At 42.5% G+C, this 144179-nt stretch overlaps 3 protein-coding genes across 6 annotated transcripts in view; 1 reads left to right on the forward strand and 2 right to left on the reverse strand.

The window, feature by feature from the left end:
- The first annotated feature begins 21839 nt into the window (after positions 1-21839).
- LOC124992675 (SLAM family member 9-like) lies at positions 21840-43036 on the forward strand. Of its 2 annotated transcripts, XM_047563815.1 has the most exons (5): positions 21840-21957; positions 36692-37078; positions 38733-39026; positions 40247-40379; positions 40948-43036. In XM_047563815.1, exons 1-5 carry the CDS (start codon positions 21888-21890, stop codon positions 40949-40951), a joined length of 888 nt encoding a protein of 295 aa, XP_047419771.1. In that variant the 5' UTR covers positions 21840-21887; the 3' UTR covers positions 40952-43036. The 2 variants fall into 2 exon arrangements, with proteins under 2 accessions (XP_047419771.1, XP_047419762.1); XM_047563806.1 differs by lacking the exon at positions 40948-43036 and having other exon boundaries at positions 40247-40914.
- Positions 43037-48642: 5606 nt separating this feature from the next.
- On the reverse strand, positions 48643-90801 carry LOC124977085 (uncharacterized). 3 transcript variants are annotated; one of them, XM_047540464.1, is made up of 8 exons: positions 90702-90765; positions 81589-81628; positions 62336-62683; positions 56107-56406; positions 55013-55123; positions 54558-54703; positions 52488-52631; positions 48643-49296 (listed from the first exon to the last, which is right to left on the reverse strand). In XM_047540464.1, the coding sequence occupies exons 3-7, from the start codon at positions 62418-62420 to the stop codon at positions 52521-52523; spliced, it is 753 nt and encodes a 250-aa protein (XP_047396420.1). In that variant the 5' UTR covers positions 62421-62683; positions 81589-81628; positions 90702-90765; the 3' UTR covers positions 48643-49296; positions 52488-52520. The 3 variants fall into 3 exon arrangements, with proteins under 3 accessions (XP_047396420.1, XP_047396337.1, XP_047396500.1); XM_047540381.1 differs by lacking the exon at positions 81589-81628 and having other exon boundaries at positions 90702-90801; XM_047540544.1 differs by lacking the exons at positions 62336-62683; positions 81589-81628 and having other exon boundaries at positions 90702-90772.
- A 32075-nt stretch (positions 90802-122876) lies between these two features.
- LOC124977219 (CD48 antigen-like) overlaps positions 122877-144179 on the reverse strand; it is a 24041-nt gene continuing 2738 nt past the window's right edge. The window contains exons 2-7 of the mRNA XM_047540672.1: positions 137306-137400; positions 128436-128822; positions 126486-126779; positions 125116-125253; positions 124805-124890; positions 122877-124015 (exon numbers count right to left, since the gene is read on the reverse strand). Coding sequence (XP_047396628.1) covers positions 123923-124015; positions 124805-124890; positions 125116-125253; positions 126486-126779; positions 128436-128822; positions 137306-137375 — 1068 coding nt within the window. The 5' untranslated portion in view covers positions 137376-137400 and the 3' untranslated portion in view covers positions 122877-123922. The remainder of the gene's footprint in view (positions 124016-124804; positions 124891-125115; positions 125254-126485; positions 126780-128435; positions 128823-137305; positions 137401-144179) is intronic.

The raw sequence follows: 144179 nt of genomic DNA on the forward strand, positions 1-144179 counted from the left end.
TAGTGGGCCAGAGTTGCCTGTGGGCTGCAGGTGGCGCGCGCAGGAGTACAGGATTCTTTCTTTTGTTCCCAGTGTGACCCAGGGGAAGATGAGAGTAGTTAAACCAGAGAAACTAGGAAAGGGTGGCAGGTCAGTAACTGGGGTGGTAGGTCATATGTAAATACATGCCCCACAGTGATTGCAAGCCAAGCCCCAGGCACCAGGAGCCCAGAGGAGAAGCCAGAGCCAGAAACCCATTATAGGAGACCTAAGTTCTTGATTAAAAAGAGATTATTTGGGTCACATAAGAAATAATACAAGACTGGTAGTAAGTTGGGATCACTAGGAAATTGGGGACCCTGAGGACCAGTGTCTGTGTTCTGAAACTTCTGAGCTGAAGTCTCTCAGAGGAGAGAGGGAGAGCCTCCTCCCTGGCTGCCCTTTAGAGAGATGTGGAGGTGGATTGCCCATGGAAGGAGAGATGGAGACAGGCATTTCCTGGGTCAGGAGACAACATCCAATCCTGGAGAGGATTTTCAGCCCCTGGAAGTGGAGCCTGCTTTGAAGGACTGAGAAAAGTCGCCCAAGTCAGCAGCAAACCCCACTCCCTTTCTCACATACTCACTCTTCTGAGCTGGCTTCCTGCTCTGTGAAGTAGGGTGGTCACCTTGGGACGGTGTGGAGACAGCCTGAGCTGATGGAGGGGCAGGGTACTGGAGCCGGGAGGGCACCTGACTGCTGGTTTCCTCCCCCTGCCACGTGATCTCAGGCAAGTCACACAACCCCAGTGCACCTCTGATTTCTCATGAGCCAATGGCAGAGACTTCATCAAGCTCTATGAGGACTGAATAAAATAATATCCAACTCAGTGCCTAACAGAATGCTCAACAAATAATATCCATTTAAAAAATAATCTAACACTTATTACTTTACTTTTCAGAAAATTAGTTGCATCAAGAAAAAGGCTGCCATATACTCATGTACTTTCTGGCGAAAATCCTAATGGCAAAAATCATGTAATATACATATGTTAAAATCCAAACAAATGTTTGCAAAAAGAAATAGTATCCTTACCTCTTTGTTTCCTATAGTCCCTGTCCTCTAGGGTGCCTTCAGTTATTTCTCACAATTAATAGTAGCTACTACACCTCATTAAATGTACATTGCTATGGTTATTTTTATACACTGGTATATTATTTGCCACAAAGTAATATTAATTCAAAGACATACTCCAATTTCTGAAATGTTAAATGTGAAGAAAATATGTGCTTGACAGTGTTTGGTACCCAACCATCTCCCACTGCCAAGAGCCCTGTGCAGCCCACTAGCCCACACCCTCCTTGAGAACCCAGCCTCTGACACTCCTTGACCCTGTCCTCTCAGTAGCGTCCTTTCTCCCATCTCTCCTATGTGGGTGCTATCTGGTTTGACCCCCAGGTTCCATGTCTTGGAACTTGATCATAAGGTGGTAGCGTTGAGGTGGTATAGACTATTTCGAGTGGGAGGTCCTTAGGACATTGGGGACACTGCCCTCCGAAGGGAACATCGTCCTCCTGCTCTAAAGTCCTGTGTGCCTGACCTGAGTTGCTCTCTCTGGCTTCCTGTAAGGAGATGTGATCATGTGATCACCTGCTCCCACATGTGTTCCCATCATTTCCTCTGACATGAGGTGCTCAGCTGAGCCAATGTCAGTGCCCTGCCCTTGACCTTCTCAAAACTAGGAGCTAAACGAATCTTTATAAAGAGCGCCTGCCTCAGGTATTTCATAACAGCAACAAATAGCTGACTAACTCAGTGGCCTTTTTGGAATCCTGCACCTGGCTCAAGGTCGGAGTCAAGTGCTCACTTACCTGTGAGGTTTTCTCAGGCTCTTCCCTTGAGCCCTTCCTGTTCCCATGGTTAAGGTTGAACCAGTCATCTGATGTGAGTTCTGTCATTATCGCCCTGCTGGGAGGTAACATTCCTGAGGAGTATTTCTCTCACTCATTACCTGTGGAAGCAAAGGGAGTCTCCTCTCCACCACCCTGAAACTTTGCTGAAATAAATTGTCAATAGATAAACAGGATAAAAAGCATACAAATTTATTTATCTGCATGGGGGCACCACATCAAGGGAAGGTGAGTCCCTAATAACACATGAGATTCAGAAACTTAGATAGCCTTCTTCATATGGGGAGAGAGAAATAGGGGGGTATAGGCAATGTAGAAGGTAAGTAAAGGACTTTTAGAGGAGAAAAATGGGCCCTGAAGAACATACAAGGATCTGGGACCAAGTCCTCTGGGATCTGTGTATGCTGTTCAATTTTCAATCTCTTCCTCTATGATATAAATTTAATGATATTCCTTGGTTAACATTTAAGTAAGAAAACTGAAGACCATAACACCCATCATGCTTCTTTGGTGGGTATAATGTTTTGACTTAAAAGTGTCCCCCAAAGAGCTCATGCGTTAGGCAATGTACCAAGGTTCAGAGGTGAAAAGATTGAATTATGAGAGCTGTGATGTCATCAGTGGATTAGTCCGTTTATTGGATTAATAATTTGAATAAGCTACTTAACTAGTAACTTATGACACCCAGGCAGGGCAATTAGGAGTAAATATTTTTCCCAGAGCAGACGACAGGGGGATTGACTTTTGCTTAGATTCCAGTAGAGGGGCTTTCCTAGATCTGCCCATCACACAGAGAATGAGGACAGTGATTTATCCCCTCCTCCACACTCTCCCTCAGTAAAAGGCCCGGAGGAGGAAAGGGTGGACCAAGCAGGATAGTTATGGTGAGGAAATGGGCAGAGGCCAGCTGTCATTCCAGCCCCAAGGCTGATCTATACAGAAAGAAGGTCCAGCCCAGCGAGAGTTAGCTCAGGAAGGAGCTTGGGGTTGGAAGGTGAGGGCTGGATGGCTTTGGCAAGAGACGGCAAGGTCCTTGGCAGGCTCTGAAGTCCAGGGGTAGGGAAGAAGTTACCACCTGATGGAGATGGTGTTCTCTAGTGACAGCCATGCCAGAACAAGGTGGCTCTTCAACCAGCCCCCAGGTCAGAGGGAGAGGCCTCCACCTCAGCAGGAAGCTGCTCTCATCTGTGATGGCTGCTTTGACTGGGGAGGCCCTTGGGAAATATCTATGCCCCAAACAATGGAACAGCTACGTACATCAAACAAACCCTTCTCCATATGAAGAATCAAACAGACCACAACACAATAATACTGGATGACTTTAACATGCCTCTTTCATCACTAGACAGATCATTCAAATGAAAACTAAATAAAGAAGCTACATAATTAAAAAATACAATGAACAATTTAGATTTAACAGACATATATAGAATAAATCTTCCATCAGTGACTGAATATACTTTATTTTAAATTTATTTTTATTGTAAACGAATGGGATACATGTTGTTTCTCTGTTTGTACATGAAGTAGAGGCATACCATTTGTGTAATCATACGTTTACATAGGGTAATAGTGTTTGATTCATTCTGTTATTTTTTCCTTTCCCTCCCAGCCCTCCCACCCCTCCCATCCCTCTTTTCCCTCTATACAGTCCCTCTTTCTTCCATTCTTGCCACCCTCCTACCCCCCACTATGTGTCATCATCTGCTTATCAGAGAGATCATTCGTACTTTGGTTTTTTGAGATTGGCTTATCTCACTTAGAATGATATTCTCCAATTTCATCCATTTGCCTGCAAATGCCATAATTTTATTATTCTTTATGGCCAAGTAATATTCCATTGTATATATATATCACAGTTTCTTTATCCATTCCTCTGTTGAAGGGCATCTAGGTTGGTTCCACAATCTGGCTATGGTGAATTGAGCAGCAATGAACATTGATGTGGCTGTTTCTCTGTAGTAGGCTGATTTTAAGTCCTTTGGGTATAGGCCAAGGAGTGGGATAGCTGGATCAAATGGTGGTTCCATTCCAAGTTTTCTAAGGAATCTCCATACTGCTTTCCAGAGTGGCTGCACTAATTTGCAACCCCACCAGCACTGTATGAGTGTACCTTTTTCCCCACATCCTCGCCAACACCTATTGTTGCTTGTGTTCTTGATACCCCCATTCTAATTGGAGTGAGATGGAATCTTAGGGTAGTTTTGATTTGCATTTCTCAACATCATTCTAAATGGAGAAAAACTGAAAGCATTCCCTCTAAAAACAGGAACAAGATAGAGTTGCCCACTTTTACCACTTCTATTCAACATAGTCCTTGCATCTCTAGCCAGAGCAACTAGGCAAAAGAAAGAAATTAAAGGGATACAAATAGGAAAAGAAGAGGTAAAGCTATCTGTTTTCTGATGGCATGGTTCTATATTTAGAAGACCCTAAAAGCTCCACGAGAAAACTTCTAGAACTCATAAATGAATTCGGCAAAGCAGCAAGATACAAAATTAACATTCATAAAATCAATTGCATTCCCATACTCCAAAGACTAGTCAGCTGGAAGAGATATTAGGAAAACCATCCCATTTACAATAGCCTCAAAAATATTGGGACTCAATCTAACAAAAGAGGTGAAATACCTCTACAATGAAAACTACAAAACACTAAAGAAAGAAATTGAGGAAAACCTTAGAGAAGGGAAAGACCATGTTTTTGGATAGGCAGACTTAATATTGTCAAAATGGCTATACTACCAAAAGCACTAAAAAGAGATTCAATGCAATGCCCATCAAAATTCCAATGATGTTCTTCATGGAAATAGAAAAAGCAATCATGAAATTTATTTGAAAAAATAAGAGACCCAGAATAGCCAAAGCAATTCTTAGCAAGGAAAGTAAAGCAGGAGGCCTCATAATACCAGACCCAAAATTATACTATAGACCATTGGCACCAAAACAGAAAAGAAGGCAAATGGAAAAGAGAAGACACAGAGACAAACCCACAAAAATACTGTTACTTCATACTAGACAAAGGCACCATAAACATATATTGGAGAAAATGTAGCTTCTTCAACAAATGGTGCTGGGAAAACTGGAAATCCATATGTAGTAAAATGAAATTTAACCCCTATCTCTCACCCTGTACAAAACTCAACTCAAAGTGGATCAAGGACTTAGATATTAAGGTCAAAACCCTGCACATACTAGAAGAAAATGTAGACCCAACTCTTCATCATGTCAGCTCAGGAACTAACTTCTTTAACAAGACTCCTGAAGCACAAGAAGTAAAATAAATGATCATTAAATGGGATGGCATAAAACTGAAAAGCTTCTTCACAGCAAAGTAAACAATGAAGAGCATGAAGAGAGAGTCTACAGAATAGGAGAAAGCCTTTGCCTACCTGCACCTCAGACAGAGAATTAATTTCTAGGACATACTAAGAATTAAAAAAAAAAATTCACACACACATGCACACACACACACACACACACACACACAAATAACCTAGACAATAAATGGGCAAAGGAACTGAACAGACACTCCACAGAAGAAATACAAATGGTCAACAAATATGTGAAAATATGTTCAACATCACTAGCGTGGAGTTAAGCATTCTCTCCACCAGAGGGAGTTTCCCCAGATTTAAAAGGTAACATAGTTGGGACAATGGACTGAATAGTTATTAAGAAGATGAAAAGATCCTATGAAAGCAGATGACATCTATGGGAACAGTGTTCACTGCCCCAGGGAGGAGTTCAGGGCTCACAGCTGGTGAGGGTTCCTTGATTGGCTGAGAGATCAGAAAGGCCACTCAGGACTGCAGCCTTTGTGGGTCTGGGCTGGAGCCTGCAGCTGTGGTGCAAGCCTGTTTGTTGCACACTGAATGCAGAGGGAAGAGCTGTGGTTAGTCAAAGGCTGCCCAGAGACCCAGAGACGTCCAGATGCAGCCACAGACCTCAAATTCTTCGCCTAGGAGTGGTGTGGAGGAGGGGAGGTGCTGCCTGAGACAAGCCTGACATTTATGCAGCTCGTTGTGGCTACTCAAACCTTCCCTCTGAGAGACGAAGGTCTTGGGGGGAAATAGGGCCTCTATAAACAGGGTTGAAAAGATGGGGCCATGCAACACCTACTGAGGGTGTCGGAGCCAAAAAGGTAACCTTTATCAGGACCTGGGAAGAAGGGCCAGAAGAGGGGTCAAGAGCAAGGTGAAGGGCAACAGACACTTCATGAGTATTTTTCTAATGCAATAGAAACCATTAATTAGGTCAGAAAACTGAGGATTAGAGAAGTTAGATAACTTGCCCAGAGTCCAACAGCTAATATTTGACCAAGCTGGGACTTGAACTGTTATGGGGTGCAACTTAAGAACAGACTGATCACCACTGAGAAGTCCAAATTTGAGAGTCTTTATTAAGCTGGCCGACTGACTGTCTCACACAATGCCCCCAAAAAATGGCTATTGGGAGAACAACCCCGACCACAGGGTTGTAGGGATTCCTATACCAAAAATTACATAAATCATAAGTGTCTGTTGCTATGATTCGAAATTACACATTAACATCATGAGATCATCGACAGAGAGGGAAGTGGGTCAAAATGACCCTTACCTAGGTACTAACTAAAGAATAGTTACTAACATGCACACAATCACTGTTAACATGGTACATTGTTTAGGAGCAATAGGAATCAAAAGAGAGCAATTCTTTACTACATAGGAGTTGCCATTGTATATTATTAAACATGTCACACCAAGTAACTGATGATGGGCACAGAGGTGGGGTGTTCCCATGGGAGAAGTTTATTTCCTACATAACTTGGAGTCTCAGAGCAAAATGAAGTCTGTTTAGTCATTTCCCTTAGAGTCTGGCCTATAACATTCTCATGGAGTCAGATCTGTCAGTCTATCACAGAACCAGGTGTTTCATATGCCATGTGAATGTGGAAGAGTCAATTCCCTGGGAAGGGAACTTGGATCTGGAAAGCCCACTGGACAGGAAAGCTGGAGACTTGATTCTAGTCCTGGTTCAAACACTTAAGAACTTTCCAGACCTTGGGTTTACTAATTTAATGCTTTGGAAGTATAGTTTCCTCATTTGCAAAATGGAAATATAAACATGGTACCCAAGACCTCTCGCAAGTGAAGTGCTTTGTAGACAGGTGTGGGGTGGTGAGGATGATGTAACTTACATCTACAGGGAAATTCTGCTGTGTAGATTCAGCAGGACCAGGTTGACCAGGTCCCCATGTATCCTTGGGTCAGACTCCTCCCATCCTTAACCCAGTGGGACTTAGCCCAGAACAGTGTACCATCTGACTGTCCTGGGCACAGGACCTATTTAAATTTCCTGAGCACAGATCCTCTCACTGCCTATCTTTAGGGGCTACTCACCCCCAGAATGGTTAATGTTAGACTGCCCAGCCTCACAGAATGGAGTTACTTGCCAATTGCCTCACACAGATTGGTACAGATATTTTAATTTTAACTTTTAACTTTATAGCAAGTAAATTAAATAAAATATAATAGATCTAATGGCTTCCAAGTCAGGTCAGATAGAGATTTCAGAACAAAGACAATTACCAGGGGAAAGTGGGATAATAAAGGTTGATGTAAACCAGTTGATCCTACTGCAACCTTGCCACATAATAAAGAGCACTTCAGTGCCAGATCATACTCTGATCCTTGCTTCTGCTGTCAGGTAGGAGTAGAATTCACCTTCCTCCCCAAGTTCCATGTTACACAAAAAGGAACCTGGCACACTGCAGTAGAGGGTGAGGTGAGGGAGTGGACTACAGGTAAACCGCAAGGGGCACATCCTAGGCTGGGGCAGGGAGAGGATGAGGATGGGCTCAGTTTCAGATACCACACAATGTGGAAAAAGCTGAAAAAAAGCAATGACTTAGGGAGCTCTGCTTCCATGATCTCACCAGTAAGTGCCAGGAACAGATAATGCTTGACTACGTCTTTCTATCCTCTTAGGACTGTGACAATAAAATAGAATCATTGCACCCTACATAGATGTATGAGTACACAAATGGTGTGAATCTACAGCATGTACAACCATAGAAATGAAAAGTTGTATCCTATTTGTATACAATGAATCAAAATGCATTCTGTAAAAATAAAAATTAAAAAATAAAGAAAAAACATAATACATTTTAAAAAAGTAGAATCACTGCCTCTGAGGTGCTTGGCGATGAATTTGACATGCTGTGGGAACTTGATCTACCACCCTGGGGGTCAGGCAGAGGAAGGAGCCAAGGGCAAGGCCAGGGTCTGGGTGGGCTATTGGTTGAGACTGGGAACAGCAGTAGGTGAGAAGATGAGGGTGACAAGTGCAGCCTGGCACATGGGCCTGGGCACCAGTGGAGACTCTGGTAGAGTCCAGCACAGGGACAGAGACCAAGCAGGGGGAGTGGGTGAAGACACAGAGCTGGGCAGTGGCAGGATGAGAATGATCATGGAAGCCAGGGACACAAGTGCCTGAGGGTGAGAATTAAAATGAGTGTGTTTCAGTCAGCCTTTTCCAATACTGTGACTAAAGGATCTGACCAGAACAATTATAGAGGAGGAAAGATTTATTTGGGGGCTCATGGTTGCAGAGGTCTCAATCCACAGACAGCTGGCTCCATTCCTTTGGGCTTGAGGTGAGGCAGGACATCATGGTGGAAGAGTGTGGCAGAGGGAATCAGCTCACATGAGATCAGGAAGCAGAGAGAGAGGTCTCCACTTGCCAGATACAAATATATACACCAAAACCATGCCCCAATTCCCACTTCCTCCAGCCACACCCCACCACTTCTGTTACCACTCAGTTAATCCCTCTCAGGGGATTGATCACGGATTGGGTTAAGGCTCTCACAACCTAATCATTTCTCCTCTGAACCTTCTTGCATTGTCTCACACTTGAGCTTTGGGGGACACCTTGCATCCAAACCATATCAAATTGATGAGGGGCCTGTGGCAAACACCTTGAAAGAACCAACATTTGAGAGGTAGAGGAAGAGGAGCCATTGCAGTGGAGCCCAAGGAAGATGGTGGGGGACAGGGAGGATCCAGGAGAATGTGCTATCAGGGAAACTGAGGGAAGGAGTACAGCAAGAGGGAGGGGGGGCCAGCAGCGGTAAATGCTGGTGTTGGCTGGGACCTGGTGACATTATGAGTGTTAGTGGAGGAAGGTCAGGGAGTGAGTGTGTTGGAGGAGGCCTGGAAGGGAGGCTGTGGTGGGGAGGATGGAGATCTAGGGAAAGAGTTGGGATATGTGGTTCAGGGATGTTAAGAAGGGGAGTTGAGGATATTAAAGGGCTGCAGCAAGGAGTGAGGAGGATCAGTAGAACATTCCAGAGAAAGAGGAAATACATGTCCCAGGCTCCCAGGTTCTGAATATGATTGAAGTTTGATTGTTAGAGGTGGCCTTGGAGGTAGGAGGTAAAGCAGAAGCCAGCCACCCTTTGTCTCTTCTGCTGCGTCTGTAATAAGGATGTTGTGGTGTCACTGGGTTTCTGCAATAGTGGAGGCCTCTGTGTGTCACATTATGTCAGTGGGTCTTGGGTCCAGGTATTGAATTCTTTGTCTCCAGTGTGCATCTAGAAGATGTGACACAGCTCTACAGCCAAGACTCAAAGTGGTGGCTTGTGACACCTGGATCCTAGCTGAGGCTGTTATTTGTGATACACATGAGGTACTGAGGCCATGCTGGAATTTGTCTGGAGAACATGTCTGAACTTCACCTTGATAAGAGGTGGCCAGCAGGCTCACATAGAGTTCTGAGAAGAGGGAATTTAGAGTGTGATGAGGCGGGCCAAGATGGCAGACTAGAGGGCGGCTGCATTTCACGTTGCTCCAGGACGCAAATTTCAAAAGAAGAGATAGTGAGAGACTTGGGACCAACTCAAAGCTGCCGGGTGAGTCTCTCCCACTGGGGAGGCGTCCCGGATGGGGCGGTAGCCCCGGAACACAGGGAACTTTGTGAAGTAGAGTTGCTCGGCAAGACGCCCCTCCCCCCCACTGGAGCGGTAAACACGGACAACTGGGATCATCCTAGAGGAGGCGGCTCAGCACAGCGCTTGGACTCGGAGCAACCACTGGGGCTCCGGGCGGCTGCCTGAGGAGGAGCTGCGTGGCGAGCTGTGTGAACGCAGAACGACCGCTTCTGAACACCGGGGGGGCTGCCCGGAGGAAGAGGAGAAGTGCGGCGGGTCGCTTGGGCTAGGAGTGACTGCATCAGAACCACAGGCAGTTGCCAGAGGAGGAGGCGAGTGGTGAGCTGTTTGAACTCAGAGAGAGCACTCCTGAACACCGGGGGACTGCCCGGAGGAAGAGGAGGAGCGCAGCGGGACGCTTGGTTTAGGAGTGACTGCATCAGAGCCACAGGTGGTTGCCAGAGGAAGAGGTGAGTGGTGAGTTGATTGGACTAAAAGCGACCGCTCCTGAACACCAGTGGCCTGCCTGGAGGAGGAGCGTGGTGGGTCACTTGGTCTCGGAGCCACCGCTCCTGAACACCCGGGGGGCTACCCCAAGGAGGAGGAGGAGGAACAGGGCGGGTCACTTGGACTTGGAGTGACTGCCTAGGGCTACGGGCGGTTGGCGGGAGGAGGAGACGCGAAGGGAGTTGCTTGGACTCCTAGTGACTGCGTCAGAAACCCGGCCGCTGTCCGGAGAAGGAGGTGTGTGGCTGGTCTCTGGGTCTCGGAGCTATTGTACGGGGCTCCAGGTGGTGGCTCAGAGGAGGGGCTGCATAGCCAGGCGATTGGTGCAGAGCAGGGTCCCAGGAGCTAGGTGGCTTCTTGCTGGAAGAGCTGCACAGAGACACGCCTAGGGGCGGAGCGAAGTTTCCAGGACTGCAGGCAGATTCTCTGGGAGAGGCAGCCTAAGGAGACTCGCCTGCGAAGGGTGAGGCTCCCAGGCCCAGGACGTAGGTCCAGGCCCCTGGGAACGTTGCAGAGGAAGACAGCCCAGCCCAGGCGGTAGTAGTAGATTGAGGGGAACCTCTAGGAGGGCAACTGACCAGCGAGACGTCCCCACCGAGTGAGTCTTCCCGGCCGGGGGAGGTTTTCCCACAGGGATGGTAAAACCAGAGACACAGGCACAAACAGGCCTTGCCTCAGCCCGCAGTCTAGTTCCCCATTGGATGACCATTGGTCAACAAGTGGAGGCACCTCTGCCCACTAGCAGGGAATATACGCCACCTGAGGGTCACCACCCCTAGAGAGGCAGCTTCTTCGTGGAGCTCTGCATTATCAACCTCCTCCAAGACTTCAGGCTACTGAAGGATAAGAGGGGATATACTAGCAATCTTCAGGGACATTATAAGTTGATAGAGGAAATCTGCAATATCTTAATGACCCACTGATTCCTGAACAATATGAGAAAACAAGGGAAGAAAATGCCCCAAACAAATCTAGATGTTACATCAATAGAATCCAACAACAGCATGGCAGAAGAAATGACAGAAAGGGAGTTCAGAATGTACATAATTAAAATGATTAGGGAAGAAAACGATGAGATGAAAGAGCAAATGCAGGCATTGAACGATCGCACCAATCGACACTTAACAGAGCAAATTCAGGAAGCAAAAGATCATTTCAATAAAGAGTTAGAGATATTGAAAAAAAACCAAACAGAAATCCTTGAAATAAAGGAAACAATAAATCAAATTAAGAACTCCATAGAAAGCATAACCAATAGGATAGAACAGCTGGAAGACAGAACTTCAGATATTGAAGACAAAATATTTAACCTCGAAAACAAAGTTGAACAAACAGAGAAGATGGTGAGAAATCATGAACAGAATCTCCAAGAACTATGGGATATCATGAAAAGGCCAAATTTGAGAATTATTGGGATTGAGGAAGGCTTAGAGAAACAAACCAAAGGAATGAACAATCTATTTGAAGAAATAATATCAGAAAATTTCCCAAATCTGAAGAATGAAATGGAAAATCAAGTTCAAGAGGCTTATAGGACTCCAAATACACAAAATTACAACAGACCCACACCAAGGCACATCATAATGAAAATACCTAACATACAAAATAAAGACAGAATTTTAAAGGCTGTGAGAGAAAAGAACCAAATTACATTCAGGGGGAAGCCAATACGGATATCAGCAGATTTTTCAATCCAGACCCTAAAAGCTAGAAGGGCCTGGAACAACATTTTTCAAGCTCTGAAAGAAAATGGATGCCAACCAAGAATCTTATACCCAGCAAAACTTACCTTCAAATTTGACGATGAAATAAAATCATTCCACGATAAACAAAAGCTAAAAGAATTTACAAAAAGAAAGCCAGCATTACAGAACATTCTCAGCAAAATATTTCATGAGGAAGAGATAAAAAACAAAGAAGCAAATCAGCAAAGGGAGGAATTATCCTAAAGGAACTGTCAAATAAAGGAGGAACCAAGATGTGTCAAAAATTTTAAATATGAACCAAATGACCGGGAATACAAATCATATCTCAATAATAACCCTGAATGTTAATGGCCTGAATTCATCAATCAAAAGACATAGACTGGCAGATTGGATTAAAAAGAAAGATCCAACAATATGTTGCCTGCAAGAGACTCACCTCATAGAAAGAGATACCCATAGACTAAAGGTGAAAGGATGGGGAAAAACATACCATGCACATGGACTCAGCAAAAAAGCTGGAGTATCCATCCTCATTTCAGATAATGTGGACTTCAAGCCAATGTTAGTCAGAAGGGATAAAGAAGGACATTTCATACTGCTTAAGGGAAGCATAAATCAGCAAGATATAACAATCATAAACATCTATGCCCCAAACAGTGGCTCATCCATGTATGTTAAACAAATCCTTCTCAATTTTAGAAACCAAATAGACCATAACACAATAATACTAGGTGATTTTAAAACGCCTCTTTCACCACTGGACAGATCTTCCAAACAAAAATTGAACAAAGAAACCATAGATCTCAATAACACAATCAATAATTTAGACTTAACAGACATTTATAGAATATACTATCCAACCAAGAGCGAATACACTTTCTTCTCAGCAGCACATGGATCCTTCTCTAAAATAGACCATATATTATGCCACAAAGCTAATGTCAGCAAATACAAGAAGATAGAGACACTACCTTGTATTCTATCAGATCATAATGGATTGAAGTTAGAAATAAATGAAAGAGTAAAAAACAGAAACTACTCCAACACCTGGAGATTAAACAATATGCTACTATATGATGAATGGATAACAGAAGATATTAGGAAGGAAATTAAAAAATTCTTAGAGGTAAACAAGAACAAAGAAACAACATATCAAAATCTCTGGGACACTATGAAAGCAGTACTTAGAGGAAGATTTATTTCATGGAGCGCATTTAATAAAAGAAGTAAAACTCAAAAAATAAATGACCTAACACTACAGCTCAAAGCCCTAGAAAAAGAAGAACAGACCAACACCAAAAGTAGTAGAAGGCAGGAAATAGTTAAACTGAGAGCTGAAATCAATGAAATTGAAACGAAAGAAACAATACAAAAAATTGACAAAATAAATAGTTGGTTCTCCAAAAAAATAAACAAAATTGATAAACCTTTAGCCACACTAACAAAGAGAAGACGAGAGAAAACCCAAATCACTAAAATTCGGAATAAACAAGGAAATATCACAACAGACACGATTGAAATACAAAACATAATTAGAAACTATTTTGAAAATCTATACTCCAACAAAATAGAAAATTTCGAAGACATCAACAGGTTTCTAGAGACATATGAATTGCCTAAACTGAACAGGAGGACATACACAATTTAAATAGACCAATTTCAAGGAATGAAATAGAAGAAGTCATCAAAAGCCTACCAACAAAGAAAAGTCCAGGACCAGATGGGTTCTCAGCCGAGTTCTACAAAACTTTTAAAGAAGAGCTCATTCCAATACTTCTCAAAGTATTCCAGAAAATAGAAGAGGAGGGAACTCTCCCAAACTCATTCTATGAAGCCAATATCACCCTGATACCTAAACCAGACAGAGACACATCGAGGAAAGAAAATTTCAGACCAATATCCTTAATGAACATCAACGCAAAAATTCTCAACAAAATTTTAGCAAATCGCAAACAAAAACATATTAAAAAGATAGTGCACCATGATCAAGTGGGTTTCATCCCAGGGATGCAAGGTTGGTTCAACATCAGGAAATCAATAAATGTAATTCACCATATCAATAGACTTAAAGTCAAGAATCACATGATTATTTCGATAGATGCAGAAAAAGCATTTGATAAAATACAGCACCCCTTCATGCTCAAAACACTAGAAAAAATAGGGATAGTGGGAACATTCCTTAACATTGTAAAGGCCATCTACGCTAAGCCCATGGCTAATATCATTCTAAATGGTGAAAAACTGAAAGCATTCCCTCTAAAAACTGGAACAAGGCAGGGATGCCCTCTTTCACCACTTCTATTCAATATCGTCCTTGAAACTCTAGCCAGAGCAATTAGACAGACCAAAGAAATTAAAGGGATATGAATAGGAAAAGAAGAACTCAAACTATCCCTATTTGCTGATGATATGATTGTATACTTAGAGGAACCAGGAAATTCCACCAGAAAACTTTTAGAACTCATAAGTGAATTCAGTAAAGTAGCGGGATATAAGATCAATGCACATAAATCTAAGGCATTTTTATACATAAGCGATGAATCTTCAGAAAGAGAAATTAGGAAAACTACCCCATTCACAATAGCTTCAAAAAAAATAAAGTATTTGGGAATCAATCTCACAAAAGAGGTGAAAGACCTCTACAGTGAGAACTACAGAACACTAAAGAAAGAAATTCAAGAAAACCTTAGAAGATGGAAAGATCTCCCATGTTCTTGGATAGGCAGAATTAATATTGTCAAAATGGCCATACTACCAAAAGTGCTATACAGATTCAATGCAATTCCAATTAAAATCCCAATGATGTACCTTACAGAAATAGAGCAAGCAATTATGAAATTCATCTGGAAGAATAAAAAACCCAGAATAGCTAAAGCAATCCTTGGCAGAAAGAGTGAAGCAGGGGGTATCGCAATACCAGATCTTCAACTCTACTACAAAGCAATAGTAACAAAAACGGCATGGTATTGGTACCAAAATAGAAAGGTGGATCAATGGTACAGAATAGAGGACACGGACACAAACCCAAATAAATACAATTTTCTCATACTAGACAAAGGGGCCAACAATATGCAATGGAGAAAAGATAGCCTCTTCAACAGATGGTGCTGGGAGAATTGGAAATCCATATGCAACAGAATGAAACTAAACCCATATCTCTCACCATGCACGAAACTAAACTCAAAATGGATTAAGGATCTCGGAATCAGACCAGAGACCTTGCATCTTATAGAAGAAAAAGTAGGTCCAGAGCTTCAACATGTCGGCTTAGGACCAGACTTCCTCAACAGGACTCCCATAGCACAAGAAATAAAAGCAAGAATTAATAACTGGGATAGATTCAAACTAAAAAGCTTTCTCTCAGCAAAGGAAACTATCAGCAATGCGAAGAAAGAGCCTACAGAGTGGGAGAAAATCTTTGCCAATCATACTTCAGATAGAGCGCTCATCTCCAGAATCTATAAAGAACTCAAAAAACTCTACACCAAGAATGTAAATAATCCAATCGACAAATGGGCTAAGGAAATGAATAGACACTTCACAGAAGAAGATATACAAGCAATCAACAAACATGGAAAAATGTTCAACATCTCTAGTAATAAGAGAAATGCAAATCAAAACCACCCTAAGATTCCATCTCACCCCAATTAGAATGGCGATTATCAAGAATACAAGCAACAACAGGTGTTGGCGAGGATGTGGGGAGAAAGGTACACTCTTACATTGCTGGTGGGGCTGCAAATTAGTGCAACCACTCTGGAAAGCAGTGTGGAGATTCCTTAGAAAACTTGGAATGGAAACACCATTTGACCCAGCTATCCCACTCCTTGGCCTATACCCAAAGGACTTAAAATCAGCATATTACAGAGATACAGCCACATCAATGTTCATAGCTGCTCAGTTCACAATAGCCAGATTGTGGAACCAACCTAGATGTCCTTCAATTGATGAATGGATAAAGAAAATGTGGTATATATATACAATGGAATATTACTCAGCCATAAAGAATGATAAAATTATGGCATTTGCAGGCAAATGGATGAAACTGGAGAATATCATGCTAAGTGAGATAAGCCAATCTCAAAAAACCAAAGGAAGAATGATATCGCTAATAAGTGGATGATGACACATAATGGGGGCTGGGAGGGGTTAGTGTTGGGGTTGGAGTTGGGTTTAGGGAGGGGGGCAGGAATGGAGGAAGGAAGGACTGTATAGATGGAGAGGAGGGGTGGGAGGGGTGCGGGGGAAGGGAAAAAATGGCAGAATGAATCAAACATTACCCTATGTAAATTTATGATTACACAAATGGTATGCCTTTACGCCATGTACAGACAGAGAAACAACATGTATCCCATTTGTTTACAATAAAAAAAAAAATAGAGTGTGATGAAGTCAGATACACCCTCAAAGAACTGAACACTGGTGCATGAATTATGACTGGATACAATGGGGAGGGGGAGGAAGGGTGACTGTCCCTCCATTCCAAAGTGTGTGAGTGGGATAAATGATCACCTGTCTCTTCTTGAGAGGTTCAGGGCTGGCAGCCTCTGCAGGAGAGATAGGTTTCAGGGAAGACTAACTTAATGTTATATTTATTTACAGACACAATTTTAATTTTGTGAATCAGATTTTTTTCTTCAATTTTATTTTATATTTGGTTGTAAGTGGTGTATTTTTATCTTAAATTTTATCATAATGTGACACACAGATATTTAAATTCTTAAATATCTTAATCGAATTCTCCTGTATATTATGTCATAATAATGCTAATGTTTGGGCTGGGGAGATAACTCAGTCAGTAGAGTGCTTGCCTTGCAAGCACAAGGCCCTGGGTTCAATCCCCAGCACTGCAAAAAATAAAATAAATAATAAAAAAAAATAATGCTAATGTTTATTGACCTTAGTGCAACCTAAATGTTCATGAATTAATATATCAGTTTATCCCCTAGGACAACCACTCAGAAAATAATTGTAAAATACATAGCAAAAGAAATGACAGGGAAATTTAAATGGTACCATAGAAAATAATTGTTTCACATTAAGAAGGTAGCAATAGAGAAATACAGAAACCAAAATACAGGAGACATAGAACAATAGGAAAATGACGGGTGTTAAGTCTTAGGAACAGTTACAGTAAATGTAGATGAATTAAACAAAATTTAACAAAGGCATGTACATTGGCAGAATAAATAAAATTGAAAGCCTGATCCAACTGCAATAGTCACACTTTAGATTAATTTTTTTTTTTTTTTTGTACCAGGGATTGAACCCAGGGGCACTTAATCACTGAGCCACATTCTCAGCCCATTTTTGGTTTAGAGACAGGGTCTCACTGAGTTGCCTAGTTGCTAAGTTGCTGAGGCTGCTTTGAGCTCACTATCCTCCTGGCTCAGCTTCCCCAATCGCTGGGATTACAAGCATGCGCCACCGCGTTTGGCCTTGATCCTTGGTTTGTGGGTTTAGTTCTACACCTTCAATTTTATTCCAGTGATTTATCCTAGTGTCTGTACTACACTGTATTGATTATTTTAGCTTTGTAGTAAGTGTGAAAGTGTGAAGAACGAGTCTTCCATCTTAATTCCTCTTTTCAGCATTATTTTGTCTATTCAAGGATTTGTGCATTTCTCTATGGATTTTAGGATTGATCTTCAATTCCTGCTAAATAGACGATAGATAGATAGATCGATAGATCGATAGATCGATAGATAGATAGATAGATAGATAGATAGATAGATAGATAGATAGATAGATAGATAAATCCAGACAGACTTTGGTAGGGATTGCATTGAATTGGTAGATCAGTTTGGGAATATTGGCACCTTAGCAATATTAGATCTTCTAATCCACAAACATGGAAAATTTTTCCAACTACTTAGGGCCTCTTTCATTTATTTCAACAATGTTTTATACTTTTTCAGTGTACCACTCTTGGATTTTCTTGTTAATTTTATCCCTAAATATTTTTTTCTTTTTGGTGTTATTATATTGAAGTTGTTTCCTTGATTCATTTTAGGTTGTGTTCATCACTATTTTTTGCAAAATTTTTTAAAGTAATTTCACAGGCCTTCTTTCTGCCTTCTTCTTTTATATATATATTTAGTAGTAGATGGACACAATACCTTTTATTTATTTATTTATTTATTTATATGTGGTACTGAGGTCAAACCCAGTGCCTCACACCTGTTAGGCAAGCACTCTACCACTGAACCACAACCCCAGTCCCATGTTTGTTTGTTTGTTTGTTTGTTTGTTTTGCATATTGACACTGTATCTTGAAGCATGCTGAACTTGTTTATGAGCTCTAACAGTAACCTGGGGATCCCTCTGGATTTCTGCATACAAAATCATGTCATTTTCAAATAGAGATAGTAAAGGATAATAAATAATATATATATGAACAAGAAAAGCACCGGTCAGGGTAATTAAATAGATGAATATAAAGACACTATGTAAGGTTAAAAAAAAAATGTTTTCATTTGTCTACAGCAAGACAGTTTTGATTGTTCCTTTCTAATCTGGGTAACTCTCCTTGTCATTCCTACTTAATTGTCCTGGCTAGAACCCACAGTATGATACTGAATGCAGGTGTTCTGAGCAGACACCATTGTCTTTTTTTGCTGTTGTTGTTCCAGGGATTGAACCCAGGAGCACTTAACACTGAGCCACAACCCCAGCCCTGTGTTATACTTCATTTAGAACAGCATCTCGCTGAGTTGCTTAGGGTCTCACTAACTTGCTGAGGCTGGCTTGGAGCTCATGATCCTCCTGCGTCAGCCTCCCAAACCACTGAGATTACAGGCATGCATTGCTGCACCAGGCCCTTGTCTTCTTTTTGATCTTAGGATGAAAGCTTTCAATTTTTATCATTGATATATTATTTTTGCATCTTTCATAAATGCCCTTTGTCAAGCTGAGGAAGTTCTCCTCAATTCCTTCTTGTTTCATGACTTTTTCATAAAAGATATTAGATTTTGTCAAATGTTATGGCCTCTTCTTAGGTGGGCTGTTTTTTCCCCTTTTATCTATTAATGTCCTGTATGACATGGTGAGACTTCTGTCTGATGAGCCACCCTTGCATTCTGGGGATAAAATCTCACCTTGTTATATGAAATATGTGTGTCAGTAGATTCCCTTTGTAGTATTTTGTCGAAGATTTTTCACGTACAGGGAATATTTGTCTGTCATTTTCCTGATCTCTCTGCTTTAGATATCAGTGTAATTCTGGCTTTATAGAATATGTTGGCAAATGTCAGGTCACATTATATTTTTTGAAAGAGTTTGTGAAGGGTTAGTGTTAGTTCTTTAGTAAATATTTGCTACAATTCAATAGTGAAGCCAACCTGGCTTTCCTTTGTGGGAGTGTTTTGATTATTTATTCATTCTCTTAAATTGTTAAAGGTGTTCCTAGATTTTCTCTTTTACTCAGTTTTCATAGTTATGCTTTCCTAGGAATTTGTCTAGCATCTAGTTTCTAATTTTTGTCAGACCATTGCTAACAATATTCCCTCATATTTTTGTATTACTGGGAAACATAACTAATACTTATACAACCCTAGTGAATTACTATTAATTTAATTTGAATAGTACATAAAACATTGATCCCACATGACTGTTTCCTTTTCCTTATGCTGGTATTATTATACAAATTATACCTTTTACCTGCGTGCCCATGAAGCAGACTAATTTTTTGTATTCTCCATGTTTAAGTCAATTGAAAGGAAAACTTGCTACAGACAAATGAAAGCCTTTCATATTGTCTTTATATCCATATCTTTAATTACCCTTACTAGTGCTCTTTATTTGTTCAAATGAATATTATTTATTATCTAGTACCTTTCATTTCAGTCTGTATGACTTCTTTAGTATCTCTTATAGGCTAAAAACAAATTCTCATTTTTGTTTACCTGACAGCTGTTAATTAATTACTCCTTTTTCTTTCTCTTTCTATTCTTATCTCTTTTTTTCTCCTTAGTTCCAGGGGCCCTCTTCTACCACTGAGATAAATAAATCCCCAGTCCCCCCCCCCCTTTTTTCTTTTTTTTTTTAACTTTGAGACAAGGTGTCCCTGAGTTGTTCGGGCTAACCTCAGACTTGGAATCCTCCTATCTCAGTCTCTGGAGCAGCTGAAAATTGCAGGCACTCACCACTGTACCTGGCTCTCATTCATTATTTGAAGGATACTTTTGCAAGATAGGAAATGATTTGTCATAAGGTGTTTCATTTTATCAACACTTTGAATATATCATTCCAGAAACTTCTGGCATCCATGAATCAACTTTTAATGTTGGGGATCCCTGTATATACTGTGTCACCTATTTCTGCTTCAGAGATTCTCTGTTTGATTTTGTCTTGTGACAGTTTGAATTTATTATGCCTAGGTTCAAATTTCTTGGAGTTTATCCTACATGGAGTTCATTGACTTCTTGATTGTATAGATTTTTTGAGAACAGCTGTTTGGGATGAGGGCTGCCTGCTTCACATCCATTTAGAGTGAGAATTTGGCAACCACTCACAGACAAAGTGCATTTGTGAGAGCTCTGAGATCCAGGTCAGGGGTTGTGGCACCCCAGTGTAGCCCTAGGGGCTGTGTTGAGAGGGAAGGTCCACACCAGGCACAGGGTCACCTACAGAGTTGGAAGTAGACCTGGACACAACCCTGTTTGCCTTTGGCCTTGGCAGCAGGACCATCTGCCAAGAGACCTGGGAAGAGTCATGCCACCAGCGTCCTCAGTGACAGGTCTGCCAATCTATTCTGACGGTGGAGCTGAGGTAGTCCTATAATGTAGCATTAGCCTTAGCCACCCTTAATCCCACTGTAGGCCTATCACCATGAGTGTGACCAGTGATGAACTTCCCAGGCTGTTCTCCATATGAGGAAGTTTTGACTGTGGGACTTATGGACTGCCTTTGAAAGTCATCTCCCCAATTTTTGGTGGGGGAGGAAAATCGAACCAATGCTAAATGTTCTCTATCTGGGCCAATGCTGTACAGTAGGGGTGAGGCACAGGCTATTCTCCAGATGACCTGCTTGAGGGCATGGGGGTAGGGGGCAGGGGTGGGCAGCTGGGACTAGCTATGACTCCAGGATAATTCCTAGACCTGGATGTCATGAGTTCACACCTGCTCCTTGATGATCTATTGCAGGTTGTAGAGAGAGTTTAATATAGCAAAAGAATGGGAAGCAGATCTCCTTAAGCCAGCACAAACATGAGGCATGAGACCACCAGATGCCATCAGAGTATGAAGAGCTTGGAAGAAGTCTTGTTCCTGCTGATCACAATTCTACATGTCAACAACCAGTGTTTTCTTGCCTAATATGACTGTGGCAAGTGTTTTGCTGTTACCTCCCTCTTGTCCTATTTCTTTGCATAAAACCGGCCCCCTGAGGCTTTGTGGTGTTGCCCTTGCCCACCATACCCAAAGCCCTGCCTTGCTATACCTTGGTGAATTCTCTGTAGTACTATGTAGCTCCACCTTAGGGGTGGGGAAGAACATGTGAAGGTTCTGTGGAATAAAGGAGAGCCACAGAACTCAGGAGGGCATAGCTCAGGCTTGCTGTACCTGGCTGCATTGGTGATCAGGGCTTCCTGGGACAGAGCTGTTAGCCCAGGTGGTGTGGGGCAGGTGTGTTTGCATGAGAATGACAAGCTGGCTCTGTCTGCAGGAGGGGGCTTGCCAACAGGATGCCAGAAACCCAGATTTCTGCCCAGAGTCCCTTTGTTTGTACATTTATTCTGCAATTATATATAGCAAATGAGAATGCCTTTGCAAACTCTGGTGGACTTTCCAATACTGACGCATAGCTCTGCCTTCCAGTAGGGAAGCTCCTCCTCTCTTGCTGGGTTCCCCTTTCTGATGTTTCCTCTGCAGCTGAAGAGGCCGGCAGGCAGCCGGGATGGGACACTGCTCACAAGACTACTATCTCTGCTGGACCACCAGGCTCCTGAGAGTCATTAACCTTCTCTGTGAGTGGCCGGGCTCCCTGGAAGGGAGGGCAGTCGAGGGTGCTGGGAGAACTGGACCCTTCTGTCCTGGGAGGGCTCTGAGACTCTGATGCCTTTGGGAAACAAAAGGAGAAAGCTGCGCTGTTGTCATTTACAAATGCGGTGTGTTTGGTAGAGCCCCAGGATGAAAGGAAAGAGTGAAATGGCCTTTTGTGGTGAGGAACTGGGGACCCTGGACCAGGGCAGCCTTGGCTGCATGAGGGGACCTTTGTCAGGGAGCTGAGGACGCCTGTGCTGCAGGAACAGGGAGAGGCTGGAGCTGCCTGGGGAGAGGGACAGAGACAGACAGAGAAGCCTGTTCCCTGGGAGAGGGGTGAGGAGGCAGCACCTCCGCGGGTCCTGGGGCCTCTGCAGCTCTTCTGCGGAGGGGGCGCAGCTGGAACCCTGCTGTCTGAGTTGGAGGAAGCTCCTGTGGGCTGGGCTTCTTCTCTCCACCCTGAAATGCTCCTGGGCCCCAGAGACCTCAGATGAAACCTTGTTTATCTCATCACTGTTCCTGGCAAAACCCTGGAAAAACAGAGGAGGTGCCCTTCAATTGAGGCAAGACTGAACAAACTAAGTAGTATCTGGAGACCTGCGCCATGGAATATTAAGGGTATTCTGAGAAGAATTTCCAGTTCCATGAGGTAAGATGCATGGATTCATCAGCTAGATCCAGGAACTGAACACCGTGAAATCCTTATTTAATAAAAAGACAAGCAGCCTCTCCACACACCCACATGTTTATGGTTGAACATGTGGAAGAAAAATAGTGGCAGCTAACACAGGCTACAGGAGGTGAAATTGTGCAGGAAAATATGCAAGGGGTGAAGGGAGGACGAGAAGTTAAAAAGGGAATGAAAAAAATATATACTGACCTAATTAATGAGTCATGTGAGTCAAAAATCATATCACACTTATAACATCATGGTGTTTGTTTGTTCCTCTAAAGAAGCCAAAGAAACACTAATGAGAAAATAAGAAGACCTAATAAACTGACTTTTGGTGAAAACTTTTAATGTTTTTTTTTTTATAAATCCCAGTCACTAAATGAACTTGCAGGGATTTGCATGAAGTTTAGTGGTTTAGAGAGCATTTGCAAAACCAGACTTATTAAATAAACAAAAAGCTATGCATTAGTAAAGGATTGAGTCATTTTTTAAATAGGTGACTTGTTGGAACAGTAAAATGTACACTGTTCCCATTGCTACAATGTTGTTTAACTGGTGAAATTGTTAAATTGTACAGCTTTCTTCATAGGCACCAGGGTTGGAAGATTTCAAGAGGAAAGAGAGAATGAGAGAGAGGGAAAAGGAAGAAAGAAGAAGGAAAGAAAGGACTTAGAATTTCTCAATCATTGGATACCCAGCCTGAGCTCAGAGAAAGACAGTGATTCTCTCAAGGTCACACAGGAACAGGGAAGGTTGAAACTGGTTGCTCCACAGGCCTGATCTCTGTGGAGCTGAAAGACACAAAGCACCTTGCAGAGGAGTTTGGTCAGAGGCTGTTCTGGGGAGGAGCATCACCCCTAAATTGCTCTGCATCTTTTCTGAAAGCCTGAAGCTCCACAGTTGTGGTTTTCTTTGGGTTCTGGATTGTCCCCTGCTCAGCAACCCTTGCTTGGGGGAGAGAGTGATAGTGAGGGTGGTGATGAAGAACTTCCCGTATCATGGATCAGATTGCAAGCCCTACCTGCATGTGATTTGGAAGGGGAAGTGGGGAAGGGAAGGGGGACCTGAGGACAGCTTGCTTCACACTGGAATTTCTCAGAGACAATGGTGGCTGCGGTGGGGGTGGTCCTGGACTGGTGGGGACCCCCAACCTTGATAGCAACAGCATTTACTGAATTTCGAGCCCTGTGTGTGGGCAGGGAGCCAGAGAAGGGTCTGGGTCACTATGGGATCCAGGCAGAGGCACAGAGACGGTGCCGAGGGCATCAAGGAAGGCAGTTAGGGCTTCATGCATGAGTTGAGGGGAGCTGCTGGTGGCTGGGGAGCATGGTGACAGGGATAGGACACACAGAGGAACAATGTTTTACACCCATGGTTGCGTCTTAAACTTCGTAGGATGAAGTTCGAACTCCCGTGTGCGCCATGGCTTCTCTTCCTTCTTCAGGGGGAGTCGTCTGTAGGGCAGAGAGCTCCTGCTGCCTCCCTTCTCTGTCTCCCTTCACCCTCGCCGACGTGCCCACCATTCAGCCTCAGGGGCGGATCCTCCCCACAGGCTGAGGCTGAACCTCTTCTGTATTTGTGGTGCCCTCTTGCAGGAAGTGGGAGTCTGGCCATGCTGGCTGTCCAACCCTTGGCTAGCCACTCCAAGTACTCCTGTCCCCCGCAGGGGAGGGCCATTGCAGGATGAGACTCCAGCAGCTGCTCAGGTCCTGGAGGATCAGACAACAGTGCAGGGAGGGGCAGAGCTCCCAGGAAGGGCAGGGAGATGGGGAGAGCAGGTGGGCAGCATCCTGGACTCAGGCCTGGCTCTACCCTGTGCTACGTAGGACAAAAGTCCACTCCCCTGGGGAACCCCCTCCTCTCTAACAGGAGGGGCTTAGACAGATCACCTCTGAAGACCCTCCAAGTGTGACTTTCAGTGCTCCCACTCAGACAGGACTTTTCTTTTTTTTTTTTTTTTTTTATGAGGCACGCTGGTTTTAATTATCTAATTATATGCAATTAACTACATACTAGAGGCATGTGATAACTTCATAGGGTCTTGATTTCTTTTTTTTTTTTTTCTTCTCTTTTTTTTTTTTTTGCTCTTTTTTTTTATTATAAAATTGTAAACAAATGGGATACATGTTGTTTCTCTGTCTGTACATGGCATAAAGGCATACCATTTGTGTAATCATAAATCTACATAGGGTAATGTTTGATTCATTCTGCCATTTTTTCCCTTCCCCCCCTCCCCTCCCACCCTTCCCCTCCATCTATACAGTCCTTCCTTCCTCCATTCCTGCCCCCCTCCCTAAACCCAACTCCAACCCCAACACTAACCCTTCCCACCCCCCATTATGTGTCATCATCCACTTATTAGCGATATCATTCTTCCTTTGGTTTTTTGAGATTGGCTTATCTCACTTAGCATGATATTCTCTAGTTTCATCCATTTGCCTGCAAATGCCATAATTTTATCGTTCTTTATGGCTGAGTAATATTCCATTGTATATATATACCACATTTTCTTTATCCATTCATCAATTGAAGGACATCTAGGTTGGTTCCACAATCTGGCTATTGTGAACTGAGCAGCTATGAACATTGATGTGGCTGTATCTCTGTAATATGCTGATTTTAAGTCCTTTGGGTATAGGCCAAGGAGTGGGATAGCTGGGTCAAATGGTGTTTCCATTCCAAGTTTTCTAAGGAATCTCCACACTGCTTTCCAGAGTGGTTGCACTAATTTGCAGCCCCACCAGCAATGTAAGAGTGTACCTTTCTCCCCACATCCTCGCCAACACCTGTTGTTGCTTGTATTCTTGAAAATTGCCATTCTAATTGGGGTGAGATGGAATCTTAGGGTGGTTTTGATTTGCATTTCTCTTATTACTAGAGATGTTGAACATTTTTCCATATGTTTGTTGATTGCTTGTAGATCTTCTTCTGTGAAGTGTCTATTCATTTCCTTAGCCCATTTGTCGATTGGATTATTTACATTCTTGGTGTAGAGTTTTTTGAGTTCTTTATAGATTCTGGAGATGAGCGCTCTATCTGAAGTATGATTGGCAAAGATTTTCTCCCACTCTGTAGGCTCTTTCTTCGCATTGCTGATAGTTTCCTTTGCTGAGAGAAAGCTTTTTAGTTTGAATCTATCCCAGTTATTAATTCTTGCTTTTATTTCTTGTGCTATGGGAGTCCTGTTGAGGAAGTCTGGTCCTAAGCCGACATGTTGAAGCTCTGGACCTACTTTTTCTTCTATAAGATGCAAGGTCTCTGGTCTGATTCCGAGATCCTTAATCCATTTTGAGTTTAGTTTCGTGCATGGTGAGAGATATGGGTTTAGTTTCATTCTGTTGCATATGGATTTCCAATTCTCCCAGCACCATCTGTTGAAGAGGCTATCTTTTCTCCATTGCATATTGTTGGCCCCTTTGTCTAGTATGAGAAAATTGTATTTATTTGGGTTTGTGTCCGTGTCCTCTATTCTGTACCATTGATCCACCTTTCTATTTTGGTACCAATACCATGCTGTTTTTGTTACTATTGCTTTGTAGTAGAGTTGAAGATCTGGTATTGCGATACCCCCTGCTTCACTATTTCTGCCAAGGATTGCTTTAGCTATTCTGGGTTTTTTATTCTTCCAGATGAATTTCATAATTGCTTGCTCTATTTCTGTAAGGTACATCATTGGGATTTTAATTGGAATTGCATTGAATCTGTATAGCACTTTTGGTAGTATGGCCATTTTGACAATATTAATTCTGCCTATCCAAGAACATGGGAGATCTTTCCATCTTCTAAGGTTTTCTTGAATTTCTTTCTTTAGTGTTCTGTAGTTCTCATTGTAGAGGTCTTTCACCTCTTTTGTGAGATTGATTCCCAAATACTTTATTTTTTTCGAAGCTATTGTGAATGGGGTAGTTTTCCTAATTTCTCTTTCTGAAGATTCATCGCTTATGTATAAAAATGCCTTAGATTTATGTGCATTGATCTTATATCCCGCTACTTTACTGAATTCACTTATGAGTTCTAAAAGTTTTCTGGTGGAATTTCCTGGTTCCTCTAAGTATACCATCATATCATCAGCAAATAGGGATAGTTTGAGTTCTTCTTTTCCTATTCGTATCCCTTTAATTTCTTTGGTCTGTCTAATTGCTCTGGCTAGAGTTTCAAGGACGATATTGAATAGAAGTGGTGAAAGAGGGCATCCCTGCCTTGTTCCAGTTTTTAGAGGGAATGCTTTCAGTTTTTCACCATTTAGAATGATATTAGCCATGGGCTTAGCGTAGATGGCCTTTACAATGTTAAGGAATGTTCCCACAATCCCTATTTTTTCTAGTGTTTTGAGCATGAAGGGGTGCTGTATTTTATCAAATGCTTTTTCTGCATCTATCGAAATAATCATGTGATTCTTGACTTTAAGTCTATTGATATGGTGAATGACATTTATTGATTTTCTGATGTTGAACCAACCTTGCATCCCTGGGATGAAACCCACTTGATCATGGTGCACTATCTTTTTAATATGTTTTTGTATGCGATTTGCTAAAATTTTGTTGAGAATTTTTGCGTCGATGTCCATTAAGGATATTGGTCTGAAATTTTCTTTCCTCGATGTGTCTCTGTCTGGTTTAGGAATCAGGGTAATATTGGCTTCATAGAATGAGTTTGGGAGAGTTCCCTCCTCTTCTATTTTCTGCAATACTTTGAGAAGTATTGGAATGAGTTCTTCTTTAAAAGTTTTGTAGAACTCGGCTGAGAACCCATCTGGTCCTGGACTTTTCTTTGTTGGTAGGCTTTTGATGACTTCTTCTATTTCATTACTTGAAATTGGTCTATTTAAATTGTGTATGTCCTCCTCGTATAGTTTAGGCAATTCATATGTCTCTAGAAACTTGTTGATGTCTTCGAAATTTTCTATTTTGTTGGAGTATAGATTTTCAAAATAGTTTCTAATTATGTTTTGTATTTCAATCGTGTCTGTTGTGATATTTCCTTGTTTATTCCGAATTTTAGTGATTTGGGTTTTCTCTCGTCTTCTCTTTGTTAGTGTGGCTAAAGGTTTATCAATTTTGTTTATTTTTTCGAAGAACCAACTATTTATTTTGTCAATTTTTTGTATTGTTTCTTTCGTTTCAATTTCGTTGATTTCAGCTCTGAGTTTAACTATTTCCTGTCTTCTACTACTTTTGGTGTTGGTCTGTTCTTCTTTTTCTAGGGCTTTGAGCTGTAGTGTTAGGTCATTTATTTTTTGAGTTTTACTTCTTTTATTAAATGCGCTCCATGAAATAAATCTTCCTCTAAGTACCGCTTTCATAGTGTCCCAGAGATTTTGATATGTTGTTTCTTTGTTCTCGTTTACCTCTAAGAATTTTTTAATTTCCTTCCTAATATCTTCTGTTATCCATTCATCATATAGTAGCATATTGTTTAATCTCCAGGTGTTGGAGTAGTTTCTGTTTTTTACTCTTTCATTTATTTCTAACTTCAATCCATTATGATCTGATAGAATACAAGGTAGTGTCTCTATCTTCTTGTATTTGCTGACATTAGCTTTGTGGCATAATATATGGTCTATTTTAGAGAAGGATCCATGTGCTGCTGAGAAGAAAGTGTATTCGCTCTTGGTTGGATGGTATATTCTATAAATATCTGTTAAGTCTAAATTATTGATTGTGTTATTGAGATCTATGGTTTCTTTGTTCAATTTTTGTTTGGAAGATCTGTCCAGTGGTGAAAGAGGCGTGTTAAAATCACCTAGTATTATTGTGTTATGGTCTATTTGGTTTCTAAAATTGAGAAGGATTTGTTTAACATACATGGATGAGCCACTGTTTGGGGCATAGATGTTTATGATTGTTATATCTTGCTGATTTATGCTTCCCTTAAGCAGTATGAAATGTCCTTCTTTATCCCTTCTAACTAACATTGGCTTGAAGTCCACATTATCTGAAATGAGGATGGATACTCCAGCTTTTTTGCTGAGCCCATGTGCATGGTATGTTTTTCCCCATCCTTTCACCTTTAGTCTATGGGTATCTCTTTCTATGAGGTGAGTCTCTTGCAGGCAACATATTGTTGGATCTTTCTTTTTAATCCAATCTGCCAGTCTATGTCTTTTGATTGATGAATTCAGGCCATTAACATTCAGGGTTATTATTGAGATATGATTTGTATTCCCAGTCATTTGGTTCATATTTAAAATTTTTGATACATCTTGGTTCCTCCTTTATTTGACAGTTCCTTTAGGATAATTCCTCTCTTTGCTGATTTGCTTCTTTGTTTTTTATCTCTTCCTCATGAAATATTTTGCTGAGAATGTTCTGTAATGCTGGCTTTCTTTTTGTAAATTCTTTTAGCTTTTGTTTATCGTGGAATGATCTTATTTCATCGTCAAATTTGAAGGTAAGTTTTGCTGGGTATAAGATTCTTGGTTGGCATCCATTTTCTTTCAGAGCTTGAAAAATGTTGTTCCAGGCCCTTCTAGCTTTTAGGGTCTGGATTGAAAAATCTGCTGATATCCGTATTGGCTTCCCCCTGAATGTAATTTGGTTCTTTTCTCTCACACCCTTTAAAATTCTGTCTTTATTTTGTATGTTAGGTATTTTCATTATAATGTGCCTTGGTGTGGGTCTGTTGTAATTTTGTGTATTTGGAGTCCTATAAGCCTCTTGGACTTGATTTTCCATTTCATTTTTCAGATTTGGGAAATTTTCTGATATTATTTCTTCAAATAGATTGTTCATTCCTTTGGTTTGTTTCTCTAAGCCTTCCTCAATCCCAATAATTCTCAAATTTGGCCTTTTCATGATATCCCATAGTTCTTGGAGATTCTGTTCATGATTTCTCACCATCTTCTCTGTTTGTTCAAATTTGTTTTCGAGGTTAAATATTTTGTCTTCAATATCTGAAGTTCTGTCTTCCAGCTGTTCTATCCTATTGGTTATGCTTTCTATGGAGTTCTTAATTTGGTTTATTGTTTCCTTCATTTCAAGGATTTCTGTTTGGTTTTTTTTCAATATCTCTAACTCTTTATTGAAATGATCTTTTGCTTCCTGAATTTGCTCTGTTAAGTGTCGATTGGTGCGATCGTTCAATGCCTGCATTTGCTCTTTCATCTCATCGTTTGCTTCCCTAATCATTTTAATTATGTACATTCTGAACTCCCTTTTTGTCATTTCTTCTGCCATGCTGTCGTTGGATTTTATTGATGTAACATCTAGATTTGTTTGGGGCATTTTCTTCCCTTGTTTTCTCATATTGTTCAGGGATCAGTGGGTCATTAAGATATTGCAGATTTCCTCTATCAACTTATAATGTCCCTGAAGATTGCTAGTATATCCCCTCTTATCCTTCAGTAGCCTGAAGTCTTGGAGGAGGTTGATAATGCAGAGCTCCACGAAGAAGCTGCCTCTCTAGGTGTGGTAACCCTCAGGTGGCGTATATTCCCTGCTAGTGGGCGGAGGTGCCTCCACTTGTTGACCAATGGTCATCCAATGGGGAAGTAGACTGTGGGCTGAGGCAAGGCCTGTTTGTGCCTATGTCTCTAGCTTTACCGTCCCTGTGGGAAAACCTCCCCCGGCCGGGAAGACTCACTCGGTGGGGACGTCTCGCTAGTCAGTTGCCCTCCTAGAGGTTCCCCTCAATCTACAACTACCACCTGGGCTGGGCTGTCTTCTTCTGCAACGATCCCAGGGGCCCGGACCTACGTCCTGGGCCTGGGAGCCTCACCCTTCGCAGGCGAGTCTCCTTAGGCTGCCTCTCCCAGAGAATCTGCCGCTGCCCTGGAAACTTCGCTCCGCCCCTAGGCGTGTCTCTGTGCGGCTCTTCCAGCAAGAAGCCACCTAGCTCCTGGGACCCTGCTCTGCACCAATCGCCTGGCTATGCAGCCCCTCCCCTGAGCCACCACCTGGAGCCCCGTACAATAGCTCCGAGACACAGAGACCCGCCACACACCTCCTCCTCCAGACAGCCGCCCGGTTTCCGACGCAGTCACTAGGAATCCAAACAACTCACTTCGGGTCTCCTCCTTCCGCCAACCACCCGTATCCCTAGGCAGTCACTCCAAGTCCAAGTGACCCGCCCTGTTCCTCCTCCTCCTCCTTGGGGTAGCCCCCCAGGTGTTCAGGAACGGTGGCTCCGAGACCAGGTGACTCACCACGCTCCTCCTCCAGGCAGGCCACTGGTGTTCAGGAGCGGTCGCTTTTAGTCCAATCAACTCACCACTCGCCTCCTCCTCTGGCAACCGCCTGTGGTTCTGATGCAGTCACTCCCAGGCTAAGCGTCCCACCGCTCTCCTCCTCCAGGCAGGCCACCAGTGTTCTGGAGCAGCTGCTCCGAGTTCAAACAGCTCGTCACGCAGCTCCTCCTTTGGCAACCGCCCGCAGCTCTGATGCAGTCACTCCCAGGTCAAGCAACACGCCGCGCTCCTCCTCCTCCTCCGGGCAACCTCCCGGCACTCAGGAGCGCTCGCTCTGGGTTCAAACAGTTTACCACGCAGCTCCTCTTCTGGCAACCGCCTGTGGTTCTGATGCAGTCACTCCCAGACCAAGCGTCCCGCCGCGCTCCTCCTCTTCCTCCGGGCAGTCCCCCGGCGCTCAGGAGCGCCCACTCTGAGTTCAAACAGCTCACCACGCAGCTCCTCCTCTGGCAACCGCCCGTGGCTCTGATGCAGTCACTCCTAGACCCAAGCGACCCGCCGGGCCTCTCCTCCTCCTCCGGGCAACCCCCCGGTGTTCGGAAGCGGTCACTCTGGGTCCAAACAGTTCGCCACGCAGCTCCTCCCCAGGCAGCCACCCGGAGCCCCAGCGGCTGCTCGAGTCCAAGCGCTGTGCTGAGCCGCCTCCTCTACGATGATCCCAGTTGTCCGTGTTTACCGCTCCAGCGGGGGGAGGGGCGTCTCGCCGAGCAACTCCACTTCACAAATTCCCTGCATTCCGGGGCTACCGCCCCATCCGGGACGCCTCCCCAACAGGAGAGACTCACCCGGCAGCTTTGAGTTGGTCCCAAGTCTCACACTATCTCCTCTTTTGAATCTTGCGTCCTGGAGCAGCGTGAAATGCAGCCGCCCTCTAGTCCGCCATCTTGGCCCCCAGACAGGACTTTTCTATGGCCACTGCAAGGCCTTAGCTCTGTCTTTCTCATCCTGACCTGTGTCCTGAGAGGGAGTCACAGCTGGTGAGCCTACTTAGGACTCCTTGAGAGAGGAGACTCTGGCCGTTCCTGTGGTCACCTCTTCAACCCGCAGGGGAGGGAAGGAATCCTGCTCCTCAGCCTCCTCTACCTGTCCTTTTCTCTTCTCTGCCTCTGCTCCTGAGGGGGATCTCAAGGCTGGTGTCCTCAGATCTCCTGCCCAAGGACATCTCCCTCCTCACATCCTGTGCAAATGCGGTCTGCAAACCTTGCTCAGGAGGCCATGTTGCAGCTGTGCCCTTTAGAAGCAGCTAATAAAACCTCTGCCAGACCTTGGAAGTGCCTGCTCAGCATAAAAACACTAGATCTCTCTGAATGGCTCCTCTTACAATGCTGGCAGGGAACACAGACATAGTTGTGACCACAATTATCTCATAAAATCCCTTCGGATGGTCTGAAATAATGTCTGTCAGAGCATCCCATTGCCATGTTTCCCCCATTGGATAACGGGTTGTTTCTCTGGTACTGCATTAAATAGATCAGTTCAATTTACTGACCATGATTGTACTGACACCCAGCAAGTACTTGCTGTCCCATGTACAGAGAAAGCAATACTGCACCAGGCTTTGCAAGAAGAAGGAACTTCATGGTAGTTCCCCTGACAGGGAGAGAGGAGGCATGCTCACTGCTGTCTCCCAGGGGTGAGTAGGAAGGAATTTAAGGCAGGGATGAGAAATAGAAGGCTGACTGACTGTAATCAGGGGTCTTGGTGGAATGATCCACCCGGTACACTGGTCCTGGTGGAACCTGTGGATACTCACTATCCACACTCTCTGGTCTCTCTGGTCCTATGCTCCCTCCTGCAACTCTGGCTGCATCCTGGCTTCTAATCTAGGTCCACAAGGCCCTATTCTGGTTCTCAGCTTCTAGTTCTGGGAGACTTTGGTTCCTCTCAGCTATCAAGGTCTGCAGCTTCACCCAGAAAAAGTGACTTGCATAACAGTTCTTAGAAACAAGGAAGTTGCGGTGTATGGCCTGATTTCAATACCCAAAATTACACATTAAACGTGTTTAACTCTGATTGAGATGGATGCCCAAAGTGCTAAAGGATACTTTTATTTTGCTCATTAATTAATGAGGGGACCATAGGATGTCACAACCCGTTCAAAGGGAGAATCAGTGACACCTCTGGCAGAGGGAAGGTTGAGAGGCACTTATGAATAGACACCTGGCCTCACACAGCTGGTGTATTTCTGGGTACATGTCATTGCTAGTGCTTTCCTTGGGGTGGGGCACGCTTTGCTTTCACTTAAAAACTCCACAACTTGGATAACCGTTTTCAACATAACATATAATACTTTTGTATTACGGAGCAACTCAAGAAAGGGGAAGATGGGCAACCAGAGTTAATCATCTAAAATTGAAAATCTTAGTTCAAGCTTGGGCTAACAAGTCCTTCCCTCTCCACCTCTCCTGGCTGCACAGGTGTCCTGTGCTTCTTGGTAATGGTGGCTGCTTAGCAATGAATTTCCTTTTAAACTCCAGCTTTTGTAAACAGGAAAGCTCTGGCTGAACCTTGACAGCTACAGGCACCCAGGAGACTGAACCCAAGGCTGTCTGAATCCTGTATCCCATCCCTGGACTCAGGAGGAGACCCTGAGAGAAGCAGCTGGAGGAGGAAGGGATGCCAGTCTGGGAACTGGGACTGTCTGGTTCTGACCCTGGTGTGCTGGGCCAGTAATGCTCATGGTGATAATGACACCAGCGAATGTTAATAGCACAGTTATTGAATACCGTGGCAAAAGTTTTTCTCTGCTTAAATCCAAAGAACAATTCAGTGAAGTAAGCACCATTACTTCCATTTCATAGATGAAAAGCTTAAGCCAGAGAGGTTAAGTAAGTGTTCAAGTTCACACAACCAGGAGATGGGGGACCCAGACTAAACTCAGATTTCACTGATGTAAAGTCCAATCTTATAACCACACTTTTATACCATCCAGCTGTGTAACCTAACTGATACCAAAATAATTTTAGGTTGATCAAAAACTAAATGTAAGTATTGAACCCACAAAAAGAACTTGGAAAACTAGAAAAAATGAGAAATGTACTTTTGCAGAGAGAGCTATCCTTTCAAACAAGATATGAAAGCAATGAATATTAAAAACTCTTGGTATCTTTGACTTCATGAAACAACATTTTGGTTACTGGGTAAAATAAACTAATTGATTTAATGGAATTCATATCAAAATTCCAATGACATTTTTCACAAAAATAGAAAAAGGATCTAAATTCATATGGAATCATAAAAGACTCCAAATAACAAAAGCAAAAAGAACAAAACTGATGGGTCACACTCCCTGATTTCAAAATACAGTGTTATTATAATCAAAACAGTAGGGTACCAGCATAAAAATAGACACATTGACCAATGGAAAAAGAAGAAATTCCATAAATCAACCCAAGTGTTTACAGTCAATTGATGTGATGTTGCACAGATGTGCTAAGAACATATTATGGGGAATGACAGTGTCTTCAGTAAATGTGTGCGGGAATATGGGATATCCACATGCAGAGGAATGAAATTCGACCCAATCTCACCTCACATGCAAAAATGGATGAAAAACTTAATCATAAGACTTGGAAGTATAAGGCCTCTAGAAGAAAATATAAAGGAAAACTTTCCATGAACTTGGGTGGTAATTTCTTTGCTAGGATTCCCAAAGGACAGACACCAAAAGCAAAAATTGACACAATTGCATCAATTAAAAAACTTCTGCACAGCAAAGGAAGTAACAGAGTGAAGAGACAACTCATGTCTTGGGAGAGAATATTTGCAAGTCACACAATGGATATGAGGCCAATATCCAAAATGTATAAAGAACTTAAGTAACTCAATAGCAAGGATACAAGTGACTTGATTAAAAGATTTGAACAGATCTTTCTCAAAGAAGAGAAATGAAGAGCCAACAGATCTACAAAAAAATCCTCAACATCTCTAATCATCAGGGAAATGAGAATTTAAAACACAGAAATGTTGCTCACGTCTGTTAGCATGACTTTTATCACAATGATGAATGATAATGAGGACTGGCTAAGATAGGCAGGAAAGGGGACCCTCAGACTCTGTTGGTGGGAATGTAAATTAGTGTAGTTGTTTTGAAGAAATGGAGGGCCCTCAAAAACTAAAACCAAAACTCCCATATGAGCCACCTCCCCATTTCTGGGCCAAAGCAATTGAAACTGGCGTGTGGAGGGCGTGTCTGCATTGCCATGTTCACTGCAGCGCTGTTCCCAACAGCTAGGATGTGGAAGCCACCCGAGTGCCCACGAGTGGATGAGTGGCAAGGCAAACGTGGCGTACGTAGCCTTGGGATATTATAGACACTTAGGAGTGAGAGACCTCACACGAGGGGGAATATACCAATTTGGGGAGAGGACTTGGTGTGGCACACCCAGGTGGAGCCCAGGCTTCTGAAAGCAGGAATTGTCTTTCCTCAAGGACAAGATGGTTGTGATGCACTTCCTCCCAATGGGTTCAGTCCTACCTGGTCCCCAGGAGGAAGAGAGGCTCCCCAGGTTCACTGGGACTGTGCCTGATGGGAGAGGCAGGGTTGAAGGAGGCAGGGTGGAGGCCACTGTGCCTACTGCTCAGGACTGTGCAGGGGACAGACACTGAGGAAGGCTGGTGGAGGCTCCAGGGACTGTTCAGGGAAGTTCTCCCTTGGTGGCAGGGACATGTATTCCCAAGCATTCCATTTGCTCCTCCACATTTTCAGTCCCTAGCATCATCTGGTCACAAAACCTGAAAACAGATTGGTTACCTTGCACTGCTGCAGGGAGAAAACAGGTGTGACTCTCCTGTCTCCCTCCCCTGCTGTGGGACCTTAGGAGGCTGAGAGGACGCTGTGGGCTTCCCAGGCTCAGCTTCAGGGTGGCAGAGTTCACACCTATGTTTAGCACGACTCCTCCCTCACTGTCTCCTACGGAATATGAATGAGATGTGAATTTCCCTGTCCTAAGTCTCAGAGATTTATAATGGAGTCCACATCACGACCAATACAATCTGACTAATAGACTTTGCAGAGGAAGGGGAAGGGGAAGCACTTTCAAGGAATGTGTTAATTATGTTGAGTAACCTGTTGCCCCATCAATGATTGCATTCAAGCTTTGTCTCTCAGGTTCTGGGGTCAGCACCTGGCTACAGGACTGGCTCTTCTGGCCCAGGGTCTTACAGAATGAGATCAAGGTGTTTCTGGGGTGTCCCCACCTCGAGGCTCCACTGGGAAGCTTCGCTTCGAGCTCATCACAGTAAATGCAGTTCCCTGTGGCTGCTGGCTGGAAGGCCTCAGTTCCTCACAGGCTACTGGCCTGGGGCTGCCCTCGGGACTCTGCCACGTGGGCATGGCAGCTGACTGGATCAGAGTGAGCAGGAGAGAGGGTGGAGGAGAGGGAGCATGAGGGAGCCAGGAGGAAACCATGGTCTGGCGTAAAATGGTTGTATTGAGTGACACACCATCACTTTTGCTAGCAGAAACCAGTCTCCAGGTGCACACGCTTTGGGGCTAGGATGACACACAGGTGTGAACACTAGGAGGGGGTCACTGGGAGACATTTTAGGAACCACCTCCTAGACTTACACACTTAGCATGTGCCAGACAATGTGCTAGGAGCTTTCAATTTACAGTCTCTTTTAGTTCATATCCCCATTGCAAGACAGATAAGGAAACTGAAGGTTGGTCCAGTGAAGAAAACACCCAGAAATGCACTTCAGTAGAACTAGACTTGATCCCAGAGTTGAGTCCAATTCACTGTACAAGGCTGCCTCCCTAGATCAAGGAAAGGTCCTGGATGGATTGGTTAAGAAGAAAATTTTTGTTTCATTTGTTCTCTTTAAGGAAACATCCATGTTCTCTTTCCCGATGTCCTAGGTGCCTGCTGCTCTTTAGCCAAGAGTTCTGGAGCTCATGGTTCTGGGATTAAAGAATTTAGAACCCACACTTCTCTGAAGGCAATCCGAGGAGGTTCTGTCTTGTTGCATGCAATCCCAGAGCCAGGAGAACATACCAGGGTAGAGGAGAGCTTCTGGGGTTATGGCCCTGAGTCACAGTCTATACTACTGCTGAGAATCCGGAATGGGAAAGAAGACCCACAATGGTTCGGCCTTGAGGACAAGTACAAGCAGAGGGTCCAGGTGCCCAACATGACTTCCCTGAGGATTCACAATTTGACCTCACAGGACAGTGGGCAGTACTGGACCCAGTTCACATTTCCTAAAGGAAGACTAATTAAACTAGTTTTTCACCTTGATGTTTATGGTAAGTGACACCCTCACCCTAATTCCATGGCCTACCTCCTTCTTTTGAGTCTAGGAGTCTCTTTGACCACATGTTACAGGATTCTCTTCAGGTATCCACACATTAGATATTCATCACAAACAGTAGAGCTGAGATTGTATACCAGGGAGAAAAATCACAGCTGTGTTTTGGGAGACATATGGAAATTTGGCAATTTTTACAGTAACATTTACAGTTCTTTATAAGACTAAATTTACAACTTTTGTATATTAGTTTTCCTTTGCTGTTTTAATAATGCATAATTGTGGCTTAAAACAACACAAATTTGTGTTCTTAATATGCTACAGGTCAGAAATCAGACATGATTGTCTTGGGCTAAAATCCAAGTGTGGACAGAGTTGCATTTTGTTCTGTGGGATCCAGGGGGAAATCCATTTTCTTGCCTTTCCCACCTGCCAGAGGCTGCCAGCATCCCTTGACTTGTGGTCTCTTCCTCTACCTAAATTAGAAAGGGAGGATGGAGTCTCTCTTGCATTGCATCCCTCACACCTGCTCTTTGCCTTCCTTCTTCCACTTCTTTTTTTTATATCAGGAATTGAACCCTGGGGTGCTTAACCACTGGGCCACATCCCCGGCCCTTTTAAATTTTTTCATATTTTTGAGACAGGGTCTCACTAAGTTGCTTAGGGTCTCACTAAGTGACTGAAGCTGGCTTTGAACTTGCAATCCTCCTGTCTCAGCCTCCTGAGCTGCTGGGATGGCAGGTGTGTGCCACGATGCCTGGCTTCTTCTTCCACTTTTAAGGATCCTTGTGATACTCTGGGATTATCCAGATAGTCCTATGTAAAGCTCAGCTCTTTTCCTCAGAACCTAGCATTTTTACAGGTTCTGAGGATAAAGATGTGGACTCAGAGGGGACATGATGCTTCTACCACATTTGGAATCATGGATCTAGTTCACCGTCTGCAATCCTTGCAGTGAGTGGCCAGTGAGAGGCCAGCCTCCCTTACACAGGACTCCGCAAATCCTGCTCTGTGAGCCTTGATAGGGTGGGAGAAGGTTTATGATGCTGCTCATGTTAGGAAATTCATTTGCCAACTCTTGGATTCCTTCCAGCCCCTCTCTGCACAGGGAAGACCCTGCTGTGGAGAGAGTGGATTAGACTTGTAGGTCTCTGGGATTTCCAAGACTAGCCTGTGAATCTGACTCTTCCAGTCTGGACCAGATATTCAGTGTCAGTTCTAACTATCTGCAGAGTTGTCAGTCTCTATTTAAGCCACTGTATCTCCCACAGTGTCACCTTCTGAGCATCGAGCTTGTCTCTGTCCTCCCAGAGCACAGGAGGGCCATGAAGTCCCAGGCATTGTCTCAACTGAAGACCCAGGGCAAAGGACCCTGGCCCCAAACTTGCTCTTATGTCTCACCCTTCCTCCCCTTCCAAAAGACCCCTGTTTTCTAGAAATAATGGTCTCTGGAAAGTGGGATTCAGCCATCATTTTCTCGTGGGAAAAAGAATGTGAAGACTTGCTTATCCAGTGAAATCACAGGAGGCTTGCAAAGTGGCTGTCACTTGCTCAGTATTTAGCTTTGTGGGGAGTTGCCTATGCTTCAGTGAGATAAGGGGTAGAATGTGTGGCATGTGTGAGGCTCTCTCTTTTGTCCCCTTCTTCCTCAGATCCTGTGCCCCCTGCCCAGATCCGGGCCACATCAGTGTCTATCACACCCAGCTGGTGCAATGTCACTCTGGAGTGTGGGGCCACAGGGGCTTTAGATGTGCTGAATGTAACCTGGGGCAGCAAGGGCCTCCCCACGGAGCTAGAGCAGAGAGGGACACCAGGATCCACCGATCCCGGGACCCTGGCCGTGAGCCTGCCTCTGAGCCAGCCCAATGTCAGCCTCACCTGTGTCGTCAGCAATCCAGTGGACCAGAAAAATGCCACCGTAGACCTTGTTGACATCTGTAGCCAAGGTGAGTGCAACCTGCAGGAGGGGAGGGGCATCTTGCAGGAGCTCAGGTGGCACTGGCGTCTGAGGGTTCCTGGTTTCTTCTCTGCTCTGTTTGCCGCCTTTACATGGTCACTCCAACCCAGAAGTGTGGAGTCACAGCCAGCTCACATCTGCCTTTAAGTATCTCTCACTTCCATGCCCTTCGCACTTGTCCCAGGAGCAGCCTTCCAGGATCTGCCCACCCCGTTCACCACCATGTCCAGATCAGAATGTGGCCTTTGTCTGTCCATGTCTGGCAGCCGACCTCCAGTTAGTCCCTGGATTAGGATTCAGGGCTTGGAAGATCCTTTGCCCCTGATGTTGGCTTCCTTCACACACGGCACACACAACTGCTTGCTGAAGTTTCCGAAAGTGTGAAGCCATTGTTGGCCTTTAAGGATGAGCCTCTTCTGAGGAGCTGTCCTCGTCCATCCCTCCTGAGTTAAAGATCCACATGTGTATTTGAATCTTCCATGAGTGGAACACCATGAGGGCATGGACACATCCTTTTCCCCTGTTTATGCATGTCTCAAGCCCAGTTGTGGGCAGCATTTGCTCCCAATAGGTGCAATATGAATGCCTTGGGCCTGTGTGCACCCCTGTCCCCTCTAAATCTCCCTCCAGGGGCTGCTGGAGGAATCTGACTTGTCAGTGTCGATCATCATCCCTTGTCATGTCCCCACCCACTTCCTACAAGATTAAGTTCAGAACAACATGCCCCACAAAATCCTCCTGGATCCAGCTGCTGCCTCCCCCAGCCTTCCTCACCTGCAGCTGCCTCCTGTCCTGTCCCTCCCCTGCTGCAGTGCTCACTCCACACTGAATATCTGTGAAACTCCTGCTGCTCCCCCATGACTCAGTGGACTGAGCATGTCCTTGGGAGGTCCTCGCTGAAGACCTTGTACAGGGTTAAACCTCTATTGCAGTTAACCTCTACCTGGATATTAAGAGTTTTTGTCTTCCCCCCTGGGTGATGACATTCTCAAGTCACAGAGCCCTCCTTGTTCATCACAGCCTCCCCTGAAACGCACAGGACCTGGGTCACTGGTTGAAGTTTGACCCTGCCATGCTTGTCCCTTTTCAGCTTCTGAACCAGGCTCCTTCCACCTTTTCTACATTCTGTCTCTCTCTCCCCTTGTCATTGTATATCTCCTCTTGTCTTCTTACTCAACATTTTTCACTCTCTCATTGTGAGGGAAACAGACTCATATGGAGATCGCACAGCTATCCTCATGGGAAGCATCCGAATGAGCTACTTGGCTGTGATTTTGATCCTTGTAGCTGGAATCTGCCTTTGGATGATCTACGAGAAAGTGATGGAGATGAGAAGAAGCAGGTTGTATATCTCCTTCTGAACCCACATAACTCCCTCTCTCCCACTGGACCCTGGGCTCCCTTCCTCCTATGTTTTACTAATAGGAAGTGAGCTTTGTAGGGAAGATGAGGAGTGTAAACATGACAGCCTTGGATTCCTGGCATGCGGGATAGTTAGAGATTTCCCTGGAGAATCCAGCTCTAATCTGTGATGACTCAGGTCCAGGATTGCAGTAGGTTCCTATGGTCAAGGATAAAGGCATCAACTATGCACAGCTGACGCAGCAGGAGCCTTGGCAGGACAAGAACAAAGTACGATCTAGGAGTGATGGCCAGCCTGGACACCCATAGGTCTCACACTGCCCAGCCTTGGGCTCTCCAAACCCAGGCATATACTATTTCTATTCTTGACATCTTTATGTAATACCAACATTATTAACTAAAAAAATAGTAATTGACAAATGTAGTGTTGGTTTTTTAGGGGATTTCATAAGCAGTTCATATTAATGAGTATTGATCGTAGGCCAGTACCTCTGGGGCCACTCTCTCCTCAGCTATCCAAGAAACACTCTGTCTTGCTTTCCCAGCAGTTGAGGAACAATACCTGGAAGAGAAGGGTCTTGCCCTTAGTGTCTACAGTGAGGTCCATAACTGAGGACAGCCCACGAAGATCGCTTCATTGAAGGAAGCAGCAGAATCTGGCACTTGTGAGAGACCTGTACTCTGAGCCCAGCACACACAGACATCTACCTCCTCCAGCCTCAGTCCAGCTCCAGACGCCCCTGGAGATGGTGTACCTTCCTGAGCACACATGAACTTGTTACTTCTTCTGATGCCTTCCCAATCTGCCCTCATACTCAGACCTTCATGCCAGCCAAGCAAAGTCTCTTCTTCTGTGCTTGACCTAGCTTCCAACCCCTCTTTTTGAGAAACCTTTCCAAAGAGAACCCTGCCTGGTTATGCAGGTGGAAAATCCTCACCACCTCTGCTGTGTCACTGGTCTGTCCTGAGAACACTAGCGTAAGTGGTGGGACTGTGAAGAGGTGGGGACATTGCCCCAGAAGTTGGAGTTAAGATGGGTTCTGCATGCTGAATTGGGGGTTGGTGGAGGCAGCACACATTATGGGAGCCCAAGCTCCTTTGCAGACCTGGTGTAGGACTCCCTTGGGAGTGTCAGGATCTGTGTGGGGTGCGGGGGGAGTTTCTAATACACCTAATACACCAAGCCATAGCTAACCTGAATTTAAGCTGTTGTCCATTGCAAATTCATCTCCATGTCAAGTAGAAAAAGGAATCCATACTGCCTCAGGCCCTCCTCAGGCTTCTCTTTTCCTGACTCTGGACCCCCACACAGAGTCTTACTAGTCTTACTAGTCTTAGGAGATTAGTATCAACACTCCATGCTTGGGATGAAGGGCCCTGGTGAGAATGGGAGTGCAATGGCCCCCCAGGTCCCTTGATGAGGCTGCTGTGGGCTCTGAGGTGCAAAGTCTGTGGGAAAGTCTGACCCAGCCTTCTCCAGGCTCTCCTACTGACCCGCAGTCCCCTGAAGCCCTTCTAGCCCCAAGCCTAAGGTCAGCCTCCTCTGGGCTCACACAGGTCTGTCTGCCTTCCTTCTCCATGTTCCTACTCCACAACCACCCCTGCCTGTTGAAATCCTACCGTCCTTCTCAAATCTCTCTTTCAGCCTCCTGTTCCAAGGAGCCTTGTCTGGATCCCAGAGTTTTGAAAATAGGCTCTCTCATATTCAGTCTCTTTCAACATTTGAAAATCACTCAGGCCTCTGCCACAGTCTGTCCTGGATTGGAGTCATTTCTTATCCACTGGACTAAGCTAGGACTCCCTCAGAAGGATCATGAAACTGGGGAAGGTCAATTCCAAGGACAACATGTACCTCTTGTCATGAAGAATCTCGACCCTTCTCCCCATTTGCTTAGGCCTTGAGCAAATGGCAAGGAATGGTGGTGTTCTTGCACAAAAGGCCCTCAGTTATAGTCAGCAAGAAAATGAGAACTTCAGTTTTATAACAGCAAAGAACAGAATTATAGTAACAACCTTAATGAGCAGGAAATGGATTCTGCCTTAGAGTCTCCAGAAAGGAGCACAACCTTACGACTCCCTGACTTTATTCCACATCAGACTTTTGACTTCCAGAACAATAATACAATAAGTTGGTGTCATGTTAAGATGCTAAGGCTGTGGTGATTTACTATGGCAGAATGAACAAATGTCATGCCATTTTATGGTTTTAAACACCTTGAGTACTCCAGAGTTTCTAGCCTGGGTATCTCCACTAGACTCCATATTGTAAAATCTAACACTTCACATGACATCTCCAGTTTGACATGCCTAAAAGTAAACTCTCTGAACATGTTTCCCACAGTGTTCCCATCTCAATATCTGTCACCTCTATTCTTCCATTTGTTTCAGCCACAAAACCATGGTGGCATCTCACTTTCTTTTTCTCACACCACACACTCTGTCTGCAGATACAGCTATCAATTCAATCAGCACACAAACCACCACAATGATCCAATCATCTCTCACCTACACCATTTTGTAAGCCTTATAGTCTCACTGCTTGTTTTTAATTCTTTAAAGTTTATCTTCAAATTCATACCCACAGTGATCCTTTCAAAATGTAAGTTGTGTCCTGTCACTCTTCCTTTAAGTAGTTATTTTCTGGAAAAAATATAATATATATACAATATATATATATCATAAAATCTGACAGAAAATATTATAAAACAAGTTATTTTTTCCTTCAAGAGTTTAAGGACCAAGTCTTATTGCTGGTAGATTCTTCAAAACCTTAAGAAGTAGACATTTCTGGTGTGATAACAAATTCATTTTAAAACATGGCAGATGATAGAAATATTTGATTTATGATTTGGAAAACTTGACAAAGCACAATGAATAAATAAAGTTACACTCCAGTGGACCACACTGCTTGGACAGTTCTCACATCCCTTCTTCTGCTGCAGACTCCTTCCTGGTGAGCTCAACTCCCAGCCTCCCAAGGAACCTGAGGAACTGAAGATCCTGTGTCAGCATCCTCCCCAGTCATGACTCTGTTGGGTCAGACACAGAGCAGGGCACAAGGCTTCTGTGTGATTGAGTTCCAGGGCCATGCTCTGTGCAAGGGCTTGCTCAATGCCAGGCACCCTCCTTGACCTGATTATGGTTCTGGAGAAATGGAGCTTTGTGGCTGGGAATAATTCTACATGATTTTTCCAAAGGGAGTTTCCTAGCATCTAAGAATGTCACATTGCAAGGAAACTCACCATGAAATACAGCCCCATCCTGGGCTTCATAACAGTTCCACCAAGTAATTATGCCTGTACTTACATTCCAGCGTGACAAGGACTCCCTCTATGTCCCAAATGACATATTCTATTTTTTGATGACTCTGACTACAGAAAACTCTCCTCTAATGAGTATAAAATGACCTCTTTCTATCTTCTTCAAGTTTCCACCTTGAAATCACTTGTCAAAATTAGGATTCCTTATACACTCAATGTCCCTTCAGGTGGGATTCAGAGCAAAGCAGAGGTACACACAGGTGCCATATAACTGTTCTTTTCTCTCCTTAACAGCTCTGATTCCCCCCTTTCCCCACATTGTTCCTGAGGTCCATACAAATTTTTACTATCTCTGAGTCTTCCCACCTGGGAAAGTTGGCAGGAAAATCATAAACCAACTTTCTCCAATCTCCTAGAAAGGTGTGTCCACAGATCAAAGCGTACCCATCTTTCTGTGGATGTTTTTGAGCCCAACATATTTCCCAATATACTAAGGTGGCAGTTTTCTGGTTCACATGGTTGCTTACCACACGTGAGGCTGACATTAGGCTGGATCAGGAGCAGATTCGCAGCCAGGTTCCAGGGATCAGAGGCTGGTCCTAGTGACCCTCTCTGATTCAGCTCCCTGAGGAAAATCCTTGCTCTCTCAGAAAACATTCAGATCCTATGGGACCCCTGTGACTCTAGACTCCAGGTTGATAAGAAACTAGCCTAGTGTGATGGACAGTGACTCTCAGGATGCTGGGCTAGGAGGGAACAAAAGAAATATTGCATCTGTAAAGCACACTTCTACTCCATTACCACACTTAGTTTCATCACATTCTTCTGAGAAGGGAAAGCATTTTACAGTCAAAGAATCAGGTTTGTAGGAGTGAAGGTTTTCTCTAAGTCACATAATGAGAAAGTGATACTGAATCCCAGTTATGGAGAAGAGTAGATGCCAGAGTTTCTCAGTTCTCTCCATAGCCTGCACACTTAGCCCACACTACACAGCTGAGTTCACATCTACTCACTTTCCACATACATGTTGAATACTTCACAAGCACTACAGCATGTGGAGGTCATAAGAAAACTTGGAGATTAACTTCCATGTTTGAGATTCTTAAACTCTCACTCATAATGAAGACATAAAAAGGTTACATTTGGAGAGAAGGGGAAGAGGATTTCTCTAGAGAAAGTTGTGCTTGGAGTCTCTCTTCCCTGCCCCGTGGCTGTCTGCCACTCATCTCAAGTTTAGTGAAAAGGGCTTTGATGAGACCATTCAGAAAGGTACCTCCTGCAGCTTGAAAAGATCCTGGACAAATGTGTGACTCACACCGGAGAATCCCGCAGTGGGAGGAGCAGGGGTGGGGCTGCCGATGGGAAAGTAGCTGTGTCACCATTGATGTGTCAAGCGACCATGTTTTTCATCAATGGGAAAGTAGGACCTTAAAAGACTTTTGTTGACAGACCCATGTGGGGGAGCAATGGAACCCCAATAGAGAGAGTCTTCCAGATAAGAAGAACTTGAAAACTCTGAGAGTTCCTTCTCCTACTCTGACCATGGAATAGTGCTCAATAAAGATAACAAAAATGTTTTAATTATGTAACTTCTTAGGTTCAGGAAAACGCCAGGTACAGAAACAAGAGGGAACACAGTGCTAAGGGGTTGAGTGGAATCTGAAATTCTGGAGGCCTAAGTGACACTCAGAATCAGACCCCTACCTGATAGGCCCATGTTGTGATGAGGGGACACACTCTAGGCTGTGGCTAGTCAGTATTAATAGGGATGCTGCTCAAAGCCAGATGAGGGGCTGGCATGGGTATTGGAGGAGAACCTATCTGTCCTTTCACCTGGGAAATGAAGGTGAGAGCTGCACATGCCCTGCACCATGGGTGGAACCTATGAGAAACTGGAATTCAACTCTGCACCATGCCAGAATGTGGATTTGACTACCACTGTGTGCTGGAACCCTGGGACAGGACACTACCTTAGAAACAGATGAAGCCTATGGGTCACAGCAGAAGAAACAGTAAACTGACGGATGGGGAGACTTCCTCAGCTCAGGGACCATGTATAGATTCTTACCGCTGAAGATAGGATAACAGAAAATAATCACCTCCACATTAGGAAATGGACATGTCTGAGAGAGAGATAGAAAAGGCCACAACCCAGAAGCCAGTCTTCAATTTCACCAGCATGCCATATTTGGGGGTGACATTTTATGAGCCCAAGATTCCCATGAGGATTCAGACCATATTTGCTGAGTACTGACTGAGCTGAAATTGACCTAAAGGCTTTTTGGTGGTCTCGTTACAGTCATGACACCTCTATTTTGAATCATGACTCCCTCTGAGATCTGAGAAAAGCTAGGAACCCTTTCCTACCAAACATGCATACACTTAAAATGTAATTCAAAAATAAATTATCTGAAAATGAGAAAAATCTCTCATAAATAGGAGCTCAAAGCAGGAATAAAAAATTATCCAAAAGCTAAACCCCAAGCAGATGATAAAGGTCACCATAAATAGTGGTCCATCTTATAGATAGTTCAGACCTTCAGTATGATGTGGTGAGATTGGAACTTCTGTGGTATTCTCCAAAATCCATAGGAATCCCAGTTTGTATCACTTGGTGGAAGAAGTGCTTGTCAGATGGCTCCACTGTCAATTTACTCTTCTTGCATCTTTCTACAAGGTGCTATTTGGAAGGAATTCTCACAGGCAGGCTACACTTAAGGAAAGGGAATTACGTTTTACCTCCTGGAGAATGCATTATCTACCCACATATTTTTTTAATTCCTCGGCATGAAAAATTTTTCTCTTCGCTCCTCCTTCATTTATTTATTTAGTCATTAATTTATATCAATATGAATTCAAGGATAATTATTTTATACTTTAGAGTATAATCCAACACTGCTTTATTTCTTTGCTCAGAGTGAGGAATTGAGAGTGAATTTCTCATCCACAGGCAGAGAATTCACCCAAGTCCATAGGTCTGATTTTTTGGCCTGAGTTTTTGGGACAAGAGTGGACTTGAAGGGCACAAAGGGTTAGAAAATTGCCATCAGAATCTTCAGATGTGATAGTGGTTAAAATCAAAACCACTGAAAAATGTGAGAAACATCCTTATCTAGCAGAATCAGACTAGGTCGAGCCTCATAATGCAGAGGTCTGACTTCCTGGAACTGGCAGATAGGGAAATCTGTCCCAGATTGCCGGGGGTATGTGGCACTGTGGGAGTGGTTCCCTGTCTGCTTCTGGGATAGAATCCCTAAGAAAGTGGCTCCCCTAACTCTACCCTATCCTGTTTGTCAATGAAGAAGCTCCTCACAGTCTTGTCCCCCTTTACCTGTGTGTTATAAATAAAAGAGAGTTGGGCTACTCCATGTTGTTAAAGGCCAGAACTGGTATGGCCAGACCTGTCATGCCCTCTCTCATTTAAAGGGTATTGGTTCTTGTGTTTTTATTGATTAGATAAGTTTATGGTTAATTGATTGACTTATAGCAAACATCATCCTCCAGCAGCTAACCCTTTCTCATCCACACAGGATATTGCTGAGAGACCCCCACAAAAAAATTTAATATTTCCCAGAAATAGGATAAAGGAGATTATTAGGAAAGGAAGTGGTTATAGATGGGAACTTTAATCTCCCCCCAAAAGTTCATGTTGTAAAAGCTTGGTCCCCAATGCAGCAAGGTTGGGAGGTGTTTTTAGGCAATGGTTAGGTTATGAGATCTGTAACCTTATCAGTGGACTAATCAGTTTCATGGACAAATAATTTGAATGGACAATTGGGTGGTAACTATTATAGGCCAGTGGGAAGTGGCTGGATGGAGGAAGGAGGACACTGGGGGTGTGACCTGAACTGTATCTTGTCCTCGATGCTTCCACGCTTCCTCCCACCCCACCCTCACCCCTTTCTCTCTCTCTCTCTCTCTCTCTCTCTCTCTCTCTCTCTCTCTCTCTCTCTCTCTCTCTCTCTCTCTCTCTCTTCGTCCCTCTCCTCCCTTCCAGCTGCCATGACCTGGGCATCTTTCCTCTACCATGCCCTTTTCCATGATGAGCTACTGCACCTGGGGTTCAGAGCAATGGAGACACCAAGTTACTACTGAACCTCTGAAATCATGAGCCCAAACTAAACTTTCCCTCCTCTAAGTTGTCCTTGTCAGGTATTTTGGTCACAACAACAAAAGACTGAATAACACAGAATTCATGGTGCATTTCAAGGCCTTAAATCCAGGCAAACCAATTAGGAAAAGATATTTTTCCCAGTGGGGGTGAGGTGATTAGTGACTGTTTAGATTCTGGGAGAGGGACCCTCCTAGATCTTCCCACCCTACATAGAATGAGGATGGTGACTTAGCCCCTTCTGCACATCTTCCGTCAGCAGAAGATCCAGAGAAGGAAAGAGAGGACAGAGAGCAGAATCATTAAGGTGAGGGAATGGGCAGAGGGCAGCATCACTTGAGGTTCTCATGACACAGATCTAAGCAGATGGAAAGGTTCAGTCCAGGAGAGAGCTATCTGTGGGAGGGAGGCTCTTCCGTCTCCTTGTTGTGGGTGGACACTTGGCAAAAGATGCAAGGTCCTTTTCAGGGTCCCTTGGACTTGGAAGCCCAGTGTGGGAGAAGCAGCCACTGCATTAAAGAGATGGTGATCTCCAAGGAGATCCAATGCTGCTCTTTGTAACCAGTCCCCGAGCAGGAAGGAGGGGCCTCTGCCTCCTCAAGACACTGCTCTTAATTCCAAGCATTGCTTTGGCTGGGGGGCCCTTGGGAGACCCTTAAAAGTCACTCAGAGGCTGAAACCCTGGAGCATACAGTTATTCAGTGACCCTGTGCTTTATCCTGGGGCATGTGTGAAGTCATTGCCTTTCCGGTTTTGTGACCTGTTTGCGTCTGTCCTCTGGCCTCAATATCATTTACTCTGTTTATTCTCTTGCATAGTTGTAATGGCATTGCTTTCTGATGAGTAAAGAATTCACTGTGCAAATAGGCAAATGCATTCAAAATAAATATTTGTACTTTATTTTTTCATTTTAAATAGGTTTCAGTGGCTATTTTTAAATGTAGAAATAAGCAGCTGAAGGAATGGTGGTGTCTATCATTAGGTGTTTTTTTGTTTGTTTGTTTGTTTGTTTGTTTGTTTGTTTTTTTATCCCCAAGGACAGTTTTAGTTTGTAAAAATAATTAGAGAAATGTTTTCCACAAGGGAGCGCCGCTGGCAATATGGTCTAGTAGCAAGGCCAGTAAGATCATAACAGGAAGCTTCTCCTAGATAAGGGATTCCAGGTAAAAGAGGAGTCTTGTTGAGCATTCGCCAGTGATCTCACTGAGCGGGCATGCATGGCAACCTCACGGAGCATGCACGCAGGACCTCAGTTTCTAAACCCAGAGGCTACCTGAAGTAGCGCATGCCCATTGTCCTGATAATCACAGGCTTCATTAAATTCAGCAGGTTGTCCAGGGTCACTGAGAGAATATGTGAAAAGTTTGATTCAGTTGTAATTCTGCCTCATTCTAGACAAGTCTTTCCCAGGACAGTCGGCTCACCGACTCATCTAGGGAGGATTTTCCAGCCTGAAGGTCTCTGGGCACTGCAGAAGCACCACTGGACAGTGAGGGTCCCAGAATTAGAGTCATGAGCAAGCCGCCCTGCAGAGAGATGTTTACAGTTAGGTTAGAAAGTTGCAGGATGATCCTGAACCTGAATAACTAGTCCCAGCACCCTGGGCATCTTAGGGTCGGAGTATGGAAAGAGCCCTTGTCATTGAAGGAAATCTCGTGAAGGGGAGGGGCATCTTGATTCTCTGGCTCTGTACCTGTACCTTGACAGTGAAGTCTTTTATTATAAACAAGTAACATGCTGTCCATACTTTATATGTCATCTTCAACATAATTTTGTCAGCATGAATGTATCAACAGGAGTCTGAGTGATACTAAATATTTTAATCATAAGAATTTTTAGACCTGAAAAACAAGGCCATGGACTTTGAGTTTCTCTTTCTGAGAGGTAAAGGGTTTGGATGAAAATTAGCGCCTCTAAAAACAGGGTGAAAAAGATGTGGCCAGGGGAAAGTAGAGAGGGGTCAAGGCATGAAGATGCTATTTATCAGCATGTGGGCAAGGGGACTGGAAGAGGGGTCATCAACAAGAAGGGCAATAGAACTTATTGAGTGTCTATCTAATGAAGTACAAACTTATCCTCATTTTGCAGATGAGAAAACTGAGGCTTCAATAAGTTACCCACCGTCAAATATCTAATATTTGATAATTCTGGGACCTGAACCCTAACCTGAACCTGAACCTGGTTTTTCTGATAACGCACACTTTACATTACAACAAATGGTCTATCAGAATCTACGGACCGGATTCTCACCAGAACCCAATACTCTGTCTCATTCCTGTCTTCCTCCAATCCAAGAATAACTTAAGCCTTTGGGGCAATTCTAAATGCAGGTATTTAGTGGCTGTGCCTAGACTGACCACAGCTCTCCTGGGAAGAATGGAAGGAATGGAAGTAGACACTTGGTTGTATGTTGTGGGTTCTACTGTGATAGGTGCTTTCTACGATATATTTGTCTAGGTCCTCACAACCTTGCAAAGGAGATTTCATCCCATCTTATAGAAGAGACCATTGAGGATCTGCCCATGATTACACAGGTTGGTGGCAGAGAGCAATGGAATCTATGTGGGCCTGTCTCCAAAGTCCTGCCTCCAGCATACTGAGTTCCCAAAGGAAATGCCATTCTATGACCTCAAGGAGGTCTTAATCTGGCAGGGGTACACAAGGACCACCTACCCTTGAGCATGAGCTGGGAATGCCTAGTGAAAGAGCAGAGCAGATAAGGAGCAACCAAGCATTTCTTTGGTAGTGAAGGAAAGAATCAGTGTTTTAGGTAAAAGTCAAATACAGGTAGACTCACTTTTGTGTTGGATAGACACATGTAGAAAAAGGAACTTACACCCTATCTCACACCATATCCCAAGTCAACTCAAAATGGATTAAATCATCAATGTAAAACCTGAAACTATAAACTACTAGAAGAAAACAGGAGGAAAGGTCCATGAAATTAGTCTGGATAATGATTTTTTAAATTTGAACCTAAAATCATAGACAACAAAGCAAATATGTAAATGGGATTACATTAATCTACAAAGCTTCTGCAGCAAAGGAAACAACAGAGTGAAGAGACAGCTTATAGAAGAGAATATTTGCAAACTATACACCTGATAAGGGGTTAATATGCAAAATATCCAAGGAACTCAAACAACTCAGTAGTAAGAAAAATAACCTAATTTAAAAGTTGGCAAAGGATCTGAAGTGATATTTCTAAAAAGAAGGCATACACGTAGGCAAAAAGAATATGAAAAAAAAAATTCCCAACTTCACTAATCTACAGGAAAATGCAAATTAAAATCACAATGAGGGGTTTGGGATGTAGCTCTGTGTACAGCATACATTTAGCATGAACAAGGTCCTGAGTTCAATCCCTGCAACGTAAACTTAAAACAAAAGCAAAAAAAAAATACAGTGAGGTATCACCTCACACATGCTAGAATGGCTAAAAGAGAAGAAATATACTAAGTGTTGTCAAGGATGTGTAGAAAACAGAACCTCTGTTTTGTTGGTTGGAATGTACATGAATTACAACCACCATGGAAAATAATACAGAGGTTCCTCAAGAAATCAAAAAATGGTACTACCATCTGATCCAACATACATATCCAAAGGATGCGAGATCAGTGTGTAAAAGAGATGGAGTCCTGTTTGGACTGCCATGTTCACAGTAGCATTAGTCACAATTGCCAAGAAATGGAAACAACCTTAATTGCTGATCCCTATTGCCACCAAATGTAAAAGTTTAAAAGTAAAGGAGTCTGTGAATACTTGAATTCTGGGAGGCCCTGAGACATAAAATTTACTGTGCTTAGAATCACCCAGTAGGCACCAAACTCAAGAACTATTCCCTATCCCTAGGCTGCAGCTGACCCTGGATCTCTATCTACAGGCCTCATGGGCCTGACCAGTCAAGGCCCACTACTCTCTCTTTTTTGGGTAGTTGGCTTGACTGTGATATCCTGAAGTCCTTCACTCAAGACCCATCTTCCTCAAAGGCCTTCCAGGAAAGCATCTCTATTCCAATTATCTTCATGAAAATGCCTAATCTCCTAAAGAGGATAAAGTAGCCCAGAGGTCAGTGATCAGAAGTCTAGCTAACTGCTAAAATGTGTCTCTCTCCTACTCTGATGTTTAAATAAGCAAAACAACTACTCATAACCTGTAATTAAGAAAACTTTGGTAGATTTCTTAGTCTACTTATGTTGCTGTAACAAAATACCACAGACTCAGTAATTTATAAAGAACAGAAATTCATTTCACGCTATTCTGAAGACTGGGAGTTCAAGGTCAAGGCCCCAGTAGGTTCTCGGTCTGATGAGGGCTGCTGTCTGCTCCCAAGCTGGCACCCTGTTGCTGCATCCTCCAGAAGGAATGAACATCAGCTCTGTCCTCACACAGCAGAAGGAGACGAGGCAAAAAGGGATGCATTCCCTCTGTTGAGTCCTTTTGTAAGAACACCTAATTCCACTCATGAGACTTCTGCCCTCGTCACTCAGTCACTTCCTAAGGCCCTACTCCTTAATACTGTTGCACTGGGGATTAAGTTTCACCTTGTCTTTTAGAGGAGACACTACCTTCAAGTCATAACAGAGGGGAGTACAGGGAAGCAGCTCATGCTGCTTTGCTGTCTCAGCAGAATGGATCAAGAACAATGGGGGTCTAGTCCCAGTTCCATCTTAGGACTGAAAACTCAGGGTGAAGAGTGAGGAGGGATGAACTTTACCCAGGCCTCTCATTGTCCAAGTCCATTCATGATCTAGGTGTCCCCTTTGGGGTCTGGACTTTTATGAATCTTCTCATAAACAGTGTGGACTTCCAGAGTTGGCTTGGGGGTCTGTGCATGGCAGGTCTCCTTGTCCAAGTTGTTCTACAATTCAAATGGGGTTGAGAAGGGGGCTTGGTCAACTTCTCAGAATCAGATGCAAGAGCCAGTCAAGATACATGTCTGTGGGCTTCTTCTCTGCCAGCCAGGAGTTCTGCCACTCAACCCTGATAATGCCCCAAAATGAAGCTTCACTCAGACGCTCTCCTGAATGCCACTTGCTCTATCTTCCACTGGGATGCTTCCCGTCTCCCCGACCACCCGGCATCTCCACACTGCTCGCTCCCTCATGGCTTCCAGGGTCTCTCTTCTCGGTGCTGCTTTCCCTGACAGTCTTAGCAACAGCTGAAACCCTTCCCTATCCCTCTTCCCTGCTTTACTTTCTCCTTAGCATTTATCATCACCCAATATTTCACACTTTGTCTATTTATTTTATTGGTCATTATCACCCTCATGCCACTCTCACTAGAATACAGATTCTATGAGGGGAAGGGAAGGACTTTGATTATTTTGGTGACTTCTCCAACCCAGATTAGAACAATTCTAGGAATACATTAGACACTCAATAAATAATGTTGGACAAATTTGTAAATCACTTTGCTTTCAGGGCAAAGCATCATCTAAATGTCAGGTTTGGTTTTCTCTCTCAAAGCCATTAGTGCTCCCCTCTTGTGGTGCTCTGGAAGGATTATGGCTTAGGTGGGAAGGAACTATATTTCCTGAGTCCCCCAAAGCCCCAGTCAAGTGGAGACATAACTCAGAAAGGGTGAGATGGGAAGTAATTGTGACAGGCACTGAGGCAGTTGGGAACAGTGGACAAGCACTGGACTACGAGAGAGCAGACCCCTGTTCTGCCTTGTCTTACCATAGTTCTCTGGATAAGTCCAGTGATCTTTCTGAGTCCCACACTCTCCACTATAAACTGCTGGGGCTGGACCAAGGGATTTCTGGGTCTCAAAAATTTGGAGTCATTCCTTTTTAGAGAAGTCAGAGGATGGGAGAGGAGAGGAGCCAACCACTCGCTATCCCTGCGAGTCCAGCCTGCAGCTCCACTTGCTTCCCCCTACTCACTTGTTAGCCCAATGGTTCTCAAAGTATGAGGCCAGGAGTATCAGCATCACCTGGGAGCCTGGTAGAAATGGAAATTTCCAGACCCACTGAATCAGAAACTCTAAGATGGACCCAGAAGTCTTTCTGCCAAGCCCTCCAGAGAATTCTGCCACCGACTCAAGTCTGAGAACTGCTGCTTCTGGGGATTCCCCTCAGGGCCTTCTCCTCCCCTGGCTCATTCTGTCTCCCATCTTCTCCTAGATGGAATCACTCCATCTGAGACCACAGCACCAACTTCCAGCTATGGGCCGGTGGCCAACAAGGTGCCCTCCCAGAGGCACTTCATCAGTGGGGACAGCATATACAAAAGGGTGGCATCACTGGTGGGATCTCAGGCAGGGGGAAGAGGGATGGGGTCGGAAGAAGGTGGGGCTTTCCTCATGCTCCTCAGATCCTTGTGCTCACCCTACCTCCAGGCCCTGCTGGGAGCCTGCTTTTACTTCCTTTGGGTCTTGAACTGATGGCAGAATCCCACCAGAGCCCCGGCCATTCACACTCTGGCCTCTCCTGTGGCCTGCATTTCAGCCTGTGGGTGAGGAGCTCCTCCAGGGTTCTTGTATCACTTCCTCTACTCCCAGGTTGTGTGCCCTTGAGTCTGTCACTCACCTCCCTTGGCCCCCTCTCCTCCTCGCCCCTCCTCACTGGCAGTGAGAATCCGTAGATGTGGAGATGTATGTGCAAGGCAACTTCCCTTGGCACCACAGCCCCCAGCATGCTGCGGGTACCCAGGCATGCAACCATATTGTTCAAGGCAAGGAACAGACCTAGAGCCTGACAGTGGGACAGAGAATCCTGGACATCCTGGGACTCCCAGCCTCTGAGTACATGTCAGCTGCCCTGATTCAATTCCCTTAGACTCACCTTAGGGGGCCTCAGAGGGCTGATCTCTGCATAGGGAGGGTCCTGACTATCAAGTTCATCCATCTGCAGGTCATCAGAGTCAGCTGTAGGAGGGGCTTGGGAAACAGTGGCTGAGGCTGGTACTGCAGGCAGGAGGGTGGTCCCACCTATACACAGAAGACTTTCATTTAAAGTGTGCAATTGCGTGACCCCTCACCAAGCCCAGAACAAGGCCACTGTTCCCTGGGCTGTAAAAGCAGGTCCCAGACCGATGTCTTGTTTCTAACACCCTTGGCCCTTCCTTACTGGGCATGCATGCACGCACCTCCCACCCTCAGCATTGCTCCCCCCAGGTTCTGCCAGGACAGCGCCTCTCTGCCCAGTGACTTCCCCAGCCTGCCAACTGTCTCTAGGGTCTCCTACATCCACTGTCCCTCCCCAGCACCCCCATCCCTCAGTGTCTCCCTAGCTCCTACCTCTCTCAGTCTCCGTCTTCTTCCTCTTCCAGACCCACACTCCAGCTCCCAGACTCACCACCAGAACCATGACAAGAACTCCTTTCCAAAGCCATTTGCTCTGGAAAGAACCTGAGGTCAAAGAAAACCTGGGGTCAGATCTGCTTCAACCGGGCCTGGCAGACAGGTGGGGGTAGGCCTCCAGGGCTCCATCTGTCTCCCAGTGCCCAAGTTTGCTGCAACCTGAAAGAATGTCCTCTTTCATAGTCTCTCCATAAAGTGGCCAGTGGCTCATTAATCTTTCTGCTGCCAGGCCTTCTGTCCAATCTCTGCACAGGAACCTCAGAGGCCTCCTCTACCTAGAGTGCCAGTGTACATTCCAGTCTGTCCCTTTTCTCCTTGCAGACCATCCCGGGCTCTGTGATGCTGGGAACTGTGATGTCCACATGCTAGTCTCTTAGGGTTTAGATGTGGTGTCCCCCAAAAGCTCACATGTGAGACAATGCAAGGTTTGGAGGAGTAATGATAGGATCATAGCCTTAATACAATCAGAGGATTAATCCCTGATGGCATTAACTGAGAGGTAACTGGTAGCAGGTGGGGTGTGACTGAAGTAAGTGGTTCATGCGGGCGTAGCTATAGGGTATATATTTTGTATCTGGAGAATGAAGTTTCTCTCTGCTTCCTGATCATCACGTGAGCCGCTTCCCTCTGCCACGCTCTTCCACCATGACATTCAGTCTCACCTGGAGCCCCTGGGGACTAGCTGTATATGGACTGAGACCACTGAAACTATGAGCCCTTAAATAAACCTTTTCACCTCTACAGTTGTTCTGTTCAGGTCTTTCAGTCACAGCAGCAAAAAATCTGACTAAAACACTATCCCATATTTAAGTCCTAGGGAACGCAGCAGTCTCCATATATTGGCCATCTCCTGGACTTACAGATGTAAAGGCTGTCATGAGGACGTGGTTGTTCACAGAAGTGGGGATCTTCAGGTACCAAGTGAACAGCCTTACCATGTTCCTCAGTCCCATCACTGTCCTCCTCATCTTGCTACCATCCCTATTCACTGCCATCCCATTTCCACCCCCTTCTGAGGAGACCACACTCACCCCTCTCTGGGCAGACGCTCTCCAGGTCTAAGGTTGCATTCTTCTCGTCTGCAGGGTTGCTGACCATACAAATGAGATGACCATTTAACTGACTCAGGGGCAGGCTCAGACTTAGATTCCTGGAGTTGGAGGCTACTGACAGTGTCCCTTGCTGCTTCAATTCCCTGGAAAAGTCGTTGCTCAACCAGGTCACTATGAAGTTCTCCATGGTCCCTGGGGTCCCACACTCCAGACTGACATTGCACCAGTCTAATGTGTTGGATGATGAATGAATCAGAATTTGGGGTTCAGGAATGGGTTCTGGAGTGAGAAAAGACCAAAGAGAAACTGAGCTTCAGAATTAGAGGCTCACCCAAGTACATTCTCCCTTATGTGATGCAGCAGTGAGATGTTGCCAATTTTCTAAAGGCAGGCGGAGCAAGGAGCCAACCCCTCCCCACCCTTCCCAGGGGTTCTGACTCCTGGCCCACAGGCAGATGGTTAAAGCCTTTTCTGCTCAGAAAAGGGGACCTAGAGCTTCTCATCATCCATCTACTCCAAGGAGCAAAGTGAAGATCAATTCCTGGACCTTCCCCAGGCTGCCCTGGCCCTCACCACTGTCCCGTGATTCATAGGTTCCTTCAAGTCACCCTGCTCAGGGATTTTCCATGACCTTTGTGAGGAAATGAACTTGAAACAGAATTTTATACCCTACCCATCTAGCATTAAACTGCAAGGGAAAAACAAAGACTTTAGGACACTAAAGGACTTTGAAAGCTAATCACCTCTTTAAAAAGAATTCAATGATGTGCAGGAAAAATAATGCAAAATGAATTTAAGAATGAGAAAGAAACATGATACAGCATTGATCAAAGAACAAAACATATATATATTATATATATATCAAAACATATATATATATCATATATATGAAGAATATAGAGAGAGGAAGAATATATTTATAATAGATATTCACAACATAGAGGAGTTGCAAATACAACAGAAAAACATGATAAAGTTTTAACTTTGTTCAGAGGGGAAAAATATGCTGATTATCTTTAAATGCTGAGGTAAAATTTTAAGTTTAGTAACCAATGGGATTAAAGTACAGAGTTGTATACCTCCCAAACTACTAGAGAACTTTGGATCAAAGAAAATTCTATTAATTAATCCAACAAAAACAAGAAAAAAATGAGAAAGTATGTTGAATAGAAAACGTTAAATAAGATGTCAGAAGCAAAATTATACATATAAAATATTGAAATACACTTAAATGCATTATAACCCCCTATTAAAATTGGGTAAACCCAGTGTGCTCTTTACCCTATCTAATGACATAAAAAAATTAAAAAGACAAATATGGAAAAAGAAAGACCAGGAAAATATCAACAACATAATAATCAACAACATGATAGTAAATGTGGCAATAATCACTGAAAACTGCATAAAATATAAGATTTTTGAAACATATCAAATGGGCCAAAGAGAGAGATTTTAGATTACTATGTATCTAACATTTTTTTATAAATGTTACAAAACAAAACTACTGGAAGTTGAAGAATAAATTATTGATTCCACAAATACTTTGGTGGACAGACTGAACAGGTTAGAGGGGAGGATGTAATTCAAGAATAAATTATTGATTCCACAAATACTTTGGTGGACAGACTAAACAGGTTAGAGGGGAGGATGTAATACAGGTAGAAACAGACATTAGTGGAGAGGTGTCCAGTGCAGGTAGCTCAGCCCACACTCAAGCCTAGCTCCCACTCTGTCCTTGCCTTCAACTGCTGTACAGCATGGGGGTGCTAAATTCCCAGTCTCCCTATCTTCTTGCAATTGCAGTTTTGACCAATGAAGTAAAGGGGGGATTTGGTGGAGGGGAGGGCAGGTCTTCACTCCTGAGGAGACAAAGCCTCAAAATGAGGAAGACTTTTTCCCCTGCACTTCTCTTTTACCGCCTTTATTGCAGAACAACATCTAAAGAAACAGTCATATTGGAACCATCAGACCACAAGTATGAGGATATATAAGGACCTTTATGCCAAGGATGGCAGAGCAGATGAGCCAGCCCAGGTCCCTGACAAGAAAGCCAGGCAGCTGAGCCAATGTCAGCAAGTGCTCTCTCCCGGCTTCCTGTTATACAAAAAAAAATAAGCCTAACTCACGTAAGCCTTTGAAAATCAAAGTTTTATTCTAATTGTAGATTAGAATAGAATTAATAAATTAGAATTAACTTATTAATTAATAAATTAGAATTAATTCTAATTTTAAGAAGGAGAAGGAGGAAGAGAATAAGAAGGAGGAGGGGGAGTGATGGCAATGAAGGAGAAGGAGAAAGAGAAGGAAAAGAAACAAAGGAGAAAATCTGAATGCATCCATAGTCTCAGAAGCAATTAGAAAGACAGATGAGGATCTGCCCTTATAAAGGGCATTGAAGAACATATGGTTTTAGGAGTGAAGGATAACAAATTGCCAAGAAAAGTAAAATTCTTAGGTCCTATACACTGTTCCAGAATTTAGGGGGGAAACACAGTACTCCTCAGTTCATTTAGAAAGGGTAGTTTACCTTCAGTACTCACATCAGTCACACAGAATGCCAGAAACAAAACAAAACAGGACGAAACACACTTGTAAACCCATGAGTGAATGCCAGTTACAAACAGAGAACTTAAAATTCCTAAATTAAATATTAGCAAATATAATCTCATAATAGATCATGATCAAGTTGTGTTTAGTACAGAAATGCAAAGATGTTATATTTAGGAAATTTATTAATGTCCTTTACTCCACTTTTGCAGTACGAGGGATGGAACCGAGGGCCTCACACATGCATGCATTCTACCACTGAGCCATGTTCACTGCCCCGCCAAGGCACAGCATCAAGGGCCCTACATTCATTCGTTCATCGTGACCCTATAAAGCTGATCCATGGATCATCTGTGTCAACAGAATCATCCAGGGCAGGGATAGGCACACTTTTCTGTAAAGGGTCAGATCATATTTTAGGTTTTCGAGGTCACAGCTACAAAACTTTGTCTTTTATAATGCATAAGCCACTAAATACAATATGTAATAGAATCAATGTGGCTGTGTTCTAATAAAATGTAAAATTCACAGAACATGTGCCTGAAGAAGGTTTTTTTTTTTTTTGCCAGTGCTGAGGATCAAACACAGGTTACATGTAATGATATTTTAAAATCGCTTATTTTTAAGCAGCTTACTTCATGAATAGATAATAGTTCTTATAAAGCAAATGGCATGTGTACTAGAAAGTGTTCTGAGACATAGAGGAGTGTTTAAAAAGCTAATACCCTTAGGTATTTAACATATTCACCCAGCTATTGGTTTATAAGAATTTTTATTATATGCTCTTTTAATGGATGAAGGGATGAGTCAAGGTTGAATTAAAAAAGAAACTTAGAGAAATTAGGTGTCTGTCAGCATCCTTTAAATATTGCTTAAATCTATTTGGTTAAGGGAATACTGTCTTTTTAAATTTTTAATTGGTGCATTATAATTACACGTATTAGTGGGATTCCTCATGACATTCATACATACTGTAACATAATTTGACCCATTTCCTTCCCCCAGTTCCTCCTCTTTCCCTTCCCTCCTCCCTTTCCCTGACCCCTTCCTCTATTCTATTGGTCTCCCTTCTTTTCATGAGCTCTAAGGGAATACTTTCTGAACCCTCACTGAAGCTGTACCAGACACATGGTGGATGCCCAAGAGAGCAAGACATGGACTCTGCTCTTAGGTGGAGAGTAGACCACACACAAATAACTCCAGTGCAAGGTGGAAAGAAACAACACCCATAAAAGAATTAGAAAAAAATCAGTTTTGAGACTTGGTAATGGAAAGTTTCATTTCAGGATCAGAAGGATCAGGAAAATCATGATTTAGGACATGGTAGTTCTGAAAGCCCAGAGGAGAGGGAGAAAGAGAGCCAATAGGCCCTGAGTTCCATCCCCAGTACCGCTAAAAAAAAAAAAAAAAGTGTCTGCCTATTAACGAGACAGGAAAGATGACTTCGATTCACATAGGCCTCTCTAAACTGAGATGGGTGTACAGGCAATGAAGAATGAGTAAGTGTTGCTGGAAGATCTCATCTGAGCAGTGGTGGATCAGGGAGTGGAAGGCAAAACAAAAGGAAACCAGTTAGTAGCAATTCTACTTTTTCTGGCAACTTCCCTTCTGCTCCAACCTTGTGTTTTTTATGATTGTCAATCACAGCTCCCTGAATCTGGTTACAGGGGAGAGTGTGCATCCCACGTCTACCAGGCAGAGTGTGTGATTCTACCAGCCAGTGATCAGTCTAGGGTTGGGCATGGGTTCCAATCTCACCAATGAGAACCTTTTCCTCCACTTGTCTATGGAGAAGGAGCCAGGAAAGTCCCTTTGCTCTCTGGTTGGGTGGGATCCATAACAACCAAAGGACATGTTCCCTACTATGTAGAGAAGCCCATGGGAATAAAGATGACAGGAGAGAGTGGGGAAACAAAACAAACAAACAAAAAAGTAGTGAAGATGGCAGGTTATTGTGGCCCCTCACAGAGAGAGGAGAGTGCCCATCCACTTTCTAGTTCCTGTGAGTATGAGAGCCAAAGGAATTCCTGTATTGATCTTAGGTCCTAAAGGATCTATGCATCCATGTGGTGAAAACCCTCTTTATTGACCTAATTGAAGCAGATACCCAAGCTGCCAAAAAGATAGGATGAGACTCTATCAGTATGTTTTGTCACTCAGAAAGCTATGCAAAAAAATTATCAGCCAAGGGCTGGGGACATAGCTCAGTTGGTAGAGTGCTTGCCTCACAAGCACAAGGCCCTGAGTTCAATCCCCAACACTGCAAAAAAATAAATAAATAAAAATTATCAGTCAAGGAGCAGAGTGAAGGAAAAACCAGGAACTTAGAGCTAGAGGCCAGGGCGATGGCTGGTGTACTCTCCACCCTTCACTGACTGGAACCACCATTCTGGACGCTCAATCCAGTCAACCCAGTCTCTTCTTAAAAGCCTCCCCATCTGCCATATTGGAGTCCCTCATCCCTCTCCCACTCCCTCTAAGTGAGTGACTGCCTGCCATCCAGGGGACATGTGGGAGGTAGATATTCTTCCCCGGAGGGTCATCAGCCATACATCACTGAATTACATCTCCAGTCCTCTTTCTTTTGAGACAGGGTCTTACTAGGTTGCCCAAGCCTACCTCAAACTTGCAATCCTCCTGCCTTGATATCTGGTGTCACTGAGATTACAGGTGTGCAACACCATGCCTGGCTAAGATTTTCATTTTTAAAAGATAGATCAGTAGTCGTGTGGGAGGTTATCTGAAAGAGGAAACAGACCAAAGGCAGGGAGACCAGTTAGGAGATTCCTGCTGTAATTCATGCAGAGGGGATGGTGGATGGGTGGAGGCAGAGGGGACCAATGGGTCTCTGGCAGTGGGATGCACTTTCTCCACTGCATCATCTGCCCAGGGACCTCTGCTTCCTGGGGGAAGATGCTTGTTCACTTGTTGGCCTAGGAGATCACACAGGGGCTGGTCACCTTCTGCATCTTCAACTTGGCTCTAGGACAGAGTTGTCCTTTGGAAGTTTGACAGTCATACTTCAGATCAATTTATCTAAAACTATTTTACCAAGCCAAATGTGACAATGCACACCTCTAATCCCAGGAACTCTGGAGGTTGAAGTAGGAGGATTGCAAGTTTGAGGTCAGCCTCAGCAACCTAGCAAGGCCCTAAGCAACTTAGTAAGACCTGTTTGAAAATAAGAAGGGCTGGTGATGTTTTTTTTTCTTCTTCGTCTTTTTCAGTGTCCAATTTTGTTGTTTTGTTTTTACCAACTTATCTCAGTCACAGAATTTTAAATAAGTTTTGAAAGAGACAATTAAGGACATTTTTGACATAATTTTATATTTCTAATGATTGATTTTACAGTATCTCATGATTGAAGAAAGTTTGGGTTTTGTTTTTTTTTTCCAATCCTTTTGGGTGACTCCCACTGCCATAAAAATGCCATTTCATTTGCATTTTGTATAAATTTTAACAAACTTTAGTTAGTTTTCCCTAAGATGTATCTTTAAATTTTAGCTTTTATTTTTAGGATCTCAGAAGAGTGCTAGTTTACTTTTTTGTTTTTTGGGATTTTTGTTTTTGTTTTTGTTTGTTTCTGTCACCTGATTTTAGGCTAACTTACTTTAGAAACATGGTTTTTGGAATGCCTGGTTGGGCATGGAACCAGACTTACCATGTATACAGAGTCTAAAGGCTACCTTCTGGGATTTTCCTGAGTGAAATTTGATTTCCGCCGTATATAGTCCACTCATTTCCATGGTGAGATTCAAAATGTCCAAAAAATACTTCTCAGTCAGATGGAATCTGTGCTTATATTTGTCTTCAAGTTCATACCACTCAGGAATAGGGGTTTTAGGCTTCCAAGACACCAGAAACTGCTTTCTCTCATCCTCAGAATTCCAGTTCCATTCTATCTCTCGGACGTCAGGACTCAAAGAGTAGTTCAAGGGCAACTGAACAGATTCCCCCACAGCCCTGTTCAATGTGCAGGAAAAGCTGGGGTCTTTGACAGTCTGGAAACCTGGTGAAGGAAGAGCTGAGATTAGCAAGAGAAAGGAGTGGAGCAAACAGTGTGCTATATCATGTCACATGGATATTTACAGAGAAGGAACCAAAGCTGCAGAGGAACTCGCTGGGGTGTTGATCTTGCCTAGAATGTGGCAGTTTTGATTCTAGCACATGTCTGTCACCCTCCTAGACTCCGGCTCTTTCCTTCTCTTGCTGGGGTGCAAGGATGAACAAGCAGGGCAGATCTCTTTTCCCATGGAGCTTCTATTTTAATAAATGAGACTGTTGAAAAAGGCAAATTTGTACCCAACGAAGTCCTTGGTCTAATTCAAGGAAAAGGAAACTGACAACATCAAAGTTGATAAATCCAACATTTCCATTTGCCTATATGTATTGGAAGAAAATTATTTTGGCTTTCTCTGCTGCCAACATTTTTCCTCAACCCACTGCAGTGTAGTCTCTGGTCTAACAGCCCTCTGAAATTGCCCTTGATTAGGTCACTAATAAACCCTTGTTTATCAGTCCAGTTTTCAGTACTCCGTCCTATTTTTGTGGCATATGACATGTGACTAGTTGTCTCTCTGAAAACTCCACTTGTTTGGTACAAATGTTTACCATTTTGGGCTCTCAGCTCAAGTTCATTCAAAAAATATTTAATGCACTATGCACAGTTGAGGTTGCTGGGGTGTAAGGATGAACAAGCAGGGCAGATCTCTGTTCCAGTGGAGATTCTATTTGAATAAATGAGACTGTTGAAAAAGGCAAGTAAAAGCAAAAATGATTTCACATCATTTTAAGTGCAATGAAGAAAATTTAAAAGATGCAGCACAGACCTCTTGCCTAGCACTGGAATTTTTCAAAAATGTGAGAATTTTCTGCCTGAAAAGTCAGAGCCTATCTCCTGCTACAGAAGCTTAAAATGCCAGATCCTCTCTCCCAGTGTCCTTCACAGAAAGGACAGCACATAACCTAGGCTCGCTCCAGTCAAATGTGCCAATCCCAGACTTTCAAATGCAAGCCAGTCACATTAAAAGAGGAAGACCACAAGCTCTGTACTGCAGATGGTGAAACCCATGGCAGCAGTCACCTCCAGCTGCCTATGGCAATGGTGGCCACTGTTCTGGAGCAGGGCAAGTGTCCAGGTCTATGGCACTGGTCTGTGAGCTGTGAAGTAAATCTCGGCCAGGAGGGACAGACCAACTTCTACTGGACCAGCTCTGATGGCGTGACTCAGGATGTGGTCCCTGGATGAGTAGTTTCAAAGGTGAGTCATTTGGACCCCTCAAAGATCTGCAGACACTTGCTATTCTTTAATGCACATTTCCAATTAGTCCATTGACTTCTGTTGTTTGTAACCAAGAACCGTGATTGGCACTTAGGATAATGTAATAGAATAATGGTGGTGTGGCAGAGGTGTGGGGTGGGAGTTATTTATCAAGAAGGCCCCTAGGAAGCGTCAATTACACAATATCCTGAATGATGATAGGGAGTGTTCCGGGCAGAGGAAAGAGTGTTTGCAAAGGTTCTAACACAGAATTGAGCTTGGCCTATACATGGGATGGAAGGAATAGCCATGGCTGGAGCCACCCCAATGTACCCCAGCACCAGGATGGCTCCCATAAACCCAGAAACCAGGGCTTTTCAAACTCCAAGCCCAATCTCATGAACCCCAGCATCAGGCCAGTCTACTCAAGGACTCATGCAGCCAATTCACACATGGGCCCTACCAGGTGACCTGCCCAGAACTCTGAACCAGATGACTGTTTAAGGACTTTCCCTGCTGAAGCTAGTCTGAAAAACTGGACTGACTACAAGCCTACTTCTTCAAATGTGAAGACTCCAATGCATGGCCACAAGGATCATGAACATCAACAAAGGGAATTAAGGGGAAAAAAACAAAGCACAAATAACAGATCCTAAACAAATTGAGATTTACAAACTACCTAACAAATAATTAAAGTAATCATCTTAAAGAATTTCAGAGAGCTTTAAGAAAACACATATAGCTGGGCATGGTGGTTCACACCTGTAATCCCAGAAACTCAGGAGGCTGAGACAGGAGGATTGAAAGTTCAAAGTCAGCCTCAAAACTTAGCAAGGTCCTAAGCTACTAGCAATACTGTGCCTTGAAATAAGAAATAGAAAAAAGGGGAGGGAATGTAGTCCCGTGGTTAAGCACCTCTGGGTTCCATCCTGGTACCAAAAGAGAGAGAGAGAGAGAACACAGATAGACAGACAGATAACTAACAAAATTTCAGAGACTGACAGAGATATAGAAACCATTTTTTTAAAAAAACTGAGATTACCACCAAGGAACTAATATATGCATTATGAATGCCCCAGAGGAGCAGAGAAAAAGAAAGGAGGAATAGCTTACTTAAAGAAATAACTTCTCAGTATATATTCAAAGGATTTTAAACCAACATACTACAGTGACACAGCAACATCAATGTTTACAGCAGCTCAATTCACAACAGCCAACCAAGGTGCCCTTCAACAGATGAATAGATAAAGAAAATGTGGTATATATACACAGTTGAGTATTAGCCATAAAGAAGAATGACTTTATGATGTTTGCCAATAAATGGATGGATCTGGAAACTATCATGCTAACTAAAATAAGCCAGTCCTAAAAAGCCAAAGACTGAGTGTTTTCTCAGATATGTTGAAGCTAACACACAATAAAGGGCAACAGGGGTTAAAAAAAAAAAAAATAAGAAGAAGTTCAATGGAGTAGACAAAGGGGAACTAAGGGGGGCAAGGAGGAAAGATGGGATATGGAAAGACAGTGAAATAAATCTGATATAACATTCCTACGTACACATATAAATATACCACAGTGAATCTCACCATTGTGCACATTTACAAGAAAATTATTTTTTAAAAATAACTATAGGTAAATGGCAGAAAGATCAGTAGAGTAGAGGGAGGGGAGCAGGAGAAGAAGAAAGAAAGATACTGGGGACTGAATTAGAACATGATATATTCCATGCTTTTATAATTATAAAATGGATTCTACTGTTAAGTGTAACTAAAAAGAACCAACAAAAATAAAATTAAAATTAAAAAAAGAAATAATGACAGAAGAACTTCCCAAATCTGGAGAGAAAATTGAACATCCAAAATCATGAAACCCAAAGAACTCCAAGTAGATTAAGCACAGATTTTCAGTGAGACATATAATAATTAAAGTCTCAAAAGTCAAAAACAAAAGAGAATTTTCAAAGCAATAGGAGAAAAGAAAATTGTCACATAAAAAGGAAAATCCATAAGAATATCAATTTTTTTTAGCAGAAATCCTGCAGGTCAGGAGAGACTAGAAGGATATATGCAAAGTGGGGAGGGACTACTAACCAGGAGTACTATACCTGGCAAGTTTATGCTTCAGAAAACAAAGAAGAGAAATAAGGAAGAGAGAAGGATGATCCAAGACAAACAAAGCTGTAAGAATTCATCACCACTAGACATGCTTCATAAGAAAGTTCTTCAAGTTGAAACGAAAGAATACCAACTAACATAAAAACATAAAACTCATCATAAGGGCAAAAATAGTCAAATTCAGAATACTCTAATAAAGTTGGTGTATAAATCACTTTTTACTCTATGATTAAATTGAAAAGTATTAAAAATAACTATACAATAATTTCTTAGAGGACGCACGAATACATAAAAGATGTAAAATTGCCACATCAGTAACATAAAATGTGGGAAGAGGAAAAGTTACAGTGTAGAACTATTGTATGTGGTCAAAAATGAGTTGCTCTCAGCTAAACACTGTTTCAAACTAAAGTGGTTTTAAGTAACACTCATGGAAAAGACAAAGAAAAAACCTGTAGCAAAATCACAAAAGAGAAAGGAATCAAAGCATACCACTACCAAGAAAATCATCAAATCACAAAGGAAGATGGTAAGAACGGAAGAAAAAATTACCTACAAAACAGAAAACTAACTAGCAGAATGACTGCACTAAGTTTTTATTGATCAATAATTACTTTAAATGTAAAAGTATAGTCCAATAAAAAGACGGAGAGTGGTTGAATGGATAAATAAACTAAATTCAACCAGATGCACCTTACAGGAGACTCGTTTTAGCTTTAAGGACACTGATAAGCTGAAAGTGAAGGGATGGAAAAAAGATATTCTGTGGAAATAAAAGCTAAAAAGAGCAGGCATGGCCATACATATATCAAACAAATAGACTTTGCATCAATCATAAGAGATTGTTATATAATGATAAAGGGAACAATCCATCAAGAGGGCATAATAATTATAAATACATATCCAGCATCAGAAAACTTAAATATAGAAGACTGTGGATGTAGGTCAATGGCAGAACACCTTGCCTGGCGTGCATGAGGCCCTGGGTTCAATCCCCAGCACTGGAAAGAAAGAAAGGAAGGAAGGAAGGAAGGAAGGAAGGAAGGAAGGAAGGAAGGAAGGAAGGAAGGAAGGAAGGAGAGAGAAAGAGAGAGAAAGAAAGAAAAAGAAAAAGAAAGAAAAGAAAAATAATTAAATCTAAATATGTAAAGCAAATGCTTACAAAACTGAAGGGAGAAATAGCAATACAATAATAGTAAGGAACTTTACTCTTAATATCCCATTTTCAACAATGGATAGAACTATCAGCAATGTGAAGAGAGAGCCTACAGAGTGGGAGAATATCTTTGCCAACCATACCTCAGATAGAGCACTAATTTCCAGAATCTATAAAGAACTCAAAAAACTCTACACCAAGAATACAAATAATCCAATCAACAAATGGGCTAAGGAAATGAACAGACACTTCACAGAAGAAGATGTACAAGCAATCAACAGATATATGAAAAATGTTCAACATCTCTAGTAATAAGAGAATGCAAATCAAAACTACCCTAAGATTCCATCTCACCCCAATTAGAATGGCGATTATCAAAAACACAAGCAACAACAGGTGTTGGAGAGGATGTGGGGAAAAAGGTACACTCATACATTGCTGGTGGGGCTGCAAATTAGTGCAGCCACTCTGGAAAGCAGTGTGGAGATTCCTCAGAAAACTTGGAATGGAACCACCATTTGACCCAGCTATCACACTCCTTGGCCTATACCCAAAGGACTTAAAATCAGCATACTACAGAGATACAGCCACATCAATGTTCATTGCTGCTCAATTCACCATAGCCAGATTGTGGAACCAACCTAGATGTCCTTCATTTGATGAATGGATAAAGAAACTGTGGCATATATATACAATGGAATATTACTCCACAATGAAGAATGATAAATTTATGGCACTTGCAGGCAAATGGATGAAATTGGAGAATATTATGCTAAGTGAGATAAGCCAATCTCAAAAAACTAAAGGACGAATGATCTCGCTGATAAGCGGATGAGGACATATAATGGGGGGTGGTAGGGGTTAGCGTTAGGGTTAGGGTTAGGTTTAGGGTTAGGGTTAAGAAGGGTGGTAAGAATGGAGGAGGGAAGGACCGTATAGGGGAAAAGAGGGGTGGGAGAGGTGGGGGGAAGGGAAAAAAATAATAGAAAGAATCAAACAACATTACCCTTTGTAAATTTATGATTACACAAATGGTATGCCTTGATTCCATGTACAAATAGGCAACAACATGTATCCCATTTGTTTACTATAAAAAAATAAAAATAAAAATAAAAATGCCTAAACAAATTCAAGAAGATTGAAATCATATCGAGTATCTTTTCCAAACACAATGATGTGAAACTATAAATTAATAAGAGGAAAATTCACAAATAAGTGGAAATTAAACAACATATTCCTGATATCTCAAAGCATATAGTATGCAGATAAAGCAGTTCTAAGAGGAAATTTGTAGCAATACATATCTAAATTAAAGAAGCATAAATATCTCAAATGAATAACCTAACTTTATACCTCAAGAAATTAGAGAATTTTTTTCCTTTCAGCCAAAGCCACCATCTTCCAGTAATTTGCCAAAATGAACGCAAAGAGAAAAAGGATAGGAACCTGTCATATGTTCTCTAGGCCTTTCGGCAAACATGAAGTTTTTCCTTTAGCCACATATATGTGTATTTACAATGGTGATATTATAGACATCAAAAGAATGGGTGCTATTCAAAAAGGAATGCCCCACAACTGTCACCACACCAAAACCATGTTACCAGCACGCTGCTGGCATTGTTATCAACTAGCAAGTTAAGGACTAGATTCTTCCAAGAAAATCAATGTGCATGTTGAGCACATTAAGCATTCTAAGAGCAAAAGAGCTTCCTGAAAGGCATGAAGGAAAATAATAAGAAAAAGAAAAAAGCCAAAGAGAAAGGTACTTGAGTTCAATCAAAGCACCAGCCCATTCTACTCAGAGAAGCACAGTTTGTGAGAACCAAGGAAAGGAGCCTGAGCTGTTGAAACCTATTCCCCATGAATTCATGACATAATAGAGGGGAGGGGGAGGGGGAGATAGAGGAGGGCGGGAGGAAGGGAGAAAAGGGACAAAGGGAGAATGACAGGTAGGTATGCTAAAAAGAGAGGAACCAACCCCAAAGTCAGCTAAAGAAAAGAAATAACCAAGATCAGAGCAGAAATAAATGAAATGGAGATTGGAAAAACAACAGAAAAGATCAATCAAACTAGCAGTTGATTTTTTTTTTTTAGGATTTATAAGTATTTTATTTTTGAGAAATTTTAAGAAATGACCAAGAATATGGCACATCCAAAATCTGGGACTATTTAAACAATCTGAAAACTTTAAATTCTAGATTTACAGATTTTAGAATTAACTTCCAAGCATTATGGGATAAAAATAACACAGATGGATGTTACCTTGCCATTTTTTTGAGGAGATAAAATTGACAAACCACTAATGAGACTAAGGGAAAAAAGATTTAAATAAATAAAATAAAAAATGAAAGGGGAAACATTACAACTAATACTATATAAGTACAAAGGATCACAATAGACTACTACCAAAAATTAAGCACCAACAAGTTGCAAAACCTTGAAAAAAAAAATTTCTCAAAAATATGCAACTTTTAAGACCGAATTACTTAAAAAGTAGAAAATCTGAACAGACCAATAATGAGATTGAATGAGTAATAGAAAACCTCCCACAAAGGAAAGCCTAAGAGCAAGTGACTTCGGTGGTGAATTCCACCAAACAATCCTTCTCAAACCCTTCCCCGCCCCAAAAAAAAAACTGAGGAGAGAACCCTTTGTTACTGATTGAATATGAGTGTCCCTCCAAAAGCTCCTTTGTTAATGAAGGAGATGAAATGATTAGATTATGAGAGCTGTAACTAAATTAGTAGATTAATCCATTTGATGGATTAATAACTTGAATGCAAAACTGGGTATAACAGCAGACAAGTAGGTTGTAGCTGCAGGAAGTGGGTCACTGGGGCATGCCTTAGGGACTATATATATTTTGTCCCTGGCTCCTCAATCTCTCTACTTCCTGACTAAAATGAGCTGTGCATTCTCCTCAATAGCACCCTTCCACCATAATGTCCCACCTCAGTCAGCTGACCATGGGCCAAATCTCTGAAACTGGGAACCCAAAATAAATGTTTTCTCCTCTAAGTTGTTCCTGTCAGATATTTGGATCACAGTTTTATAAAGCTGACTAATCCACCTCCCAAATTTATTCAGAAGACCAACTTTATCCAAAACCAGACTAAGACACTATAAGAAAATTGCAGACCAATATCACTGAAAAACAGATACTAAAAACCCTCAACAAAATACTAGCATACTCAACTCAATAGTCACTAAAAGGACCATATCCTATGATCAATTGGGATTTATCCCTGAGATGCAAGGATGGTTTGACATATATAAATCCATAAATGTGATATACATTATGGAATGGAGAATAAAACTCAGATCTTCTCAATAGGCACAGAAACCCTTTTGACAAAATTAAAACTTCATGATAAAAATTCTCAACAAATTAGATGTGGAATGAAATTATCTCAAACATAATAAAAGCCTTGTATTGCCAGTCCACAGCTGATATACTCAATGGTGGAAAACCAAAATCTTTCCTCTAAGATCAGAGAAGAGACAAAGATGACCACTCTCACCACATGTATTCAATATAGTTTTGGAATTCCTAGTCAGAGCAATTGAACAACAAAAAGCAAAGACATCCAAATTGTAAAGAAAAGTAAAATTGTCTGTTTTCAGATCACATAATACTATGTATAGAAGATCCTAAACACCACACACACACACACACACACACACACACACAAATGATTTTTAGAACTGATAAATTCAGTAAAGTTGCAGGATACAAAATCAACATACAAAGTAGGTATGTCTGCCATGACATCATCTTTAAAAACAAAAAGTTTCTTCACAGCCAAGGAAACAATCAACAGAGTGAAAAGACAACATAAAGAATGGATGAGGAGATCCAAGATGGTGGACTAGAGGGAGGCTGTGTTCCTTCTCACTCCATAACTCCGGTTTCAATCAGAGGATATCTGTTTCTTGGTGAGGCAGTTTTTGCTGCTTATCGATCCTCTGCTGTTTACCCCATTTGTCTACTGTGATGACCTGCAGCCTGCCAGCATATTGACACTTTTTTTGAGTGCAGATTGCTGTCAGGCACCTATCATCCACCATTTGCCTGCCTCTTGCCTGTCCATCACCTGCCTTACACCTATCCACCACCCACCGACCAAGGTTCACCTCCCGATCATCCGACAACAGTCAGCAAACTGATCACCGACCACCAGTGGAGCACCAGCTGCCTGCCGTTGCCTGGAAGTTCTCTGTCACAGTACCTGCAGGTTTGATTACACATGGCTGCCGCCATTTTGAGATAACAGTCAGGACCCGTAGGACCCCTGGCCAGACTGACCTAGCCCCATCTCCAGGCTCCCTCAGTCCAACCGATCACTCCCTGCCTCCAGGGCCCTCACATCAACTGACTGCTCCCTGATGCCAGCGACCCAGTCCGACTGACTGTGCCCTATCACTGGCACCCCAGACCGACTGATTGCACACGGCCTCCAGGATCCCACAACCAAACCAAACACACCTGACCTCCAGGACCCCTGCTGGACCAACCACACCCCGCCTCCAGGACCTCCAGCTGACCACTTCCACACCCCGAGCTGCAGCTCCCCATTTGCCAACACATTTGGAAGCCAGAGCGGCCATCTAGGATAATCCTGGAAGCTGTAGCTCCAATCGTAAGGTGGGGCAAATCCCATCCTGAGATGCCTGCTGGAGGCTTCAAGCTCATTGTCAGGTACCTCTCATGCATCAGGCTACTGAAGACTGGGAAGTTTACTATATGACTGTTATAGTGTAGATTTTCTTTTTTCTCCTTATTGAACGATTTTAAGTTTTTATTTCTTTACTTTTCTTGCTCTCTTTTCCTTTTCTTTACCTGTTCCCTTACAGTGTCTTTCTCCCTTTTTGCATGCTAACATTCAATTTCTTTTGATTATACTCTCACCCGTTCTATTACCTAGAACTTCTGTATATTCTTTTCTTATCCCATTAAAAGCTACATCCTACATCCCTCTGCATCCTCTTTGTCCTCCATTAGAAACTGCAGACCTTATTGCAAATCTGTTCGTTATACTGAGGATAATAACTGAACTCATTCTATTATGACAATATTGTTAATGTTCTCATAAGGGCTATTTGGTCTAGGATTGCATAGTGTCTGAATTGGGCACTGCTAATGTTGATCTCTCCTTAAAGAAAAGGTTTTGGAAACCTATAGGGCCACTATAAGTCTATAGGGGGAAATCTGCAATACCCCAGATCTGCACTGCTAGAGGGGAAGATACATGAACAACAAGAAAAAACAAGGGAAGAAAATGATCCAAACAAATCTAGATTCTATATTAATAGAATCCAATGACAGTATGGTAAAAGAAATGTCAGAAAAGGACTTCAGATTATACATGATTAAGATGATTCGTGAAGCAAAGGATGAGATAAGAGAGCAAATAAGGCAATGAATGATAATACCAATAAGCAATTGAAAGAGCAACTGCAGGAAGCAAAAGATCATTTCAACAAAGAGATAGACTCAAAAAAAAATCAAACAGAAATCCTTGAAATGAAGGAAACAATAAACCAAATAAAAAACTCAATGAAAGCATCACCAAAAGACTAGACCATTTGGAAGACAGAACCTCAGACAATGAAGACAAAATATTTAATCTTGAAAATAAAGTTGCCCAGAGAAGATGGTAATAAATCATGAACAGAATCTCCAAGAACTATGGAACATCATGAAAAGACCAAATTTAAGAATTACTGGGATTGAGGAAAGCACAGAGATACAAACCAAAGGAATGAATAACCTATTCAATGAAATAATAGCAGAAAATTTCCCAAACCTGAAGAATGAAATGGAAAATCAAATACGAGAGGTTTACAGAACACCAAATGCACAAAATCACAACAGATCCACACCAAGGCACACTATCATGAAAATGCCCAACATTCAAAATAAAGATAGGATTTTGAAGGCCGTGAGAGAAAAGCATCAGATTATATATAGGGGGAAACAAATATGGATAGCAGCCGACTTCTCAACCCAGAATCTAAAAGCTAGAAGGGCCTGGAACAACATATTTCAAGCTCTGAAAGAACATGGTTGCCAACCAAGAATCCTATACCCAACAAAACTAACATTCAGATTTGAAGATGAAATAAAATCCTTCCATGATAAACAAAAGTTAAAAGAATTTACAAATAGAAAGCCTGCACTACAGAATGTTCTCAACAAAATATTCCATGAGGAGGAAATGAAAAACAACAATGTAGGTCAGCAAAGGGAGGAACTACCTTAGAGAAAAACCACTGAAAGGAGAAACCAAGCCAACTTAAAAACCAAAAAAAAAAAAAAAATAAGCCCAAATGACTGGGAATACGAATCATATCTCAATAATAACCCTGAACATTAGTGGCCTAAACTCATCAATCAGAAGACATAGACTGGCAGAATGGATTAAAAAAGAAAGAGCCAGGGAGTTTCAAGATGGCGGACTAGAGGGTGGCTGCATTTCATGTTGCTCCAGGACTCAGGATTCAAGAAGAGGAGATATTGAGAGACTTGGGACCAACTCAAAGCCACCAGGTGAGTCTCTCCCTTTGGGGAGGCATCCCAGATGGGGCGGTAGTCCCAGAATGCAGGGAACTTTGTGAAGTAGAGTTGCCCAACGAGACACCCCCGCCCCTGCTGGAGCAGTGAACACGGACAACTGGGAGCATCGTAGAGGAGGCTGCTCAGCACAACGCTTGGACTCGGAGCAACCCACGGGGCTCCAGCGGCTGCCCAGAGGAGGACGAGCGCAGCAAGCTGTTCGGACTCAGAGCGACCACTCCTAAACACCGGGGGGCTGCCCGGAGGAAGAAGAGGAGTGCGGCGGGTCGCTTGGACTTGGAGCACCGCATCAGGGCTACGGGCGGTTGCCCAGAGGAGGAGCTGCCCGGCGAGCTGTTTAGACTCCGAGCAACCGCTCCTGAACACCGGGGGGCTGCCCAGAGGAGGAGGAGGAGGAGTGTGGCAGGTCACTTGGACTCAGAGTGATGCACCAGGGCTACCGGCGGTGGCCCAGAGGAAGAGACGCGCAGTGAGTTGTTTGGACTCAGAGCGACTGCTCCTGAACACCGGGGGTGGGGGGCTTCCCGGAGGAGAAGCAGTAGCGCAATGGGTCGCTTGGTCTCCAAGAAGCAGCACCAGACCTCCAGGTGGCTGCCCAGAGAAGGAGGTGTGCAGCGGGTCGCTTGGACTCAGAGTAACTGCTCCTGAACACCCAGGGGGCTGCCCAGAGGAGGAGGAGGAGTGCGGCGGGTCACGTGGACTCAGAGTGACTGTACCAGGGCTACGGGTGGTTGTCAGGAGGAGGAGGTGCGCAGTGAGTTGCTTGGACTCCTAGAGACCACACTGGAACTCTGGGTGGCTACCGGGAGGAAGAGGAGTGCGGCGGGTTGCTGGAACTCCGAGCGACTGTACGGGGCTCCAGGTGGCTGCTCAGAGGAAGAGCTGCATAGCCAGGCGATTAGGTGCAGAGCAGGGTCCCAGGACCTAGGTGACTTCTTCGTGGAAGAGCCACACAGAGACAAGCTGAGGGGCGGAGCGAAGTTTCCAGGACTGCGGGCAGATACTCTGAGGAGAGGCAGCCTAAGCAGATTCGTCTGCGAAGGGTGAGGCTCCCAGACCCAGGAGGTAGGTCCAGGCCCCTGGGAACGTTGCAGAGGAAGGCAACCTAGTCCAGGCAGTAGTTGTAGATTGAGGGGAACCTCTAGGAGGGGAACTGACCAGCAAGAACTCCCCACTGGGTGAGTCTTCCCTGCCGGGTGAGGTTTTCCCACAAGGACAGTAAAACCAGAGACACAGGCCCAAAAAGGCCTTGCCTCAGCCCACAGCCTAGTTCCCCTTTGGATGACCATTGGTCAACAAGTAGAGGCACCTCTGCCCACTAGCAAGGAATATACCCCACCTGAGGGCCACCACCCCTAGAGAGGCAACTTCCTTGTGGAACACCGCATTATCAGCTTCCTCCAAGACTTCAGGCTACTGAAGGATGAGAGGGGATATACTAGCAATCTTCAGGGACATTATAAGTCAATAGAGGAAATCTGCAATATCTTAGCGGTCCACTGATACCTGAACAATATGAGAAAACAAGGGAAGAAAATGCCCCAAACAAATATAGATGTTACATCAATAAAATCCAATGACAGCATGGCAGAAGAAATGACAGAAAGGGAGTTCAGAATGTACATAATTAAAATGATCAGGAAAGCAAACAATGAGATGAAAGAGCAAATGCAAGCATTGAATGATGAGATGAAAGAGCAAATGCAGGCACTGAATGATTGCACCAATGGACAGTTAAAAGAGCAAATACAGGAAGCAAAAGATCATTTCAATAAAGAGTTAGAGATATTGAAAAAAAAACAAACAGAAATCCTTGAAATGAAGGAAACAATAAACCAAATTAAGAACTCCGTAGAAAGCACAACCAATAGGATAGAACACCTGGAAGACAGAACCTCAGATATTGAGACAAAATATTTAACCTTGAAAACAAAGTTGAACAAACAGAGAAGATGGTAAGAAACAGGAACAGAATCTCCAAGAACTATGTGATATCATGAAAAGGCCAAATTTAAGAATTATTGGAATTGAGGAAGGCTTAGAGAAACAAACCAAAGGAATGAACAATCTATTCAATGAAATAATATCAAAATATTTCCCAAATCTGAAGAATGAAATGGAAAATCAAGTCCAAGAGGCTTATAGGACTCCAAATACACAAAATTACAACAGACCCACACCAAGGCACATTATAATGAAAATACCTAACATACAAAATAAACACAGAATTTTAAAGGCTGTTTGAGAGAAAAGAACCAAATTACATTCAGGGGGAAAGCAATACGGATATCAGCAGATTTTTCAATCCAGACCCTAAAAGCTAGAAGGGCCTAGAACAACATTTTTCAAACCCTGAAAGAAAAGGGATGTCAACCAAAGAATCTTATACCCAGCAAAACTTACCTTCAAATTTGACGATGAAATAAAACCCTTCCATGACAAACAAAAGCTAAAAGAATTTACAAAAAGAAAGCCAGCATTACAGAACATTCTTAGCAAAATATTCCATGAGGAAGAGATGAAAAACAAACAAGCAAATCAGCAAAGGGAGGAATTATCCTAAAGGAATTGTCAAATAAAGGAGGAACCAAAGCGTGTCAAAAAAATTAATTAATTAATTAAATTTTTAAAATGAACCAAATGACGGGGAATACAAATCATATCTCAATAGTAACCCTGAATGTTAATGGCCTGAATTCATCAATCAAAAGACACAGACTGGCAGATTGGATTAAAAAGAAAAAACCAACAATATGCTGCCTGCAAGAGACTCATCTCATAGAAAGAGATACCTATAGACTAAAGGTGAAAGGATGGGAAAAAACATACCATGCACATGGGCTCAGCAAAAAAGCTGGAGTATCCATCCTCATTTCAGATAATGTGGACTTCAAGCCAAAGTTACTCAGAAGGGATAAAGAAGGACATTTCATACTGCTTAAGGGAAGCATAAATCAGCAACACATAACAATCATAAACATCTATGCCCCAAACAGTGGCTCATCCATGTATGTCAAACAAATCCTTCTCAATTTTAGAAACCAAATAGACCATAACACAATAATACTAGGTGATTTTAACACACCTCTCTCACCACTGGACAGATCTTCCAAACAAAAATTGAACAAAGAAACCATAGATCTCAATAACACAATCAATAATTTAGACTTAACAGACATTTATAGAATATACCATCCAACCAAGAGCGAATACACTTTCTTCTCAGCAGCACATGGATCCTTCTCTAAAATAGACCATATATTATGCCACAAAGCTAATGTTAGCAAATACAAGAAGATAGAGATACTACCTTGTACTCTATCAGATCATAATGGATTGAAGTTAGAAATAAATGAAAGAGTAAAAAACAGAAACTACTCCAACACCTGGAGATTAAACAATATGCTATTATATGATGAATGGATAACAGAAGATATTAGGAAGGAAATTTAAAAATTCTTAGAGGTCAATGAGAACAAAGAAACATCATATCAAAATCTCTGGGACACTATGAAAGCAGTACTTAGAGGAAAATTTATTTCATGGAGCGCATTCAATAAAAGAAGTAAAACTCAACAAATAAACGACCTAACACTACAGCTCAAAGCCCTAGAAAAAGAAGAACAGACCAACACCAAAAGTAGTAGAAGATAGGAAATAGTTAAACTCAGAGCTGAAATCAACGAAATTGAAACAAAAGAAACAATACAAAAAATTGACAAAATAAGTAGTTGGTTCTTCAAAAAAATAAACAAAATTGATAAACCTTTAGCCACACTAACAAAGAGAAGACAAGAGAAAACCCAAATCACTAAAATTCGGAATGAACAAGGAAATATCACAACAGACACAATTGAAATACAAAACATAATTAGAAGCTATTTTGAAAATCTATACTCCAACAAAATAGAAAATTTTGAAGACATCAACAGGTTTCTAGAGACATATGAATTGCCTAAACTGAACGAGGAGGACATACACAATTTAAATAGACCAATTTCAAGGAATGAAATAGAAGAAGTCATCAAAAGCCTACCAACAAAGAAAAGCCCAGGACCAGATGGGTTCCCAGTGGAGTTCTACAAAACCTTTAAAGAAGAGCTCATTCCAATACTCCTCAAAGTATTCCATGAAATAGAAGAGGAGGGAACCCTCCCAAACTCATTCTATGAAGCCAATATCACCCTGATACCTAAACCAGACAGAGACACATCGAGGAAAGAAAATTTCAGACCAATATCCTTAATGAACATCAACACAAAAATTCTCAACAAAATTTTAGCAAATCGCATACAAAAACATATTTAAAAGATAGTGCACCATGATCAAATGGGTTTCATCCCAGGGATGCAAGGTTGGTTCAACATCAGGAAATCAATAAATGTAATTCACCATATCAATAGACTTAAAGTCAAGAATCACATGATTATTTCGATAGATGCAAAAAAACTTTTGATAAAATACAACACCCCTTAATGCTCAAAACACTAGAAAAAATAGGAATAGTGGGAACATTCCTTAACATTGTAAAGGCCATCTACGCTAAGCCCATGGCTAATATCATTCTAAATGGTGAAAAACTGAAAGCATTCCCCCTAAAAACTGGAACAAGGCAGGGATGCCCTCTTTCACCACTTCTATTCAATATCATCCTTGAAATTCTAGCCAGAGCAATTAGACAAACCAAAGAAATTAAAGGGATACGAATTGGAAAAGAGGAACTCAAACTATCTCTATTTGCTGATGATATGATTATATACTTAGAGGAACCAGGAAATTCCACCAGAAAACTTTTAGAACTCATAAGTGAATTCAGTAAAGTAGCGGGATATAAGATCAATGCACATAAATCTAAGGCATTTTTAAACATAAATGATGAATCTTCAGAAAGAGAAGTTAGGAAAACTACCCCATTCACAATAGCATCAAAAAAAATAAAATACTTGGGAATCAATCTCACAAAAGAGGTGAAAGACCTCTACAATGAGAACTACAGAACACTAAAGAAAGAAATTAAAGAAAACCTTAGAAGATGGAAAGATCTCCCATGTTCTTGGATAGGAAGAATTAATATTGTCAAAATGGCCATACTACCAAAAGTGCTATACAGATTCAATGCAATTCCAATTAAAATCCCAATGATGTACCTTACAGAAATAGAGCAAGCAATTATGAAATTCATCTGGAAGAATAAGAAACCCAGAATAGCTAAAGCAATCCTTAGCAGAAAGAGTGAAGTAGGGGGTATCGCAATACCAGATCTTCAACTCTACTACAAAGCAATAGTAACAAAAACGGCATGGTATTGGCACCAAAATAGACAGGAAGATCAATGGTATGGAATAGAGGACACGGACACAAACCCAAATAAATACAATTTTCTCATACTAGACAAAGGTGCCAGAGATATGCAATGTAGAAAAGATAGCCTCTTCAACAAATGGTGCTGGGAAAACTGGAAATCCATATGCAACAGAATGAAACTAAACCCCTATCTCTCACCCTGCACAAAACTCAACTCAAAATGGATCAAGGACCTTGGAATCAGACCAGAGACCCTTTATCTTATAGAAGAAAAAGTAGGTCCAAATCTTCAACTTGTTGGCTTAGGATCAGACTTCCTTAACAGGACTCCCATAGCACAAGAAATAAAAGCCAGAATCAATAACTGGGATAGATTCAAACTAAATAGCTTTCTCTCAGCAAAGGAAACTATCAGCAATGTGAAGAGAAAATCTTTGCCACTCATACTTCAGATAGAGCACTAATCTCCAGAATATATAAAGAACTCAAAAAACTCTACACCAAGAATACAAATAATCCAATCAACAAATGGGTTAAGGAAATGAACAGATGCTTCACAGAAGAAGATCTACAAGCAATCAACAGATATATGAAAAATGTTCAACATCTCTAGTAATAAGAGAATGCAAATCAAAACTACCCTAAGATTCCATCTCACCCCAATTAGAATGGCGATTATCAAAAACGCAAGCAACAACAGGTGTTGGAGAGGATGTGGGGAAAAAGGTACACTCATACATTGCTGGTGGGGCTGCAAATTAGTGCAGCCACTCTGGAAAGCAGTGTGGAGATTCCTCAGAAAGCCTGGAATGGAACCACCATTTGACCCAGCTATCCCACTCCTTGGCCTATACCCAATGGACTTAAAATCAGCATACTACAGAGAGGTCAATGTTCATAGCTGCTCAATTCACAATAGCCAGATTGTGGAAACAACCTAGATGCCCTTCAATTGATGAATGGATAAAGAAACTGTGGTATATATACACAATGAAATATTACTCGGCCATAAAGAATAATAAAATTATTATTCAAATGGATGAAATTGGAGAATATTATGCTAAGTGAGATAAGTCAATCTCAAAAAACCAAAGGACGAAAAATATCGCTAATAAGTAGATGGTGACACATAATGGGGGGTGGGAGGGATTAGTGTTAGGGTTAGAGTTAGGGTTAGGGAGGGGGGCAAGAATGGAGGAAGGAAGGACTGTATAGAGGGAAAAGAGGGGTGGGGGTGGGGGGAAGGGAAAAAATAACAGAATGAAGCAAACAACATTACCCTATGTAAATTTATGATTACACAAATGGTATGCCTTTATGCCATGTACAAACAGAAAAACAACATGTATCCCATTTGTTTACAATAAAAAAAATAAAGAGAAATAAATAAATAAATAAATAAATAAATAAAGGTCTATCAACATCAAAAAGAAAAAAAAACCAAAGGATGAATGATCTCACCTATAAGCGGATAATGACACATAATGGGGGGTGGGAGGGGGGCAAGAATGAAGGAAGGAGGGACTGTATAGAGGGAAAAGAGGGGTGGGAGGGGTGGGGGGAAGGGAAAAAAATAACAGAATGAATCAAACACCATTACCCTATGTAAATGTATGATTACACAAATGGTATGCCTTTTCTTCATGTACAAACAGAAACAACATGTATCCCATTTGTTTATAATAAAAATAAATTAAAAAAAAAGAATGGATGAAAATATTTACAAGCCACATATCTGATAAGAGGTTGATATGCAAAATATGTAAGAAACTCAACTCAGTAGAAAGAAAACAATCTAATTAAAAATGGGCAAATGAACTGGCATGGTAGCTCATGCCTGTAATCCCAGCACCGCAGAGGCTAGGACAGAAGGATCACTAGTTCCAGGCCAGCCTCAGCAATTTAGTGAGATCCTATCTCAAAATAAAAAATAAAAAGGGCAGGGGCATAGCTCAGTGGAAGAGCACCCCTGTCTTCACTCCCCAATACTATATATAAATAAAGAAAAGCAAATGAATACAGAAGAGTGAGGTGATGTCATTTGTAGGAAAATGGATGGAACCAGAGGACGTTATATTAAGCAAAATAAGTCAGACACAGAAAGACAAGTATGGAGTGTTTTCTTTCATATGTGGAAATTTAAAGAGAGAGAGAGAGAGAGAGAGAGAGAGAACCTGAAAGTGCAAGAGGGGCTTTCAGGAAAAGGGCAAGGGAATAGACTGAGTGGGGAAGGGCAAGAGGGTAAGAGACCACAGAAGGAAAGGCGAATGTGACCAAGGCATACTACATACCCATATGTAAACGTCACAGTGAAAGCCCTTAATTTGTACAACTATTATGTGTTAATAATTATAATTGTTAAAAATGGAGAAATGATCTGAATAGACATTTCTCAAAAGAAGATATACAAAAGGCCAACATATGAAAAAATGCTCAGAATCACCTATCATCAGGGAAATGCAAATTAAAAACCACAGTGAGATAGATATTTAGGGTGACTTACCAAAAGCAAGTGTTGGTGCAGAAAAGGGACCCCTTGTACACTGTTGATAAGAATGCAAATTAGCACAGCCATTATGGAAAACAGTATGGAATTTCCTCAAAATATGAAAAACAGAACTGATGTATGTCCTAGCAATCCCATTTCTGTATATATAACCAAAGCAATTTATATCAGTACGTCAAAGAGATGCCTGTCTTTCCATTTTCTAATCTACTGAACCTCTATTCTTCTCCTCACTCTCCCCTCTTATTGTGGGTTAACTTCCACAGATGAGAGAAAACATTCAACCTTTGACTTTTGGGGTCTAATTTTCCCATGAAAATCCATGAAAACAACACAGTGAATCCCACCATCATGTACATCAACAAGAATGGGATTCTAACTAGAATAAGATATATTCCATGTTTGTATATTTATATCAAAATGGATTCTACTGTCATTTATAACTAAAAAGAACCAATAAAAAAGATTTTTTAAAATAAAGTGTTCCTTTTTCCTCACATCCTCAACAGCATTTATTACTGTTTTCTTTTTTTTTTTTTTTTTTTTTTTTTTACGTTTACATAGGGTAATGATGTTTATTTTATTTTTCCCCTCCCCCCCACCCCTCCCACCCCTCCCACCCCTCTTTTCCCTCTACACAGTCCTTCTTTCCTTCATTCTTACCGCTCTCCTTAGCCTAACTCTAAACCTAACCCTAAACCTAATTATTACTGTTTTCTTGATTATTGCCATTCTAACTGGGGTGAGGTAAAATCTGTGTAGTTTTACTTTGCATTTTCCTGATTGCTAAAAATGCTGAACATTTTTTTCATATATTTTTGGTCATTGAACTTCTTTTGAAAAAATGTCTATGTAGCTCATTTGCCCATTTATTGATTAGGTTATTTGGATTTTTTTTTTTTTTTTAGCAAATTAAGACTCAGAAAGTGAAGGAAGTCATATGTTTTATCTTATATGTGGAAGCTAGAAAGAAGTAAAAAAAAAGAGTAGAGTGAGTAGAGAAAGGAGACCAGGGGAAGGGAGAAAGGAATAGAAAGGGGAAGAACTGGGAATGAAATTGATAAAATCATGTTATGTGCATGTACAAATATGTCACAATGAATCCCACTACTATGTATAATCATAATGCACCAATAAAAAAACTATTAATAAATAAATAAGTCTAGAGATACTAAACAATTATTCCTCCATTCTGATTGTACTCCTTTTAAAAGATTGATCTTCCACCTGCCCCCCAAATTCTGATTTAATTCTGTCTGTGTTGGGCCTTAGATATTGAAATTTAAACTGTTCTCCTGGTGTTTCTAAAATGCAGTCAGAATTGAGAGTTGCTTTAACTGGTTTCCCCTAGGTTTCTGCTAATCAAAGTATGGTCTCATCAATTATCAGCATCAATTCACAGCTTGTTAGACATGCAGAATCTCAGGTCTCACCCAGGTGCTGCATCAGAATACACATTTAACAAGATCCCAAATGATTCCTAACTAATCACAGTAAAGTTCTGTCCTAGGTGTATGGTGGGGGGAGGGTCTTGCTAAGTTGCTGAGGCTGACTTTGAACTTCAATCCTCCTGCCTTAGCCTTCCGCTGTCCTAGGCATTCTGCAAGGTCTTCTTTTCTCAAAGCTATTGAGGTCCCTTAGGTGTGTTTTCAGTTCCATTTGCCCTCAGTGGTCAAGTCAACATAGGAGGGTTTCCTGAGCATCAGCAAGCCAGCTATGAGGAGAGGTCTGGCCGGCTCCACCCTGGAGCTCTCATGGCACCAACTGTATGCACTGGAAGAAGGTATCATCTCTTCCTTCCCCAGCTGTGAACTTCCATCTACAGGGACTGGGCACAGTCTGGCCCTTCTGTGTAATTCTCACAGTACCTCTGAGCCAGGAGGTCTAGCAGGCTCTTCTAGTTCTGCCCTCAAACTCCAAACCATAGGAATTCATGAGTCTCTGAAGATCAGAATCCCCAGCTCCTACCTCACCTGGACAACAGTCATTTGACTGTTTCACTGATAGAGATTCATGAAGAGCTGGTTCTGCGCCAGCTGATGTTTTGTTATGGAAAAGTCCTTTAGTGATTTTTGCTTCCCTGCCCCGCTCAGATACTGGGAATTGAACCCACAGCTTAGCACAAGTTACATTTCCAACCCTTAAGTCTTTCAATTTCATGAAGTTTGGAATAACTAATAAGGTCACATGGTTCAAAATTCCAAGGCTCAGAACCACTAACCCTGAAAAAGACTTTCTTCCTTTATTGCATTTTCCTGTGCCCTTTCAGAGATATTCTACCAAATACAGAGAAAATGTATGCATAAAATTCCCTCCTTTTTTGCACAGATACTAACATACTAGGCACTCTGATCTCACCTTTTTTTTTCCTTAATGATCTTAACTACGATTTTATAACTGTACAAAGAGCTGTCTTAACTTTGCAAGACTGCATAGGACTCCATTGTATTGCTTTATCGCTTTTGATCCTCTATTGTTTCCAAATAATGATCATCTCAAGTACTTTCACCCATTTTCCCTTTTAGTGTACATGTTGCAATATTTTCCCTAATTTGTGAGTTTCTTCTAATTCTTTATAATGTTTTTGCCATGAATAACATTTTTATGTTGTCTAATTTATTAATTTTTTCCGGTTTCAGAGGCTTTTTACTATTTTTGTGTTTGGTTTTGTCACTTAAGGCTTTCCCCACTCTCGGTTGTTAAAAAAAAAATTCTTTTTTTTTTATTTTAATATGTTTGTTTAAGGTTTTGTGTGCATGATAATTTCAGCATAGCAAAATACCTAGAATTCTTCATTTTAATCATTTTAAATGTGTAATTCATGTTATTCAGTACATTCACGATATTTTACAATCATCACCACTGTCCTTTTCCAGATAGAAATTTCCAGATTTAAATCTTTGGTCCTTGTGGAATATATTTTGGCTTGAGGTCTGCGAAGTGAATCCAACCAGTTTTGTTTTATATTTTCTTCCTGATGGCCGCTAGCTGTCTCAAAACCATTCATTGGGTCTTTCTCTGTACTGTCTATTCATGTGCTGTTACCCCACTACCATATGGAAATGTATGTACATATGTTTCAATATCTTCCAGAGCTAGCCTTCTGATTATGCTTTTTTTTGGAATATTTTTGGAAGTTTTCACCACCTACTTCCCTATAAAGAATCTGCTTGTCTGAAATGTTTTTAATCCTCAATATTTTTGGTAGGATCATAGTTAATTTATAGATTAACATCAAGAGAAAGTACTTTTGTAAAATTTAATTTTCCTACTAGAGAAATCACTATCTTTTACATATTTCCTATTGTATTTGTAAATAGGCATTTTATTTTTCTAGTGCTAAAACATTTTTCTGGTTATTAGTATCATGTTACAAATCTATTTAATTCTCTATTTTGTTTATATGCCATTCCTTTCCTGAGTTTTCCTAACAATTTGTAATAAATTTCCCGTGAGTGCATTAGATTTTGAAAAAAAAAATTAAATCATTACAAAATAATTACAATATGACCCTTTCCTTAAATCATTACAAAATAATTACAATATGCCTCGCTTCTTTCTCTGGCAGAACTATGTTAACTAGTAAGCATAACACTGTTAAATTATAGTGATAAAAATAGAATTACCTATTCCCTAAACATTGGTTATAATTAATTTGTGAAACTGTGCCATGTACTTTCTAAGAAGTAGCTTGTTGACAATTTAATGGGTTTCTAAAAATTAGATTATTTGTTTAGATTTTCTTTCTCTTCTGGAGAAACTATATTTTCACTAAACTATACTTTCCGAGAAAGTGATTAATGTCATCGAGGTTTTCATTAAATTTGAATGAAATAAGCAAAAAAATATTTTAGCTTCCTTTGTGTATGTATTTCCTGTTTTTTATTTCTTTTGGGGGCATTCCATTTTTCAAGGGAGGAATTTTTATTGGTGCAAAGTGGGTTTCATTGGCATGTTCATATATACACATAATTGATCAAATTTTGTTCCCTGAACTTTAAACAGAGATCTAAATAAGGAGAAAGTATGTGGTTTGAGTTCAGGAAAGCGGTGGAATGAGGGAATTTCCAGAAACCAGAAGCATCAGGAAAAGCATCAAGAGCTTCACATACCAGTGAAGTTGAGTCTGTGTATCTGTAATGGTCTGGAGTATTCTGAGAGCTGCCTGATCTCTCTCTCTCTCTCCCTTTTTCTCTCTTTCCCTCTTAAAGAAATGTACTAAGGTATTTCCCACCAGGCTACAGAAAAGCTTCTTCACTATGTACAAAGAGATAAAGTTCCCAACTACAACATAATTGAGAGGAATTACTTGAGAGAAGTTTGTGATACAATCCCTGTAAGATCCAGAGTTTCTGCTTTCCCAGTTTTCTTCCAACTGTACTTCTAAAATCCATAAAATATAGAAAAAGAATCAAATCAAATAATGAATGAAAGACTGGAGAAGAGTAAATGGAATACAGCTCTTCCCTTATTCCATCACAGGTGCACAAAGACATCCTGTGCCCTTCCTTGAAGGCACATGCAAATTCAAGTCCATAAAGTTTTTTCTTTGCAAAATTTTACAAAACCAAGATTAGGATTGACAGTATAGCTCAGTGATAAAGTGTGTATTTAATTTGCACAAGGCTCTGGGTTGGATCCCCAGCACCAAAATGATGATGATGATAATGAGGAGGAGGAGGAGGAGGAGGAGGATAATAATAATAATAACTATTATGATACAATGCTGTATGCTTGATATTTTTTAAAATTTGTTTATATTTCTGAGTGAAATATGACTAAAGAGGCAATTCCAGGCTTAGCTTTGTAAGAAACTGCAGAGAAGCTGCAATGTGTCATGTTCCCATCAGCAACTGAGTGATCTAGATTCTCTGCATCTTCTCCATCACTCAGTGCTGACACTATTTTTTATTTTAGTCCTTCTGTTGAGTATGTTGGGATGTCGATGTCTCATTGTAGTTTTAAGCTATATTCCCTGGTAGCTAATTATATTGAATATGTTTGCATATGCTTCTTTCCCATCTGCATAACCTCTTGGTGATACTTCTTTACCCCATTGTTTTAGCTGTTGAGCTTATGGAGTTTTAGATAGATTACTTTCTAGTTGTGTCATGGATATAGGTTTTCATATATTTTCTCCCACACTGTAGCTTGATTTTTGCCTCTTCACATGGACATTCCCTGACCAAAAGTTTTCTTCCTTGTTTTGAGCCCTGGTCCATCCCACATACTAGGCAAGCACTTCACCTCTGAGCTATATCCTCAGCCCAAGTTTGTCATGCTGTATGCTTTAAAAGTTTCATTAAAAAAAAAAAAAAAAGATAAAAATACAAGTTTAATTTTTTGAAAATAAAGGACAAAGGCTCAATAGTTCTGTCATTTTCAGTTCAAAATATAAATGAGTTCATCATGGCTTGAAAGGCCTGAATGTGCGTTAATCCAAGAAGTGTTTATAGGAAACAGTTTTCGTCTTGTCAATATTTAAAGGAAGAAAAGTACATTGTGGTTAGAGACACTGGGACCCAGTCACCTCTCTCTCCTCCCCCGTCATGGAGGGCTCCAGGCAGCCTAGATATGACTGGCCTACATCTGCTTAGGTGAGAGCCATGTGCATAGGCGTGGGCGAGGCAGGAACCACTGCCTCTCCTCTGTGGGACTTCCAACCTCAGTGGTTGTTGGGCAACCAACAGCACACAAATGAGAAGGCAGCTGGAGACCGAGGTGACTTCCTGTGTTTGCTTGCTGCCAACTGCGCAGTTTTCTCAGAATGGTGATAAATACAAGGGCAGAACAGTGGAGCCAGCCTAAGTGTAACTAGCATTTCAAAAAGAAAAGTAGATGGAACCATCCTGGGTGTCCCTCAACGGATGAATAGATAAAGAAAATGTGCTGTATATACACAATGGAATTTTATTCAGCCATAAAGAAAGATGAAATTATGGCATGGATGAAAATAGATGGAAATAGAGAACATCATATTGAGTGAAATAAATCAAACTAGGAAGGTTAAGGGCTGTATGTTTTCTCTCATAAGCAGAAGCTAGAGAGAAGAAAGGAAAACAAAGATGGGGTGGATCTCCTAAAAATCAAAGGGAAATCAGTAGAGGAAAGGGACCAAGGGTTGGGGGGCAGGGAGGGAGGAAGAAATGCTGGGGAGTGATATTGGCCAAATTAGATTGTTAGATATTTTGTGCCTGTAGGAATATGTAACAACAAATCCCATGAATAGGTACAACTATAATGCACCAATAAAAAATATGGGAAAATTAATCAATCAACCAATTTCAAAAAGATAAAAGAAGGGGAACTTCCTGAACTAACCACTGATCCCTGCAAAGATCCCATGACCCAAACAGGAAAATGACAGTATTCGCTGGCAAAAAAGGAAAAGGCAGGGCAGGCAGAGGGAAGGAAGGTACTAAGGGAGCAGCTGTTTCCCTATTGAGAGCTATAAACGGAATTACTTTCCTCCAGGCTGGAGCATGAAAGGGAAGACAGAGTTATGAGTTTGAATTTCTTTCAAATAGCAGAGGGCCATTTGGGAATTCTGCCCATCACCATCCACTCCCTGCAGTCCTTTAATTAAGAAGGTTGGAGCCCTGTGGGAGGAAGATCAGCAGTGGAGTACAAAGACAGCACAGAGTTTACTGACTTCACAGCCAGATCACGCAGAGGCAGAGCATGGTCTTGGAGCAGCTGGAATCCTAGTGTAAAACATATTAGATCTATGATCGATCTCCTCCATGTTAATCAGCCTCTCAGAGCCGACATTTCTTCAAATGCTAAATGGGGGTAATGTATCTACTGACCCACTTAGTCCCATTGTCCCAGAACATTGTCCTAAGAACACCTATACATAAGACTTAAATATACACATAATGTATAATATAATTATACACTATGTAAATATATTATAATAATTATATTTTTGATATAATAATTATAATTCAATAATATTAAGGTAACATATATATAAGCTCTAGGTTATGATTCCTAAGTTATTTCAATGCTCTTGATGATTTTGTTGAAACATTTGCAGAATTGAAAACTTGGGACTTTATGGGTTAGGGAGACTTATGTATAAAGCCAGATTCCCAACCAAAGTATCTGTGCCTGGTGCTAAATAGGGATCTTCCGATGTCTTGGCTCTTCCTACTTCATCATCCTTGACTAAACTTCACAGGTAAACTAACATATAGTGTGCGAGGCTGGAATGAGATCATGCCTCTAATATCCCCAGGACATATCTTGCATATGACCGGTTTTCAACATAGGCTTATTCCCTTTCCTTCTAACCAAGTCCTTTCCATCTTCTCATCTCAGGAAAACTCAGTGGCCCAGCCAAAGTCACTTACTAAAGCAATCGTTTCACCATCTTAACATCATTTGACAAGATGTGACTCACCTTCTTATTGGTTGAAGCTTTTCATTACTATAACTAGACCAAAATTAATTTCTTCGTGTAAAAGTTTCTACTTCATGATGTTGTTTTCCCCCTTTAAGATTAAACCCCAGAGGTGGAAATACCATGAAAAAAAAAAAAAAAAAAAAAACATTAAATGTTCAAATGTTTCTGACACATCAAACAGGCTATTAAGAAGACTTTACTCACTTAAAAAACTGCTATAATATATAAGAATACCTGTTGCACTCCTCCATTGCTATACTGAATGTTCTCATTTAAAACAAAAAGGACTGTTAATTTGATAGGCAAAGTATGACATCTACTTTTTTTTTAATTTGCATGGTAAAGAATTTATGAGGATGACTCTTGCATGCTTACTTATCAATTTTTTCTTTATGCTTCATCTGTTCACGTCCTTTGCTCATTTGTCAACAATCTTTCTTTCCTTTTTCTTTTTCGTTTTTTTTAAGAACTACACCTGAAGAAGGGACCAGGTAATGAGAAGCCTAGGAAAGCACAGTCTCTGCACTAACACAACCCTTTGGTTCCCAGAGGAAAATCTTGTCTCTTTTTAAACTGTGGGATTATGATAAAATCCTTAATTACAAAAGAAAGTTTTATCCTTTTGCAAGTTTTCATCAAGATAGAAAAGTGTAACACCACACACTTAAGTCCCTATGTCAGACAGTGGTTGGAAAGTGCACTATATCCCTTAATCTCCCAAACAGCACCTTGAGTTAGGTGTTACTCTACTTTGCTCCTCTACTCCCAGACTACCCAGGTTAAGGTAGGGGAAGAGGTTCCCCAGCAGTGACTTTTAAGAGGGTCATTTTACAGTTGAAGTAACTGAATCTCAGAAAGGCACACCTATTTGTCCCAGGGTACATGCCCAAGGTTTTATGAACAATAGTAGGAATCCAGTGGGTCTGATTGCAGAACTCAGCCCCTCTTTCATCTATAACAAGGTTTTGCAGCAAGAGCAGGGTGCCAAGACACCATCAGCCTGGTGCATAGGAGGCTGTCCTGCAACCCAACTCAGTCTAGGAGTAGAGGAAGGAAGTGGGCTGGAGGATTGGGTAGGTCTTGGAAATAAGGGTGTGTTTGCAATTTTTTTTTTCCTTTTGTTTTTTTCTTCTTTTTTGCTAAGGCAGCAAGAAACCAGGGGCTCAAGACATTGTTCTCAGGATAGCAGCTGTAGCTGAGCACAGTCCAGCAAATAATTGTATTCTGAAGAAAAATTTACTGAAGTACAGAAAAATTACCAAGAGGGATGATACAAGAGATCTATGGTGTTAGTTTTGTCAGGTATGATAAAGTGTGATTTTTATTCATCTGTATCATTTGCTATGTTTTCCAAATTTCCTACAGTCAATATGAATTATTCCTGGAGTCAGAAAAACATCCTAGTTTTGTTTTGTTTTGTTTTGTTTTGTTTTGTTCCGCCCCCCCACCCCACCCCACCCCCAGTCTGCGTTTCCTTTGGGTCAGCAGGCAAGGAGCGACTCAGTGCACGACAGTGATTTGCCTGAGGGTGGCACAACTGGAGCTATCCCAGAAAGTCCCCAGCCCCCTTTTCCTCGCCTCATCCCTCAAAAGCGCAAGGTGAATCAGGAGGTTGAATCCGCGGAAGCCCCAGCTCCTTCCCACCTGCCTTACCCTTGACTCCAGCCTCCCGTCTCCACCGCCCACCCGTTCTGCTACTTACCAAGAAAAAGAAGGATCTGGAGCATCAGGATGAGGATGTGGAGCCAGCAGCGGCTGCCGGAGCCTTCCATTACCGCCCCGGGACTGAGGTGAGACGTGGCCCCTCCTCTGCCCCGCCCTGTTCTCCCTGAGTCCCCTATCCTTTTAAACCCTCTCAACACAGGATGGAGTTTTCTCTTGCCATTTGAGTCAAAAGGAACTTCTCACTTGAAGACACAAGGTTGTTTTTCTGACCCCAAAATAATTGATGTTGACTGGAGAAAATTTTTGGAAAACACAGCAAATTATACAGATGAATAAAATCACTTGTTATCATACCTCACAAAACTAACCACCATAAATAGTCTTGTGTAGTTCTTCTGGGCATGTTTTTCTGTGCATTTTAAAATAAAAATTTTAGAAGTTACCTTTCTATGTAAAATATCTCCAACGCGGGTTATATGAGATGGTTGTAGTCTGAGAAAAAAAAATAGCAGGGGCGGGTTGTCAATTAACCTTTAATTTACGGTAGAAAAGCACTCTTACCTAGAATATTACAAATCCCCGCTGCCCCTGCGTCTGCACCCTGGTGTGCTTTGTTTGTGAAACAGTAGAGTGTGTGTGAACAACACGCTCAAGGCTCAAGGTAAAAGGTGAGATTGTTCCTCATACTCCAGGACCAATTTCAGACAACTGCTCTCTGGTAGACCTGGTTCTTATTGAAGGAACCTACACACAGTGGCTGCTTCATTTGAAAAGATATTGGTAGACTGAAAATAATAACATAATGCACACCAACAACAGATAGAGCTGACCTTCCCCCACAAGGGATAAGCTCTTCATCAGTATATTATGAGGCAAAACAGATGGTCCAGTTAAATTGGACAAGAAATCCACCCAAAATTCAAAATACTCAAGAAAAGCATGTGAAATACAGAACTGCCTCTGCTACAGATGACAATAACCCTTACTCTAATGCACACTGGGCCTGGAGGTATTAGCCAGTGTTGTGTGAAGACATCATGAACTGCAAGATAAGAAAAGATTGTTTATTTTATGGATATGACTATCTCATATTTTCAAATACTTTATTTTTATGTACTATATGCCTTCAACTATACAATAAACAAATCAACTAATGTACATATGGTAGGATGGCCTGCTTAAAATCTTGTAACCATTTTCACAGCCCTAAGATGTTTATAAACCACTAATAGACTATTTCCTTTGCCTTCTCTGCCTCCTAATGATTTTGGAGGAAAACAGACTATTTTCAACTTTAGTAGTGGTTTCTGGTAATTTTAAAAAAAGAGAATTTGAATCTGTTTTTCTTCTAATTATGAATGCTATGGGGGAAAAAGTGTTATCTCTTTTCTCCTGTTAGGTGACAGTTGAGCAAATTTCTCTCTCTTCCGTCTGTCTGTCTACCACTTCCTGAGTTTTGTTGCTATAATTTAGGGTTTTAGATACAGCTTATGATGATTGATTCTTACTTCCTGTGGGTCTTCTTTTTTGGGAGTTTAAAAATATTTGCTTTACAAATGTGGCTCTCCAACAGCTTGAGAGGAATGTGCTCAAGAGTGACCAAACTCAAGTGTCTTTAAGGAAAAGAAGAGGTCCAATGTAAGGATTTTCATGTACTGAAACTGGATGGGTCTTGAAAACCTCAAGAAAATTCCAGAAGCCAGGGACATTTAGACCATTCATGTCATTCCTCTATTTTAAAGCAATGTCACAATAAACATCTGCGTCAACTGGAAATAAACTTGGCTAACTCAGAAAGTCAAGGATCTCATATGTGAATGGAAACGAGAGAGAAAAAAGGGAAAAGTAGGGGAGGGAGAATCTCCTGAAAATTGAAAGGGGACCGAAAGGGTAGAGGAAGGGACCCTGGGGAGGGAGGAGGGGAGGGAAAGCAGGAGGAGAGAGAATTGAGGGAATTATTTTGTTCTATTATGTGCATGTGTGAATATGTAACAAAAAATCCCCTATTATGTATAATTATAATTTGCCAGTTTAAAAAAAGAGTCCCATCAAAAAAAAAAAGAAAAAAGAAAACAAATACATTTTATCTACTAGTGAGAAAGACCTAATCACAGTGACCTGAGTGAATTATTGGCTTCTTTTTCTCTTGTGTCCAGAACCACACTGTAGTAAAGTAGTACAAGTAGGAACGGGAACTCTGTGAGGCATGAGGGTGGGTCCCAGGATCCTTACATTTTTCTCTTCCTTGGTATATAGTTTTTGTTCTCAAGGTCACAAAACAACTGTTAGAACTGTAGTCATCGTGTACAAGGTCCAAACACTAGAGAAAAGAAAAGAGTGGAAGAAGGAGGGAGTTTTCCCTGAAATCACATCCAGTGACTTCTGCTTACATTTCATTGGCCCTTGAGTTAGGCACATCACTACAGCCAAACACATAGTTAGGAGAGGACGGGATCGATAGTGAATAGGCTTCCAGCAGTTTGAGCCATGATATTCTTAAACATGTTTCTTCAAACATGCCCATAGCTTTACTTCTGTTAAGATATATCCCTGGAAGTAGAATTTTAAGATCAAAGTGCCTTATACATTTACAACTATTGATATGCTGTCAAACTGCTCACCAAAATGGCTGTGCAAATTTAAAATTCTCACCCAAAGTCTAGGAGAATTCCCATCTTTTTTTTACAACCTTGTCAATACTCTTATCAACCTGGTTGACAACCTGATGTATTTTTTTAATGGCATCTTTTGTTTCACTTTTCATATCCCTGGTGGCTAATAAATTTTAACATATTTTTAGAAGTTAATTTGTTCACTTTCACAAATAAAGCTTTGTCCAGGGAAAAGACTCTTCCTTTCTTTCCCATGCATTCTCTCCCTCTCTTCCCCGACCCCAAATGCCCCAAGACAAGATCTGGCTCACAGAGTGTTCTGAACTGGAGAGAGTATACACAGATGATTGATATGTTAACAGACTGTGACAGGACGTCTAAAGGAAAGTCACATTTTCTTCTGGACAGAGAAAAGGCCAATGGAGATATTTGTTGATCAGAGTCAGGCGGGCTGGTGAGGAAACAGAGAAGTAGTTGTTTAGGATGTTCTGAAAAGTTGTGGATTCAGTTCCCAGACATGTCTCATACTGAGGGGCTCTTGTCTGGGGATTTTGGGGAGGAGTAGCAGTGAGAGAGAGGAGTTGTATCAGCTCAGATCCTTTGAAGACTTGGCTCTGTCACAGTGTTACAAACACATGAAGCCTGAATGGGGAGGGAACTTTGAGGGAACTTTTGAACTTCTATGCAACACAAAAATCCCCCACACACCAATGATTAATGGTGCTGTTGTCACTGAACCTCCCCAAGGCTAGGGAGATCATCAGATCCAGCGTCTTCTGGAATGTTCATCTTTATGTCACCCAGATCAACTTCGTTAAACTTAATCTGAAACGTTCTTTTATAGTCCCAGATAATCGAAAGCCATCCCTGGTTTTTGGTAATTTTTGAACCCTAGGCATCATGATCCACTCCCCTACTTTCTCCATCTCTTAATTCCACCCAGTGTCTCAGGCCTATTTGCAACCCATCAAAATGATCCACTTAATAACTTCACCATGGGCTGGGAGTGAGGTTCAATGGCAGAGCACATTCATGTGCACAGTCCTGGATTCAACACCCCACCAAAATAACCAAAAACCAAAAACTTCATCAAACATCTGGAGGATGTCCAAGGAAGAATTATGTTCATTGATTGCATAGCTTCGCAGAGCCTTTTTACTTATTTTCTTTTTTTTTTTTTTTTCTTTCTTTCTTTCATGCTGGAAATTATTCCCAGGCCTCATGCATGCTAAGCAAGCATTCTCCAGCCACCTCTTCCATCTTGTTGCCATTTCCGTGTCACTGTCTCCTTTCAAAACCAACCTCTTCTTCCAAGTGACCCTGCACAGTCCCCTCAACGGAGAGAACAGCCTCTCCCCTGGAGCAATTACTTACCTCCTGTTTTTCTCATGCTTGTCAGCCTTCCTCAGCTTCCTTGGAATTTAGGTGAAAAAAAATATGTACTCCATCTCATTGTATCTTCTCAGAAACATAGCTGTGCCTTCTTACAAAATCTCTCCCCCAGGGGCGGGGAAGGGGAAGACACTGGGATGGTCTGTCCTATATGATGTCACACTTCCTCCTTCTCCTAATGGTGGGGACAGAACTTTTCTCTGGGATACATATATTGGTTTTGTAACTTTATGGCCTTTTACATCTCTCACCCTCTCCTTGAAGGTATAGCTAATTAAATCTGGCTATCCATGCAACCTAGACAGGCAGGGGTTCCCCTTCATTATTAGAAAGGACTGAGGATTCAGATTCAGAAAAGTACAACTAGTATTCAGTGAGAACGGGCGGGATTTGGATTTAGATCTCATCTTGTGCCACAGGTTCTCCCTCTTCAGTACCAGGGACCACGCTGGTATCATGCTTCTACTCGCTGAACTCACTGAGTGGGGTGCCATACCTTTCTCAGCCCCACTCCCAGCATCCTTTCTCCTTATAAGTAGAGCAGAATAGTTTAACTTCTAAGGTATTTGCTATAGTTTGAACCTTGAATATCCCCAAAAGGCCCATGTGTTGAAGGTTTGGTCCCAGACTGCGGTGCTTTGGGGAGGTGGTGGAATCTTTAGAAGGCAAAACCTAAGAGAAGGAAGGTCACTGAGAGCATGTGTCAAAGGAGATATCAAAACTCCAATCCCTTCCTCTCTCTCTTTGCTTCCCAGCTGCTATGAGGTAAATAGACCTACCTCATGATGTGCTTCTGCCATACTGCACTATCCCACCCCAGGCCCAAAGCAACAGAGCCATGTCATCACGGACTGATACCTCTGAAACCATGAACCAAAATAAACCTTTCCTCCTTTTAAGTTGATTCACTCAGGTATTTTGTCACAGTGATGGAAGGTTGACTGACAGTTTTCTACTTCAGAGTCTAGAACTTCTCACCACACTAACACTCCCCTCATTCCCTGACCTTATATTTCTGAATTCCTAGGGTGGCAGTTGCCTCCACCTTGTAGTCTGCTACATGACACCCTTTCTTGTCTTAACTGACACAAGTGCACCGATTTTCTGACTCCTGTAATCCAGGCAATGCTTTGATTTACCAGAATCCACTACAAGTATACTAAAACTATTAGATGCTAAGGGCTGGATGTTCCCATTTGTCATAAGTCCTTGCCCCCATATGTTTTAGTCAGTTTTTTCACTGCTGTGACTAAATGACCCAACCAGCATGACTGTAAGGGAGGAAAGGTTTATTTGAGGGCTCACGATTTCAAAGATCTTAGTTCATAGAAGGCCGGTTCCATTCCTTGGGGCTCAAGCTGAAGCTAAACATCATGGTAGAAAGGGAAGCAGCTTACATTATGATGATCAGAAAGCCGAGAGAGAGAGAGACTCCACTCACCAGATACAAATATATAACCCCAATTCCCACCTCCTCCAGCCACACCCTACCTGCCTCTAGTTACCACTCAGTTAATCCCATCTTCACTGATTAGGTTAAGACCCTCAAAACCCAATCATTTCTCCTCTGAACCTTCTTACATTGTCTCACACGTGAGTTTTGGGGGAACACCTCACATCCAAACCATAACATTCCAACCCTGGCCCTTCAAAAGTTCACAACCATCTCTCAATGCAAAACACATTTTGTCCATTTCCAAGAGTCCCCCTAGTCTCAACAGTTCTGAGACTGCTCAAAGTTCAAGTCCAAAGTCTTCTCTGAGGCTCGAGGCAATCTCACATTGTGAGCTCCTGTAAAATTAAAAGCAATTTACAAGTATCCAATATATAAAGGTACAGAGTAAACATTTCCATAGGGGCATAGAAATAGGGGCATAGAAAGAAGGGATGGGACCAAAGCAAGACCAAAATCCTATTGGATAAACAAGTACTGTAGTTCTGTGTTCAGCATCTGGCGCACAGGGCCTGATGTCCTCTCCAAAGGGCTTGTGTAGCTCTGCCCCTGTGGCCTTGTTGGTTGCAGCCCAAGTGTCCTCTCTGTGGGCTTGTCTCTGCTCAATTCCTGCAGCTAACAACACCCCATGTTACTGGCATTTCTTAACCTCAGGTGTTTCCACTGCAACTTTGGCTTCTTCCTCAAATCTTCACATGCCGTCATCTCAGGGAGTGCCCACAGGGACTCCAACCCTGCTGCACTTTGCCTAGCTTCCAAGGCCTTCCTTTGAAATCTTGGCGGAAGCCTCCATGATTCCATAACACCAGCATCCTGTATTCCTGCAGAACCAGCACCAGGTGGTTGATGCCAAGGTCTGATGCCATCTTGAGCAGTAGCCAAGCACCCTGGGACCCTGGCTGCAGCAGCCTCTGAGGGTCTGGGTGGCTGAGCACAATCAAAAAACTTCCTAGGTCCCTTGTGCTAGAAGGTTTGCCCACTGACCTCTTCTCAAGAGAATTTTCACTTTTACTCCCTGAGCCTGAGATGGGGGTGGGTCTTGCCAGTTCCTAGATGCCCTCAGGCCATCTTTCATTTCATCTCTGGGCAAAGTCTGTAGTGGGGAAGCAACTTCTTTAGCCCTAGTTTTACTCCCGCCTTTCAAGTTCACTTTTTCCAAATCTTTCTACTCTGTTTTCTATTCCTGATTATTACCATAAAATTGGCTAAAAGCCACCAGCAATATCCATGCCACTTCCTGAATGCTATGCTACCTAGACATTTCTTCCACCAGATTAAGAAGTGTGTTGCTTATAAAATCAGCCTCATAGAAAGACTCAGGACACCGGCAAAAGGCTGACAACTTCTCAGCCAGAACATAACACAAATGGCCTCTACTCCAACTTCCAATAGAATCCTCCTTTTCTGAACCTTCTTGAGTTCTGTCATCACTGATCATGGTCTTATTGCCATTCTGGTCTTCTGAGTTTCCACCAGAATCAGCCATTAATCTCCACTTACAATAATTTAAAGCATTTCCAGCATGTACTGCTAAGCATCTCAAAATTCTTTCCACCAATTCCAGGAAGCTCCAAAATCCTCTGAAACACATGGTCAGATTAGTCACAGCAATGACCCAACTTCTGTTTTAGTCAGCTATTTATTTCACGGCTGTGACTAAAAGATCTGACCAGCACAACTATAGAAGAGGAAATGTTTATTTGGGTGCTCATGGTGTCAGAGGTCTTAGTCCATAGAAGGCCACTCCATTCCTTGGGTCTTGAGGTGAGGCTGAACATCATGGTAGAGTGTGTGGCAGAGGAATGCTCAACTCACATGAGATCAGGAAGCAGAGAAAGACTCCACTTGCCAGATACAAATATATACCCAAAACCATGCCCCAATTCCACCTCCTCCAGCCACACCTTGCCACTTCAGTTACCACTCAGCTAATCCCTACCAGGGGATTAATTCACTGATTGGGTTAAGGCCCTCACAACCCAATCATTTCTTCTGTGAACCTTCTTGCATTGTCTCACACGTGAGCCTCTGGGGGACACCTCACATCCAAACCATAACACACATGAAGGTTAATTAGTGGACATTATATGTCAGTAGCTCTTATGGTTTAGTTCTGAAGCTGCTTCTGTGCTAGATATAGAAGCAGTTCTTTACCCATTATCCATTACATTACTTGAAAAAATCTAACTTTAGGGGTTCAGCATACCTGATCCCTCCAGATCCCTAAATCAGAGCTGATGTCTCCCACTCATCTGGTCTACTTGACAAATAGTACACTGTCTCTTCATCCCTCACAAATAACTTCACCAAGAATAATAATTTGGAGGCCCCTCTGGTGAAGTTCAGGCCTCTGCTATAAGATTTCATTATAAATTCTCCCAAAATGCTGTGGTCACACTAACAATCCTTCATCACCTCTGGTGCCTTACAGGATAAATCCTTCTAAACTCCACACTTATGTAGAGGCCTCTTTTTCCTTTTGTCTGATGTGTGTTCAGAAAACCAGCTGGAAGTCTCTCTGACTGTCAACATCACCCTGCCCCTGGGAGAATCCTGGCAGGTGTTGACTGCAGCATAGGATGCATCTGCAGCTTTAAACCCAGATGTGGTTTCTAATACAGAATATTGCAGACTTTCTCTTAGCCTGTGACTCCAGTCATTGGCACAGCTCTTCTTCCAAATGTCTCTCATTTCTGGTGACAAGTCTCCTTCAGCCGAGTTCCAAGGTTTGTCTGGTAGTTGTTCCCACTGCAACCAACTTCCAGGCTTTGGCAAACTGTTTCATGAAGCAAAGCAGGTAGGAGACCCAATATTGGCCCCAGACCTCCATTCCCCTTCCAGAAAACTTCCTAGTTTCTTAAGGAATTGTGGTTCCTTCAGAAAAACAATTTCCATCTTGTAGTTTCATGAGTTACTTCTTAGTAACTCATGATAATTATCACATGATAATGTTTCAAAATAAGAGAACTGAACATGTTTTATTTAACATGCAATAATGATGTGTGAATTTTCAATATGTAGACATGTGATTTGTGGATCTCCACTGTTCCCTTGCTCTGGGTTCCATAAGTATTAGAGATGGTTTTGGCAGCAGGAGTAGGAACATTGCTATTGTAAGCAACCTGCTTATGTGACCTGGAGCCTGCTCCTGTATGTGTGTGTGTGTGTGTGTGTGTGTGTGTGTGTGTGTATACTTTCAGTTAGTATTTAAATGCTCTCAGATATGCCTAGTCACATGGTTTCATGAATTAGAAATTACCCAGGATATTCAGAGGTTTGCCTGGTCATTTGGTGTGTCCCATGGTCAGGCATTAGACTCTACTAGAATATAATAGCAAACCTAAAGCTATGTGAAAGGGGTTACTTTCCAAAGAAGACATGGTTCTGCTCAATATTCAAGGAACATTGATGTGTCTTTTTCTATCATGGTCTGCGATAGTTCCAAATAGTAACCAGATAGCTCAAGGTCACTTTAAACACCTTTAGGTCTGCAGGGTCATAAGGGTACATTGTAACCACACCAGAAGGGGAACCTTCTCTTGCTTTGAGCACATTTGAAGTTGATTGTCTTATGTATACCTTGGTGAATGTGCTGACATAGTACACCTGACTGTGATGTATATTGCCTCCAAATGCAGTATAAAGGCCTGGTGACTCTGTTAATAGCAGTGCATTCAAGGTAAAGCAAAATTGTTTCTGTCTTTGAAGTAATGTGCTGATAGTCCCTCAATTACTTGACTCCTAGAAACTTTACCAACATGTCAGTTCCTCCAACTTTCAACAGATTTATCTTCTATTTTCTGATACTTTGTGTTGTACCAGCACATCTAGAGTACCTGCAATTTGCTTCTCACTACATCAAATCAACATCCTATAATTCCCAAGTTAGATCTGCATTGTCAGATGGGATGGGATATGACCAAACTCTATTACATTTCTCCCTTGATGGTGTGATACCTTGATAATCTATTCCCACTAGTATTTCCCAGGTGTTTGCTAATACAAATTTACAAAATCTTGGAAGTCTTAAAGTGTGAAAGACTTCTCCTCCTTTATTTTACTTTCTAATTGGTCCCTGGGACATATAGGACTTAGTTATCCTGAAGGGCTGAGGGATAAGAGAGATGAAGCATGGGGAAAATTGCTATCTTTCTTCATGAAAACACACTGAGATGAAGTTATTACAAACTGGGAAGGCAGGATTCATTTCTGAGATGAATGTAGGGATCACTTCAGTTGGCAAGGGAAATCCTGAGTCCCAGAGCCCAATTCTTAACCAATTAGTGTGCTGCTTTATAAACAAGATCATTGAAAAGGCTGAGAACTCAACCTATTTTGAAATTCAACAACCTACAGGATCTGACTCTGTATCTGATTTTTGGCTACAGGAAATAAGAGATTATTTTGTGGTAGTCAGAGAAAGTCCCTGGTTGTCTGACCACTCATTAAACTGAGAATTTTTAACACTGAGCTTATCTCTAGCACAATTAGAAGCATCAGGGAAAACCCATAAACCTTACAGTTTTTATGCTTCCTCACTATAATTTTCTATCACAAGAGTCACTCAATATGTCTGTGTCTTACCTTCAATACACAATTTATTCCAGGTAACTCTAGGTGATGATTTTGATAACTGTTTTAGAGCTGGATGCTATGAACTACTAGTGTCTCATCATATAATATATCATATAATTTGTTAAATGGCTCAGATTAATACCTTTATGCAAGAAAGACAATGTGATTTTTTAAATTTTCTTAATTTAGCTTTTAATTTTTTACAGACTGCATTTTGATTCATTGTACACAAATGGGGTACATCATTTCATTTCTATGGCTGTACACAATGTAGATTCATACCATTTGTGTAATCATATATGTACATAGGGTAATAATGTCTGTCTCATTCCACCATTTTTCATATCCCCTCCCTCTCATTTCCTCCTACATATTCTAAAGTTCCCCCATTATTCTCTCATTCCCCACTCCTCACCCCCATTATATATCATTATCCACTTATCAGGGAAAACATTCGGCCTTTGGTTTTTTGGGCTTGGCTTATTTCACTCAGCATGATATTCTCCAATTCCATCCATTTATTTGCAAATGTCATAATATTATTCTTCTTTATGGCTGAATAGAATTCTATTTTGTGTGTGTGTGTGTGTGTGTGTGTGTGTGTGTATACCAGAGTTTCTTTATCTGTTTTTTTATCTGTTTTCTTTACCAGAGTTTATTCATCTGTTGAAGGGCATCTAGGTTGGTTCCACAATCTAGCTATTGTGAACTGAGCTATTATAAACATTGATGTGGCTGTGTTACTGTAGTTTGCTGATTTTAGGTCCTTTGGGTATAAACCAAGGAGTTGAATAACTGGGTCAAAAGGTGGGTCCATTATTCCAAGTTTTCTGAGGATTCTCCACACTGCTTTCCAGAGTGGCTGCACCAATTTGCAACTCCACCAGCAATGTAAAGTGTGCTGTTTTCCCCACATCCATGCCAACATCTATTATTGTTTGTGCTCTTGATAATAGCCATTCTAATTGGAGTAAGATGAAATCTTAGAGTTGTTTTAATTTGCATTTCTCTAATTACTAGAGATGTTGAACACTTTTTCATATATTTATTAATTGCCTGTGTGTCTTCTTCTGTAAAGTGTCTGTCCAGTTCCTTGGCCCATTTATTGATTGGGTTCTTTGTATTTTTGTTGTAAAGTGTTGTAATTCTTTATAAATTTTGGAGATAAGTGCTCTATCTGAAGTGTGTGTGGAAAAGATTTTCCCCCACTCTGTAGGCTTTCTCTTCACATTCTTGATTGTATCCTTTGCTGAGAAAAAGCTTTTTAGTTTGAGTCTGTCCCATTTATTGATTCTTGCTTTGATTTCTTGTTCTTTCGGAGCCCTGTTTAGGAAGCCTGATCCTAAGCCAACGTGATGAAGATTTGATCCTACTTTGTCTTCTATTAGGTGCAGGGTCTCTGGTCTAATTCCTATGTCTTTGATCCATTTTGAGTTGAGTTCTGTGTGGGGTGAGAGATAGAGACAATGTGATTTTTAAATCAGTTAAATAGAATATCAGATCCTTCAAAGTCATCCAGAAAGAAAATTCCATATTTCATTTTCCTTTAAAGTCTTCTGTGAGCAACTATTTTATATCATTTTATATTAGTCAAAATATTTAGTAGAGACAGCATTCTCTGTAACTACTCATAGGAGAAAAGTATACTAAAAAATGTATTTTTAGCTCAATGATTTTCTTGGGAGAGCTAAAGAAACAAATTCAGACATCCCAGAAATGACTTCCAGAACCACAATGCAGAATCAGGCTAAGAGAGCTACTGCCAGAGCCATCGACAGGAAACTACAAAGTCAGAAGTACTGCTGTGTAACTTTGTCAATTCTGGCAGCATCCATGCCAGCAAAAGAGATGCTCTGCCCCTCCCTTCCACCCCAGTGTAACTCAGTCTCAAATAAAATCTCACGTTTGTGAAAATGATTGGTAGAGACTTAGCCATAAGGAATCTTAAAGATGTAGTGTTGAGCTGGGGGTGGTGGTGCACACCTGCAATTCCAGCAACTCAGGAGGCTCATGAGCTCAAAGCCAACCTCAGCAACTTAGCAAGGCCCTAAGCAACCTAGTGAGACCCTGTCTCAAAATAAAAACTAAAAGGACAGGGGATGTGGCTCAGTGGTTAAGTGCCCCAAGTTCAGTCCCACATAGGAAAAACAAGTAGTTTTGAGCTTTTCATCCACTTCAGTTCAGGAAGGTAACCTGTATCAGAGATGTGATGGGAGCTGGAAGTTCATGGTATCTGCCAATTTGTTCTCAGAAATCTGCTTGAAATCTGACCCCTTTCCAGGGTTTGGCACAATGAAGACCCCCTATGGTTTATGGTTTATGGTTTATGGTTTCCATAAATCTCTAACTTTACTGTCATAGTCTCCCCCGCTTCCTTTCCCTCGAGCGCTAACCCCTTCACACTTGCATCTATGCCTCCTGTCTTGGTTCTGTTCTGTCCTGGTCCTATGAAGAACCCAGCAGATCTGAGAACATTCTGGGTTGCTGACACTGCTATAGATCAGGGCCTAGCATCAGCCACACACAGAGTTTCCCTCTTTGGAGTCCCTTTCACACTCTGCTTAGGCTGACAGCCTGAACTGGACATGACCACTATCATGCCCTTTGGGGTAGATGATCCTGAGTCTCTTCCTCTAATTATTTCTCTGAAAGAGAAGCTCCTGGCTTTCATTGCTCAGTCCCATGCAGGAAAATTTGAGAGTTAGACTTTCCTACCTCATTACATCAGTAATGTCAGGGAGAGCCAGAGGTGAAGGTGAGTGAGAACCAAAGAGTAGAATTTCATAGGGTGCATTTCAATTATTTTTCTTAGGCTCAGATAAACGAGTTGAACTACTGCAACCTTTCCCATGAAATAAAACACACATTTATTTCCAGATAACACACCTAATAATAGCTTCTGCTTTCATTTCCTGTTGGAGAAGAAAAAAACCATACCCTCTACCTTGCCAAGTTCCACATCATACGAAAAAGTAACTTGGCACACTGCCATTGAGTGTAATGGGAGGGAGCAGACCACACCCTGGCCCTGCTCTGGGAAGAGCGTGAGACTGGGGAGTCTGTTCCAGATGCCAAAAAATGAGGGAGAGCTGAGGGGAAAAAATGTGATAGATTACGGAGCTCTCCTTCAGTGTCCTCATTAATAATTGCTCAAAACAAAGTCTCAGAAGGTTTCAAGATGGCGGACTAGAGGGCGCTGCATTTCATGTTGCTCCAGGACACAGGATTCAAAAGAGGAGATAGTGAGAGACTTGGGACCAACTCAAAGCCACCGGGTGAGTCTCTCCCGTTGGGGAGGCATCCCAGATGGGGCAGTAGCCCCGGAACGCAGGGAACTTTGTGAAGTAGAGTTGCCCGGCGAGACACCCCTCCCCCTGCTGCAGCGGTAAACACAGACAACTGGGAACATCGTAGAGGAGGCGGCTCAGCACAGCGCTTGGACTCGGAGCAACCACTGGGGCTCCGGGCAGCTGCCTGAGGAGGAGTTGCGTGGCGAGCTGTTTGGTCTCAGAGCGATCGCTTCTGAACACCGGGGGCTGCCCGGAGGAAGAAGAGGAACGTGGCAGGTCGCTTGCTCTAGGAGTGACTGCATCAGAGCTCCAGATGGCTCCTCAGAGGAGGAGGTGAGTGGTGAGTTGTTTGGACTCAAAGCGACCACTCCTGAACACCGGTGGCCTGCCTGGAGGAGGAGCGCAGTGGGTCGCTTGGTCTTGGAGTGACCGCTCCTGAACACCTGGGGGGCTACCCCGAGGAGGAGGAGGAACAGGGCGGGTCACTTGGACTCGGAGTGACTGCCTAGGGCTACAGGTGGTTGGCGGGAGGAGGAGACGCGAAGTGAGTTGCTTGGACTCCTAGTGACTGCGTTGGAACACCGGGCGGCTGTCCGAAGGAAGAGGTGTGTGACAGGTCTCTGGGACTCAGAACTGCTCTACGGGGCTCCAGGTGGTGGCTCAGAGGAGGGGCCACATAGGCAGGCAATTAGGTGCAGAGCAGGGTCCCAGGACCTAGGTGACTTCTTCGTGGAAGAGCCGCACAGACACACGCTTAGGAGCAGAGCGAAGGTTCCAGGACTGCGGGCAGATTCTCTCAGGAGAGGCAGCCTAAGGAGACTCGTCTGCAAAGGGTGAGACTCCCAGGCTCAGGAGGTAGGTCCGGGCCCCTGGGAACGTTGCAGAGGAAGGCAACCTAGTCCAGGCAGTAGTTGTAGATTGAGGGGAACCTCTAGGAGGGGAACTGACCAGCGAGACCTCCCCACTGGGTGAGTCTTCCCTGCCGGGTGAGGTTTTCCCACAAGGATGGTAAAACCAGAGACACAGTCCCAAAAAGGCCTTGCCTCAGCCCGCAGCCTAGTTCCCCTTTGGATGACCATTGGTCAACAAATGGAGGCACCTCTGCCCACTAGCAGGGAATATACCCCACCTGAAGGCCACCACCCCTAGAGAGGCAGCTTCCTTGGGGAGCACCACATTATCAGCTTCCTCCAAGACTTCAGGCTACTGAAGGATAAGAGGGGGTATACTAGAAATCCTCAGGGACATTATAAGCCAATAGAGGAAATCTGCAATATCTTAGCAGTCCACTGATACCTGAACAATATGAGAAAACAAGGGAAGAAAATGCCCCAAACAAATATAGATGTTACATCAATAAAATCCAATGACAGCATGGCAGAAGAAATGACAGAAAGGGAGTTCAGAATATACATAATTAAAATGATCAGGGAAGCAAACGAGGAGATGAAAGAGCAAATGCAGGCATTGAATGATGAGATGAAAGAGCAAATGCAGGCATTGAATGATCACACCAATCCGCAGTTAAAAGAGCAAATACAGGAAGCAAAAGATCATTTCAATAAAGAGTTAGAGATATTGAAAAAAAAACAAACAGAAATCCTTGAAATAAAGGAAACAATAAACCAAATTAAGAACTCCATAGAAAGCATAACCAATAGGATAGAACACCTGGAAGACAGAACCTCAGATATTGAAGACAAAATATTTAACCTTGAAAACAAAGTTGAACAAAAGGAGAAGATGGTAAGAAACATGAACAGAATCTCCAAGAACTATGGGATATCATGAAAAGGCCAAATGTGAGAATTGTTGGGATTGAGGAAGGCACAGAGAAACAAACCAAAGGAATGAACAATCTATTCAATGAAATAATATCAGAAAATTTCCCAAATCTGAAGAATGAAATGGAAAATCAAGTCCAAGAGGCTTATAGGACTCCAAATATACAAAATTACAACAGACCCACACCAAGGCACATTATAATGAAAATACCTAACATACAAAATAAAGACAGAATTTTAAAGGCTGTGAGAGAAAAGAACCAAATTAAATTCAGGGGGAAACCAATACAGATATCAGCAGATTTTTCAATCCAGACCCTAAAAGCTAGAAGGGCCTGGAACAACATTTTTCAAGCTCTGAAAGAAAAGGAATGACAACCAAGAATCTTATACCAAGCAAAACTTACCTTCAAATTTGACGATGAAACAAAATCCTTCCATGATAAACAAAAGCTAAAAGAATTTACAAAAAGAAAGTCAGCATTACAGAACATTCTTAGCAAAATATTCCATGAGGAAGAGATGAAAAACAAAGAAGCAAATCAGCAAAGGGAGGAATTATCCTAAAGGAATTGTCAAATAAAGGAGGAATCAAGTTGTGTCAAAAAAATAAATAAATAAAATTTAAAAAATGAATCAAATGACCGGGAATACAAATCATATCTCAATAGTAACCCTGAATGTTAATGGCCTGAATTCATCAATCAAAAGACATAGACTGGCAGATTGGATTAAAAAGAAAAATCCAACAATATGTTGCCTGCAAGAGACTCATCTCATAGAAACAGATACCCATAGACTAAAGGTGAAAGGATAGGGAAAAACATACCATGCACATGGACTCAGCAAAAAAGGTGGGGTATCCCTCCTCATTTCAGATAATGTGAACTTCAAGCCAAAGTTAGTCAGAAGGGATAAAGAAGGACATTTCATACTGCTTAAGGGAAGCATAAATCAGCAAGATATAACAATCATAAACATCTATGCCCCAAACAGTGGCTCATCCATGTATGTCAAACAAATCCTTCTCAATTTCAGAAACCAAATAGACCACAACACAATAATGCTAGGCGATTTTAACACACCTCTCTCACCAATGGATAGATCTTCCAAACAAAAATTGAACAAAGAAACCATAGATCTCAATAACACAATCAATAATATAGACTTAACGGACATTTATAGAATATACCATCCAACCAAGAGCGAATACACTTTCTTCTCAGCAGCACATGGATCCTTCTCTAAAATAGACCATATTTTGTACCCCAAAGCTACTGTTAGCAAATACAAGAAGATAGAGATACTACCTTGTACTCTATCAGATCATAATGGATTGAAATTAGAAATAAATGAAAGAGTAAAAAACAGAAACTACTCCAACACCTATGCTATTATATGATGAATGGATAACAGAAGATATTAGGAAGGAAATTAGAAAATTCTTAGAGGTCAATGAGAACAAAGAAACATCATATCAAAATATCTGGGACACTATGAAAGCAGTACTTAGAGGAAAATTTATTTCATGGAGCGCATTTAATAAAAGAAGTAAAACTCAACAAATAAACGACCTAACACTACAGCTCAAAGCCCTAGAAAAAGAAGAACAGACCAACACCAAAAGTAGTAGAACACAGGAAATAGTTAAAATCAGAGCTGAAATCAACGAAATTGAAACAAAAGAAACAATACAAAAAAATTGACAAAATAAATAGTTGGTTCTTCAAAAAAATAAACAAAATTGATAAACCTTTACCCACACTAACAAAGAGAAGATGAGAGAAAACCCAAATCACTAAAATTCGGAATGAACAAGGAAATATCACAACAGACACAATTGAAATACAAAACATAATTAGAAGCTATTTTGAAAATCTATACTCCAACAAAATAGAAAATTTCGAAGACATCAACAGGTTTCTAAAGACATATGAATTGCCTAAACTGAACGAGGAGGACATACACAATTTAAATAGACCAATTTCAAGGAATGAAATAGAAGAAGTCATCAAAAGCCTACCAACAAAGAAAAGCCCAGAACCAGATGGGTTCTCAGCTGAGTTCAACAAAACCTTTAAAGAAGAGCTCATTCCAATACTCCTCAAAGTATTCCATAAAATAGAAGAGGAGGGAACCCTCCCAAACTCATTCTATGAAGCCAATATTACCCTGATACCTAAACGAGACAGAGACACATCGAGGAAAGAAAATTTCAGACCAATATCCTTAATGAACATCGACGCAAAAATTCTCAACAAAATTTTAGCAAATCACATACAAAAACATATTAAAAAGATAGTGCACCATGATGAAGTGGGTTTCATCCCAGGGATGCAAGGTTGGTTCAACATCAGGAAATCAATAAATGTAATTCACCATATCAATAGACTTAAAGTCAAGAATCACATGATTATTTCAATAGATGCAGAAAAAGCATTTGATAATATACAGCACCCCTTCATGTTCAAAACACTAGAAAAAATAGGGATAGTGGGAACATTCCTTAACATTGTAAAGGCCATCTACGCTAAGCCCATGGCTAATATCATTTTAAATGGTGAAAAACTGAAAGCATTTCCCCTAAAAACTGGAACAAGGCAGGGATGCCCTCTTTCACCTCTTCTATTCAATATCCTCCTTGAAACTCTAGCCAGAGCAATTAGACAGACCAAAGAAATTAAAGGGATACGAATAGGAAAAGAAGAACTCAAACTATCTCTATTTGCTGATGATATGATTGTATACTTAGAGGAACCAGGAAATTCCACCAGAAAACTTTTAGAACTCATAAGTGAATTCAGTAAAGTAGCGGGATATAAGATCAATGCACATAAATCTAAGGCATTTTTAAACATAAGTGATGAATCTTCAGAAAGAGAAGTTAGGAAAACTACCCCATTCACAATAGCATCAAAAAAAATAAAATACTTGGGAATCAATCTCACAAAAGAGGTGAAAGACCTCTACAATGAGAACTACAGAACACTAAAGAAAGAAATTAAAGAAAACCTTAGAAGATGGAAAGATCTCCCATGTTCTTGGATAGGAAGAATTAATATTGTCAAAATGGCCAAACTACCAAAAGTGCTATACAGATTCAATGCAATTCCAATTAAAATCCCAATGATGTACCTTACAGAAATAGAGCAAGCAATCATGAAATTCATCTGGAAGAATAAGAAACCCAGAATAGCTAAAGCAATCCTTAGCAGAAAGAGTGAAGCAGGGGGTATCACAATACCAGATCTTCAACTCTACTACAAAGCAATAGTAACAAAAACAGCATGGTATTGGTACCAAAATAGACAGGTAGATCAATGGTACAGAATAGAGGACATGGACACAAACCCAAATAAATACAATTTTCTCATACTAGACAAAGGTTCCAAAAATATGCAATGGAGAAAAGATAGCCTCTTCAACAAATGGTGCTGGGAGAATTGGAAATCCATGTGCAACAGAATGAAACTAAACCCATATCTCTCACCATGCACGAAACTAAACTCAAAATGGATTAAGGACCTCGGAATCAGACCAGAGACCTTGCATCTTATAGAAGAAAAAGTAGGTCCAGAGCTTCAACATGTCGGCTTAGGACAAGAGTTCCTCAACAGGACTCCCATAGCACTAGAAATAAAAACAAGAATCAATAACTGGGATAGATTCAAACTAAAAAGCTTTCTCTCAGCAAAGGAAACTATCAGCAATGCGAAGAAAGAGCCTACAGAGTGGGAGAAAATCTTTGCCAATCATACTTCAGATAGAGCACTAATCTCCAGAATCTATAAAGAACTCAAAAAACTCTACACCAAGAATACAAATAATCCAATCAACAAATGGGCTAAGGAAATGAATAGACACTTCACAGAAGAAGATCTACAAGCAATCAACAAACATATGGAAAAATGTTCAACATCTCTAGTAATAAGAGAAATGCAAATCAAAACTACCCTAAGATTCCATCTCACCCCAATTAGAATGGCGATTATCAAAAACACAAGCAACAACAGGTGTTGATGAGGATGTGGGGAAAAAGGTACACTCATACATTGCTGGTGGGGCTGCAAATTAGTGCAGCCACTCTGGAAAGCAGTGTGGAGATTCCTTAGAAAACTTGGAATGGAACCACCATTTGACCCAGCTATCCCACTCCTTGGCCTATACCCAAAGGACTTAAAATCAGCATACTACAGAGATACAGCCACATCAAGTTCATAGCTGCTCAATTCACAATAGCCAGATTGTGGAACCAACCTAGATGTCCTTCAGTTGATGAATGGATAAAGAAACTGTGGTATATATATACAATGGAATATTACTCAGCCATAAAGAATGATAAAATTATGGCATTTGCAGGCAAATGGATGAAACTGGAGAATATCATGCTAAGTGAGATAAGCCAATCTCAAAAAACCAAAGGACAAATGATCTTGCTGATAAGCAGATGATGACACATAATGAGGGGTGGGAGGGGTTAGAGTTAGGTTTAGAGTTAGGGTTAGGGAGAGGGGCAAGAATGGAGGAAGGAAGGACTGTATAGAGGGAAAAGAGTGTTGGGAGGGGTGGGGGGGAAGGGAAACAATAACAGAATGAATCAAACAACATTATCCTATGTAAATTTATGATTACACAAATGGTATGCCTTTATGCTATGTACAGAGAAACAACATGTATCCCATTTGTTTACAATAAACAAAAAGAAAATAAATAATTAAATACAGTTGAAACTTAAAAAAAAAAACGAAAAGATACTGCATTCTTTTGGTTTGTATCTTCCTGCCTTTGTCTATTCCAATAAATCTTAAATTTGGTCTTTTTGTATTATCCCACATTTCTTGGAAGTTCTGTTCATGGTTTCTTACCATCTTCTCTGTGCAGTCAACTTTATTTTCAAGAGTATATATTTTTTACTTCATTACCTAAAGTTCTATCTTCCAAGTGGTCTAGTCTGTTGATAATACTTTCCATTGACTTTTTAATTTGGTTTATTTTTTCCTTCATTTTAAGGATTTCTGCTTCATTCCTTTTTATAATCTCTGCCTCTTTATTGAAGTGATCTTTCACTTCCTGTATTTTCTCTCTAATATCATCCTTCATTTTGAAGATCAGTCTAACTTTGTACCTTCTAAACTCTTTCTCTGATATTTCTTCTATTGTGTTATCTATTGTTGGAACATCTTGATTTCTTTGAGGCACTTTGTTCCCTTATTTTTTTATGTCGTTTGTGTGTCCTTTCCTCTAGCTATGGATCTGAAGTAGTAGAATTTCTACCCTGTAGTCTTATAGTGTCCCTGAAGTCTTCCAGGACTTCACCTTTAAGGGGGAGACCAATATTAACAGCACCCAATGCAAACAATATACAATCTTAAACCAAATAGCTCCTACAGTTTTGTCACAATCAACAGAAATGATGTGGTCAGTTATTGTCTACAATATAAACAGTGTGTGCTAAAAGTGTTTACCATTTCAAGTGATAGACAAAGAGGGAACAGAAGTAGTATAAGATGTAATATTTGTGAGTGAGAAGGAGAGAAGATAGAGGTAAAAATTTATAGTAAGAGTGAATAAGGAATTGATAGAGGTTAGCTGTTAGCATGAGAAAAGTGAGAAAGAGAATCCAGGGAGACAGATAAGTGAGGGAAAAATATGTACAGGTTAAAAAAAAAAAAAAAGTAAAAATATAATAATTCACAACAAAACTGTAATATACTATTCAGAAATCCCATTCCTCAATAAATTGATGCATGAAAAATACTTGGATTCAAAGATGGTAGATATGGGAGAGAGAGGGCAAAAACAAAGTGTCAATGGAAAATTGAATGATTACTTCCATTGACTTTCAAAAATGTTCTCAGCTTCACTTCTCTGCAATAGGTAGGCTTATCTGAAGTTTGATGGTAGCTCCAGTCCAGTGGGTGCCAGACCAGTAGGCTGGTCTACTGTTGGAAGATGCTGGTAGCAAGATGCCTCACACCCTCTTCTAGTCTTCCCATTCCCTGTAACTGGCTCCTTCAGTCCCTCCACACTTCAAGACTCACTGGGCTAGAGAGAGCCCAGTTTTCTCCAATTTCTCCAACCTGTGCTCTCCCTGGGGAACTTATCCCAGTTTCCGACTTTTCACAGGCCTGCCAGACCCAGACTGCAATCTGTCAGATATGAGCTTCAGCTTTTCCGTACTCTGCCTTGCTGCAGTCCCAAGATCTCAGTGCCCTTTCAACTTGCAGAGAGACCACCAGGGATGTGCTCACACAAAGGAGCTACCCTACAAAGAGGCAGCCAGAGGGTGGCCACTAGCACACCCAGCAGGAAGACCTCAGATGCAACCAGATTTGCAGGTACCCTGACAATATATCTCCAGGCCCTGGCCAGTGTCCCCAGGATGAGGCAGCTGTGCCCCAAGATGACAGCAGTGGCAGCAGCAAACCAACAGGCCCCTTGACCCTGAATTCCCAGGCCCTGGCCAGTGCCCCAAGATGGCATCAACCACGTGTAAACAAACCTGTGGGTACCCTGACAGTGGACTTCCAGGCATCAGGGGGCAGTAGAGGATTCATGGGCAGTCTGTAGGCAAACAGTAGGTGATCAAAAGGTGGACACTGGGCAGCAGGTGATGGGCAGGCAAAAGGGGGGCAAACAGGGCTGGGGTTGTGACTCAGTGGTAGAGCACCCGCCTAGCATGTGTGAGACACTGGGTTTGATTCTCAGTACCACATATAAATAAATAAATAAATAAATAAATAAATAAATGTCCATTAACAATTTTTAAAATATTTTAAATAGAAAAAGGTTGGGGGCAAACAGGCAAAAAGCAAGCAGGCAGTGGCAGGCAGTGGGCAATCTGTGCACAAAAGGCGGGCATTATGCTGGCAAATGGTTGGCAATCTCGGTGGATAAATGGAGGGCAAACAGCAGAGGATCAGTGGGCAGCCAGGACTGGCTCCCAGGGAAACAGTATTTCCTCTGCTTGAATCCCGAGTCATGAAGTGACAAGGAATGCAGCTTCCCTCTAGCTTCTCTACTTAAATGACAGTTTTGCTGCGTATATAATACAAAACTGACAAACACTGTATCACAACCCCTTGATGACATGAAACACTAAATAATCCTGTTATGCTGTCACTTGATACTCATTCTTATAGACAATCCCTGTTTTTTACCGCTATAACAAAAGTTTATTTTTATCTCTATTGTGTGCTAAGTGACGACCCATGTGCTTAGGTTGGTTACTGTCCAATCACAGGCACAGCCAGTGCCAAATGAGGATCTTGGAGAGTTAGACCAATTCATAAACTTAAAAAGATAAAAATAATACCTACAATGCATATGATACAATTAATGCTTAGAAGGTAAATGACACATGTAGAATAGGATTTGGAGATCTTCGGGGAGAGAGGGGGAGCCCCATGTCTAGAGTAAGTGGTCTGAGGCTAACAAGCCTCCTGCTTCCACTCTGGGTCAGGCACCTCCTGCCTCAGTGATTCCTGGAGGCACATGATCCTACTGTGGTTTTTATTGTGACAGTCATCAAAGGTCCACCCCAGTCAGACCCAGGCTCCAAGGTTATGACTCCCTGAACTTAACAATCACTTTTCTGGAGAGAAGGTCTGCAGATAAGTTCAAAATATTATCTGAGTATGTGTGTAGGGGAGGTTTGGTTTGGATCTAAACTTTCCCCCAAAAGCTCATGTGTTGAAGGTTGGTCCTCAAGGCAGCAGTGTTCAGAGCAGTGTTTGTGAAGTGATTGGGTCACGAGGGCTCTAACCTCATCAATGCATTAATCTATTGATGAATTCATAGCTAAATGTGCTATTGGGAGGTAGTGGAAACGTTCCATAGTAGAGCCTCGTTGGAAGAAATAGGTTACTGGGGAAGGACCCTTGAAAGGGAGGTTTCACCCACAGCCCCTCTCTGTCTCTCATTCTTTGCTTCCTGACTGCCACGTGGTCATCAGCTTTCCTCTACCACGTCCTCCCACTTCACCACAATGGAGCCAAGTGACCACAGACTGGAACCTCTGAGATCATCAGTCAAAAACAAAACTTTCCTTCTTTAAGTTTATTTTCTCGAGTATTTGTCAGAATAATGGAACGCTAACATGTTTATCAACACATACATCAATACTTTCCAGATTTACTCATCTCTTTTACCTAATTTTTTGCTCAAAATTTCTCCTTAGCCTTTCTTCCTGCCTATCCTTTCTTCAAAATGTTTTGATTTGTATAATAGGCTTGACTCCTCCCTTTATCTCTTCATTGAATTTAAGTGTTTTTCTCTGAAGTTACCCAACAGACTTCTCTGTTAACTATCACTCGCAGTTTCCCAGACTATGGTCTATGACTTCTCATCTGTGGCCTTTGGTTGCTGTCTCCGCCCACCCCACCCTCCCCCACTCTTTCCGAAATATGAGTATTTCCTAAGTGTGCTGGTAAGTATTTTTTGTTATCATATCTTCAACAGTAATTCTTTTCTGCAAGAATCTATACATGGTCCTCACTGAGATGAGGAAATCTATTGTTTCATCTGCTAAGAGTTGTAGGCTTCACCTATTTTAAGGTATTTTCTGGTCTCAGAGTTCCAGCACATAGTAAGAAGGAAAACATACATCCACATGCAGTACAGAGTTGGATTCCAGGTTCTCACAGATTCCACCTATGGTACAGGGCAAGTGAAAGCCCACCCATGATTTCCCAGGCCAGAAGAGAGCAGGTTCTCCTCCAATATCCACCCCAATCCTTCTCTGGCTTTGGGCAGCATCCCTGCAACCTCTGACTTGCCACAGCCTACTCTGCATCCCCATGTGGGATGCAACATGGACCTGTCAAGTAGGTGTCTGGTTCTGAGAGCCACTGAGGCTTCCAAAGTTTCAAATCCCACTCCCCCCTTAGCACTGAGTTCCTCTTGTTTACATAATTAAAGCATTTTTGTTACAATTTTATAGAGCATTACTGGCCAGAGAATGAGAAGGGGCTTCCAGAGTCAGTTCAGGTGCTTCTAATCTGGAAGTTTCCAAAGTATTTTTTCCTCTTTATAGAACTCTTTCTGTCCAAAAACTTCCCACACTTGGGACAGAGTCAGAAATGGCTTCAGGCAAAGGCCAGAGTCCTCCAGAGAATGGGAATCTCAGTGTTCATCTTTTGAGTTCCAAAATAGGCAAGAACCCTATTTTACTATTTGAAGAAAAAGAGATTTTTTTTATTTCTATGCAAAAAAAAAAAAAAAAAAAAAAAAAAAAATGCTGACTCAGAGAAGAGTTCCTCCAATGAGTCAGAAACTAAGAGGAAAAGATACCAGGTAAGTATTGTGTGGCGGAGATACCAGATCAGATTAAAAAATGAAATTATAAGAACATTTTGATAAAAAATCAGTGCCTGGGGAAAGGGTTAATTTCCCTCCCTCCCCTCTGCCAGCCTCTCTTCAGGGAACCTAATTAACCATGGGTCCTTATCCATTGGGTTGTAAATAGCTATGTCTAGGAAGCCTGAGGACGCTCTCTTGATATGTAAACATCTCTGTGACAGGCTTCAAAACCAGAGCTGCAACAGATGCCTGCGAAGAAGTTTCTTCCTTGAAAACCTTTTAGGAATGTAGCTATATCACTTAATTGCTAGTTTAAATTTTAGGTCACTATGCCAGTTAACTCCTGCCTAAACTATCACCTTGTAGGCTTAGTTTTTTAGAAATACAGCTCTTAGGGAGATAAACTCAAGTCATTTTGAGTTACTGCCGCCTGTGGGAAAGGACACTTCATGATAACACTCCTTTGCTGTCCTTGTTCTGCACCCGTGAACTACTTATCGTAAAATTTCTGAACATGGTCCTTAGTCACAAAAGTGAAGAATTCTAACCCATCAATGGTGTAATGGTTAAGGAATGACGTCAAATTTCCTGTAAAGAGCCCCCTGTAACCCCAGCTCAGGGCTCAGAACTTCAGGGGTAGATAAACCTGAGCTCTCCAACCCTCTGAGTGATATGTAGTCTCTTGCTGAGTGTGATTTACATAACATTGTGAGTAGTGTTCCTCTAAAATCAAGGGGAGAGATAACACACACACACACACACACACACACACACACACACACACTTAACTTTTGGAATTAAGTAAACATTTATGAAATGCATTATAGTTGAGACTAACTGAAACTTGAAAGGGACCTGATATTGATATTGCCACTTGCTGGGAAAGGGGCAACAGGAGTTCCAGACAGGTCAGGAGGGAACAGAAAAGCAGAAGAAGTTGGGTTCCAATTACCTCCATTTATCTCACAGGATCCTGCTTTCTTTCAGAGAATACCGTTGAGTAGAATTTGGAGCATAGTGTGGTTAGACAGAAAATGGCCTCCATACTGGTACACATTCCCCTCAGCCTTGTTCACAAGGTTGGGAAACTCAAAGGTTCTCATCTCCTACAGTGGAAGCAAAGTGTTCACAGGAGCCTTGGGTCAAAAGCCTGAGGACAGAATCAGGAAGGTCAGGGTGCATGGATCTCTCACTATGGGGGACTGTGGCCAGGATCATGAATGTCAACCATGGCTGTTGATAATTGCATAAGATGAACAGGACAAGACACATTAGAAGAAGATGCAGCAGATGTAGAGAGAGATACCCAAAGGCCAGGAAAAAAATTACCTTTTAAAAAATCATACAAATTATTTTTTTAGAAGTGGAACTTCCTCCCCCAAATTCAAGAGAGCTGGAGGGGAAGGAAGAATAGTAAAGATGATGGAGGCTAAGGAGACAGGAAAGTCATCTTGACTAGTGCCATTGTGGTCATCTAGCAGTTGGTTCTCAGGGCCTGGAAGTGTCTAGCCTGACTCTCACAGGCATTTCACTGGTTCCTTGGGTACCCCACTATCCTGCAATGGGTATTCACACCCACCTGTCCTAGGTAATGACTCTCAGGACAGCCACTGTTACCATTCTCTTTTGCTTCTAGTTTTTGGCTGGTCTGCATCCACCCTGACTCTCTCTTTTGGAGTTCTACTGCTCCACAAAGGAATGTCAACTAAATTACTTTAAGGTCCTGCTTTCAACAGATGGAAAATGTGCACTTGACAGATCAGTGGTGACGCAGCTTCTTTCCCAATGGTACCGTCGCCTCTGTTCCCACTGTGTTTCAGCAGCACCTCCCACTTTGAGTTTCTCAGGTGTTAGTTATGCACCTGTCCAGGACCTTTCTAATCTGCAGGAGGCACCTCTCTGAGTGGTCTCACTGCAGCCCCTCTTACCACGCTTTCCCATAGGGTGGGAAAGAAACTCTAAGCACAACTCTCCCAAAGAAATCCTCTTCCCCTTCTCTCCAATTGAACCTTTTTGTGCCTTCATTATGAGAAAGAGTTTAAGAGTCTTAAACCCTGTGTTTAGAATCTGCTTTGCATATGCCACATACAGAAGTTATTCACTGTGTCAGATTTTTGTCATTCTGAAAATATCTAAGAAAAACAACTCAGAGAAGGAAAGATTTATTTTGGCTCATGAGTTCCAAGGTTGGGTCCATGGTCAGCCAGCCCCATTGCTTTGGGCCTAAAGTGAGGCCAAACATCAAGGCAGGAAACTATGGTAGAGGAAAGCTGCTCAGTTCTTGGCAACCAAGAATTAGAGAAAGAGAGAGAAGAAGATGCTAGGAACAAGATATAGTTCCAAAGGCATGCCTTCACCTCCTCCACCCATACCTCTCCTGCCTACAGTTTCCATCCCCTCCTAGTAGTTCATTCAGTTATCAGTGCATAAGTACACTGAAGAGATCAGAGACTTCATGATCCACTTTCCAAAAGTCACACCTCTGAAAGGATTACTCTGGTTGCTAGTTCGAAGGTAAACTTTAAAGACTTAATAACAGAAGCAGGGAGACCAGGAAGTTACTTCAACAACCCAAGTGAGAGATGATGGTCATATCAGGGAAGTGCTTTATGTTTTAAATAAAAGATACCAGTATTTGCAGATAGAGGGTGCAATGTGAGAAAAAGAAATGATGATAATGTGGTATTGTGGTTGAAATAAAGATAGAGTTGATATTTATTGGGAACACTATGTGGGAAGCATGTTCAGAGTTTAAACTTGGACATGTCAAGCTAGAGATGCTATCATTCAAGCAGAGATGCTGCATAAACAACTCTATTTTTACAATGTGGAGTCCAATATAGATACCCAAATAGAAACTGCATAGCTCCCAAAATATTTTAAACCATTACATGATAAGACATTTGTGTCAGTTTCTGTTCCTGCCAAAATAAATCACCACAGATAATCATACACTTTTGGAAGTCAAAAATCTGAGATATCACTGCAATAAAGTTAAGGAATTTTAAGGTTGTGTTCCTTTCTGGAGACTCTGAGGGAGAATCCATTTCTTGTTCATTCCAATTGTTACCAGAATTCTCTTCTTTGCTATAATAAAACTGAGGTCCTCCTTTTCTTGCTGACTGAAAACTGAGGGTCTTTGATATGAAAATGATATTTTCCCTTGCTTTGTAGTTGCCTTACTCCATCTTTAAAACCAGTAATGCAGAGTCAAATCCTTTCAACAACTTATCTAATTCAGTTTTCTGCCTCTTCCTCTTACACTTTTTAGGAATGTGTGATTATTTTGGCCACCCAGATAATCCAGCATATCTTCTCATAAAAGGTCTTTAACACTGAACATATAGGTAGAGTTCATTTTGCCATATAAAGCATATAGTTGCAGGGTCTAAGGATTAGTGCATGTCACAACATCAGAAAGAGAAAGAGTACAAGTAGTAAGGACAAGGGTTCTGGGTGGTGTGGACTGGAACATAGGACATTCCATATTTTGGGAGAGATGAGAAGTAAATCAAGGAATAAAGGAAACCAAAGAGCATCCATTGAGTAGGAGGAAAAGAATGATGGGTGATGAAGACAGTGTTTTAAGGAAGTATATGTCACTTGTTTCTGAGGTTCCCAGGAAGATGAGGATTGAGAACTGACTGTTGCACTCAACAACATGGAGTTCCCTGGTGACCTGAACAAGAGCAGCTTCCGTGGAAAGGTCAGGGTGATGCGTGATGACAGAAAATTCAAGATCCACTTTAGATCCACTAGGATGGACATGATCAATAAAATGGATAACAACGAGAACTGGAATGGACATGGAGAAAACTCTCCCACATCCCCCACCCCAACCCAAGGCCTTGCACTTGCTAGGAAAATGCTCTAGCACACAGCTTCATTCCCAGCCCCTGAAGAAGTCTTGAAATATTTCTGGGGTGGATACATAAAAATAGTACAACTGGAGTTTAAGTTAGGAAGTAAATGATTATGAGTCAGTTTTCTCCAGAGAAATGGAACCAATGCAACATAGATTAGATAGATGATAGATAGATAGATAGATAAAGATTTACCATGAGAGATTGGTTCCTCATAATTTACCATGAGGTGATTATGGAGGCTGAGAAACCCAAAGATCTGCCATGTGCAAGCTGCAGATCCAGAAATAGTATAGTTTCAGTCCAAACCTAAAGGCCTGAGAACCACAGGAGCAAGTGGAAGGCCAAGCTGAGTATGAGGCTCAAGATCAAGGTGTGGCAGTATGTGAGGGCAGGAGAGGAGGGATATCCCCACTCAAGCAGAAAGAGGCAATTAACCCTCTTTCTGTCCTTTTGGTCAAATCAGACTCTAAGCAGATTGAATGCTGCCCACCCACATTGGTGAGGGCAATCTTTGCTACTCAGATTAATGATTACAATGCTAAACTCATCTGGACACACCAGAAATAATTGTTTACAACTAGACACAACCAGAAATAATGATTAACAACTATCTAGGCATCTCTTAGGCCAGTCATATTGACACATAAAATTAACCACCAAAAGAATGAAAGAATAAGAGAAGGATGAAACATAAGCTTAAATGATGGATGACTGATTGAATGCCAGAGATGAGGGAGAAGGAGTCAAAGAAGTGAAATTATGATCACTGAGGACCAAAATTATGTCTCCATCACTTATACTCAGAACTCAAAATGTATGAGGTCCTCAACATCTCTGAATTGCATTTCTCCATCTGTGCAATGGAGATTTCTACTTTGCAAAATTGTTGAAGATCTAAATGGAAGACTTCAGTAAAACCTAGTGAATGATATTGTGAATACTAATGCAAAGGTGTAACTGATTTGAGGATGGGGATCCACCACACATCTTATATGGAGAGGAAGGAACATGGACAAAGACCCAAGATGATGAAGCATCTGCTTCTTAAATATCTCATCTGCACCAAAGTGCAAGTTCCCTTGTTTCACATTTCCCACTCCACAGGACTCCTTGTCCACTTAAGGGGAAATTCCTCTTTGAACCACCAGCTGCTCCACAACCTATAAGCTCAGTCTGAGTTGGCACACTGGAGTCCAAGGTCAATGTCCTTAGAGAGGAACACATACAGGATATTTCAACTTGAAGTTCCAGATTCCATGGCTTCAGTGACCATGTGATAAAGGACTAAGATCGAACTTCATACTTTTCCAGTATTGGATTTAAATACTCTTCTTCTATTAGTTGGGCTATTGGTTGCCTGTCCTTCAAAATGGGAATAATATCTACCTCAGAAGTTTCTTGAAAGATTTAGAAGAAAGAATATTTGCAAAGTACCTGGGACAAAAACCAAACCTAGTTTAATATTGGCCTGGAGAGACCAATTTCCGTTCTTTTTTCTCATTTAGGTATTGTGAGAGGGGTCAACAAGTGGCCACACATTGCACTCATCTTGGTTTGACACCTGTCACTCCCTCAGCTTTCTGAAAGATCCAAGGAGAAAAGGTCAGAGCACTCCATTATGGTTTCTCCCCCTCTTTCAACTATCCACCATCATCAGGTCCCACCACTGGTTCATGGTGCTCAAGCCCTTAGTCAGAACCCTGTTCAGACCTTTGACTTCTGAGGGCAGAACTAAGGAAACTCAGCTGAGCTGGGAGGGGAACCAAGAAAGCCTAGAATCAAGCAGCTCGTGATACTATAATCAGCCCATCTCTGGTATAAAAACTAGGGCCAAAGACAAGAGGCAGAGGCTGCAAGGAACCACAGACTCCCAGGCAAGAAAGAAGTACTCATACACCATGGTACAGGGTATACTGGGTCCTCCAGCAATTAGATGTAGGGATGGAATGGGAAGTCCTCAGTTCAGACCTCTGGGCCAGACAACATCATGGGAGGTCATCAGACAGAGCCTGACTTGCACATGGAGTCACCATCAGGAGCGTATGTACTCTGGATCTCCCTGTGTTGAGTACCCAAGGGAATGGGGGAAAGGGCCAAGATTCTTCATGCCAAGAGGTGTACATTCTCATTGGCATTGGCCTTCCCCAGTCCCATGACCCTTCTGAGAGACATGACTCCAATCCAGGACAGACTGTGGCAGGGGACCAGGTGATTTTCAAATGTTGCAAATGTGCAAAAGCCCATTTCCAAACCTTCATGATCTTGACAGGCTCCAGAAATGGGTGACTGAAAAGAGAGATTTGGGCAGAATCATAGAGTTTCAACAGTCAGGGATAAGTGTGGACCAGGAACATGGAAGAGGAACGGTCAATTCAGGCAGATATAGATGTGACTGAGCAAAAAGGAGGCTGATAGGTGCCCATCAACAGATCAATGGATAAAGAAAATGTGGTACATGTACACAATTAAGTTTTTACTCAGCCATAAAGAACAGTAAGATTATGGTATTTGCTGGTAAATGGATGGAACTGGAGAACTTCAAGCCAGACCCAGAAAGTCAAGGGTCAAATGCTTTCTCTCATGTGGGGAAGTTAGACCAAAAAAAGGAAAAGGGGCATGTCACATGAAAATGGAAGACAGATTAGTGAAATAGAAGAAGGGGATTGAGAGGGAGGGAGGAAGGAAGGTCAGGAAAAAGGAAGAATAATGGAATTAATCTGACCAAATTTTCCTATTTACATATATGAATAACCACAGTGAATTTCACCTTTATATATATCCATATCACTAATTTTTTTAAAAATATAAATACAGAGAAGAAAGGTCAGTAGAGTAAAGGAAATGGAACAGGGTATGGAGAAAGGGAGAAAAAGTACTAGGAACTGAATTGAAGCAAATTGTATTCCATGCTTATATAATTATGCCAGAATGGGCTCCAATATTATGTATAACTAAAATGAACAAATAAGAAAATTGTACTGAACATGTACAGACTTATTTTCCTCCTCATTATTCTTTAATAGAGTAAAATGACTATTTACAAGGTATTTATATTGTATTAAGTATTGTAAGTAATAAGGAGACGATTTACAGTATAGGAAAGGAGTGCATAGGTTCTATGCAAATATTACTTCTTTTTATATAAGCAACTTATGTCCTCAGCTTTTTGGATCCTTGAGGGTGCTGGAACCAATTCACCACTGGTACTGAATGCCAACTGTACTCTGTAAAATACCAATTGCTTTCAAAACTGGAGATAAAGACATTGCTGGTGGGACTGTAAATTGGTGCAACCACTCTGGAAAGCAGTATGGAGATTCTTCAGAAAACTTGGAATGAAACCACCATGTGACCCAATTATCCCACTCCTTGGCATATACCCAAAAGACTTAAAATCAGCATACTAGTAACATGGTCACATCAATGTTTATAGCAGCTCAATTCACAATAGCTAAACTATGCAACCAACCTAGGTGCCTTTCAACAGATGAATGGATAAAGAAAATTTGGTATATATATACACAATGGAATATTACCCAACCATGAAGAAGAATGAAATTATGGCATTTGCTGATAAATGGATGGAACTGGAGACTATCATGCTAAGTGAAATAAGTCAATCCCCAAAAACCAAAGGCCAGATGTTCTCTCTGATATGTGGATGTTAACACACAGTAAGGAGGGAGGGAAGAATAAAAAAGTTCATTGGATTAGACAAAGGGTAATGAAACGAAGGGAGGGGTTGGGAATAGGGTAGACAGTAGAATGAATCAGAAATAACTTTCCTATGTTCATGTATGAATATTTGACCAGTGTAACTCCACATCGTGTACAACCACAAGAATGGGAAGTTATACTCCATGTATGTATAATATGTTAAAATACATTCTTTTTGGATAACCAAAAAGAACAAATAGAGGTAAGTAAATAAGATTGGAGATAAGGCAAACTGATAGTTTTTAATATAATTTTTAATATTATGTTAGGCCATTTGCTAATAAACCTGTCTGACTCTCAAAAACAAAAGAGGAGCTGACCTTAGATTTGGGGCAGCGGGGCTGCAGCAGGCTGAGGGTCAGGAGCAGAGGCTGGAGAGGGCTGTCCTCATGACGCTGTTTGAATCTCTTGTATCAGAGGTCGGATGCAAGCTTCACAACCACAGCTGTCCCCGAGCGGAGTGAGGGAACATTACCCACCCATTCTACCAAGTGACCCCTTCCTGGGCCAGGAGCAGAGTTGAAGCAGTTTTGTTAAGAGTGCAACCCCAGTCTGTGGGGTCCAGGGTCATTCTCCCAGAAAGAGAAAATTGAGAAGGGTCTGAAATGATATGGCTTCCTTTTCCCAGTCTACAGGAAGAAGGGTTTGCAGGAGATTGAGGCTTAAGTCCAGGTTAGCACAGATATTCAGGAATGCAACTCTGGCCCAGGTGTATAATGTATACTAGAAACTCTCCCAACACACACACACACACTCAGCTCCAGAAAAACCCTACACAAGGAAAGGAAGGAAAACCTGGAAAGGAAGTCATGCTGCCTCCCTCAATCCCAATTCAGCATGCAGAACCCATCTTAACACCCTCCGCTGGAGCAAAGTCAGCACTTCTTCACAGTCCCCACACCTGGACCTGGGGTCTCAGAATGACACCAGTGACACAGCAGATGTGGTGAGACTTTGCCACATGCAGAGTCAGGCAAGGTTCTCTTTGGGAAGGCTTCCGAAAGAGAGGGGTCAAAAGCCACATCAATGACAGGAAGAACCCTGGCTTGATGGCATGGTAGTCCTGAGTGTGAGGGCAGCTTGGGAAGGTGGCAGAAGAAGTGGCAGGGTCATATGTGCCCAAAGAGGTAGAGATATGACCACCAGGTCAGGCTAATGCAGACCAGCAACATCTTGAGCTGGATGGAAATCAGAGGAAGTAGGTATCTGCCGGTGTCAGGTTCGGAGTGCAGGTGTCTCGCTAGTGCTGGATTCTCCTCCTTCCTCCAACTAAGTGATCTTCACGGCCTGGCCTGGTCTCTGAACCTCACTATAGATACTAGTGCAAGGCTCCTTTCCTTCCAGATGTTTTTCATCAACATCCTGGGAATACAAGAAAGAGAGTTCTTAGAGCAGCTTGAGGATAGAGTGGCCCCAGAGGGACCAGCAGACAGGTGATGCCCATTAACATGAAAAACTTAAGCCAGGCATGGTGGAGCACACCCGTGGTCCCAAGACTTGGGAGGCTGAGGCAGGAGGATTGCAGGTTCTAGACCAGCCTCAGCAAATTAGTGAAACTATGCCTCAAAATAAAAATTTTTAAAAGGCTGGTGGTGGGGGATGGGTACTAGGGTTGAACCCAGAGGTGCTTTACCACTAAGCCACATCCCCAGTCCTTTTTATTTTTTATTTTGAGACAAGGTCTCACTACATTGCTTAGGGCCTCACTAAGTGCTGAGGTTAACCTCCCACTTATGCTCCTGCTGCTCAGTCTCCCAAGTCACAGGCATGTGCCACCACACCCAGCAAAGAAAACACAACTTTTTTTTTTTTTTTTTTTCAGTACTGGGAATTGAACCCAGGGCCTTGGGCACACTCGACCACTGAGTTACATGCCAGTTCATAAATTTTCTTAATTAATATTTTCAACCAAAAAAAAAAAAAAAAGACAGGGCCGGGGAGATAGCTCAGTTGGTAGAGCACTTGCCTCGCAAACACAAAGCCCTGGGTTCAATCCCCAGCACCACAAAAAAAAAAAAAAAAAAAAAGACGTAAAAAGAAAAGAAAAAAACACAGGGTGATAGAACAACAGGTGCCTGGGTTTGGGTAGCCCAGGGCTAGGTGCTGTAAGACCTATGAGTGTCCAGGCAGGTCACCACTCACAGTTCTCACCTTCTGCTTGCCCTTCAGAGATTCCGGTTCCACCAGCTGTGCATAGTAGACTCCATCGTCCTTGACCCCCGGGTCCTCCGGCAATCCTGCATCCAAATCATGACAGACTGGAGCTTGATTCTGTGCCAGGGAAACCTCTAACCCTGCACACACACACACACACGCTGCCAGGAACCCAAGGACATCATAGTTACACCCACCATCCTCTCTACAGGGGCCACTTCCTGCCAGTAAAATGCAGAAGGAAGGAAGTCCAGGATCCAATGGGAGAGGGGAAGAAATCTGAACCCAGAAAAGAAAGTGCAACCTGCCTCTTTCCATCTCCATCTTCTTCTTCTTTTTCTTCTTCTTACATATGTTCCAAAGGAACACTCCAACTCCCAGGATGAAAAACACAGCCAGGAGGGCCCCTACAACGCCTCGCATGCGGCTAGCTGTGAGCTCTCCATCTGAGAGAGAGTTAAGAAAATAAGAGAGTTACGAAGGATAGAGTGAAAGAGAAGCTGATATACCATTGCCAAGGGGAGATAGAAAGTGCAGATGTCAGAGGGGCCTAGTTGAGGATGAGAAGGTTGAGCATGACAGGTTCATGCAATTAGCCAGGGGCCCAGTTCCTTCGTGGTGCTGGGGAGACTGTGATGGACAAGGCTGAATGGGGGGGGGGGGTGGAGGCACTGGGGGGTCTGTGAACAAGCTCATCACCCAGGAAAAACTCTCAATCACAAGGAAAGAATCTCACTGTAATAGAGGTTTAACCCTGTACGAGGTCTTCAGCGAGGACCTCCCAAGGACATGCTCAGTCCACTGAGTCATGGGGGAGCAGCAGGAGTTTCACAGATATTCAGTGTGGAGTGAGCACTGCAGCAGGGGAGGGACAGGACAGGAGGCAGCTGCAGGTGAGGAAGGCCGGGGGAGGCAGCAGCTGGATCCAGGAGGATTTTGTGGGGCATGTTGTTCTGAACTTAATCTTGTGGGAAGTGGGAGGGGACATGACAAGGGATGATGATTGACACTGACAAGTCAGATTCCTCCAGCAGCCCCTGGAGGGAGATTTAGAGGGGACAGGGGTGCACACAGGCCCAAGGCATTCATATTGCACCTATTGGGAGCAAACGCTGCCCACAACTGGGCTTGAGACATGCATAAACAGGGGAAAAGGATGTGTCCATGCCCTCATGGTGTTCCACTCATGGAAGATTCAAATACACGTGTGGATCTTTAACTCAGGAGGGATGGACGAGGACAGCTCCTCAGAAGAGGCTCATCCTTAAAGGCCAACAATGGCTTCACACTTTCGGAAACTTCAGCAAGCAGTTGTGTATGCCGTGTGTGAAGGAAGCCAACATCAGGGGCAGAGGATCTTCCAAGCCCTGAATCCTAATCCAGGGACTAACAGGAGGTCGGCTGCCAGACATGGACAGACAAAGGCCACATTCTGATCTGGACATGGTGGTGAACGGGGTGGGCAGATCCTGGAAGGCTGCTCCTGGGACAAGTGCAAAGGGCATGGAAGTGAGAGATACTTAAAGGCAGATGTGAGCTGGCTGTGACTCCACACTTCTGGGTTGGAGTGACCATGTAAAGGCGGCAAACAGAGCAGAGAAGAAACCAGGAACCCTCAGACGCCAGTGCCACCTGAGCTCCTGCAGGATGCCCCTCCCCTCCTGCAGGTTGCACTCACCTTGGCTACAGATGTCAACAAGGTCTACGGTGGCATTTTTCTGGCCCACTGGATTGCTGACGACACAGGTGAGGCTGACATTGGGCTGGCTCAGAGGCAGGCTCACGGCCAGGGTCCCGGGATCGGTGGATCCTGGTGTCCCTCTCTGCTCTAGCTCCGTGGGGAGGCCCTTGCTGCCCCAGGTTACATTCAGCACATCTAAAGCCCCTGTGGCCCCACACTCCAGAGTGACATTGCACCAGCTGGGTGTGATAGACACTGATGTGGCCCGGATCTGGGCAGGGGGCACAGGATCTGAGGAAGAAGGGGACAAAAGAGAGAGCCTCACACATGCCACACATTCTACCCCTTATCTCACTGAAGCATAGGCAACTCCCCACAAAGCTAAATACTGAGCAAGTGACAGCCACTTTGCAAGCCTCCTGTGATTTCACTGGATAAGCAAGTCTTCACATTCTTTTTTCCCACGAGAAAATGATGGCTGAATCCCACTTTCCAGAGACCATTATTTCTAGAAAACAGGGGTCTTTTGGAAGGGGAGGAAGGGTGAGACATAAGAGCAAGTTTGGGGCCAGGGTCCTTTGCCCTGGGTCTTCAGTTGAGACAATGCCTGGGACTTCATGGCCCTCCTGTGCTCTGGGAGGACAGAGACAAGCTCGATGCTCAGAAGGTGACACTGTGGGAGATACAGTGGCTTAAATAGAGACTGACAACTCTGCAGATAGTTAGAACTGACACTGAATATCTGGTCCAGACTGGAAGAGTCAGATTCACAGGCTAGTCTTGGAAATCCCAGAGACCTACAAGTCTAATCCACTCTCTCCACAGCAGGGTCTTCCCTGTGCAGAGAGGGGCTGGAAGGAATCCAAGAGTTGGCAAATGAATTTCCTAACATGAGCAGCATCATAAACCTTCTCCCACCCTATCAAGGCTCACAGAGCAGGATTTGCGGAGTCCTGTGTAAGGGAGGCTGGCCTCTCACTGGCCACTCACTGCAAGGATTGCAGACGGTGAACTAGATCCATGATTCCAAATGTGGTAGAAGCATCATGTCCCCTCTGAGTCCACATCTTTATCCTCAGAACCTGTGAAAATGCTAGGTTCTGAGAAAAAGAGCTGAGCTTTACATAGGACTATCTGAATAATCCCAGAGTAATCACAAGGATCCTTAAAAGTGGAAGAAGAAGCCAGGCATCGTGGCACACACCTGCCATCCCAGCAGCTCAGGAGGCTGAGACAGGAGGATTGCAAGTTCAAAGCCAGCTTCAGTCACTTAGTGAGACCCTAAGCAACTTAGTGAGACCCTGTCTCAAAAATATAAAAAAATTTAAAAGGGCTGGGGATGTGGCCCAGTGGTTAAGCACCCCAGGGTTCAATTCCTGATACAAAAAAAAGAAGTGGAAGAAGGAAGGCAAAGAGCAGGTGTGAGGGATGCAATGCAAGAGAGACTCCATCCTCCCTTTCTAATTTAGGTAGAGGAAGAGACCACAAGTCAAGGGATGCTGGCAGCCTCTGGCAGGTGGGAAAGGCAAGAAAATGGATTTCCCCCTGAATCCCACAGAACAAAATGCAACTCTGTCCACACTTGGATTTTAGCCCAAGACAATCATGTCTGATTTCTGACCTGTAGCATATTAAGAACACAAATTTGTGTTGTTTTAAACCACAATTATGCATTGTTAAAACAGCAAAGGAAAACTAATATACAAAAGTTGTAAATTTAGTCTTATAAAGAACTGTAAATGTTACTGTAAAAATTGCCAAATTTCCATATGTCTCCCAAAACACAGCTGTGATTTTTCTCCCTGGTATACAATCTCAGCTCTACTGTTTGTGATGAATATCTAATGTGTGGATACCTGAAGAGAATCCTGTAACATGTGGTCAAAGAGACTCCTAGACTCAAAAGAAGGAGGTAGGCCATGGAATTAGGGTGAGGGTGTCACTTACCATAAACATCAAGGTGAAAAACTAGTTTAATTAGTCTTCCTTTAGGAAATGTGACCTGGGCCCAGTACTGCCCACTGTCCTGTGAGGTCAAATTGTGAATCCTCAGGGAAGTCATGTTGGGCACCTGGACCCTCTGCTTGTACTTGTCCTCAAGGCCGAACCATTGTGGGTCTTCTTTCCCATTCCGGATTCTCAGCAGTAGTATAGACTGTGACTCAGGGCCATAACCCCAGGAGCTCTCCTCTACCCTGGTATGTTCTCCTGGCTCTGGGATCGCATGCAACAAGACAGAACCTCCTCGGATTGCCTTCAGAGAAGTGTGGGTTCTAAATTCTTTAATCCCAGAACCATGAGCTCCAGAACTCTTGGCTAAAGAGCAGCAGGCACCTAGGACATCGGGAAAGAGAACATGGATGTTTCCTTAAAGAGAACAAATGAAACAAAAATTTTCTTCTTAACCAATCCATCCAGGACCTTTCCTTGATCTAGGGAGGCAGCCTTGTACAGTGAATTGGACCCAACTCTGGGATCAAGTCTAGTTCTACTGAAGTGCATTTCTGGGTGTTTTCTTCACTGGACCAACCTTCAGTTTCCTTATCTGTCTTGCAATGAGGATATGAACTAAAAGAGACTGTAAATTGAAAGCTCCTAGCACATTGTCTGGCACATGCTAAGTGTGTAAGTCTAGGAGGTGGTTCCTAAAATGTCTCCCAGTGACCCCCTCCTAGTGTTCACACCTGTGTGTCATCCTAGCCCCAAAGCGTGTGCACCTGGAGACTGGTTTCTGCTAGCAAAAGTGATGGTGTGTCACTCAATACAACCATTTTACGCCAGACCATGGTTTCCTCCTGGCTCCCTCATGCTCCCTCTCCTCCACCCTCTCTCCTGCTCACTCTGATCCAGCCAGCTGCCATGCCCACGTGGCAGAGTCCCGAGGGCAGCCCCAGGCCAGTAGCCTGTGAGGAACTGAGGCCTTCCAGCCAGCAGCCACAGGGAACTGCATTTACTGTGATGAGCTCGAAGCGAAGCTTCCCAGTGGAGCCTCGAGGTGGGGACACCCCAGAAACACCTTGATCTCATTCTGTAAGACCCTGGGCCCGAAGAGCCAGTCCTGTAGCCAGGTGCTGACCCCAGAACCTGAGAGACAAAGCTTGAATGCAATCATTGATGGGGCAACAGGTTACTCAACATAATTAACACATTCATTGAAAGTGCTTCCCCTTCCCCTTCCTCTGCAAAGTCTATTAGTCAGATTGTATTGGTCGTGATGTGGACTCCATTATAAATCTCTGAGACTTAGGACAGGGAAATTCACATCTCATTCACATTCCGTAGGAGCCACTGAGGGAGGAGTCGCGCTAAACATAGGTGTGAACTCTGCCACCCTGAAGCTGAGCCTGGGAAGCCCACAGCGTCCTCTCAGCCTCCTAAGGTCCCACAGCAGGGGAGGGAGACAGGAGAGTCACACCTGTTTTCTCCCTGCAGCAGTGCAAGGTAACCAATCTGTTTTCAGGTTTTGTGACCAGATGATGCTAGGGACTGAAAATGTGGAGGAGCAAATGGAATGCTTGGGAATACACGTCCCTGCCACCAAGGGAGAACTTCCCTGAACAGTCCCTGGAGCCTCCACCAGCCTTCCTCAGTGTCTGTCCCCTGCACAGTCCTGAGCAGTAGGCACGGTGGCCTCCACCCTGCCTCTTTCAACCCTGCTGCTCCCATCAGGCACAGTCCCAGTGAACCTGGGGAGTCTCTCTTCCTCCTGGGGACCAGGTAGGACTGAACCCACTAGGAGAAAGTGCATCACAACCATCTTGTCCTTGAGGAAAGACAATTCCTGCTTCCAGAAGCCCAGGCTCCACCTGGGTGTGCCACACCAAGTCCTCTCCCCAAATTGGTATATTCCCCCTCGTGTGAGGTCTCTCACTCCTAAGTGTCTATAATATCCCAAGGCTACGTACGCCATGTTTGCCTTGCCACTCATCCACTCGTGGGCACTCGGGTGGCTTCCACATCCTAGCTGTTGGGAACAGCGCTGCAGTGAACATGGCAATGCAGACACGCCCTCCACACGCCAGTTTCAATTGCTTTGGCCCAGAAATGGGGAGGTGGCTCATATGGGAGTTTTGGTTTTAGTTTTTGAGGACCCTCCATTTCTTCAAAACAACTACACTAATTTACATTCCCACCAACAGAGTCTGAGGGTCCCCTTTCCTGCCTATCTTAGCCAGTCCTCATTATCATTCATCATTGTAATAAAATTCATGCTAACAGATGTGAGCAACATTTCTGTGTTTTAAATTCTCATTTCCCTGATGATTAGAGATGTTGAGGATTTTTTTGTAGATCTATTGGCTATTCGTTTCTCTTCTTTGAGAAAGATCTGTCCAAATCTTTTAATCAAGTCACTTGTGTCCTTGCTATTGAGTTATTTAAGTTCTTTATACATTTTGGATATTGGCCTCATATCCGTTGTGTGACTTGCAAATATTCTCTCCCAAGACATGGGTTGTCTCTTCACTCTGTTACTTCCTTTGCTGTGCAGAAGTTTTTTAATTGATGCAATTCTGTCAATTTTTGCTTTTGGTGTCTGTGCTTTGAGAATCCTATCACCCAAGTTCATGGAAAGTTTTCCTTTATATTTTCTTCTAGAGGCCTTATACTTCCAAGTCTTATGATTAAGTCTTTCATCCATTTTTGCATGAGAGGTGAGACAGGGTGGAATTTCATTCCTCTGCATGTGGATATCCCATTTTCCCATATATGTTTACTGAAGACACTGTCATTCCCCATAATATGTTCTTAGCACATCTGTGCAACATCACATCAATTGACTGTAAACACTTGGGTTGATTTACAGAATTTCTTCTTTTTCCATTGCTCAATGTGTCTGCTTTTATGCAAGTACCCTACTGTTTTGATTACAAGAACACTGTATTTTGAAATCAGGGCGTGTGACACATCAGTTTTGTTCTTTTTGCTTTTGTTATTTGGGGTCTTTTCTGATTCCAAGTGAATTTAGATCTTTTTCTATTTCTGTGAAAAATGTCATTGGAATTTTGATATGAATTCCATTAAATCAATTAGTTTATTTTACCCAGTAACCAAAATGTTGTTTCATGAGGTCAAAGATACCAAGAGTTTTTAATATTCATTGCTTTCATATCTTGTTTGAAAGGATAACTCTCACTGCAAAAGTACATTTCTCATTTTTTCTAGTTTTCCAAGTTCTTTTTGTGGGTTCAATACTTACATTTAGTTTTTGATCAACCTAAAATTATTTTGGTATCAGTTAGGTTACACAGCTGGATGGTATAAAAGTGTGGTTATAAGATTGGACTTTACATCAGTGAAATCTGAGTTTAGTCTGGGTCCCCCATCTCCTGGTTGTGTGAACTTGAACACTTACTTAACCTCTCTGGCTTAAGCTTTTCATCTATGAAATGGAAGTAATGGTGCTTACTTCACTGAATTGTTCTTTGGGTTTAAGCAGAGAAAAACTTTTGCCACGGTATTCAATAACTGTGCTATTAACATTCGCTGGTGTCATTATCACCATGAGCATTACTGGCCCAGCACACCAGGGTCAGAACCAGACAGTCCCAGTTCCCAGACTGGCATTCCTTCCTCCTCCAGCTGCTCCTCTCAGGGTCTCCTCCTGAGTCCAGGGATGGGATACAGGATTCAGACAGCCTTGGGTTCAGTCTCCTGGGTGCCTGTAGCTGTCAAGGTTCAGCCAGAGCTTTCCTGTTTACAAAAGCTGGAGTTTAAAAGGAAATTCATTGCTAAGCAGCCACCATTACAAAGAAGCACAGGACACCTGTGCAGCCAGGAGAAGTGGAGAGGGAAGGACTTGTTAGCCCAAGCTTGAACTAAGATTTTCAATTTTATATGATTAACTCTGGTTGCCCAACTTCCCCTTTCTTGAGTTGCTCCGTAATACAAAAGTATTATATGCTATGTTGAAAACGGTTATCCAAGTTGTGGAGTTTTTAAGTGAAAGCAAAGCGTGCCCCACCCCAAGGAAAGCACTAGCAATGACATGTACCCAGAAATACGCCAGCTGTGTGAGGCCAGGTGTCTATTCATAAGTGCCTCTCAACCTTCCCTCTGCCAGAGGTGTCACTGATTCTCCCTTTGAACAGATTTTGACATCCTATGGTCCCCTCATTAATTAATGAGCAAAATAAAAGTATCCTTTAGCACTTTGGGCATCCACCTCAATCAGAGTTAAACACATTTAATGTGTAATTTTGGGTGTTGAAATCAGGCCATACGCCACAACTTCCCTCTTTCTAAAAACTGTGTTTCAAGTCACTTTTTCTGGGTGAAGCTGCAGACCTTGATAGCTGAGAGGAACCAAAGTCTCCCAGAACTAGAAGCTGAGAACCAGAATAGGGCCTTGTGGACCTAGATTAGAAGCCAGGATGCAGCCAGAGTTGCAGGAGGGAGCATAGGACCAGAGAGACCAGAGAGTGCACTAGTGAGAATCCACAGGTTCCACCAGGACCAGTGTACCGGGTGGACCATTCCACCAAGACCCCTGATTACAGTCAGTCAGCCTTCTATTTCTCATCCCTGCCTTAAATTCCTTCCTACTCACCCCTGGGAGACAGCAGTGAGCATGCCTCCTCTCTCCCTGTCAGGGGAACTACCATGAAGTTCCTTCTTGCAAAGCCTGGTGCAGTATTGCTTTCTCTGTACATGGGACAGCAAGTACTTGCTGGGTGTCAGTACAATCGTGGTCAGTAAATTGAACTGATCTATTTAATGCAGTACCAGAGAAACAGCCCGTTATCCAATGGGGGAAACATGGCAATGGGATGCTCTGACAGACATTATTTCAGACCATCCGAAGGGATTTTATGAGATAATTGTGGTCACAACAATGTCTGTGTTCCCTGCCAGCATTGTAAGAGGAGCCATTCAGAGAGATCTAGTGTTTTATGCTGAACAGGCACTTCCAAGGTCTGGCAGAGGTTTTATTAGCTGCTTCTAAAGGGCACAGCTGCAACATGGCCTCCTGAGCAAGGTTTGCAGACCGCATTTGCACAGGATGTGAGGAGGGAGATGTCCTTGGGCAGGAGATCTGAGGACACCAGCCTTGAGGCAGAGAAGACAAAAGGACAGGTGGAGGAGGCTGAGGAGCAGGATTCCTTCCCTCCCCTGGGGGTTGAAGAGGTGACCACAGGAACGGCCAGGGTCTCCTCTCTCAAGGAGTCCTAAGTAGGCTCACCAGCTGTGACTCCCTCTCAGGACACAGGTCAGGATGAGAAAGACAGAGCTAAGGCCTTGCAGTGGCCATAGAAAAGTCCTGTCAGAGTGGGAGCACTGAAAGTCACACTTGGAGGGTCTTCAGAGGTGATCTGTCTAAGCCCCTCCTGTTAGAGAGGAGGGGGTTCCCCAGGGGAGTGGACTTTTGTCCTAGGTAGCACAGGGCAGAGCCAGGCCTGAGTCCAGGATGCTGCCCACCTGCTCTCCCCATCTCCCTGCCCTTCCTGGGAGCTCTGCCCCTCCCTGCACTGATGTCTGATCCTCCAGGACCTGAGCAGCTGCTGGAGTCTCATCCTGCAACGGCCCTCCCCTGCGGGGGACAGGAGTACTTGGAGTGGCTAGCCAAGGGTTGGACAGCCAGCCTGGCCAGTCTCCCACTTCCTGCAAGAGGGCACCACAAATACAGAAGAGGTTCAGCCTCAGCCTGTGGGGAGGATCCGCCCCTGAGGCTGAACGGTGGGCATGTCAGCTAGGGTGAAGGGAGACAGAGAAGGGAGGCAGCAGGAGCTCTCTGCCCTACAGACGACTCCCCCTGAAGAAGGAAGAGAAGCCATGGCGCACACAGGAGTTCGAACTTCATCCTACGAAGTTTAAGACGCAACCATGGGTGTAAAACATTGTTCCTCTGTGTGTCCTATCCCTGTCACCATGCTCCCCAGCCACCAGCAGCTCCCCTCAACTCATGCACGAAGCCCTAACTGCCTTCCTTGATACCCTCTGCACCGTCTCTGTGCCTCTGCCTGGGTCCCATAGTGACCCAGACCCTTCTCTGGCTCCCTGCCCACACACAGGGCTCGAAATTCAGTAAATGCTGTTGCTATCAAGGTTGGGGGTCCCCACCAGTCCAGGACCACCCCCACCGCAGCCACCATTGTCTCTGAGAAATTCCAGTGTGAAGCAAGCTGTCCTCAGGTCCCCCTTCCCTTCCCCACTTCCCCTTCCAAGTCACATGCAGGTAGGGCTTGCGATCTGAACCATGATACGGGAAGTTCTTCATCACCACCCTCACTATCACTCTCTCCCCCAAGCAAGGGTTGCTGAGCAGGGGACAATCCAGAACCCAAAGAAAACCGCAACTGTGGAGCTTCAGGCTTTCAGAAAAGATGCAGAGCAATTTAGGGGTGATGCTCCTCCCCAGAACAGCCTCTGACCAAACTCCTCTGCAAGGTGCTTTGTCTCACTCAGATCCACGGAGGTCAGGCCTACAGAACAACCAGTGTTAACCTTCCCAGTTCTTGTGTGACCTTGACCTTGAGAGAATCACTTTATTCCTCTGGATTCGGATTCCTTATCCCTAAAATGAGAAATTCTAAGTTTGTTCTCTCTCTCTCTGTCTCTTTCTCTCTCTGTCCCGCTCACCTCCCTCTCCTTCTTTCCTTTCATCTTCCTTTCTTTCCTTTTCTTTCTTCCCTCCTTTTTTTTCTTTCCTTTTGTAATTTTCCAATCCCAATGCCTATGAGGAAACACTATACAATTTAACACACTTCTTCATTTAAATAACATTGTAAAAATGGGAAAAGTCTGCACTTTGCTGTTCACAAAATGTTGCCCATTTATAAGCACCATGCACTAAATGATTATGGTGCTGGGGCTCCAAACAGTTGCCCATTTAAAGTGGGGGCCCAACCCCTTACAATTGCAAAGTTCACTGTTCACTGAATATTTCCTATTTCACAAGTGGTCTCTAATCCATTAAATTTCATATAATTCCTTGCAAGCTCATTTAATAGCTGGGGGGTACCATAACAGTAAAAGTTTTCACCAACTTATCCAGAAGAACTGAAATCAGCAAACTATAGTGGTATGTGAATTTCAATGTTTATAGGTAATACAGTTGACAATAGCTAAGTCATGAAATGAGCCAAGGTGTTGATCAACAGATGAATAAATATAAAAAATGTGATAGGGTTGGGGTTGTGACTCAGTGGTAGATTACTTGCCTAGCATGTGTGAGGCACTGGGTTCAATTCTCAGCACTACATATAAATAAATGAATAAAATAAAGGTCTATCAACATCCAAAAAAATTTTTTTTAATAAAAAATGTGATAAACCCATGATTTTATTCAGTCATAAAGAATAAAATTATGTTATTTGCAGGAACTGGAGAACATCATACTAAGTGAAATAAACCAGATTTAGAAAGTCAGAGGTTGATATTTTCTCTCACATGTGGAAGTTAGAGATTAAAAAATATTTTTTTAAATGAAGTATCTCACGAAGTAAAAGAAAGATGCTAGAGGAAAGTTTGGGGGTCAATGGGGAGGGAAGAGGGGAGGTAAAGGGGAAGGATAGGATAACAAAATCAACCAAATTATGTCATATGCATGTATAAATACACCCAGATGAATTTCACTTTAATGTATAATTAGAATACATTGATATATTAAAATATACACATAAATAAGTAGAAAGAAGACCAGAAGAGTAGATAAAGTTGGAAGAGCGGGAGGGAGGACAGAAAGGAGACGTACTGCAGAATTAATTGGAACAAATTATGTTATATTCATATATGACTATGTTACAATGAACCCCACTAATAAGTTATAATTATAATAAATAAACATTTTTAAAGTTTTCACCAAAATTCAATTCAGCCGGTCACGTTATTTTTATTAGCTTTTATTTGCTTTCTTTATACATACAAACATAACATTCTATCATGTCATAAATGTGATATATGGCTCACATGGCTCATAGTCACTATCAGTAGTTTTTTTCAGTTCCCTTTCTGTTCAACTGCTCATCCTCCCTTCACCCCTTGCATATTTTCCTGCACAATTTCACCTCCTGTAGCCTGTGTTAGCGCCACTATTTTTCTTCCACATGTTCAACCATAAACCTGTGGGTGTGTGGAGAGGCTGCTTGTCTTTTTATTAAATAAGGATTTCACGGTGTTCAGTTCCTGGATCTAGCTGATGAATCCATGCATCTTACCTCATGGAACTGGAAATTCTTCTCAGAATACCCTTAATATTCCATGGCGCAGGTGCTCCAGATACTACTTAGTTTGTTCAGTCTTGCCTCAATTGAAGGGCACCTCCTCTGTTTTTCCAGGGTTTTGCCAGGAACGGTGATGAGATAAACAAGGTTTCATCTGAGGTCTCTGGGGCCCAGGAGCATTTCAGGGTGGAGAGAAGAAGCCCAGCCCACAGGAGCTTCCTCCAACTCAGACAGCAGGGTTCCAGCTGCGCCCCCTCCGCAGAAGAGCTGCAGAGGCCCCAGGACCCTCGGAGGTGCTGCCTCCTCACCCCTCTCCCAGGGAACAGGCTTCTGGTCTCTCTGTCCCTCTCCCCAGGCAGCTCCAGCCTCTCCCTGTTCCTGCAGCACAGGCGTCCTCAGCTCCCTGACAAAGGTCCCCTCATGCAGCCAAGGCTGCCCTGGTCCAGGGTCCCCAGTTCCTCACCACAAAAGGCCATTTCGCTCTTTCCTTTCATCCTGGGGCTCTACCAAACACACCGCATTTGTAAATGACAACAGCGCAGCTTTCTCCTTTTGTTTCCCAAAGGCATCAGAGTCTCAGAGCCCTCCCAGGACAGAAGGGTCCAGTTCTCCCAGCACCCTCGACTGCCCTCCCTTCCAGGGAGCCCGGCCACTCACAGAGAAGGTTAATGACTCTCAGGAGCCTGGTGGTCCAGCAGAGATAGTAGTCTTGTGAGCAGTGTCCCATCCCGGCTGCCTGCCGGCCTCTTCAGCTGCAGAGGAAACATCAGAAAGGGGAACCCAGCAAGAGAGGAGGAGCCTCCCTACTTGAAGGCAGAGCTACGCGTCAGTATCGGAAAGCCCACCAGAGTTTGCAAAGGCATTCTCATTTGCTATAGATAATTGCAGAATAAATGTACAAACAAAGGGACTCTGGGCGGAAATCTGGGTTTCTGGCATCCTGTTGGCAAGCCCCCCCCTGCAGACAGAGCCAGCTTGTCATTCTCATGCAAACACACCTGCCCCACACCACCTAGGCTAACAGCTCTGCCCAAACAGCCCTGATCACCAATGCCAGCCTGTGGCCAGGTACAGAAGTCTCCTCTTACAAGCAAGCCTGAGCTACGCTCTCCTTAGTTCCTCTCCACCTATCCCACTCAATAACTCACATTTCTTCTCTGATATTCCAAGAACTTCAACTGTCAGTTGCCTAAGGAAGAAACTGTGTTCAAAAAAAAAAAAAAAAAAAAAGCAGTAATAAAAAGTGGCAACTGCCACATCTCCAATGCAAATATTTGCAGTTAGTTTTGACTGGTGAGCTCCTATTCATGCTAGTCCTCTCTATGTGCTCAGGCAAAGACAGGCTCTTCCCTCTGTGTCAGTGCACCTCACAGCATCCAAGAGCTCCTCTTCCTTTCATACTTAGAGGTCTGCTATAAGAAAATCTTTGGGAACTGTTTAGATTTGTGTGAGGGAATGGGAAGAGAGCCTACAGAGGGAAATAGGCAAGTAGCTGGAAGATAGGATCACAGGAATCAGCCAATAAATATTCCAACTGACAGGGTGCCAGGAACTTTTCCAAACACCATATTTGATATTCTCAATGACCCAGCCATCCTATGCTAAGGTACACTATGGTACACAAAGACACAGACCAGCCACTTGTGTTAGTTTATTAAACACTGCATGGTGCTGTTAATACTTTAGGGAGTTAAAAGAAAGTTGCAGAACAGCAACAGCCATAGTGGCACATGCCTATATTCCCAGTGACTCAGGAGACTGAGGCAGGAGGATTCCAAGTACAAGGCCTGCTGGGCAACTTAGCAAGACCCTGTCTCAAAATAAAAAAATAAAAATAAAAAGAGCTAGGGATGTAACTCAGTTATAGAGAGCCCCTGGGTTCAATCCCCAGTACCACAAGAAAAAAATAAAACAACAAAGAACCCTGCAGAAGAGTTTGCTTGCCACCAAGAGCCAAATAGAAGAGAAACAGAGATCAGGGATATGGAGGGCCCAGGGAAAACAAGAGATATAAGAGATAATCTTGAAAGCAGGCACACCCAGGAATTGATGGGAATTATTAGGAAGGTTCTGGGCCTCTGTGAGACATGATGGGAGGTCATGTCCATGTTCTTTGAGTATCTAAGGGCAAGACACCCCAGCTGAGAGTTGGGTTATATGAAAAATAGATTTACTACATATCTACTATCTGTCAAAGGCTTTACATGTGTTATTTCAGTTAATTCACATTACATGTTGAAGTAAATCCTCAAAACTGTATTATCTGAGCATTACAGGCACGTTATAAAGGAGTATCCTGAATGTCCAAAGAGACTAAAAACTTGTTCAAGGTCATAATTTGAGTAAGGGTCAAGGATCTCAGAAACTGTCAAAATCAGCCCAGCCAAGGACGAGCCCCCAGGAGGGAAAGGGAGTGAAAGTTCGGAGAAGTTAAGTCAGGACACTCAGATCCTAAGGGAATCCAGGGTTGCTGTTTCCTGGAGTCGGAGAAGGTTAGGTGCCCAGGCACATGGAAGGTTACAGGAGAAGCTCTGCCCTGTGCCCTTTTCCCTGGCCTTCCTGCTTGGGTGAAAGAGAAGAGCCGCAGCCCAGCCCTGTAAGGGGTGCAGTGGAGCATCCAGCAGCTCTGCACCCGTGCTGGGCTGTCTTCCCTCTCCCTCTCTAACCCTATTACTATTTGATGGTGAAAGAAAATGTGTGTGTGATCTTTTTCATCAAAAATAAATAGAACAGGGCCGGAGTTGTGGCTCAGTGGTAGAGTGTTTGCCTGGCATGTGTGAAGCCCTGGGTTTGATCCTCAGCATCACACATAAATAAATATATATAAATAAATAAATAAATGTCCATTGACAACTAAAAAACAATTTAAAAAATAAAAATAAACAGAACATAAATAAATAAAATAAATAAAACATCAGATCATAACAAGAGAGTGGGTGGGGTAGTTTCAAAGTCTCATTCATGGAGAAGTATGCAAATTCTGAACAACTTCAGCCATAATTGGGAAATAATGAATAATTCAATGTCTATGTTAAAATGTGAAGAGTAGAAAATATCAAATACCAGCCTGGCATGGGGGTGCATGCCTGTAATCCCAGAGATTCCGGAGGCTGAGGCAGGAGGATCATGAGTTCAAAGTCAGCTTCAGCAAAAGAGAGGTACTAAGCAACTCAGTGAGATCCTGTCTCTAAATAAAATACAAAATAGGGCTGGGGATGTGGCTCAGTATTCAAGTGTGCCTGAGTTCAATCCCCACTACCAAAAGAAAAAAGAGAAAATATCAAATACCTTCAAAACTTTTCTCTTCCATGAAAAAAATAAAATTGTTTACTCATTAGGGAACTTTTTCAGAACTCTGGAAGTTAGCCAATGGTTTGAAGTAACAGAAAGAGTATTATTAAAGGAAAGTAGCTGAAACTCAATAAGAACAAGGAATCCTATAGTGTTTTTAAAAGTCTTGAAAAATAGCACACTGTACTTATGGTGATAATCAATAGCATGAGAGGTGCAAGAGAGACCCTTTCAAACCTCATTCCCAATTAAATGTCATGATCTGAACTCAGTAACAAGGAAGTTGACACGACAGAACTTGGTACTCTCCCACTGCAGTCTTATCCAATAATTTGTCAACTTGTCAAAAGCAATTGCATACAGTCATTTAATGTCCTGGCTGGGGAAGTGGATAAGTTAATGGAACAATATACTAATTAGGGTCTTTAAAACTAGGGCTGAACATAGTGACTCATACCTATAATCCCAGCTACTCGGGAGGCTGAGATGGGAGGATGGCAAGTTCAAGGCCAGCCTGGGCAACTTAGTGAGACTCTGTCCCAAAAATTTGTTTAAATAAAAATAAAAACAGTAGGCTGGGATGTAACTCAGCAGTAGAGTGCCCCTAGATTCAACCCCTAGTACCACAAAAAAAAGAAAAGAAAAGAAAACCTTGGGAACAAAATGTCCATACAGGCCTTGACATTTTTTTTTCTTTTTTCTTTTTTTAATTAGAGCTTTGTAGTTATACATACTAGTTGGGTTGATACTGACAAACCCTTACATGCATGGAAATCAATTTCAGTCCATGATTTCCCCCTTTCCCTTCCCATCCTCTCTCTCCTCTCCCCTTTTCCTTCATATTTGATTGGTTCTTTATGTTATCCTATCATTCCTCCCCTTCCCAATATTTTATTCTAGTTTCCTCATACGAGAGAAAACATTTGACCTTTGAGTTTCTGAATTTGGCTTCTTTCACTTAGTATGATGTTAGCCAACCTCAATCCCCTCCCCCTACACTCAGTGAACCCTAAACAGGGCTGTGCCTCTAGTTGCAAGCTTCACCCGGACGTGCAAAGACTGCTGGCCTGAGATGCCTTGACTGGTCTTCTAGATGGGCGGGAGACCTTCACCAGCTAAGAGCCATGGCCTTCTCCCTGAGACAGTGAATACAGTCCTCCACCGGAACCTCACAGTCTGCTTTCACAAGGTCTTTTCCTCTTAGTCTTAACCATTCTGTCCACGGTCCCAACTGCATTTCCTTTTAAACCTGGAGAAACCCCCACTGGTGGAGAGAATGCTCTGCTTTATGCTTGTGCCCCAGGCCCACCCAGAGCTCCCACCCGACCTCGGCGACAGTGACACTCACACCCCAGCCACATAGAGAGAAGCCTTTCTGCTGGGCTCCCTTGAGTTCTGGAGCATTTCATTTTAGAGTAGTGGAAGACCAGATACAGACTTCCTGAGTGGTTCTTTTCTCTACAGTTCTCAGCATCTCTCACTATGCAGTGTGGGTGGGCAGACCTAACACGAGTACAACCTTTTTCTACCCCAGGGCCACTGCTACTCTACCCCAGGAAACAGTGTGACTCTGCAGACTTCAATCTATAGCCCCCAGAATGTGTCTACATACCACTGTAGTTCTTCCTGATTGGACCCCTCCTAATGTATCATATATGCTCAAGAACAAGACCAGCAGCTTTCAGTTCAACTATCTATGTAACCTGGACAAATTTCTATTTAGCAAATATTCACTGAACACCCCTGTGCCTTTAATAGCCCCACCAGGAGCTTTTCACTGGGAAAATAATTCCTTAATTATGGGAGTCCATCCCATCCCCTATAGACCTCAGAAGAACACCCCATCATCCTCCACCCTACCCACCAGCTCCCCGCCGCCCCAAAGTAAGATCCTTCCCTGCCAGCCCCTGTCAGATGTCTGCTGACTCTTCCAGATAAAGCTCAGATGACCCAGGAAGATGGCCCAGTCTTCCACACACAAATTTAGTTGCTCAGGGCTCTGAGCTCCCTTAGCACTCTTAGTGCGGTATAGGTCATCTGTGATACAACCATGTGCACTGAACTCAGACCCTCTCTTCTGATGCAGGACCAGCTCTGTGACCTGGTGAATCCAGGAGGCCCTCAATGTAGGCTGGTGCAAACGCAGGATCTGTTGCTCACCCCAGTCCCCACTCTGCCTCTGAAGACTTGGGAGTGTAACATGTGCTTGAGAATAAGATAGCAGATTTCAGATAAGCTAAATGTACAGCCTGGACAGGTTTCTGTTCAGCAAATATTTACTAAGCACATCTGTGCCTTGATACCAGCTGGGCCTTTCTATCTGGTCCTGATCACCATCTGCTGCAGTCTGGAACCCTGAGGCAGCTGCATGGCAACACAACCTTAGTATCACTTCCTCTGACATACACCCTAGCCCACCTCCATAAAGTGAGGGTGGCTATAAGGCAGGTCCAAGATGGCTATAGTTAGGTTCCTTCACTAAGACTTCTATCCAGCAGATTTTAGTACATAGCCAAGGTCATAAGAACCCTGATTCAGCATATATACTGAAAGTCATAAATATTTGCTTGAAGGCATGCACTCTTATGTAACCTATTAGCAATGTGTCTTCTTTGACCTGAATATTTCAAAAGGCCTATGAAAAGACAGGGGCTAGGGCTGCTGCTACCTCCAAATAAAGCATGTCTACTATGCCAATTGTGCCTCACATCTTCTTTCACCTGCTGGGATCCTGAATCTGTTTCCCAGGGTCTGAGCCTCAGCCTGACAGTGCTTCATCTGTTTAAGACCCAGGCAAGGCTCCATCGCAGGACTGAGCCCAAAGACAAAGTCTAGGGTCTGTCATCTTGATTTCCAGAGTAGACTTGCCAGACATGTGGTTTACTTCTTAAATTCATTTATTTCTATCAGCAACAAAAGATGAGCTAGAGGAAAGAAATAACTCAAATTGTGAAATGATTCTAGTCAGGCCCAAAAATAAATATGAGATAAGAGTTATAAACCCACAGGTTACCTAGATCCACTTCTGCTCCCACCTATCTCTCAGGTGTGAGCTCCTGCTGCCCACTGGGTACCAATGTGCAGGTAACCATTTGACAGCTGGCTTTTCTGGATGGGGGAAAGAAAATATTTCTGGTATTTTCTAATTTCTGTGGTATAAATTCGCCTACTATGGCTGATTTCAAACTACCAACATCATGAAACTGAACACAGAATTGGGAAAAAATGCACAAAACCAGCCCACAAACCACATTCAGCTGGCTCCAGCACTCATTGTCTGGAGGCAAGTCTAATGTTTCAATACATAGGACACATTTTACACACAGCATGTCCCCTAAACACCAGCCAACTACCTCATGAGGGAAAAAAGACAATGTATACCAAAGTGGGAGGAAAACTTGCTGAGAGATGGAATGATTCTCTCCAATATAGCAGCACCCTAAGGTATTCACAAGAATGATTTTAAATGCATTTGATTTCCACCTTAAAATCTAACTCTTCCTTTCAATAACCATAGATGAGGTTTAGTTAATGCATACTCATCCTCCACTAAGCAATACCAAGCTAGAGTCTACTAAGCTACCAAGTGAGGTCTCCACCATCTACCTCCCCACAAGAAAGCACAGATGACATTTCCTTTGGGATCTCAGCATGCTGGGAGGCCTACTTTGGAATCCTGATAAGCACTGATTCTACTCCTGCTTCTAAGCTGTGTAAGATTTGCTGGTCCTCAGTGGCCTCTTCTGCAAACTGAGGTTAGACCTCATTTGCAGGTATGCTAACCAGACTAAATAGACATGGTAAACAAGCAGAGAGTACAGTACAATATAGAACAGTGCTGCATTTCCTTAAGACTCCATCACAGGATGGGGTCCAAAGATGGAGTTCAGTGTCAGTCATCTTCATTTCCAGAGTGGACTCACCAGACATGTGGTTTATTTCTCAAATTCATTTATTTGCCATCAGCAACAAGAGATAGAGGAAAGATACAACAACCCAAATTGTGAAATAATTCTACTTCCCCTCCTTCCATTCCACCAGGGACAGACAAGGATTGAACCAAAATGAGGCAATGTCCCCGCTTAGTGGATGTACTCAGAATTGCCCAAAAGGAACAGCCAGGTGAGACCCTATCTCAAAATGAAAATGAATTTTAAAAATGAATAAAAAGAGTTAGGGAATATTTCTCAGTGGTAAAGTACTCCTGGGTTAAATCTCCAACACCCTAAAGAAGAAAGAC

This window comes from Sciurus carolinensis, chromosome 1 (assembly GCF_902686445.1).
Source record: "Sciurus carolinensis chromosome 1, mSciCar1.2, whole genome shotgun sequence".
NCBI lineage: Eukaryota > Metazoa > Chordata > Mammalia > Rodentia > Sciuridae > Sciurus > Sciurus carolinensis.

Bases quoted from the DNA above. Each gene is read 5' to 3' on its own strand.
- LOC124992675 (XM_047563806.1), top strand. From the start codon at position 21,888: ATGGGACACTGCTCACAAGACTACTATCTCTGCTGGACCACCAGGCTC. The intron at 37,079-38,732 runs GTAAGTGACACC...CTTCTTCCTCAG, and splicing joins TTTTCACCTTGATGTTTATG to ATCCTGTGCCCCCTGCCCAG. The intron at 39,027-40,246 runs GTGAGTGCAACC...TGAGGGAAACAG, and splicing joins TGTTGACATCTGTAGCCAAG to ACTCATATGGAGATCGCACA.
- LOC124977085 (XM_047540381.1), bottom strand. From the start codon at position 90,771: ATGGAAGGCTCCGGCAGCCGCTGCTGGCTCCACATCCTCATCCTGATG. The intron at 55,124-56,106 runs GTGAGTGTGGTC...CTTTGACCTCAG, and splicing joins GAGCGTCTGCCCAGAGAGGG to GTTCTTTCCAGAGCAAATGG. The intron at 52,632-54,557 runs GTGAGTCTAAGG...TTTGAATTGTAG, and splicing joins GCCCTCTGAGGCCCCCTAAG to AACAACTTGGACAAGGAGAC.